Source organism: Bacillus rossius, chromosome 18, assembly GCF_032445375.1.
Source record: "Bacillus rossius redtenbacheri isolate Brsri chromosome 18, Brsri_v3, whole genome shotgun sequence".
Classification (NCBI taxonomy): Eukaryota; Metazoa; Arthropoda; class Insecta; order Phasmatodea; family Bacillidae; genus Bacillus; species Bacillus rossius.
In genome coordinates, this window is record NC_086345.1 from 19867339 (window position 1) to 19988441 (window position 121103).

Consider the following 121103-nt stretch of genomic DNA (forward strand, 5'->3'; position numbering starts at 1 on the left):
TATGGGCATGTAGAATAGATCCTACACAATTTGAAGGCACTAAGGTTCCTATTGTGTCCCTTTCCACGAGCAAGGATAAAGGTGACAACTTATGGCTTGAAAAAATTCATTGCACATATGTGCACAACAGTGCATCGTGAATCTATCGTTCAAACTTGGCATCCCAATAGCACACAGCCAGAGCCAAAACATCTCGGTAGAAATAATAAAGAATGGTTCTGGTGACACATCTTGATCCACTATCAAAACAGCCACCTTCACTGGAGGACCACTAAGACCCAGGAGACAGTGCAGTGCAACAGGGACGAGACCCAGCATACAATCTGAGGGCAGCAGCATAATGATGAAGTTCGCCCATTCTTCTGCCAACTCTGGTTTACTAAGGATGAGCACCATGGGCATAGTGGCTAAACCACCTAAGCAAACTACATAACTTTTCACTGGAGCAAGGATCATTTGACGTCCCCCCCCCCCCCCCCCCCCCCCCCTCCTTTTCATTAAAAATAGCTACGGGTGATGGTTTTGAGTTCTGTTGGATGCCAGCTGATGACATTAACAACTCGACTGTGCATCGGCACACAGTCGAGAACACAAGATGTATCAAGGGAAAGAGGTCTGGCATGAAGGGTGAAAGGTGTACCTTATCACACTGCACAATGGCTGTAGGCTTCCGGGATGCCCCTCACTGAATAACAACTCACAAACATACTTAGCAGGCAATTTATTCATGAACAAGCAAGATCTCACCTGCGCCCCACAACCGCCCGTCACAATATTAAGCACTGTAGATAAATCACACAAGTAAGCCAGCGCTTAAAACCCAAGTGTTATCAAGTGCCCCAAGTTATTGAAAGACAGTCTGAAATTTATTTAGTCAGCACGGTGTCCCTTACAGCTCGGAGACGTACTCCCTGGAAGCTATCGTTACAGAGAGTAGCCGAGATGCGACCATCTCTCGCATGGGCCAAGGGCCAACTGTCACGCAGCACCGCCAACTATCAACCTCGTACATACTACTCTCATGCCCACACACACAACCTGAAAACTGGGTTGCGTGAACATTATAAAAAAAGCTAAGGTGCTAAAAATAACTAAACTATATTATTAACACTATGTTGATACAAACACTAATAAATAAAACCTAATTAAAATTAATAGACACACATTCCAGCAGTCAGTGTTCGCTGTTTGCACAATCCGGCACTACCTTTGTTCGGTGTTGGGTGGCAAATTTCAATAATGGTCTCAAAAGTAAGGAGGGCAATGCCACTGATGTCACATTGTTGGGAAACAATTGATGGGAGGATATGAGCAGGGCACACACAACACAAGCTACATACGTCCATGAAGAAATCGGCCTGGCCTATAGTAAGAAACGATCCCAGTGTTTGCCAGTGATGATTTCAAGAAACCATGGAAAAACTGAAAAGGAAAAAAAAGTACGTTATAATGGGGACTGAATGCAGATCTTATGGAATGAAGTCCAGTGTCTTACAATATTGTGCCACATAACTCCATGTTACCCGTATCGGAATCAACCCGAAACAACAGAGGAATGCTTATGACAGCTAGGCCGGCAGTGCACACGCACGCTCCCAAGCTTATCATACGGAAGAGAAGTAAATTAAACCATGCACCAGGCCTCGAAGAAATCTGAAGGGCCCAGAGTTGCGGACTAAGCCAGGTGCCCATCCTATTTAGTGGACACTGACCGAGTCAAACACACCCCCAATGGCACAACTGGTCAAACCTACATGGGTACCAACCAAATATCTGAGTTGTACGTTATTGTGACTGAGGAAGTAGCACTCCATCTGACCACTATCGACATAATAGAGTGCACTAAGATACACACAAGTCAAATCTTACAAGTCCTTTTATTTGAGTACCTATATATTAATAACCGGGGGAAATTCCCTTGGTGTTTTATTTGCAATGTTTTCATTCAAAAAATTCCTTTAGTTTGGATATACCTCTTTAGAGATTTTTTAGAAAGGAAGATAACATTAATTACACTCTTCTGACCACTCCTAAATGTGGTTCGAGTCAACTGCCAAGCAGTAATGGTTTGGTTTTTCAACCTGCAGAAAGAGCAACAACCAGATGATAAGCTTAGCCTTAGCTTGCAGCTAGACTTCTTTTGTCTAGTATGTGAATTTGAAGTGTGTAACTAAAATTTTAAGATTATAAAGTTCTGTGAATCATTCCAGCTCACAGGAATGGTATCCCCTTTCCGGCATCCCTGGCTCAGTGCTACTGTTCCCTCGTTGATCTTACTCTAAGATGAATTGACCAGATTGGTTTTTTTTATAAAACCAGCTCAAATGAAAAGACTGATTAATTGGCTGACATGCCATATTTACCCTAAAATACCCAATGCAAACTCTGAAAATAATGTGGCCCCAAACTTTTTGATTGTGAGTTTATGAAAATATCTTATGGATCGGAAATTGCAAGTGAAGTACTTATTAAATTTATTCCACAATTACTAGAACCTCTCTGGCACCACTTTTGCCAGTAGAGTGATTTACATAGTCTCTTTTGAAACAGATTGACATGGCCGCGGCCGAACTGTCTTTATGCTAAGCGGGGGTTCGCGTCGATACATGTACTGAGATTAATTTGTGGGCGCCACCGTGCAAGGGGCACAGACCCGGGAGAGACTCTTTTTCAGGGCTGTGACGTCGCCCATGTGAGGTGTGATTTTAACCCCCCTAAAGCCAATCCTAGTACTCGCCACTGGTCCGCTCGCAGCGTCAGGTACGCTCTTCACCTATGTAGTGGGCTCTTACGGCATCCCACACTTATCACACTCAGGATGTTGAAATAAACAAATACAAATAAAATCGTATGCCCTGGTTTATTAGTTGCTACTTCGCCTACACCTTTGATTATATCACACAACGCCTGCGGCACAAATCGGTTCACGTGGTGCGACCTGACCATGTGGTCACACTCTACAATTAGGTAATAAGCATAAAAAGGACCATAGTGGCCACTCATACAACTATGTATTTAAACAGTCCCCCCGACCGAGAGAAGCCCCGAGGATTTACGAACGAAAGATTTAAGATGATTAAGATTTAACGGAATTACTTAGCAGTGCTGGCAAGCGGTGAGGTCCCCGGGGTGCTGATGCGTCTGCTCTCGGTCGGTGCTGGCGAAGGACTGGGGTGAGCTCAGGGCTCTGCCATCCTAACATGGCGTCTTCGTGCCAAACCGATTACCGTTATACCTATTTACGATTACGTGCCACAGGTAGCTGCAGGTAAAACATGAAACACCCTTAATAATTATATTACACCTAATGCACAATAAAAACTATTAACTGAAATTACAACAATTTGTTATCAATGATGAACAGTCCGGCTTCAGCGGACTTCGGTTCGCCTCGTGCATGTTCTGTACGTCTTTTCGTAGTTTATGCCTTAACTAAATATTAATTACTTAAAGTACATAAAACACTCCCGGCCAATCTGCCGTCACACTCCACTTGGGGGAAAATAAGCAAAAAAGAATTACAATGTTTATCTCTACTTAAAGGGGTGTGATGCACTGCTGCTACAGCGCCCTCGAGGTAGTTCGTGGCGCGCTGTTCAAACTCAACCACCCGACGACGTACTCAAGACGGAGCGGCCGCCAGTACGGGAAGTGGGACGGGGGGCGAGGGGAAAGGTGGCGGAGGCTGACCAGGCTCCTGGGCCCGGTTGACGTCAAAGACATTGCAGTTGGAGGAAACAAATTGTGTTTTATGACTGTAGTTCTAAAAGGAAATGCCTCTCTAATAACATATTGAAGTTGAGTATCTGCTTGGTACGGCAGAGTTGCTGGAGCATTCAATGAGCCACACTGAAGTGCTTTGCCTAAATTTGAATTTGCCAAAAATCCCTCATCATTACTCTAGCTGATGCCTCTACATTCATAGTAAGAAAGTTACATGAGCATCTACATTACCCAAGAAAACTATAAATAATATATTTTTGTAATTAAAGAACACTGATCCGGTGTTCACAGGAGCCTGAATAGTAATATGTTTTCCATCCATAGCTTCCATACATTTAGGAAAAATTCCACATACATATAATCAAAATCATAAGCGATGTTCTACCACACTTCCCCTATCAGAGTAGGCATCAACTAGTCCATCAGATTTTCTGGTGATACTGTGGTTGCCTAAGAGGTTGATTAAGGGGAGGGGGGGTGGCCAAAAGCCCGCGATGAGAATCAGAGAGAACAAAGTGACAAACTCCATCTGCACCCTCCCCTTCATCCTGCATCACTCATCTGTCACGCCCATGCAGAGGTCCAGGAAGCTCCGGACTAGAGTGGCATAAGTGACGCATCGACACATTTAAGAGGCAGAGCGTGGTGTAGTTCTTCAACTAAGCCGTTCCCAGCGGCACGACACAGGTTTGCAATTATGATGCGACCCCCTCTTTCAGTTTCTACAGTTTTTGTGAAAAAAAAAAAAAAAAAATCATATCACTATATTAAGGTATGTACGGTTCTTAATTTCAATTAACATTATTGTTATTATCTTATCAAAATCAAGCACGTTTTTTGTCACAATTTCCTTCCAAGCAGAAAATAGTTACTTTTTTCTCTTTAAATCACAGATAATACATAACTGATTAAACATTTTTTAAAATTTATTTTGCAGTAAAAATATTACATGATTTGAGGAGTGTATGTTCATTAATAATTGATTACATGTTTATATGATTTCTTAAAATATTAATTTTTTTTTTTAGTTCCTTTTCACTAACATGCAACAAACATTCAAATTACATTATACAAAAATATTTTGACGAGAGTTGCACAATTTTACAAAACAATCTATCATAACTAGTGGGTGCAATACTCATTATTGTAACTTAGAACTTAATAACTAAATGCATGTAAATGATAACAACCACCAAAAATTGTAGATAAAACTAATAATATTTATAGCCATCACTTTAACTATTTATTATATAATATATTCACAGTTAATTCAATAAAAAATATAATTATAAAAATTACTCCCGAGAAATTCCTTTCACTAACAATTTAACACTGATACATCATAATAATGAGTGTAATAATAATTAAAACAAGTTTTCATGTAAATATTAAAAGTGAAAGAATACAAAGTGAACACTAAAGGCATGATTTTGCTTGCATATTCATAGCTGCAGCTATTTTCACTCCAAACTCTTCATTGACTTTCGAAAACATCTTGACAGCCCTTTCCTGAAAAAGAAAATTAAATAAATACGGATTGTAACTCTAATTGAAATTATGTAATATCTTAATCCTCAGCCATTATGAAATGTTTCATGCAGGTTCTGATAAAAGCATACAAAGTCTGTTTATTATCATATTTGGAAGTTTTCGAGAAAATTAATCACACAATACCTACCTACCTCACACTTTCTTGGTTTTTTTTCAATGCATGAGACTAAGTGGTTTTATTGTGGTAGTTTGTATGCTTATGAAATTTTATTTTAAGGGTATTATGTTTTAAACACAATCACCAACTGGATTATAATAAGTTAGAGGTAGTTTGGTTATGCACATGAACTTCGAAACTGGTTCATACATTCTCCAAACGTTCTTGGTAAATAGCACACGTACTGAGCTGCTAAACCCAAAAAATTGTGAAGGGGCTCTCATTGGTGTGGTAGTATACGCAGGCTTGTCAGGAAAATTATATTGGGCTTCAAATCACTACTTAGGCTATCGACTCGGTATTTATAAAAGTGATACTGATGACGGGACTTACGATCCGACCAAAAATATTTGTCACTTGAACATGGCACATTAAAACTCATAGTCACCACTGTTTCTAAATTAAATTCTTATTAAACTTCAAACCAAATCCACTACTTATGTCATTCTCACTTTTGATGTGTAACATCTTTGTTCTCTGTAAACAGCATTTGGTGGGGGTAACTTCGTGAAAGTGACAGAAGTCAAGGAACACAAAATGTGTAACAACCACAGTGGTGGATGGTACAAACCAACGTTGATAAAGACAATGGGGAAACTTTTTATATTATTAGCTGTTCAATGAATTTTAATAAGATGGGCAGTATTTTAATAAATTCCTTGTTGAAAAACCAGGTCCAAAGCCAGCGTTCAGTATTTTTTTCAAGTCTTTTTCGCTTTCATCAGAGCCGTTCCATTATGCAGTTTAAAATTTGGCTCTAAAAACGAATAATTCAATAGTCGACGTAGCTGCGTTGACAGAGAATTCTAGCGGCGGGAGCGAAAAATAAGTGTGATACGCGACAAGAAATGTAGTTGAAAATACAATTTGCGTATACTAGTTATCGGGCTCTGCATTATTTGAATTGTACATTAAATTTTGTGTCCGAGTTTCGTATTATAAGTAATTTGCAACATGATAACATTGATAACTGATGAATTTGCTCGTTACCGAGTTAAGATGTTACACATCACTGGCAAACACTTAAAAACTTGCTCACATATTTTTTTCTAACTTACAATTGTCTCAAAAATATCTTGTGCACTACAGTAACGAACCCATGCCATTTTTAATTGGCTATGGAGATTCCTCCTCTTATTTGTGGGAGCTCGATATACATCATCATCTTTTCTGAAGAAGATGCTTTTTTTTACCTCTCATGCAGTTAGCATCTATGATTTGTTACTGCTCTCCAAAATCATCTGAAGTCGTGATCTTTATGTCTTATCATGCTTGTGTGGCTAGGCACAGAGCTACATTTAGGTTCAAACCCACTACAAAGGCCAAATTTGAAAGTCAAAGTAATAATTACTTACACAAAAGTGATGGGGAATTATTAGCTAGTGAGGCCAACAGCCATAAGTTATGCAATATGAATAGTTTTTAACTATCCTACAAGATAAATGTTGTTTTAAGATTCTTATATTTTGTAAAAAAAAAATAAACTATTTTTGCTGAAGTGGTACTTATTCAACTCAAAATGACACTTAATATATAAAATAAGTCTAGTCATACAAAATATAATTTTTAAAAATTTACTTTTACTGTCAAATATTTAAACAGAGTAAATTGTAAATTATTATTCTGTAATGATAATTAACTGTAAAAAAATAAAACCCTTCATTTTTGCATAGCCTTTGAAAACAGTAAATTATTATTGAAATATATTTTTGAATTAACTGTCTACTGTTTGTAAATTCTCTGAAAATTAGTTATGGAAAATAAAAAAAAAATTGAAGTTAAATTGATAATTAGAATTATACTTGACCAATATGGGTAAAAAATCAGACTATAACCCACTTTGATATAAATCTTTAAAATCTTGTATGTAGCTTATACATAAGATAATTAGATACCAGAGAATACAATAATCATACCATGAACCAATCTTGAATAAGCAATTTTGAGCTAATATTATTTTTGCGTCAACCTATTTTGGCCAATATTTGGACTACCTTTATGGCAGGAGTTGCAGGTGAGAGATGAGTGCCAATGTTCTTTGCCAATCTGTTCCGTGCCTCGTCGTCCAAGACGTTATTCCAAAATAACGCTGGCTGGCTGAAATCATCTTGATCTTTTGAATCGTACCTGCGAAAATAACACAACATTCAAGTTACAGTATACTAGCGTGATCAAGCGGTCACTGAATGCACTGAAGTAACATCTCGTAGTAAGGCCGTAGCCGTGAATTTTAAAAGGAAATTTACTGTCACGCTTATTTAAAATCTCAGTGAGTAGCATACTTTTACAACTCAAAATTTTACAAGTACAAATTTAAGTAATTATTTTGCTTGAAAGAAACTGAGCATTTCATATTATGGTTTCCATTTTAATTGCTTTTAATTTAATACTTTGTTCTTCAGTCAATTATTTGATGATTTCTTTAAAACAAGTCATTAATACACCTATTCCAATGTTATTAAATATACATGAAACGTATGGAAGACATGCTTCCAGTAACAAGTGTGCAAACTGGCATAAAATATAGACTACTTGTAAACACTACTCCTGTTACGTCTGTGGTACGAGGCATGTCTGGCGCTAACTTAGAGAAAATACATTATTGTAGCCCACTAAGTAGGTATGTAAGTAATGCTCGCAGCAGGGCCCTGTTGCTTTCGTCGCCGCGAGGCAAGCTATGCTCGCCGTGGGGCCCCACCTTGTGCAGTGTTGCCAAGACGGCCACATCATTCGCGTTGTTTCATTTGCCGGAAGCGTGAAATTGTGCGAAGCTGTTTCTCATTTATTAAGGAAATTGTAGATGTTTTCTCATTGTTTTAGAGCAAAATTACAGGTGTGTAATCTATCGCTATAGCGAAAATGAGCCCACGCTGCATTCGTTATTCCCGAAATTTTTATCATACGCAGCACATGCAAAACTGACGGTACCGATGGAAATTACCGTTATAGCGGACTTTACGTTATAGACCGTATTCGCTAGAACGGACTTTCACTGTATTACAATAATCCTTATACAGTATAATGATATATAAGCAGCTAATTTGCTATGGTTGTCTTGTTCTGTCTTCGCCTTTTTTTATATATCCTGGAAGGGACGGGTTCGGATCCCATGGACATCCACCCTGGCTACGTGTCTGCTTGCAGGCATAGAGGTAATCAGAGGTTCAGGCCAGTATCCCAAGACACGAAAATAAGGGCTTAGGTGTGCATGATAGTGCTCGATAGGACACGGCCAGTCCCCTTAATTTTAGGCAACAGATTTTGATGTCCTGTCCGTTGCCGCTGTTGTTGCCCAAATTCCGCGCGTGCGCAGAACTCACTTTTTTGTTGATTTCGCCCAGACGGCTGAACCGCATCTGGCGCCATTAACTTGTGTATCGTCACTTTTGTGATCAGCACGAGACGTACCGAGCATACTGGTTTGCCGAATGAAACTTTATAATAGCTAAACTATCCTGGAATGCATTTCGTGCACTTTAATGTTCATAGGAACAAATATTCGCAACATGTAAAATTATCAAACTTCATTTTTACAAACATAATGTTAGCTGTCAAATTCTTATGAGCCAAACCATTAGTGTAACTAAACAGATACAAGAATTAAAACGTTTAGTTAAAATGTTTGCTACCTGATATTATTGCTCCTAAAATAAATGATTTTTTTCTTTGTATCAGTAAAAAAAATACATCTGCAGTCGCGTGACAGGCCACTTAGCCAATCAGAGGCAAAACGACTGTGGACGATCAGCACATTGTGCCAGGGTGTACAACCTGGGCTTTTGTTACTTAAGAACCGAATCTCCATGCCAACCACTTACAAGGGTGAAGATGTGTTCAGTGAAAGTGCATAATTCAAATTTAACATCATTCTCCCCAGTAAAAGGCCACTCCCCATATGGTACTACGGCCACAAACATTTCAGACACGGACTTATTAGATAAGACTGTGCACTTGAGCCAATAAGTGCCAGATTTGGAGCACCGACATTAATTGAACAGCTTATTTGTCAATAGAGTGGTTACATACAAGTATCATATTGTAATGAACTGGAAAAATGTTATGATTATGAAATTTCATAATGCTATGTATGTCCAAATGTGATTGAGGTTTCGTGATAATTTAATAAGTTGTATTAAAATAGGTAAAATGTATGGCTGTTGTGAGTAAAATTACTAATCAAAATCAAGTAAAACTGTTCATAGTAGTTCGTTTCGACAGATTTTATAGTGGAAAAATCTTAATACCAACAGAAAAATTATGTGCAGCACTAAAGTATCATTCTATTTCATGAACTAATGGTAGAAACGACCCTATCATGGTATGATTTCAACGGAGTAATCAAATTTATCTTATGTAAACAATGAAATATACATTTCTTTCACAAGTATTACCAACAGATTTTAAGTAGTGTTTTGATGCAGAAAATACTTAAGTGGACAAGTATTGAAATATGTAAATCTTCTGTGCCTATTTACACTTTCAAATAGAGGAGAATAACAGAAAAGGGGAAAAAATGTGATGGTCGTGAGGACGGTAGGGAATTGGAATAGGCTGGAGGAGGAGTGTGTGTTGGCTGGGAGTGTGGATCAGTTCAGAAGAAAAGTGCGGGGAAAGTAGAGAGAATGCTTGCCACCAGGAACTTCTGTACCCAATTGCAGCTATAATGATGATGATGATGATGAAAATGATGATGGTGATGATGATGATGCTGATGATGATGCTGATGCTGCTGCTGATGATGATGCTGATGATGCTGCTGATGATGATGCTGATGATGATTATGCTGATGATGATGCTGATGATGCTGCTGATGATGCTGCTGATGATGATGATGATGATGATGATGATGATGCTGATGATGATGATGCTGATGATGATGATGATGGTAATAATAATATTTGCCATAGCGCATGTTGTAAATAGTTCTGACGGCAAATAAGTCATTCCATGTTATGTTGGGATCCTGCATCGTTCGCAACTAGTCCGTAGACGTTCGTTCGTCTGCGGCTCGCACAGTCGTTTCACGGCACGCCGTGCGTCGTAGTTACTTGGCGATCTCCCCGGAGACGGAGGATCGGGACCTGGCGGCGCTCGGGTCCGGCCGGAGGCCCCGGAAGGAGTTGGGGTAGTAGTTGGGCGCCCCGTCCTGGTTGTCGGTCGTGTTCATGGCGCCGTCTCGCTCGTAGTTGGCCACCCTGACACGGTACGGGCAGTTCACGGGGATCTGCTGGTAGTTGGGGCCCAGGCGGTGCAGCGCCGTGTCCGAGTACGCGAACAGCCGGCCCTGCGAGCAGCATCCCGGCGCATGAGCGCGACCGTCTCTCTCGAAAAGGACAAACGCACGGTAACACTTACACCCGTCTCTCATTCGGTGACGCTGCAGCAACCTTACAACGTTTTAATGAGGCAACAACACACTACATACTCAAATGTATAACCCGGCAACTTAGCAGTCGACCTGGGACCTTTCCGGTTCCGCGCAGCTTCCCCCCCTCCCTAACTCCCAACCCCTCCTTCCCCTCCCGAATCTTCTGCAGGTAGGGCGAAGGGCCACTCCTCCTTCGAGGACAACGCACGGGAACACACTTCACTCCTCCTCGCGACGTGGCTGAAAGGTGTTTCCCCAGCCGACGCCACGCCGCATCGCGCGAACTGGACCCGCGAAGCGCCGCCTCGGGAGCTGGCGTACTATCCAGGCGGCGCACAACCGGCAACTGATCCCCTCCGCTCCGCTCCGCTAGAGAATCACGTGACCGCCGCCTGGCACCGGGGTCTGCGCAGGTCGAAAACAAAGTTGCCGGACCATACCTCACACTTTTGTGCAGTTTCGAAATTTAGGAGAAAGTTTTCATTCCACGTCCGAAGGAAGTGCAAATCACCGACAACTAGAGACCTGCGAAATTCACGGATTCATTCGGTGACAGGCTGGAATTCAAACACATACACCTCTTAGATAATTTTTGCTATTGACTTACTGTTCATCTGGACGAATCTCAGCCAATCATAAAACCATCAACCGAAGAAGGATCGTATCACAGACAAACCAGATGAGACAACTCACAAGTCGGCAGCCAATGAACTTGCGTTATTTGCCCAAGTGTTCAAGGGGTATATGTGCAGTCTATCCTGAAGGCCATCGAAACTGCGAATTTTGCAGGTCTCTACTAATAACTCGACAAGTTTTTTTCTTTGTTTTTTCAAACAATAAGTACGATCATTTCATGAAAATAACATAGTTTATAGAATTAAAAAATGCAAGTTATTTGGCTGCAATTGTTTTACAAGGAAATACATATGTGTTCAATCGGGGTCATGTCTAAAGAGAGGGCTAAGGTAGTTGCAAGAACACATAAAACTGTATGAAAATTATATTTTTCTCTGGATTATCAAGTAAAGGGCAGATAAACATTTGTGTCTTCATTAACATAATGCATAAACATAATGTAATAATTTTTTGTTTGTTTCAAGTCCTGTCACAGTCAAATTTTTGTCTCAAATTATATTTGACAACAATGTTTGAGGGGTAATATTGGGCAAAATTGAACTTCCAAATACATCCATCAAAAAAATGTTGTTCAGATAACATTAAAAATATTTTAAATCCTATTACAATATCAAAGTTCACTATTAGATGGATCTTTATTGGATGGATCTATTCAATGTTACCCTTACATAAAAATAAAAATTACGCATTATATTGCTGGATGGAAATTTTAAGGATATATGCATTACTTAAAATTAAAACAATTGTAGTAGTGAATCTTATAAATACTGATTGTACAGTAGAACAAATTTTCTGGGATTTTTTAATATTATACAAATCATTCATTTTCTTTCTTCTTAAGTTAGAATTACACTACAGACATCACTTACATAAACATTATTTTACCCACAGAAATTTATATCCTCCCATGTGTATGACATCATTTTAATGGTACTCAAAAGCAAAAATATCTGCCATTTTCGTTTTTGCTGGGTGCGTACAACAAATTCTATATCTCTTCTTGTGTAGAAGATATTTTATGGAAATTAGTGTAAATATATTTTACAAAAAACATAGCTGCACTAGTAAAGTTTTCGATGGCATCAAGTTGGGTTTACAATTGAAAAACTTTAGAGTTACAGTTTACACTGTACAAACTGTACAAGGATGAGCACACAGTTAAGTAATATGATGGATTTCCAGTTTATGATTGGAATCTTGGTCTTTAAATCCAACCAATACAAACTGCTGAGAATGCAGCCATGTTAAAATTAGAGATTAGCGAAATATACAGATGGAGTATAAGGTCTGATTCTAGAAGAGGGGGTGAAGCAAAAAAGGGGAAGGGGTTTTCAGTTTACTACAATAACAATATCGCAGGAATTTGTTTGTAAATGTATCAGGTGTACCTGTATTGGAGATTAAATTGGAGAAAAATACCTACACCTATCTTTAAATTTGTATTATGAAGATTCGTTTTGGACTTTTAATGGATATAAATATTTTAACCAGTAATATATTGATTCAATTTTCTTCCGAACAGGATAATTGCAGTCGTTAATAAAAGCAGACTAGAACAGTTGCTACAAATATAAACGAACATCTGCCACATTGGTTTGTAAAAATCATAAATAATAATGGGGGAAAAAAGGCTATATATTTATTTTCCTAATCACTGGTTAAAAGTAATTTAACTTTTTTTTTTATTTGTAGGTATAGTCTGCAATTCCGAAGTGCATTCTGGTTGAAAATTGTTTCTGATTGATAATTAGTTAAAAGTATAATTTTTCTTTCTGACAGTGGTTATATACTTCAAATACCAGAAATATAGCTGCAATTGAAATTTAAATTTTTTGATTCTTATTTGTGTACAAATTCTATATTTTTACTTTAATATATAAATACTATTACATGTAATGGTAATAATCATTCATTCCGAGATAGTTAATGTAAATTAGAATGGCTTTAAAATATATTCATGAAATGTGAATAAATATTTAAAAGATTTGTTCAATATTAAAATTAAAATTAAATGCACATCAGAATAATATATTTTCAAATTCAGATAACAAAAAAAAATAATTCCAATAGGATTTTTTTTAAAGGTTTGGTTGAAATTCTGAGTAATTTATCCTTTCTTGATATGGTGCTATAATAATTCCTTAATGACTACTACTTTCTTAGTGCATTAAATCTTCTTTCTCCAAGGAAAAAATTAATTCACTCCAAAACCACAATCTACTGTGCTCTTGTTGATCTCCCATAATTCTTAAGGAAAAATATAAAATATGTAGTCAATTTTGACTTACAAAGAAAAACCAAATGAATGATTAAGAATTCTTAGAGAACCAAAATTCTAATTCTATTGACCGTAAGACTGTGTATTCAGCACATTGAAATACTTTAGAGAATTCAAGTTAAAAGGAAGCTAAGCACCAGATTAACAGATTAACTCTTAAAACTAAAACTAACTATGAACTTAACTTAAAACTAAAACGTTCATTGGCAGTATTATTTTTTTAACTAAAGTCTCTTTAGTGTCAGATAATATGCCCTGAAACCTGTTTTAACGATTAGAATCTTATTCGTGGTTGTAAATTCACTTAATGCATGTTTAATGTTGGCATTCCCGGCGCCAAAGAGCGAGGGTTTAAAAACGTAACAATGGCCGTACACTAATTTGGAGGCATTTAGGAGACCAGTCAATAGTAGTTTAGTATTCCGACTTGTCTTTGCAAAGGCTTGGCTTCTGAAGGAAGTAAATTATTTGGCGCGGAAGCAACGAGAGGGCTCTACGGTAGGAAAGCAGGGACTAGTTGCGCCCAGAAACGACACACAAGGTTCTCCGCTATACCCGTACCGGTCCCGACATGGCCGTGGGTAGCGTGGCCGCCATGTTGGTCTCCCTGCTTGCCGCCTCTGCCAGTTGCGTAGAGACGGATGCCTTCGCGCTAACGTCCGACTATTTCCTCCGGCGGGGCGCTCGGATCATCGTGGGGTGTCTTTGTTCGGACCACGGTCAGTGCTGAATGGATAATAGTTGTATTTTTCTATCAATAGTTTTAGTTTAAAGTACCTGAAAACCCCTGGTTTTGTGCATGCAGGCTAATAATCAGGATGCTGTAAAGGGAAATGAACACCCAAAACACGCCATATTGGATTCAATTGTTTTAAGAGTCATAAAAATTTCATAGTGTTTAATTTTAAAAAATTTTGTTTCAATAAGTAAATAGAGATAGGGTACCCAAAATAATTTCCCCTGTGGAATCCTGGGCAATTTAGAAGTTAATTTTTTTTGTAAGAAAACTACAACTATAGTAGTAATACTGTAAATAGACACTACATTAAAAGAGGTTTTTGAAATCTCTGAAAGTGTAATCTCTGTCTTAACGAAAAAATTTTTTTTCTTAATTTAGAGATAATTTGTTACAGTATAAAATTCTTTGAAACCAATATGGCAAATTTTGGTTGCTAATCATCACCCCCCCCCCCCCCAACCCTCCTTATAAGGTAATGTGTCCAACCTAAATATGGATTCAAATCAAGAAGTCAGTGCTTCAACTAAATTAAATGCTCCGCCTTCACATGGGCAGTCTTGGAAGATAACTGGGGAAGCGACCATTACCCTATATTATTATCTTATCTTGAAGACACTAGATACTCTTATTATACAAAATACATTAAAAGCAAACTGGATAACGTTCCGCTCTTTAATCTAGCGTCTTCAAGATATCATATTAATATAGGGTACATAATTGTCGCTTCCCCAATAATAACTTCTAATATAATAAGTGTTTATTAGATTATAGATATTAGAATGTATTCAAATATATAAATACAATTGGACAGGAACCCATAACTATACCCTCACTTTTTCATTTTTTTTTTCATTTATGAAAAAGTGAGGGTAAGATTTATTTATATTAAATTTTTAATTCATAATACATATCCAGATTTTGTATTATATAATAAGAATTTAATATAATATATATAAATTAATTAAATTAAATTTGTTAATATTAAATATTACAATAAATACTTATTAGTACAAAGAGGATAGACCATTTATATGTATTTATTATCTAATATAATAAGACCTAGTGTAACAAGTGTCAGGTCGATAGCCGAAGGAGGGGTGGAAAAGGGGGGAAGGGGTCCCCCTGCCACGTACATACACTGTTGTTGCCCCAGAAAGGCATGACGACAGTTGAAATCACCCCCTATGATAAGTGAACCATCAAATTATGCAAAAATAAAATTCATTAAAACCTACTACTAAAAGGTAAAAATAAAAACTTTACATACATTTAATTGATATTATCTGGCATACATTCCCTGATAAAAGCATCATTAATTCACCCAATGGTTCTGGCCATTTTACAATAATTATGTTAGTTTATAATTTCTATAAATTTCAAATACACCGAGTCAGGTAGGTGACCTTTGTAAGGGGTGCAGAACGGACTTAAGGCCTCATAAGAGGTACAACGTCAAGCTGATGTAGGATGTAAAATGCTTTGATAGCACAGATAGTTCCATGGGGTGAATTTAATCAGAAAAAAATATATATACACACCACAGACGAAATTAACGGGAAAACAACGAGACAGTTCCAACAAGATGAGTAAATACATACGAATGGCAACCTCGGGGAAACACGGCGACGGACAGACGAGCCCAACTGCGGAACTGAACAGATTATCCGGGCAACGCGACGACGACAGCGCAGACGAAAAGTGTGTGAATCAGCAATGGTGCTATGTACAAGAAAACAAAATAATATTGCCGCGTATTCCATCGCTTCCATCTAGACATTCTGCTCTTGCTCTCCCTAGCTCAGACTGTTTGCTCAATCAGACAACACTGTGACACTATACAGTCATCACAGCTGTTGCGGGCCTCGTGGTCCGTGAGCCAGAGCCGAGCATCGAACCGAGGGCCCCCGCGAATAGTCCCAGGCCGCGGAATACCGCCCACTGCCTCGTGTCGCGAAATAAGAGTTAATGTGTGGATGTCTGCGGAAAGGATGATACTAGGTTACTTCTAAGGTGTAAATTGGCAGGATCGCGGGAGGGACTCAAACCCCTCATGCTGCCGAGGGCAATGCGATGAATAAAGATACTAACATCTATCTCTCTGAAGGCTTCCATGAGCTTCATAGGAAAGTGTCAGCAGGTGAAGTAATTTTACGAGAACCTTCAACCACGTACAACACAATCCTTAAGAAAATAATATAATACTATGAGCTGAGTAAACAGTGTTCAAATGAATGTAAGGGTCACCACCTTACAAGCACTTACATGAAGTCTCCCCGCTGTCACACTCACTACGTTTAACTAACTGACCTACGTACTGAATTCAGTAAATACCAGCACCGACTGGCTAAAACAACCTATCTGCATGATTTGCTAACCAACAAGAAGAGCCTTCAAGGCAACACACGCAGTTTTAAGTAAAACCCGAAGGCGCCACGCGCATGCGCGGACACCTCAGGAGGGGAAGTCAAGCACGGCACTAGACGCAGGGAGGGGGAAAAGGAGGAAAGGAAGGAGCGCCAATGCCCGCTGCGCGGCGCGAAGTTCAAACGCAGCGCACCGACCACTTCATCTCAATCTTCCTGTAGCGACCTTTGCACATTGCCGCAGGTCGACTGGCTTTCACCAAGATTCTGTCGGGCCGTGGGCTGTGGGCCCTCGCTATTGGGTCACATCAGGCGGGAGACATCCTGAACGTGCTGGCGCCATGGAGCGAACACAAGACTGGAGTGTTCGTCGATCGCACCTGCGCTCACGGGAGGGCGATACTTGATCACGTGAGTGCCTCCAACCATGAACGTGGGCTCCACAGCCCGGATTATAACTACAGTACACTCCCGATTATCCGCGAAATTAAGTGGCAGGGCCACCGCGGATAGTGAAAATCGCGGATAATCCGCAAAAGAGCCGAAAATGGGAAACAAAAAAGGAAATATTAATTTCAACTTAAAAATCTAAAACTTTATGTACAGTAAAAGTTACAATCAACAGTAAAAAATTTTAAATGATGCTAAAATTTTAGTATTTTACTGAATTATTAACACACAATACATTTCAGTAATGTAAACATAAAAGTGCTCAACCATACGACTATAAACAAAGCACGACAGAGACAAAAATAGCAATGCATTACAGCCTACTACGTGAGTTCCGAGAAGGCCTGTGGCATTTTACTGTATACTGCTCACAATACACTCGTCCGTAGAGTTCATATTTGCTCACTTGTAATAAAATACAGGTTTACATCCATGGATAATAGGGAGTTTACTGTACTTGATAAACATCAGAGCTAAAAATATTAATGTTGTATTAAGGCGAGAGAAGGGAAAAAAAAAATCTTTTTTATAGAATTCAGCATTTCTTTGAATTAAGTGCTCTCCTGATCGAAGAAATTTAATAAACCATCAAACATTGAAACATATATTTACAGCTTTCTGTATCTTTCTATCCCCCCTACCCCTAAGAGCTAGTCATAACCCATCCTGGTAATTGAAATGCAACATACCCACTGTTACATGAAAATGGCATGTTATATTTTGTAACACATTAAAAGTCTGGTAAATATTCATAACTAAAAACTTAAGATTTTTTTTGAACTCAATACTGGAATGAAAAATATGCACAATATTTTTTAGTGGATGTCTCATTTTATTCTGTTAAGTTATTTTCAGTTTTTTTTTTTACACTTGCAAATAAGTATTTTTCATGAGAGAAAAACCTAGGATTGAAATTCTAGCTGAAATGGCTCATTTCAACATGATGGTTTAGTGATGTCACCCCTCTGGCAATACCCGTCTTGTTAGGTAGCTAAGGAAGAATGACAATAAAAAAATTTTTAAGTCCCTGTGAAACATATACACAATATGTCCATAAAAGAATATCCCAGATATAAATTTTAATAGTATCAACTGTAAGCATTTGTAGAGCTTAGGTTCAAGGTCACAATTAAAGGAATAACTCAAACAGTTTTAGATAAGTTCATGTGCGAGTACTGCTATGTTGTTTTCTCGCTTACAACGCCAACTACGCAAAATAACGACTGCTGAGCATTAGCGTATTGTGTTCTGCCATTTGCTAAGAGTGAATCTGTAATTTCAGTTCAGCGTGTGTTCCCCAATTGAATCTCTTTGTAAGAGAGCGGTTGAAAGTTTAAGTCCCTGACCAATGGATTGGTCGTAATGGTCAAAACGACAGAGCTCTTTTTCGCTGGCCTCCACGTTCACCTTACATTTTTTTCCCTTTGGGGATTAATAAAAGATCGTGTCTACGTTCCGCCGCTACCTAATGATTTTCCAGAGTTGAGACAGAATTGAAGAGGCTATTGCTTCCATTTCTCCAGACTTGTTAACTAAAGAGCAGGAAGAATTGGATTTTAGGTTTGATGTGCACCATGTAACTAAAGGTGCACATATTGAACGTTTGTAAGAAAAACTAGAATAGTTTACCTTCAATTTTATGTAGGATTTGCGGTAAATATTCTAAACTAAAATGTTACAGTATGCCATTTAAACTGGGAAATTCTTTAACGGACACCATGTATTTTGAAAATTTCTAGTCCCAAACCTCCATATATATATTTTTTTAATGGAATGCCTGACCATTGCTTTTTCTCCAGAGTGAAGATAACCAAATAAACATGAAATAGGTGTGTTGATAACAGGCGACATCATTCAAAAACGTGTTTCAGTTGCGAGCTCATACAAGATTTATTCAAAAATAAACAGAGAACATCAACCAACACGTCACACAGAACGATGTTCTGGACTACATAATAAAAAAAAATTGGTTGTCTGTAAAGTCGGTTTACGGACGATAGTTTAACATGACGTCATAACAAAACATTGATGAAATGATTGCATACTTTTATGAATAAAATTGAATCGTTTTTATTGAATTATCACTATTTTGCATGGATACAAAGAAGGAGTGAAAAAAAATCTACAATTTAATTGATAAATTTACTTTCATTTGCACGCATTAATTCAAATATGTTTATTACTTTAACGAACAGATTATTTTAACCATAACTTTCATGCATGTTTGCTATTTAACTTCTTCCAATCTGTGTTATTCTGCTAAGGATAGGACCTGTGATAGGAAAAGTAGGAAACGAATGGGAGTGTGCCTCGAAAAAAGTCAAATCGATGGTTGTTCCAATCGAGCGGAAGAGAGATAGATGCGGCGCAAGCGTAAAATGAGCGTGACGGGACAATGTGCGTAACGGGACAATGTGCGTTATGGGACACTTTTTTTCGTGCGTGCAGCCGGCATTCATAGATTTATTAGACGTTGTCACGTCGCAACAAGCAATCACTATAATGTAGATTGCTGAACAGGCGACTACTAACGTCGCGAGCAGGCCCGGAAGGTAATGACGGGGAATGTGCGTGTGTGGCAGGGCTGGGCGCGGGGACTGCCCTGCCTCGCATGGGGCGGGGAGGGTCCACCCGCGCTGCCGAGGCTAGACAGCGACGTGGCGTGGGCCCGCATGGACACCCCCGGGCTGCCGCTCCCCGTGCCGAACCCGCAGGGGCGTGCCCCGGGCTCGTGGGTCCCAGGGCCACTCCACCCGCGGGTCGCGACGGACCTGGCGGGGACTACGCTGAGGGCCGCCCTCGTCCCGGCCGGACCACCGGTGAGTCCCCCTCCACAGATACTCTTTGCAAGTTTCCAGGAGCTCGTGCCTAGACTGATGATGGTATGAACTGCCGGGGACGCAACTAGAGCGGGGGCAGATGGGGTCTCATGCCCTGGATGCCGCATTTCGAGGGGACGCTAATTTGACAAGAGTGATCTTAACTAATTCACTTGAACATTGTGCTGTTAGAACACAAAAAAAAAAAAGTCGGAGGGCAGGTAAAAAAAATTAATTATTTGCATCAAAAGATACACACACATGTGTGTGGTCAAATATTAAAAAAAAAAACTGGTATTCTTTGCATAATATCAAACTTCCGATGTATTAAAAAATGAAATGACTACAAATAAATACATTTATTTGCCATATAAGTTGAGTCAACAAACTTGGAATAGTGGAATTAATATTTGGTGGCGATAAGAGGTGTCGTCAGGAAAAGTTTTGGATTGGTTGTTTTAAAAAAAGAGGGAGGGGGGGAGCAAAAATGTTGAATTATTGACCCAGTTGGAAACTAGTTTAGTCACGTCCCTGTAAGCTGCACATGCAAGCTGCCACCAACACAAAAGGGTGGTATTTCAAGACATTCGGGTAAGGTAGACGTCACATGCTACCGATGCATTTGCCCTATTAATCGTGTCTCTTGTGTAGTTTAATTTGGCGGGAGTTTTTGGATTTGCTGTTAAGTTTCGTTCACCAAATTTTGCAAATTTTTTTTTATCTTTCTAGTTTTGCGGGTGTATTCATTATGATCGTGAATGTCTTCGGTGCTTGTACAATGAGCCCCGTGGTAGTGATTTTTTTATCTATATTTATGAGCTCATTATGTTGTCTGTGCGCAAGCATCTTCCATTTATCACATTAGATCATTTTTTATTTGCTCTGGGCCTTCGGGAGTGCATTTTTGAATTTAAGAGCTATGTTTTAAACTTGTATTTTCATTCATATTCCCCTCTATAAGCAATTTAGTGTATATTCTGGATGTATCTTGTCAGGGATCATAAATTGTTTGCTAATATTATGCAGTTGAATGCACTTTTTATTAGCTCATAATTCTTTTGGTAGTTCAGGGCTTATTTATATTATGTCATTTATTGTATTCTAGTGTTAATTTGTAAATAACATCAAAACTCGCAATTGTAAATTTTGCTTGTTTGGTAATTAATCCACATTATATTGCTTGTTTTTATTATTTTTATTATGTAAACCAGAACATTATTCTGTATGACTTGTTGGTTATGTGCTCTATTTATTTTTGAATAAATCTTGTATGAGCTCGCACCTGAAACCAGTTTATGAATGATGTCGCCTGTTATCAACACATCAATTTCACTCTGTGTACCCATCCTGCGACATTTATTAGTCTGTAACTTAATTTCCTAGTGTTCAATTTGTAAGCTATTAGGAACTTGACCCCCCAATAGGTTGCAACATTATATCACTATTATGCATATTTGTTTTTTTAAAACTAAAACATATGTGAGGGTAGAATCTCTTTTGGCTTCCGTGTTAAATTGTGTATTAATTTACCATCAACATTAACAGTATTTTATGTACAAGTAATATTGGCCATTTGAACCTCAATGGCCCAGTACTGTTCAGCACACAGACCGTCGAAAGAGTCAGAACTTTGATTGCCAGTGCTACATTTCCAGACTTACAACTTAGCCAATTTTTTCGTCATATACGCTAAAATACAGCTCGGTGATAGAACATAAAAGGGAAATTTTGTGTGTGTGGATCAAAGCTCTTTTGAGTCGTTTTGTGTTGGCAGCATAAAAATAATGTCTCCAAAAACGTCAATCAAGATATCATCAATCCCAGCACCATGACAGACGAACTAAATGCCTATCACTACACTTTATTCAGTCATCTTATGAAGTGGTTCAATTTCAGGTGAGTACGAATATAATGTTTCTTTTATTTTAATAATGAACTTCCACAGTAATGCGTGCATTAATGTTTAGTGATGTATCGTTGGAAAGGTTATTTTGTAGGAAACTCTTCAGTTTCTTTATACAAACTCGGGCAGAAATCCCGACGGAATATTCTATCGGAACCTTCCGTTGAGGCACTTGGACTTTACGTGTAAACCTTCATACTTTGTAGCAAGGCAGGTCTCTAGGAAGCTTTAACTTGAGCCTGTTCGAAGTCTTCCCTATTGCAACACTGGCTTCATATCTGTTTCCAGCATTGCCATCGTGCCCACTTCGCTCACCGCCAATGAGGACAAGTACGAAGTCCTCATGAAGATGGTCAGAGATAAGGAGGTTGACGTAACCATCTCTCCCATCTTCCCCGACAGCCAGATGCTGAATACGGTCCAGTTTGTGTCCGCCAGCCCATCAGCACTGAGGTGTGTCAGAACCTATTAATCTCCAGTTCAACATGATTATACGAATGGCACAGTACATTAACAATGTTCTAAAATTTCACTAACAATGTTACGAGGGTCATTCAAATATAAACCAGATTTTTTATACACTTTTATTGGTGATTTATGAAAGTACAAATGAAACGCTTTATTTTTCTAGATAGTTTTCTCTATCTGATAATAAGCTTTTTCATCCCTTCATGAAAAAAATAAATGCTTGCCCCAGTGGACAATTGCACACATACTGTTCGACTGCAGCGTCGTCTTACAAATCTTTTCCCTTCTAATGCCTTCTTCAGTGGTCCTTCCACAAACTCACTCACCGCCTGAATATTGTCTTAATTGACGCCGGTCGCCGGATGCCGTTATGACTTTTATTTTCCACTTCATCACGATTGTTTCGAAACATCTGGGCCCATTCGAACTCTTGGGATTTTACTCAGAGTAGCATCACTGAACCGTGCTTGGGTCTCTTCAAAATTTCACCCGATTTCACACATTCGTTGATGAGAAAACGAATAATACACTGTTGCTTTTTCTTCACTCATAGTGACACTGAAATTACGGATGATGCGAATGTGAGTGCTGTGTGCATGCCTATCCCCTCTCCACTAATCCGTCGCCGCTCACGTCCCAACTTCAATCGAATGGACCAAATTCCTGTTTATACTTGAATGACCATCGTATTTGTGCATTCAGTCACTCCTCGGCTGGGATGGTTAAGAAATTCTGTTGCTCGCTGACCGCTATTGTAAATATGTTACGGTATGCCCTGCCTCGGGATATTACACATGTTCTATATTTCCTGGCCCAGTGACATAAATAATTCCTGTTTCTATTTGAATGACCCTCGTATTTATGGATTGAGTCACTCCTTGCCTGGGATGGTTAAGAAATTCTGTTGCTCGCTGACTGGTGTTGTAAAGATGTTACGGCATGCCCTGCCTCGGGATATTACACATGTTCTATATTTCCTGGCCCAGTGTCATAAATATGTTTTGCTGCTGCTCTGCTAAGTGATGTGGACAGCCTGTAGTTTCCTTGTCTGACTGCACTTTGCTGCCGTCTGTTCACTCATGATCCTGTTGTCGCAAGACATCCAGCTGCTAACAGGATGGTGCATTTTCAGAAACTCAGCCACTCTCGGACCAAAGCTCATTTTCTCATGTGACTAAACGGGTCTATCGACGCTTTGGCATTTACAGACACGTGACATGATCCGGATCGAATTCTGCAGAATACCATGCAATTGCATCATGACTTTCCTGCCCTGGTCTTGTGTTTTTTTAAAAGTGATTGAGAATTTATTGGAATTTTTTTTAAAGTAAAACGTAAAACCTAACTTCTAGCTTCATTTCCTTGGCAGCTGTAATTTAGAGAACAAGGCACTTAGAAACAATTTTTTTTTTAGGGAACCAAATATATGTAACTTCTTCAAGTTTGTTAAAACAGAGGAAGTAGTAAACTAGGTTGGAAGTACCATACAACTGAACCCGCAGAAAACAGAACTGATACGAATGACCTTTTTCGGTTCATCATTAATTGTGCACTTGTGTCCATCGTGCGAGCAGTACATAACTGTGAGCAGTACATACATAACACAGTATTGCAATAGCATTATTTATTTGTCATTGGGACCAAGCCTAATTTAATAGAGTTTTAAATTTTATTTCACAAGTATGGTCATCTGGTACAATATCGTCGAAGCAAAGAATATACTGATCATTATGAAGTTGGTACTGAAGTTAAGTAACTGCTTTACCGTGGCGAGTGATTACATTATTTTTGATGTTCTTCATCTGCTCTTTTTTTCTGTCTGAGGCAAGATGTGTGCCAGTAGGATGAAGGTGGTGTTCCGACGTCCGTCGCTGACGGAGTCGCCCGGTGCCATGCTCCGCCCCTTCACGGGCCAGCTGTGGGCCGCGGCAGCCCTGCTCTGGTCCCTCGCCGCGGCCTTCCTGCGACTGCTCTCGGCCTGCCGCGACCAATCGGAGAGCGCCGGTGAGGCCCGGCACAGCTGGGGCGACGTGGCGCTGCTGGTGGCGGGAACCGTCGCCGAGCAAGGTGCGGACGTGCGATTGCCTCGACGCTCGTTGGCGATTCCCGAACTGGCTCAGGAGCTACTCCGAGCGTTCAACCAGTCGCTTCAGCTTACTTCCTGGCCTCCTCCTCCTCCTCCTTTCTCTCTCTCTCTCTTGCTCGCTCTCTCTCTCTCTCTCTCTCTCTCTCTCTCTCTCTCTCGCTCTCTCTCTCTCGCTCTCTCTCTCTCAAGAGTTTAAAAGAGATTTCCAAGCAAGGAAATTGTTGCTGCAAGACAATAAGCATGCGTGATTTTTTTTGGTAACAATTCAATCAAATTGCATTTTTCCAACTTTTCCTTAGCTCAAGTCGCGTCTGAGCACCGAAAGCCATTCTGCACCTCACACACTTTTGTTTTTTTGCATATTGTTCACAGCAAGGTCATCGGAGGAAACATTCCCGGACCATATCAAATTCTTGTGACATCATCCACAGCTTGCAGTGCAGATTTCATTTTTTTTTTTTTTTTTTTCCATCACGTTCGGTATGACACGTGGATTTGTACGCTTCTTGAATCCAATCCAGTTGTATCTGCCTACATGATCACCTTATTTTCCTTCAGATGTTTACAGGATGAGAGACTTTTTTAATAAACATTGTACTGTGACCAGGTATAAAAAGCTTAGTATTGTATCATTCGCACACAGTGGCGTAGCTAGGATTTGTGTATGGGGTGGTGTTAAGAAGCATGCCCCCCCCCCCCCCCCCCCGGTATTAAAGCGGGGGGGTCCTCCCCAAGGAAAATTTGGATTTTAAGGTGTAAAATAGTGCTATTTTAGCAGTTTTCGGTAATTAAATTTAAATATTGTAATGGTAAAAATTTTATTAATTTTTAATATGAAATTTGTTTGAGTGATGAATAAGAAATTTAATTAAAGATTTGTTGCTAAGGGGGGGGGTTGAACCCCTAAACCCCCCCCCCCCCCCCCCTACTGGCTACACCCCTGTTCGCACAGTGTCATGTCTAGGAAAGAGATTTAACGAACAACTTGAAGAACTTTAAAGTCGCCACCCCCCGTGAGTTAGTTGTCGTTGGTCGTTGGTCGTTGCGAAGGTTCCGAGATGGACTCGAAGTGGGTCACCTGGAGGCTGGTGTTCTCGACGATGCTGATGCTGACGGTGCTGCTAAACAACTACTACAACGCATGCGTGGTGTCGTGGCTGCTCTCCGAGGCGCCCGGCACCATCTCCGACCTCGAGAAACTGGTGCGCAGTCCGTTGCGATTCGGCTGCCAGGACATCGGCTACCTCGTCCCCTACTTCGAGGTCGGTTCACGTTTGCCGCCGTCCGCCTTGGGCCGCATTCCCCCTTTCCTACCACGTGCAGCCGAGACCACCGACGAGCGTTTTTTTTTTTACATCACGAATCCGCTGATCGTCGGCCGAGTAACAACGATTCGGTGTTACGTTTTGAGGTTATACTTTCCGACGGAGCTAACGGAGTATAGGACAGGCTGGTTCAAGTAGTAGCAGAAGAAAATGTAAAATGGTGAGACTAGGAGGTGAACATAACCTACAAATTTTTTCAACGTAAAATATCAGCATTTTAATCGCTCCAGAATTATTTACTTTTCATACCAAGCAATACCTTTATTTTGATGGGGTTTTTTTTGAAGTGAAAAAAGGTCAAATTCTTTCATATATATTAACCTTGAAGTGTTTTCAGAATTTTCCCTTTTCTTCTGTTATTTTTCAGACAGCTCCAAGGATGAGCGACCAAAATTTCAAAAGGGTGTGCCACCGTTGGGTGATCAAAAATTCTATAAGTATTTTCAGAATTACTCTATGGAGTATATTTCCTAAAATGCCAATATCTATAATGTAAAATGTGGTCTAGTTGGGCGCCGTGAAAACTCTATAAAGTACTAGTGCTGTGATTGTGTATGTAGCACAACTACTAACCTCTACAGAATATTAACTAAAATATGTCTTGTTATGTTGATAGTGAAAATAAATTATTCTCAAGTTGTATGTACTGGTGTAGTTTGACTCAGTGTGAATACCAAACAATAAAATGTCGTATAATTCCTTAGCAGTATGTCTCCTTCTCTTTGGTGTAAGTATTCTGACCTTAAAATCAACAAATATAAGTAGTGTGTTTAAAAGCATTAACTTCTCTATGACTGCTGATCTCAGTGTAATAAAAACTAATTATTCTTTCAAGACAATCCAAGCTAAATATTTCTGTCTATCTGGTTTAACATACACATGATATGTAAGTATGGTTATCAATCGGAAAAATAAAATATAATGAAAATTTAACTTTTTACTAGGGTCAAAATCATGGTTGTATGGGTGACAATACTCTTTTGCAACATATCCAACTGTAACATGAAAAGTGACAGAGTCAATGATTAGCAAGCAACATACAAATACCTTTGAGACAATTATTCATGTTTAAATAGGTTTTTCATTAAACAAAATTTCAATATCCGTTATACTTAAATGTCTTTCAGAACTAATTACGTTTTACGTAATTGTATCACTGAATAATAGTTTGGTTATCAGTCAATATTTTAAATATTATTGAAACACATTTTAACTGGCAAATTAGTCTTTTCTTTGTTTTTACTAGCTCAGTCTCTTTCGGTAGATCAAACTGTCTCAAGACTTCTGGACCTGGGGCTATTCTTTAAACATTCAAGACAATTAATGACTTTAACAGATTTTAACTTTGATATCGTACATATTACTGATCAATGTCAGTTAACCAGGTCCAGTATGTACAAGCTACAAGTCTTTACGTAGTTAAGTAGTATTAAGTTGTTTTTGCGAGTTTCAAATTAGGTCTTGATCGTAAACATCATAGTTTAAGATATCTTGCCATTAAAATAGGACAGGTAACTTCTCGCTGTTCTTGTTAATTCGGGGATGGGGCAAACAAACCTCGTCGCGTCGTTACAATACCAAGAGGCTGTGGAAAACCTCTCCGAACCCCTGTCTCTCCTCCGATGTTGCTGGTTAGATCTCACTCTCCTCCGATGTCGCTGGTTGGGTCTCCGTCTCGATGCACCTCCTCTCGTGCTGCTGGTACTCCAGCAGGACTGGCGTCGGTCACCTGGAGTCGTCTAGAAGGATGATGTCCTCCGGTACACCGTCTACGATGCCGTCTACCGCTGTCGAACTCCTTCCATATCGAAGATTGATAGTCCTTTTCTTCTTTTCTTCTTAATTCGTCGTTGATCCAGTTCTATTTATGCTGTTAGTCAAAACTTATCGTCGTCGTCGATTCTTTAGTAGAGCTTCGAACATCGGTAACTACCTCTTCTTCATTGTGTAGTTCCGGTATTTATTATAAAATCATCAATTTCACGTAGATTCTAGCTATTCAGTCGTCGTACCAATGTTTTACGTGATATTCTTACATTCATTTATGACTAAATCACGGAGCTCTTTCTCTCTAATCCTTCTCCCATGATAGTAGAACAGAAACTCAAGTTCCAATTTGTTTCAAACAGTCAAAGCTTTCTCTATTGGACACTCTCCGAAATCACACTGGAAATACTAAATTCTTTAAATAAAATATATGCGCAGTCGAGCGTCCAATCACATATACTCTTTCCTCAGTAATGACCCAAAAACAATATTAAAAGGTGTAAGCTCATTTCCTATTCGTCGCCGTTTAACAAATGTTTGCAAAGACATTTCATAAAATTATTACTTAGATAAAACATGAAAATACTTAAAGAGTAAAACCAAATTGACCTGACCATAGAGATACAATACTGGTAAATATAATTCATAACAGGACTAAGACAAAGTCATAGAGGTAAGAAGTAAAATAATAAACATAAAATTCATTTCTATTGAGGGCTTCTCAAATACCTCTATAACCTACGTAAGCAACATTAGCCAGAACAGACACAATTATTCCTACTCCTGCTATTGCTGACAACTGTTCTAGCACCAAGATCAACTAACTAAAGGCATTTGTTCTCAAATTGTTTTATTCTGCCCAGTAACCTCGGTCCTTCCCATTCAAAAGGGTCGACGGCCTTCGTTGTTTTATGGTCAATGCAGTTTAGTCATCTGATGCAGTACATGTTTTAATGAGCTATTATAGAACTATCAAATACATTTTCCTTGAAACTTGGGATGTAACAAATTCTACAAGATTTTATAACCTCAACAATTTGCCTGACACTTTGTGCTCTACGAAATTAAGTATTTATATTATCATTGTATGTATATATATATATATATATATATATATATATATACATTTATTTATTTATTTAAATCTAAAACAATTACTACAAAACCTACATTGAAAATTCCCTTCGTCTAATTTAAACACAAATGTTAGTTCAGTTTAGCGAGGATGAAATTAATTGACTATTTGAAATATGTGTAATGTACCTTAGCAGGATTTTTCCAGTAGTTTCCAGAAATGGGAGGATTTCCTAAAACTCCGGATGACCATTAATGCCAAAAGCAGGTGATTGAATCTCACCCGACGCCAAATTGAGCGAGATTCGATCACCTGCTTTTTTTTGGCATCAATGTTCATCCTGAGAACTCTTTAGTTTATTTCAGGTGATCTCTTCATTCGAAAGTCCGTAAATATTACCGTAATTCAGAATGGCGTCGAAGTTACGATATTTTTATTATTCATCACTGAACAGTCTCGGCCTGAGCTCTCTGACGGGGTTTGACGTAACGAGGAAACGGGGCAATGGCAACTCCAGTGTCGTGGCGACTCGGTGCCTCATTAGCACGAGTCGCAGTCGGGTTGTCCCAACACTGGCGTCCCTCGCCACAGAACCGTGTTTGTTGCAGACTAACGACGACCCTCTGATGCGCGAGCTGTACACCAAGAAGATGTTTCGGGATGACGGCGGGAGAGCCGAGTTCTACACCTTACACACCGGCGTACGCAAGGCGCTGGCGGAGGACTTTGCCTTCCTGGCAGACGCCGACCGTGTTTACGGCCTGATAGAGGCCACGTTCCCCGAAGAGGAAAAGTGCAGCCTCGCCGAGCTGCCTCTGGTCCCGCCGAGGAGTCGGCACCTGGCGCTTCCCCTTCACTCGCCGTACAAGGAACTCTTCAGCTACGGGTACAGCATTAACACTATGTTTAATTCCCGCCCCATTTTCTTCCATGTCTCGAGTGCCTCTTATTTAAATTTCCCTTTTTGATGCCATTTTCGCTCACCTTGTAATGAGCATTCATTGCTTGACCCATATCTTGGTTTCATGTATTTGTTGAGTTTCTTCTAGACATGCTACTGATGCATTTGCCCCATTAATCGTGTCTCTTGCACAGTTTAATTAGGCGGGAATTTTTTGGATTTGCTGTTAAGTTTCGTTCACCAAAGTTTGTAATTTTTTGTGTGTAAGATTTATTTTTCTAGTTTAGTTGCTGCATTCGTTACGATCGTGACTGTCTTCAGTGCCTGTACAACGAGCCCCATGTTAGTTATTTATTGTTTTATCTATAATTATGTACTCATATGTTATCTGTTGATGCCTTTTTAATCTCTATGGTTAAATCTACGGCCATAAAAGCCGCTGTGCTCGCTATGTTCGCGATGTTCACTACGCGAATGAAATATAGATAGCTCCATCTCAAGTGTCACTGGCCACGCAGAGCTGTGTTTTCAATGTTTGCTATGTTCACTGTGTTGGTGACGTCACCAGGTGTTTGGTTCTCGGCTGTTTTTCTAGAACGTCGCTGACTTAGTGCACGCGCAGGTAAACAAAAACATACTGTTTTCGCTTGGAATTGTGCTTTACTTCTGCTTTGCTTTTTATGGAGTTTAATTTCTCTCAGTATTGATTGTACTTTCAATTAGTCAAGTCGATGGAAAAGTTAATTGAAAGATTACGAAAATATCCATGTTTATGTATGGAATTAGTCGATGGAAGAATATAGAAAGGATATACAAGGAAATGGCTGGGATTTGATTCCAAGGGAATGCTATCAAAATGAGTTGAATTTATCTTGAAATAATCCGTAAATTTGGTTTTGTCCTCACTAGCAACTGCTTCACTAAATTAAATTCTTCAAATTCTCTTTTTAATTAAATTCATGAATCCGTTTCTTGCTAAGTTCACATACCGTGAGAGCCAGCAGAATATTGTCATCGTTGGATTCATCACTCGAATCCCATGGTATGCGTCTCTCCGACACAGCGAACATAATGTAGCTTTCTGTGTGGCCTCAGCTTTATGGTTCATTTCCGAACATCTTTATGCCTGTGGTTTAATCAATGTCTTTTGACCTCTGTGGTAAATGGTCAAATATCAATTACTTTCATGCCTGAGGTTCAATCCTCTCGATGAACGGATTCTTTCCTGTGCCTTTGGTCAAACCTGAAGCTCAAATATTTACACAATTGATGCGTGATGAACTCTGTGGTCTACAGCCAAGTCCCAATTACCTCCGTGCCTGAGGTTCAATCATTAATGTGGTCAGCAGAGTCTCATTTACCTCCATGATCGGGATTTAACAGTTTATTGATCCCTTCTGAACTCTGTGATCAATGGTTTCATCCCGATTACCACATTACATGAAGCTCAATTATTTCTAAAATTGATGCCTGCCAAACTCTCTGATCGATAGTTCACTCTGATTTCCTCCCATCCTGAGGTTCATTCATTTCTGTGTTCACTGCCTGCCAAACTAGGTGTTCGATGGTTTCATCCAATCCAAAAAGGCCTGCTGATATCTATATGATCATACCTAGTAACCTTAATCTCTATTCCTGGATGGATTCACTCTTATATCGTCTAGCCAATGGTGTCAACTGGCATCGCCGATTTTTGATTACCTCTGTGGCCGAGGTTGGCTAACTATGTATGGCCAAGTATAGCGAATTTTACAGCTGAAGTTTCATTAATTCTATGGTCGCGAATTTTCTTGTCTCTTCTGAGAAATTTATTGATATTTTGTGATCAAATTAACTGGCTTCTTTGGGCAAATTATTGTTGACCTCTTAGAATGATGTTTGCAGTCTAGAGGTATCAAATCTCTGTCTTAACACATTAACACACACAGCTCTAAGAAACCTCTGATGACCATCATCAAAATTGGTTATATAGATTAGTTCTACTGATATGTGCCTGAGGCCATATTTTCTGTATAATTTTCCAATAAAACAGCCAAAAGAAATTAATACTAACAAAGAAATGTGTATTTGTCCATAAATCACTCTCCAACAAAAAAAAAATTTAAATATAATGTCATTCTATGCAGGAAATGTAGATAGGGTCAACGAGAGAAACCAAAGGCCAGGAAAAAAAAATATCAGGCCCCCTTACTTTTATTTAACATTCACCTTTTTAAACCCCACAATTCAAACAAAAATTTTATAGAGACTGCAGACGTTACTGAGGCCAAAAAATTTAAACACATGATCTGTGCATATCACATTACTTGTAGGGTTTCCTGTGAATTTCAATAAACAAGAGATTTGTAATGTATTTGACCTGTCAGGGGAAACCCAAGCATTAAAAAAAAAATTTTAGAAACTCATTTCAAATACCTTCTTTTTTATAGCAAGCCCTTCTCGGCGGCCCTGGGTAAGTCAAGTCCTAGCCACGAAATATCGAGCACTTGCCAGGGTGCGTATTCACGAAGTCTTGAACTTAAAACAACTAACCAACTGCGACCATTACGACATGCGGTTTTTGACATTCATATTGACAAATCGCTTATGTGCTTGTATTCTTCCGTCTTTCGCTGTGTTGCGGCGCCTTCATGTGTGCGGTGCTGGCGGGTTGTGTCGCATCTACTCGCGAGAGGTGGCCACCCGCACGGATTGTTCTCCTTGCGGACATGCTTGCGGTGCCTTGACACGCGCAAGGACTGCTTTCTTTCGTGTATTTGTGCTTGTGTGTGTCCGTGCCCGCCTCGAAAGTTGCAAAAACTGTTGGTGGGCATGCCACAATACCGGTAAACGTCGTGCAGCGCAGACTTTCTCAGTTTCTCGTTCGGAAGCCAGGGTAATGCCTCCCCCGGGAACGGGGCTGTGTCGCAGGGTGGGCTGGCTGCAGGAGAGCGGGGTGGCCGACCGCGACAGGCAGCGCTGGCGCCCCTGGAGGAGCGAGTGCCTCTCCCCGCCCCCGCGCGCGCGGGGCCTGGGCCTGGCCTACGCCGCGCCCGCCCTCGGCGTCGCGCTGCTCGGCCTGATGCTGTCGCCGCTGGCCCTGGCCGCGGAGCTGGCGTGGCGTCCTGTGCCGGGTGGGTGGCGTCTCCCCGCGCTCACCGCGATGCCCCGCACAGCAAGCAATTTTTTTAGGCGCATTTCGGAAATGTAAAAAAAAAAAAAATAACACGATGTTGTAACATTGTCGTGTTTCTTCAGCATTGCAGAAAGGTACTTTTTATGTTTCTGCAACACGGCTGGAATGTTTTGTTATGTTTCTGCGACATCGCTGGAATGGTTTTTTTTTTTTATGTTTCTGCGACATCGCTGGAATATTCTGTTGTGTTTCTGCGACATCGCAGGAATGTTTTTGTTATGATTCTGCGACACTGCTGGAATGTTTTTGTTATGTTTCTGCGACATTGCTGGAATGTTTTTGTTATGATTCTGCAACATCGCTGGAATGATGTTTTGTTATGTTTCTGCGACATTGCTGGAATGTTTTTTTTTTATGTTTCTTCGACACTGCTGGAATGATTTTGTTATGTTTCTGCGACACTGCTGGAATGTTTTTGTTGTGATTATGCAACATCGCTGGAATGTTTTTGTTTTGTTTTTGCGACAATGCTGAAATGTTTTGTTATGTTTCTGCGACATCGCTGGAATGTTTTTGTTGTGTTTCTGTGACATCGCTGGAATGTTTCTGTTGTGTTTCCGCAACATTGCTGGAATGTTTTTGTTGTGTTTCTGCGACATCGCTGGAATTTTTTTTATTATGTTCCTGCGACATAGCTGGAATGTTTTTGTTATGTTTCTGCGACATTGCTGGAATGTTTTTTGTTATGTTTCTGCAACATTGCTGGAATGTTTTGTTATGTTTCTGCGACATTGCTGGAATGTTTTTGTTATGTTTCTGCGACATTGCTGGATTTTTTTTTTTAGTTTATGCAACATTGCTGGAATGTTTTTGTTACGTTTCTGCGACATCGCTGGAATGTTTTTGTTGTGTTTCTGCGACATCGCTGGAATGTTTTGTTATGTTTCTGCGACATCACTGGAATGTTTTTGTTGTGTTTCTGCGACATCGCTGGAATGTTTTTGTTACTTTTCTGCGACATCGCTGGAATGTGGATGAAACACTTAGTGCTGAAAATACATGTAAACAGACTACTGTGTCTCTGTTTATGAGTTATCACATCAAATTATTTAGGTCTTTTTTTCTTGTGGTTTTGGCGCGGAGTGATGCTAGCCCCTCCACCATGCCATAACCTTCCGCCAGTCTTCGCCAGGCCACAATCGGAGGGCGGGCGCTCTGTCCTGGGAAATGTCTTCAACTTTTGATTTCTGAGCACTTAATTCTGGTGGATATAATTCAGCGAACCTAAACTTTTTTTTTTAACTCCCAGTTCATTTTTCAGTGCATGGCCTAGCCTGAACATTTTAAACATCACTTTTCCAAGTGACCACACCGCGAGTTTAATCATTTATGGGACTGACCCGACTCCAGCGATCGATCTGCCTTTTAGTTAATAAGCCGTGCTTACGTCTGCCAGCATCAGCAACATCGTCCGCTGACGTAACGTAGATTCGCAGCTCTGACGGATGAACCTGAACCTCGGTTACGTTTGCAAACTCGTGGGATTGGCCACCTCCAATCGAACTTCCGTTAAGACTGCTGCTAGGTACAGTGTGTTAGTGTCGTGTGTTATTTTTTTCTCACCTGAGGGTCAACGGCATAACTTGTCTGCACGAGACACAATTGTAGAGTGACGGGGTGTGAATAAACCCTACGTGTCTTGCAAATTGTCTCTGGTCGTTTAAAAGCTGTCGCTTGTAATAGTCGGGAATCAGTGTAATATGCTGGTGTGGGACTGTGCACCTTGTGAAGCAGCAAGTTATTTATTTATTTTTTGCTCGGCAATCTTTGAGCCTAGTGAGCCAATCTGGGGCAGAGCACCCACGAGCAACATAACTATGGTTGGGTCCACGAGCTATCCTGGTGTCCTCACAGACAAACAACGCCTTAATTCACTCAGCAACTCACTAAACTCACCCCGGGTTTCGAAACCGACACCATGGGTTATGGCAGTACACGTAATCTGTGGGAAACCTTACGAAGTACAGAAAAATGTATTCGAAGCGAGACTTCAAAAGAAAAAATTACATCCATACCTCTAGACGTCAGAATCTGAGGGTTTGGAAGTAAAGGGGACCGGTGAAATATGTCATAGTGAAAGGAATGTTCGATGGTCCGTTGTAAAGAATCATTGTAGAACTTGCTCGGAGTGCTTTTAGGAAACCATGGAAGACCAAAATGATGAAGGCTAACACTTAAATAAAAAATATTTTTCTCTTAAAAATCACTGTGTGTATACATAATACTGTTCCTATTTTCTTTTTGTAGGAGCAAACAACATCAGAGTTTGAAGAACAAGCTTTTCATGGAGATGAAACGTTAGAAGAAACCAAATGGAATGCACAAACAATAATCACAAATGTGATGCCATTATTTTTGTTCTGAAAATGTTTCAAGTCATACCTTCTTATTTTACCATATTGTACGCCTATTTGTTACAAATTGATCCACACATGTTGCAACAAAAACTACATATATGTATTGGGACTCCTATTAAATTAGAAAACTTACTGTCTTTTGTTCTGTTATAAAAGCAATTCTGTTCAATTTTGTGAAAGTCTGTCGGAATCTTCACCACCTAAAATACATCTTCGCATAAAAAATGAAAACTTTTAAAACACCTTGATCAACGTTTTCCAACACATATTTTCAGAATAAATCCTGTTTACTTGATAGCTTCAACAGAGAGTTCGGCACACGTCTGTGAAAATACTTCGAGTCGGCCAATCCTGTACACGTGAAGCCTGCCTGTGTGATGGGACGACGCAAAACGCAACAGACAGTGAAGAAGGGGGAAGGAGAATTACGTCCCCAGCTCAAAAAAAAAATTGCTTAGGTGTGTGGGGAGCTCTGAAAAGAAAAGTTACTACTGAGAAAAAATTAAACAATTTCTGTCAGAACCGGACGGTAGCCCGCGCTGAACTGCACCCAAGGACTCAGCAGTGTGAATTCTGCGTGCAAAAAGCAGAGGCGGCGTCACGAACACAACTTACTACCTGAAAACAACGGGTTGCCGGTCTGCTTGAAACATACGCTGCAAAAAACACCTAACGCACACTTCAAAGATCATCTCTTGTCTTTCTCTTCCATTCTCGGGTGGTCTCAAAACAACAACAAATTACACAACACTTAGGGCATTCTTTAACCACAGTGGTCAGATGCAGGGCGCTTCACTTCACTTCACTTCACTTCACTTCACTTCACTTCACTACTTGGATTTTGGCCTTGGGGGTTACCCGTTTAGCCAGAAATTAGACAAATTTGAGTTTGTCCCAAGTATTATAGAAATTAACATATTTGGTTGAGGAAACGTGGTCCTATGCCCGATTATCACGTTACCTTGCGCCCTCCGTACCAGCATGCTGGGCGCTTTTTGGAGTTGTGGCACGCCCAAGGAGCATACAGTACGACTTCCAATGAAATGCCTGACGTTCCAGTAAACGCAATCGAGTTTAACATGTACGTAATTAATATTTGGAAATGACTACAACTAATAATAATTTCCAAAGATATGTAATGGGATTTATAAATTTCTTAATGCATTATATCTGCCTTAACAAAGGACAAATTTGAAATATTTGACGATAACAAATTGTAACAGCATAAAATCTGTTGAAACCCAATATGGAACCTTTTAGTTCCACTCTTTCGCTTTATGAAGATGTGAGATAAAATTTACTGGTTAAAGAGGCAGAAAGTCACTCAAAAACGCCTTATTGGATTCAACAATTTATTTGCCGTCACATCATTGTATTGCTAAAAAAAACTAAAAATAGACTTAAGTTAAAGTATTAAAGAGATTTATTAAAGGCCATTCCATAATATCATTATTGTTTAGCCATTCCTTAAATAGTTCAATACTAAATCCCAAAGACTTCAGGATAAACTATTTGCAGAATCCATTATCTTTAAAAAAACTTCTATAACATTATAAACCAAGCTTTAACAAAAACCAATTATTAAAATCAAAGAACAGAAAACTGACTTCACATATGAATGTTTCAGTTCCCAGCTTTGCCCTTGAGGTGATACTAACGAACGGTAATTTACATGTTAGTAATGTGCGATCGTGGATCATCCTACCTGGAGCATTCTATCAAAACTTGTCTCGATCCCCGGGATAAGGCTCGCTGGGTTGAAGGACACTTGCTCCACATCGGTGAAATAGTTCTTGGGGTTAAGGTTCAGCACGAGTTTTCCCACAGGCATGAGTGGGTACTCTACATTCGGCCACACCTGCAAGACATCCCAGGTAAGCAACACTATCGGGAAAGTTGAAAGAAACTCTTAGCCTCAGTTCAAATTGGACAATATATGTAATTTTTTTTTTTTTTTAAGTTTTTGATTGGTAGATTTCAATTCAGCATCATCTTAATTAGCTTATTTTGCATTCATAACAACACTCCATTACTTTCAATATTAAACATAAAAAAGAAAATATTGTAATACTTCACTCAAATCCATCAAATCCAAATATAAGAAAGTCAAATAAATTTCCCATATGTGGTTTTCATTTAATGAGAATACAAATATTCTAAATCCAAGTAAGTCCTCTATTAAGTTACTGGTTAATCATTTTGATAGCCAAACCTATTATTTTTAGTTTTAAATAAGTAGCATACTTTTATTCAGAGGTTCGAACACAGAAAATTTAATTTTGGGCCTAGACAGAGGGAGGGAAGAAAGGAACAGAACAGAACACACCCTTTGCTTGCCGTTTCCTTTCAAATTATTGGCATTTTTTGTTGGGATTATAGACTTTTTTTTTTTTTTTAGATTTTGAGTGTTTGGTAAGGGGGGGGGGGGGGGATATATATCTCCCAAACTCCCCCCAACCCCCTTGCGTACGCCCCTGCCCATGTCGAATTCATAATCTTGTATTCCATTCAGTGGCATAGCCAGGATTTGTGTATGGGGGGGTGTTAAGAAGAAGAATTGCAAACCCCCCCCCCCCCCCAGCGTATTAAAGCGGTGGGTCCGGGGGTCCTCCCCCGGAAAAATTTGGATTTTAAGGTGTCAAGTAGTGCTATTTTAGCAGTTTTCGGTATTTAAATTTAAATATTGTAATGGTAAAAATTTTAATTGATTTTAATATGAAATTTGTTTGAGTGATGAATAAGAAATTAATTAAAGATTTGGTGCTAAGGGGGGGGGGGGGGGGGGGTTGAACCCCTAAACCCCCCCTCCTGGCTACGCCCCTGATTCCATTATCTTTTGGCTTTTTTTGATACAAAATACTAAAAAACCAACCTTCAGTAAACACACTTCACAATTTTTTTTTTTTCCTAAAAACGTTTACCATTGTACGGTTTTAAAGAATGAAGCAAGGGCACATAAGAGTGCTCCAATAATAACCTTCGTGACGTCGAGAGGGTCCCAACGGAATTTCGAAGCTCGTTCGAGAGTCATCACTTGAATGTAAAAGGTCCAAGTGGGGAAATTTTTTCCCGCGATGGCATTGTAGAGATCTCTCAGGGCATAGTCCGGCTCGCTGCCTGCCAACTTTTCAGCGTCTTCGGGGCTGAGATTCTTGATGCCTTGGTCCGTCTGCAAAATAACTCACGATAAATGCGGATCCGTTTGGTACAGACTGTGCAGGATGCCTGAAAACATCAAAATTTTACAATTTACTCTTGAACAAGGACAACGGATGCAAGTCCAGGGGGCTCGTTCTTAACCCTGCCGGAATAATTCCGCTGGAAGAATGAGACGCTACTTTCATTCCGATAGACAGCTATGGCGGCTATCGGAATCAACATTGTCAGGTTGATGAAAAATCTCTATGGAAGTGTGGCAACATTGCTTTTAGTGTTGACGTCACTAGTAGAAGGCCAATCACAATGAGGGAAAGGACCATTTCTCACAAAAGTGTGTTCAAGAGCAGAACTAAATTTTGGTTGTTCTTAGGTCGAGATATAATACGTTTTGGATAATTATATTAATTATACAATGATCCATGCTATCATGCAATATTTGAGGAAGAGTAAGATAGATTCTTCTTCATTAAATTAAACATTCACATTGACAGGTACGCATCTGCATATCAGTGGTATACACAAGCACTTAAAACCCTCACACTAATGCACTTGAGCATCCAATTAAACACTTGACATGTGTGCATATATGCATTTTAAATTTCATAAATGTTATTTGAAGGCTGAGTTGGCAATCAAATGTTGAGTATTGTATTTTTTTTTCTTTACAAACAGAGACTGTCTCCATTAAAATGCACTCCATTATTCAAATGTTATTGTTATTACTAAGCACGCCCAGTTCCCTCTCAAAACAGTAAGCTGGGTGCACAATTGAAAAATGAACAGTAACAGCGAGTCGTGCACACCGACATGTTTTTCGAATCAAAAAATCTTAAAAGTGAGAGGCACTAGTAGAACCTGTCAATGTCAGGTTGCAACGCGGCATTACTACCGGCTCGCTGTAGGAAAGGTTTTGATGGAGATAAAAAAAAAAACGACGAAAACCAGCTTCTACTGCGCAGGGAGGGGAAGTGACGGAAATTCTCTGTGGCAAAGAAGGGAGGGGGGAACCTAAGCTGCGCAGTAGAAGCTAGTTCTTCGTCAGTTTTTTAATCTCCATCAAAAACCTTTCCCACAGCGAGCTAGCAGTACACCTCGCGAGGCTATGATTCATCCTGTTGCATTTCAAAATAAATTTGAAATTTTTTTATAAATTTTAACAATATTCATGAGAAGGGGGGGGGGGGGGGGGGGGGTTGGAAATTTGATACATAAGGGCCAGGTCCCTCTGGCCCTCACCTTGTAGTGGAACTTGCAGTAGACCACCTCGTTCATCTCATTGACGAGCTTGAACGTGTGGGAGCCGTAGCCGTTCATGTGCCGGAAGCCGTCCGGGATGCCCCGGTCGCTGAAGAGGATCATCATCTGGTGCGTCGTCTCGGGACGCAGCGTCGCGAAGTCCCAGAACATGTTCCGGTCCTGAGGAACAACAACACGTTACGCGTGGAAACTCCCCCCCCCCCTCCCCCTCCCCCAACTCCACGCTGGCACATCCGACCACCGAGCGCAATCTTTCCGACAGGCAACATTGATGCGTGCTGAAGTGTAGCTTGGCTTCTGGGTTGTGCAGCCGTGTCCTTGGCGAATGATTCGCCGACGTTTTCGGGTCGACACTGCAGTCGCCATCATCAGGGATCGGATCAGTTACCCATGATGATGGCGACTGCAATGTCGACCGAAACGTCGGTGAATCATCTGCCTAGGACACGGCTACAACCCAGAAGCCAAGCTACTTAATACAATTTCTGTGAAAGCCTGCGGAAAATTATTATCAATGCATGCTGTGGTGGAGTTAAATTCACTTTCTACTTCTTCTTCATCGCCATATATTGAAACACCCAAAAAAAACATTGCGGAAACTGTGCACCTCTGAAGTTTTTAATAAGTATGAATGAGAACTTCCGTCATTAAACACGTTCACTTACATAAAACGGGTTCCTTTAGAACTGTTACTACAATGAAAACACTAAACTAAACCAACTTATTTTCGGGTGTTCCTGGACGAAAAGTGACTTCACACAGTATGCACGTAGAAATGCATGCATAGCCATTTCCTGACTTTTTCATAATTTTTTTTAAATTTTGACGTGAATACATTGAGACAAATACTGGTGAATTTTAGACATCATGATTATTTTGGAAAAAAAAGTAGGCCTAACTAATTTTATCTAATGATATAATGTGTGTCAGCTAACAGTTTAATGCTTCATATATATAAAAATAGTGCACTCGGTCATGGGCTATCCTATAGTTGTATCGCAGTAAAAATTTAAATTCGTGGGAGTTACATTTGCTATACAGCACAACTGTTTCAGACAACTATATTACTATATGTTGCAGAAACAATAGGTACAGTGTTTCAGAAAGGTAACATAAACATTGTATATCGTTAATGTAGGTATATTTAACATTCTCCTTGTACTACGCGTCTAAACAAATTGTTCCTTATTGATGGAGCAAAATGATAAAAAGCCTGAAACAACAAGCATGGACGGTTGAAATAAGTCTGAATGATAAGTCATTAGTCTCCACACAGCTATCTTCATGCAGGTTTGATTCAAACAAACAGAAGTGAAGCTGGAATCAATGTCGCCATGGCAACTTAACTTGAAAAGCCTAATTATTGCTAATTAATTACAAGCTTTAAAATTATTGTCTACAAAGTATTGCTTGAACCATTCTGTTATGCATAACATTTTAAGGTACATGCTAACGTTATATTTCCGAAACTTAATAACGATACGGCTTTCAGAGGAAGATAATCTAATCGTAACCTTGTTATATTTGTAAAGAATATTCTTTTGTTAATAACAAAAGTAAAACTGAAATTGTTTAATTGCTGGTTCAGTTCCTTCTGTGGTTTTATTTGTCTTATCACAACACCTCTGAAAAACATTTTTTTTTTCATTTAACATTTATTTTTAATTTTAATTACGAATAAAATTGGAGCCCGCAAGTTCCACTCAATGCAAACCTATCAAATGAATTGTCTATTAGAATAGGAATGTCACGATGGTTAGCTATACTTTCAACCTGTGTTCAAGACAACGTATGGGCCAGCAAGTTCGGTTGAGGCACACATAGGAAGCACCATACATAAAATCAATATCTGCATATATCTCATGTTACTTGTATAACATTCATTGTTAAGGAGCTTATTGTTTATTTTGACGTATTAATTTTCAAACTTCTCCCTTTCAAAATGGATGATCTGAGGTGGGGGCTTCTGCATCAGCAACTGAAAAATGTCAGGAATTTTTTTGAGCTTCCCAAAATTTTTAAGGATTCTTTACAGAATCGCTGTTCCAGCCTTTCTTGACAAAGACAAGTCATTTGCTATGAGGGTTTTGTGGTGCTACCTTTCAGTAAAAATTTAAAGATTTAAAGATAGTATGTTACCCAATCAACTTACATGAAATTTGCTATTAACTTGAAAAAAAAAAACATTAAATAAGGATTAGTTTGAAAAAAAAAAGTTTTTACAAAAACTTAATTTCGTTATGATAGTAAATTATTTGATATCATGTGAAAAAAACACTAATATTAAAATAAATATAATTTTGGATACTATAAACTTGAGGCTGCATCAGTTACTTTTAGGAAACAAAACATATGACTTACCTTTATGTGCGTTACAGGGTTCCGTTTCTGGGAGTGTATGAACAAAGGGAATAGAATCGGATCCCTAATGAAGAATATCGGTGTGTTGTTGCCCACCAAGTCCCAGTTTCCATCTTCAGTGTAGAACTTAACAGCAAATCCCCGTGGGTCTCTGTGAACGACGCACGTATTTCAATGTTGATTGCAAGAGCGAGCTAAATTCATCTGTAACCAATACTGTTAAACCAACTTCAAATGAAAAATTTGCCTCTAAAACACTACCATCGCATACATTTTGTGCTTTTTATTAAACATATATCTGACATGAGGATTAACTTGTAAACGATTAAGTATCCTAACGCTGAAGACAAAAAAAAAATTAGTTGCATATTTTGTAGCATAACTATTTGCTGTTTAAGTCACAATAGCAAAATAGCTAGATTTTTTTTTAATTTTTTTTTATTTTAAGTTACAAGACAGTATCAGTTACTTCAAGACTTGGCATTGACTTACGGTTAGTCAAAATTCTTACGACCGTAATTCTGTTTTTTTTAAGTCCAATTTCATTGTAAAGTAATAGCATCTAATGTTAACTTATAAAGTTATAGCCCTGTAAATATGTATGTATATGACCAAAAATTACGCAAAAAATTAAATTGTTTAGTTAATGAAAATGTTTTGATGTGATGACACCCATTGTGCTGTCTCTACTTGCGACAGTTGACCCAAAATTTTTTAAGGATTTTGTGTTATGTTCAACCTATAGTAATTTAACAGACTGTTCAGTAATCGTATGTTTCAACTGTCGATTCTCTTTTGCCAGAGTGGCTTCAATTTACCCGTGCATGCGCCGGCCATATAATTAACCACGGCCCACACAAGGTGCATGTGCTAGCACATCCCGCTGAGTCCCGTCTTCGTGTTTTGACAGGCCACGAGCGTGTGGTTATTACCATTTTAGTTATACATAGAGACCTGAAAAATTTCGCGGGTTCATTACGTGCTATGCTAAAATTCAAATAATTATACCTCAGTGCTGCTTCTGTCATTGGTTCACTGTTAATCTGGAGGACTGAGGGCCAATTTGAGACCCTCACTCATAGAAGTGTCGAATCACAGGCCACCCAGTCGAGACGACTCAAAAGTCAGCAGCCAATGAACAGTTGGCATTTGCCCGAGTGTGTAGAGGATATTGGAGTCTATCCTAGAGGTCATTGAACCCGCGAATTTTTTCCGGTCTCTAGTTATACATAATAAATCACAGTTCTACAAGTGAACCTCAAGTTCGCCTGTTGAAATAGTATGGACGTAAACAGAAGGAACTGGCGGGTCCTGCTGTCTTGCATTCACCTCCGCATAGTATCTCCTAAGTCCAGGGCCGGCGCGTCCACACAGGCGAACTAGGCAACCACCTAGGGCACCAAGTAGCTGGGGGGCGGCGCAGCACGACACATAACAGCTGATATAATATGTTTAACGATTATTGAAACTAGATGAAAATGGATTTTTGTAACAGTTTGGAATGTTTATATTGATATAAGTAATTATTTATTTAAAGTCCACGGTGACCTGTTTATGATTTGTAATAAGTAAAAAAGTAAAAAAAAAACCACAAGCCTGCTTACATTTTGAGCCGGCAGCCCAACGTAATGACTTGGATTTTGAAGTGCCTGCCGCGGGACTGCTGATTTCCCCTCCTCTAGGTCCGATTTTTCCTTCCTTACCCCTCCTGAGTTGGACCTGTCCACGCTGCGCATGCGCCGACGTCATGTCGAGGCTATATAAAGACGTAAATTTTGTTAACTCGGTCTTCTTCGGCGTACTTTTGAATTGATATGTTGTAGATCAACCTGGTCGCTAGTGCAGGCGGGTGCGTGGGCAGCACTCAGCGTAAGTAATGATCGTTAGGAATAGTTATACTTTTTCTATCTAGTCACTTTGTTTCGGCTCGCCCTTTGAAATTGACTTAATGATGTGTTTAGTAGAGTTAATATGATATAATGAATTTGTAATTATATTGTAAGACATTATTTCTGCCGTAATCTGAGCTAGCGGGTTTGTGGACGGACCATATTTGGTAAACTGCGCAAGCATGTTCACGAATGAATACCGTTCGGGTTAAGCACATCATGAAGTTGTTGAAGTTGTTAAGCACGTTGCATGACTGACACATTTGTCAAATTAATTGTAAGGTTAAACAGGTGCACATGTTGTTCGAGAATGTAGCTAACTCTGTGTGGTGTACGTGGTTGTTTGCGACATACATGCTGTCTGCGCAACCGTGAACCTAAAGAGACGGCAAACGTACAGTAGAACCCTGTTATAACGAATCTGAAGGGAGTAGTTTATATGTTCACTATAGAGGGGAAACTTTATATCTGGGAAAACTTTTATATTGGCAATACATACTCAAAAGCAAAATCTTAACTACACATAGGCCTAAGCCATGAAAAGAACGAATTAAAATACTCAAAGCAACAGTTTTATGAGCAAATGCAGATAATATATTTAATGAACTACACTTTCTATTACCTAATGGTTCTTGGAAATCTGCGTATTATCCTTTTTTCGGGCATTTAATACTCTGTGACGTTATCGCAGCTTGAGAAAGAAGATTGTTCAGCTTGTTTAATATTGTACTTAATGTGGATGTTGCAATTCCCAGTTCCTTTGCTATTAACACGTGCGGGACAGTGGGGTTGGAGTCTCCCTTTTCAATAATGTCCAGTTTATTTCGCACAGATAATGCCTTACGTTTTTTACCGCGTTTTCACCTTTTTTTATGTACGTACTTCTTATTGAAGCACATTTGCAGCTTAATAACACGTAATTCTTTTTACCGTCAAAAATAAATAAACGAAAAATAACGAGTCTGGTGCATCAAAGATTACAACGTATCATTTAGTATCGCAGTTGCTAAAGCTGGAACGAAATTTTCTCACTTTCTATGGAAAAATTTTGTCCGAAGAATTCTATCTAGTGGTAGTCTTAACCATAGAGGTATAATAGGTAGAGGGAGCGTTGGCTATACCATGACATGTATAACTGTGTGGTCAACACCTATCACGTGACTTAAGGATAATTTGGGCGGGAATTCAAAGTTTGTTTCAGATTCGTAATTACAAAAGCATGAACGTAACGATTCTGTAGGCGTTAGCTGATCATCAAATGAGAGTATTTATACCTTTGGGAGTGTAAGATGTGCTATTCAGAGAAAATAATTTACCAAACATGGTTTTTATCTAAATAAGGCTGGAAAAGACTTGAGTGAAAAATTCAGCAAAGTAGTTAAACAGTTACTTAAGAAGGAAGATGATGTTCCTCTTTATTTTAATGATAATTTAACTATTGTTCCAAAAAACTTTTAAACGTACATGTGTTCTTTGTTTTTAAATTGTAATACATACTATACAAAAAATACTATAACTTTTAAATAGGTTAGTGAGTAGCTGGGTTGATTCTACAAAAAAAAAAATCAAATAGAAACCACTTTTGATTATAATTTTGAAATTACGAGTAAAATAAATAGTTCCTAAGATAAGTTAAATAATATTACTCTTAATTTAATTAATCAAAATGTTAGAGGTGCTGTCACCCACCTCTCTGTGAGGGATAGCAGGGAGCACCTAGCAGGGTTACTGGCAAATAGATGTAATATTTTTTTTTTCTTTTCAGTTAACTTTGATTTTATTTTGTGAGGTGAATTAATTTGAATTATATGGTGGAAAGTACTCACAAAAAATTGCTAAATTTTCTTTTCTTAGCGTACAGTATGATCAATGTGGTAGATTTTCCAAATAGAATAACATTCTCAACAGCAACAGCTATTGGTAATATATTTAAGAATAACTAAAAATTATCATTCATTTAGTACAGGAGCTATTTTAAATGGTCAGTCTGAACATGATCCACAGGTTTTGAGCATTAATTATAATTTAAGTACGTAATGTAAATAAGTCTATAACAAAAGTTAGATATCAACAAATATATGACAGCTCTCTTAAACTACTATAATTTTCTTTAGTCAAAATCCTGGGAGCCTTTAATGTTTGAATCTGATTCTTACACACTTTATAACAATTTTAAAAAGATTGTATTATTTCATTTCAATGCTTGTTGCCCCATAAAATACTGTAGTACTCCCAAAAAATCTATATATCAAAATGCATGGCAGGGCTGTAGCCAGGATTTTGTGAAGAGGGGGGTCCAGTTTTGTGAAATGGGAGGGGGGTCCAATTTTTCATGAAAAGGGGGGGGGGGTTGGTGGGTTAAGTTTTGTTTACATATTTTTCATTGAGTTAAATAAAACTCTGTCACACTAACATCTTAGGAAACACTTCACTTATAGAAGTCCATTACTTACACACATAAATTAAAGTAGTGATTTTGCTAGAGAAAAGACAGCTAAACATTTTAAATTTTGGATTTGTGTGGGAAGAGGGGGGAGGGATGCATTATTGTAGGCCACTATGAGGATTTTTTCAGCAGCAATCGTCCTTAAGTCACGTGTTTTCCGAGCCAACCATGTTGAACACGCATTTGTGACGTCACGCTCTCTCTACCCATATTACCTCTATGGTCTTAACGAACCTTACCCGATCAAAATGTCCGAAACGTGAACGATAAAAATGAGACGTAAAAATATTGAATTTGCTGCTATAATGTACATACGTATTTGTGTGGCGGTAATTTATTTATAATTTTGACAAAACAATAAATGTACACGCGTTCGCCCATTCTTTAACTATGCAGGGAAAACTATTTTTTATTTTCACCAAACTGATCACCATTTTTGGCTACACGTAGCCTACCGAGGCCACTCGAATACGACTTGTTTATAATATGAACAGTGGACAATCGAGTAGCGTATAATAATAATAATAATAACAATTACACCTGCAATTGGGCTTCCGCCCGGTGGCAAGGAGTTCCCACCCCCCAACTACCATCACTCCTCCCCCCTCTGGAGCCTCCTTCGTAAGTCCTTCCCTCCTCCCAGATCCAGTGTCCTCCCCTCAAGTTCGTTCCACTCTCGCCCCGTCCTCACAAGGAATACCTGTCTTCCTCTCTCTGTCCGTCTCCATTCTCTCTGAATCTTCCACTCATGATCCCTCCTTCCTCGATACAGCCCTCTGTGCAACCTAGCTCCCAGCTTTCCCCAGCCCCCCTCCCCCCCCACGAATTACCTTATTCAATCTCACCAGCCTTTCCACCTTTCTCCTTTCTTGCAGCGTGGCCCACCCCAGCTCCTTCATCATCACCGATGGTCTGTGTGTTTCCCCCATCCTGCCTTCGCCTTCCCTTCTCCTCCACATATTCATCACCCATCTCGCTGCCTTGCACTGCACCCTCTCCAACTCCTCAATTTCCTTCTCCACATAGGGGTCCCACACCGCCGCGGCATACTCCAACACTGGCCGTACCAATGTCACGTACGCCTTTTCCTTTACATTCCTACCTGTCCCTTTCAGTGTCCTGCTAAGCAGCCCTAACCCCATTCTGCCCTTCTTCACCACCTTCTTGACCTGCTTTCCCCACCCCAAGTCGTTCTGCAGGATCACTCCCAGGTACTTATACTCCTCAGCTATTGCGGAGAAAAACTTCAATGTGATCCAGAAGAGACGTTTTGTGAAAAAAGTTTTAATTATATGAAAATATTTGAGATAAATGTGCATTATGTCGGCAAAATTTGTTCGTGGTACACGGGAAAACGTATCAACATTGACAAAAGTTGTGCGCTATATCCAATAAATTAATACATAACCTCAAATCATTTTGCCGGGACTGAGACGGAAATTCACAATAAACGGGAATTCATTATAGGCGGGTTCACTATAAACGGGTTCTACTGTATTTAGAAACGTCTTATTGAAATTAAATTTACAGAGCAGTATTAGGTAGACGCGAGCTGTGACTTTTGTATTAACATATAACTTTGTTATTACTTTTTTGTGCAAAAATATGTAACCAAGTTCCTGTAGTGAATGTGAAAATGTCATTGAATGTGCTAAAGAGATAAAAACCACACAAGTGTAAAATAAACAATCATGTTTAGAAATATTTTGATTTTCTTTCAGAACATGCAGGGTTACACAGTTGCTTGCCTTGTATGAAACTAGCGTCGTGAGGGCTTATTTTTAAGATCGCTGGTTTCAATTTGATTGTTGACAAAATCTTAGGCTTACGTGATGTATTTTGAGGCAAGGAAAATTTTTTTTTGGGGGACCGGCCGGTGGGGGGGGGGTTTGCGCGCATTAAGGATTTTCGCCTAGGGCGCCAATTTACCTTGCACCGGCCCTGCCTAAGTCGCCTCCGGTAGCTCCGAGTGTTGGTTTCCATGAATGTGTCTACTGATAAGACTAGAGCAAGACAGATTCATTATTTCTTAGCTAAAAATAACATTGATGAAAATGCTGCATGCAGATGCCATTTTTTACAAAATGGGATGAGCCCATGGCCACTTCCAAGGATTAATTTTTGAGTAGGTCCGGACTGTACCACATGGGCATATTCACAGTTTTGGCAGTCTGGGCTCTACAAGGATGGAGGAAGGGGGGCAATATTTTAAAATTCAGAAAGTCGAATGGTAGGTTTAGTGGCTTTTCTGAGGGTAATTTTCTTTTTCTCTGAAGTCCAATACATATAATATAGGTATCATACCAATTACTATAAATGTATAATTGTACGTCCAAAAAAAATTACACATTAATAACTATAAAAAGTTCCACAATTTAATTTATTTTTAGGATTAAACTTGTGGTAAAAATTCAACACAACTTGTACGTCAATGTAAAAATGTTACAAATCTGCAGGCGAATGTATAGTTTCATTTAATTGTGAACTGCCGTTCTCAGGTCAGATGATTACAGTTTGTAATGAAAACAAAATTTACTTTACTCATTGTTTTAAAATTAAACCTGAAATTTAACATGAATTGTGTATTTTTATAAAGAGTCTTATTTCCAATTTTCAGTGTTTTGAAAATGTTGGTTAGGCCCGGGCCAAACTGGCCTACATGCTGAACCATACTGGATGATCCTACACCCTGCTACTGTATTTTCTTCTCCGTCTGTATCGAAAGCAACACACTTCCACAACTCACTTACATCTGTCTTGCTCCACGCCTGGACCACAAATGTCAGATACGAGAAGCTTAAGATGTACATCAAGTTCTGTGCCTGCCCGAACACGCCCGAACAATTCACCTTCGGCCAACCTCGGGATTTGTTTTATTTTTGCACAGGAATAATGAATTCAAATATTAAAAGTCGTCGGTTAGGTTAGCTACATTAAAACACTTTAAAACACTATGGACGGTTAGTTAGGTTAGTATAGCTACATTAAAATAAACAGAAAAATATAAATATAATTAAATAAACCCGGGTTGGCCGAAGGTGAATTGTTCGGGTGTAATCGGGAATGGCAGAACTCTATGTGCATCTTAGGCTTCCCATATTAATGGTATAACCACAGAGAGCGTTGCTCGGATGGGTGAGCACTCGGATCGTGTGCTCAAGCACTGGAAATTTTCAGATCGCCAGGAACGTGTATTCCTGGCGGGAAGCCTACAACTCACGTAGTTTCGGTTCCCTGCAAGAATTTCCGAAGTTTTGCGTTTCGGTATTAACGCCACTTCAGCCGCTAAATCAGAAGTTTCCAATGAAAACAAGCATGTTGTGACTAACCTAAACTAACCCTTCGATTTTTTTAATTTCTATTTTTTAAGGGAAATCCGAAGTTGCAGGAACGTGGTAGGGAACCGAAACTACGTGAGTTGTAGGCTTCCCATCCCTGGCCTTAACCATGCACGGCAACATTCCAATCTCACCTGACAGTGTCCGCCGCGCCGGCGTCAACCGTGACCGAAGAGAACCGCACGGCGATGGGCGTCTTCTTGCCAACCTTGGAGAACACGCACGCCATGGAGTACCGGGTTACGTCGTGCGTCACTTCGAAGTAGCCGAACGCACCTGGGAATAAACGGAGTTGGGAACCGTCAGAAGATGGCACAGCCTTGACGTAGCCCATGCCACTTTCTACAACATCGCCACATTGAAACACCCAAAAAAAAAAAAAAACGCCTTATCGTTGGCCTGATTAACAAACCAACTGAACTCCAAAAAAAAAAATCGATTTTGGAGTTTTCATGCTTTTAACATTGGTTTATGATCAAACATCTCAAAATACAATTTTCTCATTTTTTCGGTTTTTTGCTGATTATGTGTCAACCGTAGGATCTACGGCATTGTTCTGTGCTTCAATTAAAAATAAAAAGATTTTCTACGACTCAATCCAAACAATTTTCTTTGTAGGATTAGAATGTTCCCCAATATTTGGCTCAAAATTTGATCAACAAATTAAAATTACACTTTTTGTAAAAAATCATTACAAATTTTGGTGCTGTATCTTGGCAACTATGAGACATACAGAGCTGCAGTTTCGCTCAAGATGTGACAAATTTAGTCTACTTTAACAACAGTAAAGTGAGTTTTTCACTACTACATAAACTGTTGAAATTATAAGCAAAAAACCAAATCTAGTGCAAAATATTTCACTTTTTTTTTTGAGAATATCTCAAAACGCACCAGGAAATTTTGTTGGATAACTACAGATTTTATTCTGCACTTAAAAAAACTTAGGTAATGATAATAAAACAGACTACTGGAATTTTTTTTTGCTACAAGGGGCCTTTTTTTTTTTGACATTGTTTGCCTGGGTTAATACAAATTGAGAATGACGAACTGACCTGACCTAATTGACCATTTTATTTATTACGCATTCACGAACACACGGCAAAATAACAAAAATGCGACGGCCAAATGGTTGTACAGGTGTTGTATTGCAAAATTAAAAAATTCGGTATCTCCTAATGTATTTGGAATTCATCTCCGCCAGTTTTAATGAAAAGGAGAAGTGAAAGAGCATATAATAAAAGTAATTTCAGATTTTTAGAATTTTTTTCTCGCAAATACCGCTACTCTACATGTTTAAAATTAAAAAATTCAATATCTCCTAAAGTATTTGGAATTTCTTATCTCCACCGGTTGATTTGAAAAGAGGAAGTGAAAGAGCTTAGAATAAAAGTATTTTAATGGAATGTTATTTCGCATATACCGCTACTCTACATAGTTACCCTACACTACATTAATAAACACACTTTAGCCCCAAAATAAACAAAAAATTTTAAAAATTCACTGCAATCCAACTAAGTATTGTGCACAGATACCAAATACATACGTCCAGCGATTACTGAACATTTTTTTAAACTTTTTTTTTGGGTAAATAGGTAGTGTACGGATTAGCGCCAAAAAAAATCGTACAAATCTGAAATAACTTTCATTATATGCTCTTTTACGTCCTCTATTCATAACCGCCTGCGGAGATTATTGAGGTTTTAAGGAATTGACTGGGTTATCGCTTTGTATCGCGCATTACTGATACACATTGTAAACATTTAGTAATTGCACAAACACTATTCGTTCAGTAACTAGAGGTGGGTCGAAAAGTATCAACCTGATACTTTGGCACTGATACGCGCCTGTATCAGGTACGGCAAACGAGTACACTTGAAAAGTATCAGAGACTTTAGTATCAGTTCAGAATTCAGCTGGAACAACACCACGGCCAATGAATACAGTACCCGATCGCAGATGACGGTCACTTGGGCGGAGCTTGTGAAAGGGGAGGGAGCAGGAACGACGAATAAGGGATAAAGAAGGGAAAGAATGTAGGGGAGGAAGCGCAGGGGAAGGCGTTGAAGCCTTGAAGGAGAGGCGCAAAGCGATATTGTTACAAGCAGGGCTGCCACTCATGGGTTTTTCCACCCAGATCTGGGTTTTTCCAATGGTGTTTGGGTTTCTGGGTTTTTAAATAATGAATTCCAACAATTCTAGGTTTTTTATAATTTTAATTATTTTTATACCTAAAACAATAATAAAGGTAGTAGCTACTGTATCTGTTGCAATATCTGTTTGATAAATGCAAACAAGTCTATGTGTTTCACACACAAAAATACATATAAACACAAAACTAGTTTTCAAGAAGCTAAGTCGAATATTAAATTAGACACATTCTTCAAAGAGGCTTGCAGAACACAAAACCAATGCAACAATTAACCTTCAAACCAATCTTGTAGAATCAGACTCTGAATAAAGACTAACGTACATGATGCAGTTTTATAAAAACAATTACCGGTTTAAAGGATGCAGTGATGGTGTTTGTTTTGTCATGTATATATTTGTAGGTTTTTTTATGATATGTACTGGTCCAAGAATTACTTATACAGCCATTTTGCTGCAGTGTAATTTTCTTGTATTGGTTGTATTTAACCGTTTTCAGTCTTGTAAGGTAATTAATTGTTTTATATTAAAACCAGTTATGTTTATATTTTTGAATTAGTACGCAAACATTTTCAACGATAGCATTTTAGACGCATCTGGGTTTTTTACCCATGTGTCTGGGTTTTTTTGTAGGTTATCTAGGTTTTTCATGAATATCAGAGTGGCAGCCCTGGTTACAAGTCGTTTTGTTTATTCTCCTACTTCAAAGTACGCTCAGTGCGCAGTGCGTGCACCGTCTCGTTCAATAATAAAACTAATGAAAATTTAATATTAAAAAGTACATTAATACAAGATATAATATTTATATTTGTGCACCTAACAGCTATGAAAATGCAAATAAATTCTCAGTTGACACTAATAACAGATGTAATCAACATAATTATGGACTTTCTTTTTTCGAAAACAATTAGTAACTAGTGTTTTTATACATTAAAAATGCACGATTTTATCAAAAATAAAAAATAAAAAACAGATAGGTACATTAGTGAGCATACTATATCAATGTTTAGGTTTCAAATGTTTCTTCAGATTAGTTGATGATTTATAACTCAGTTTTTGTTTACACAAATTACAATTAGCAAACTCATTATTTTCCGTGAAAAAATTCCACACAAATGAAGTCTTTTTCGTGCACTTATCAATTCCTTATTTCACTATAATGATACTAACTACAAAGCATGACAGCCCGCAACATGGTGATACACGGCCAGGACGAACTGCAGTGAATGTTGAACTGATTGATACTGGTTGTATCAGGCGGTCATGAGAGTATCAGAGGTAGAGAATTACCGGGCGTGATAAATAATGTATTAGTTTCTCCCTCCGGTCGCACGGTCTGCGTACGCGGAGCTTTGTTGCCTCCTGGGACCGTCTGATACAGAAGTATCAGAGACTTGTACCTAGGTACATTACTGTATCAGTATCAGGTTGGGACTGATACCGAAAATTGCTGTCCCAACCCACCTCTATCAGTAACCAAAAAAAACGAAAACTAAAAACAAAATAACAAAACAATTGCATAGTGACAAACTTAAACAGTGTTGCCACAGGGTATAACATAAAGGTCAAACAATCGATATATAATAATAGTAATAATAATATAGTGCAAGAGTACAATGTCTCAATAGAGATAAGAAATTCCAATTACTTTTGGAGATATCGCCGTTCTTATTTTGCAATACAAGACCTATGTAATCATTCGACCGTCACCATTTTATATTTTGCCGTGCGCGCGTGAATGCCTAAATAACAGAATTTTTCCATTAGGTAAGGTTAGTTACATTTTAAATACTTTCAAACTAAGCGGACATTAAAAATAATGTGAATTAATTTTAATGGCTGTTTAGTTTTAAAGTATTTATAATGTAACTGACCTGACCTACCAAACCGGGAGAAAGGATGAACAGTAACAACTGACATAATATACATATTTTTTTACTTATTACTTGGGCAACAATATCCAAATAACAAATAAAACAATAAAATTTGAAACGTTAAAAACTTGACGCCGACCGCCAATGCTCCTCTATGTCGCATAGACAGCTATGCCTCATCAACATCTCACAAAGGCGTGTGCACCGAATGCGGTCGTGCGCGCAGCAAACTGTAGTTCGTGCGACGAGGCGAACGCCAGGCAACGAGTGCTACGTCGGTGGAAGGATCCGGCCGGGTGTGGCATATCCCTCTGCCGCACTACAACAAATTAATTTATGTATATTTTTCCACAGGTTTTTATTAAACATTATTTTTCATCAATTAATATTTCAGTCCTTTCAAAATCATGTTTCACTGTGCGCTTTGTCCCGAACCTGGCCGGTTCAGTTTCCCGCGAAATTCACATGTTCCTGCGGAAGGGCTGGCGGGGGAGGGGGGTCGCGTGCGACGACACGGGCAGTGTCCTTCAGGAGCTCCGAGAGGCCGGCAGCCTGCGCGCAACGCAGAACCATCAACCTTTGCTTCCACCGATATGTAGTTTCAATAGTATAATATCTTCTTAATCTTTTACGTACAGTTCCGCGGTCGGCCTCAATCTACCATGAGGTATTTCACTTAATTAAATCAGTGCTCCAAGATGAGTGTTCTACGTAATACGTAAGTACTGTGGGGAGCCTACGAGACTTTACGTAGGTGCTTCACGCCCCAACTTAGCTTGACTTGATGTAGGCTTTTGGACATACGCCATTGCTTAGCACATGTATGTCTGCAGAAGAAAACTACAAAAAAAAAACACAAATGAGAAAAAACACAAATTAAGCAAAAATTGCTGTTGTCAGGATTTAACGCCACACAATATTCCACAACAGGAATATGGTCAACAAACAAGGAAAAAACAAAGAAAAATGGACTAACAAAACGAAAAAACCCCCACAAATGATGACAGCACAAAAATTCCGAACCCAAAAAAATTTAACACAACAGTTGAAACGAGACAAAAAACACAGCAAAACGAAAAGACGAAACAAACACAATAGTTTTCCAAAATACAAAAAATAAAAAGAGAAACGAAAAAAAAACACACAAATTATGACAGCACAAAAAATATTGAACCCAAAAAATTCAGCACAACAGTCAAAACGAGACAAAAACACGACCAAAACGAAAAGACGAAACAAACACAACAGTTTTCTAAAATAGCATATGAAATCCAACACAACACTCAAACCCACAGAAACCAATAAACCGGCAGGAACTCTAGTCATTCCACATGTTCAAGGGCTTTCAGAAAAAATAAGACGCCTGGGAAACAAATATGGACTCAAAACAGCTTTCCGTTCTAAATCTACTATTAAAAGCATTGTTACAAAGGTGAAACCAGCCACAGAAAAATTACAAACCCACAACTGTGTGTATCAGATCCCCTGTGAATGTGGCCACGTGTACATAGGTGAAACTGGCAGAGCTCTATCCACCCGAATCAAAGAACACAAAAACAACTTCAAGAAGGGTGAAACCCTAAAATCCAGACTTGCTGAACATACATGGGAAAATAGCCACAAAATTCTCTGGGAAGACTCCACACCACTCATACAGGAACCCGATAAAATAAAAAGGAAAATCAAAGAATCAGCTTTCATTATTAGCAATAAAAATATTTTCAGCCAGCAGAGCATTGAATTAAAAAAAAATGTGGATCCCTTTGATTAAGAGAGAAACATCCCTGCAGCACAAAACAATACTCAACCTACAATGACCAATCCACTTTAACTCCATGGTGCACAGCCAATGAGGAGTCAGCTTGTCTGCCATTGGCTGAGCAAGATGTAGTCCATTTTCTGATAAATACCCTCATTTTTCCAGCCCCTTCTCAGTCGCACCTGTGTTTCCGTACCATGTGCGTCTCTGCCTGAGGACGGGAACAGATAGCAGTTCCCGAAACGTCGCTTGTTTCTGTTTTAGAAAACTGTTGTGTTTGTTTCGTCTTTTCGTTTTGGTCGTGTTTTTGTCTCGTTTTGACTGTTGTGCTGAATTTTTTGGGTTCAATATTTTTTGCGCTGTCATAATTTGTGGGGTTTTTTTTTCGTTTCTCTTTTTGTTTTTTGTATTTTGGAAAACTATTGTGTTTGTTTCGTCTTTTCGTTTTGCTGTGTTTTTTGTCTCGTTTCAACTGTTGTGTTAAATTTTTTTGGGTTCAGAATTTTTGTGCTGTCATCATTTGTGGGGGTTTTTTCGTTCTGTTAGTCCATTTTTCTTTGTTTTTTCCTTGTTTGTTGACCATATTCCTGTTGTGGAATATTGTGTGGCGTTAAATCCTGACAACAGCAATTTTTGCTTAATTTGTGTTTTTTCTCATTTGTGTTTTTTTTTGTAGTTTTCTTCTGCAGACATACATGTGCTAAGCAATGGCGTATGTCCAAAAGCCTACATCAAGTCATGCACTCCCACTGCACAAATCTTTCAAAGATAATACCAACTTAGCTTACCGGCTACTTAGTTTTGGCCCGCACTGGGCAGCCAGAAGGCGACATGTGCCACCGAACGTACTAACGAATCAGTCCCTGGGACACATCTAGGTATCACGTAGAGTCGCCGGAGACATGGGCCTATGTGCCACTAGCCCAGTATATTAAGTGTTAGGTAATAGTGAAGTGTTTGCTCGTCAAAGTACAATTTGTCATGTTAGAGTTTAGTTACCACCGCTGCACGGTATCGTGCCACCAAATGTACTAACGAATCAGTCCCTGGGACACATCTAGGTATCACGTAGAGTCGCCGGAGACACGGGCCTACATGCCACTAGCCCAGTATATTAAGTGTTAGGTAATAGTGAAGTGTTTTGTTCATCAAGGTATAATTCGTCATGTTAGAGTGTATTTTGTAACCGCCGCATCGTGTGTACAAGTCCGCCCCTCACACGCATTAAAATCGTGAGCCGCCACTAAGGAAGTGAGCTGCGCGTGTGACTAGTCGCGTCAGGAAAACCGTTACGGCCAGAACGGGCAGCACTATGTATAGGGCTGTGCCGTAATAAATTCATCAACTATTCTCCAGAAACTTTGTGTTCTTCTTCAGGCGTCCCGAGTGGCCATAACAGCTCGGGGGGCCCTACTGCGTTAACCCCTACCTCTAGCCACAAGGCCGAACCCTCCCTGAGATCTCGAACCCAAGCATAAATCACGTCAAAATAGTAAGAGGTAGCGGGGACGGCGTCAAACTCACCTAAGTTAGAGGTGGGTACAATTCCTTTGCCATTAGTATAAAATGATGTAGTTTTTCACCTACGTTGCGAAAAAAAAAAATTCACACTCGTAAACAAGAAACAATGGTGATCGCCGCATGAATGCACAGGTATTGTGATGAAATTTAAAAATTCGATATCTCCTAAAGTAATTGGAATTTCTTATCTCCGCCGGGTTTAATGAAAAGAGGAAGTTAAAGAGCATAGAATGAAAGTATTTTTGAAATTTTTAATTTTTTTTAACAAATATTGCCCAACTATGAAAATTAAAAAATTCGGTATCTCCTAAAGTATTTGGAATTTCTTATCTTCGCCGGGTTTAATGAAAAGAGGAAGTTAAAGAACATATAATAAAAGTATTTTCGGATTTCTAACACTTTTGTTTTTGCAAATACCGCTAAACTACATATTTACCAACATTATCGAAATTCATAATAATCATAAAAGCGCCAACGAAACATCTAAACATAAAAATTAATTATAACTAGTAGGGGGCGGGAGTCCTGCAACGTTGCAGTCCTTGGGTGGGGTCCCCGGCGACCTCGGTGCCAGTGCGATCGAACCCGTTCGCACCTGCCCCCTTGGCGTGCACCACGCGCTCCGGGATGCGCTCGCGGTCGAAGCGCTGCATGGCGCTGAGGTAGTCGCCGTCCTGGATCAGCACCGGTCCGCCCGGGCCCACCGTCTCCGTGGCGACCATGCTGTCCACGCGCCGGCCGTCGCCCGACCTGATCACCGTGCCCTCGCCCTGCGGACAGACACGAACCACGACACGCTACACATGACTCCTGACCTAACTCAGGGCCGGTGCAGCAGTGATGCCAAGGAATTCTCGTAATGCGGAGCAGGGCCGGCGCGTCCACACAGGCGAACCAGGCAACCGCCTCTAGGGTGCCAAGTAGCCGGGGGCGGCGCAGCACGACACATAACAGCTGATATAATATGTTTAACGATTATTGAAGTAAAAAAAAAAAAAAGCCTGGTTACATTTGATTGTTGACAAAACCTTAGGCTTACATGATGTATTTTGAGGCAAGGCAATTTTTTTTTGGTAGTGCCCGCGGGGGAGTGGGGAGGGGGGGGGGCATTAAGGTTTTGCGCCTAGGGCGCCAATTTACCTTGCACCGGCCCTGATGCTGTGCTTGTGTAAATCTTCTCAGTTTTCGTAATGGCTAATGATTTACGAAACCATATTTATTTTGTGTTATTTTATAGTATCTAAAATTAATTTGTTCATGTGGAAAAGAGTTATTGATTAACGCAACCCCCCCCCCCCCTTCCTTCCCTCCACACGCCTCGGGGCCGGACACACCCCGAAAAAATTTTTTTACTTGCCTCAAAATACATTACGTAAGCCTAAGATTTTGTCGACAATCAAATGTAACCAGGTATTTTTATTTTCATTATTATTTTTTTACTTATCACAAATCATAAACCGGTCACCGTGGACTTTTAAATGATTACTTGTATCAATACAAACATTCCAAAATGTTTACAAAAATAATCCATTTTTGTCTAGTTTCAATAATCGTTAAACATATTATATCAGCTGTTATGTGTCATGCTGCGCCGCCCCCAGCTACTTGGCGCCCTAGGCGGTTGCCTGGTTCGCCTGTATGGACGCGACGGCCCTGACCTAACTGAAACTAAGGCCAAGAATTCCAAGACACAAAAATAAGTGTATAGGTATTCAATATCCTCCAACTGCATCTCAACCGTATTCCTAGTGATCAATAGGACACAGCAAGTCCCTTATTTTCAGGGAAAATATTTTGGTGTCCTATCCAATGCCGTTCTGCTGCCCAAATTCCAAACATGCGTAGAGTCCACATTTTTGTTGATTTCGTCCAGATGGCTGAACTGCGCCTGATGCCATTAACACCTATGTAGTCAATTTTTGTGGTCATCGGGGGACGTACCAAGTGTGTTGGGTGTGCCAAATTGAACTTCATGATAGCGAAACTATCCTGGAATGGATAATGTAAACTTTAATGGTCATAACAAAAAATAATTGGAAACTTTAAAAGTACATACTTGAGAAAATTAAAACTACACCATTTATTTTGCTCGATAGTGCTGCTATAGTTTTTTTTTTACTTTTAGTGAAAAAAAAAGTATTGATACTTGCCAATCATCCGCTAGAATGCATTGAAATTGGTTTCTAGCCTCGTGCAGGGTACAGTTTAACACTTTTTTTTTCTTTTTTGTTACCTAACAGGGATAGGGTTCGGACACGTTTTGGATCACAGCATGCAATTTAGGTTACAGTTGTACCCCGACAATGTAGTGCTTATTCTCTACCTTACCAGAATGGCTTGGAATGCCACCCTAAGCATCTTTGTTGGAAGGGTACAGGTTAGGGAAGGACTTAGGTGCCTCTCAGGCCGAGGCCTATACACCTAGCTACGCTGGTGAGATGAAGACCTCGAAAACCAATTGTACGTTTCTCTAATAAGAAAATCTAAATTTCTTGGCATACACTCAGAAATTGCTGCGGATGCTGCTAACTGAACGGAATGACACACACACCTAATTAAAAGCAAGTGTGGTAATTCCTTTCTCAGTAACTGATAAACACCATTATTTATTCCCACCATGACGCTAGCATTATCTGTACCAATGCCTTGCGGTTTTTGTAAATTCAAGCCTGTTTCTGCTAATGTCAGTTTAATAGCATTAGCAATACCATCAGCATTACATTGTTCAAGTTCAGTCATTTTCATAAAAGTTGAAACAATGCTGTTTGATGAAATACTATAGTTAGTATATTATAGCTACTGCAAGATGTTTGTGAACACTTATATCAGTGGATTAATCTACAAGAATAATAAATCCTCCATCACAAATATCATTCGTCAGATCACTTTCAAAATATGGTCCCAACAAATTTTTAATAACTGCACTGCATTTTGTACGGTGTATATGTAATTGTCTAGCAGTATCACTATCTTTGAACATGTTCTTACACATTTCCCCTAAATGATCACATGTTGCAATAGCGCAGTGTGCCGACACAAATAGAGAAAGAGATCCTTCAGCACTACTGTGCTCTAAAGACTGTGTAAATGGCTTCAGACTAGTAATTTTTAACTGTTTTTCACAAGATAAATAACCTGCGGCAGTCGTGTGTTCTTTAGTTTTCCTGTGGTCTTCTAAATCCGCAAACCTGGCACGCAAACTACAGTGGCAAATTTTGCATAATGACTTAGTATTGTCTCCTTGAAATTGCGATAACCAGTATTTTAGAACAGGGTTCTTAACCATTCGTCTCTAAATTTCTGAGTATACAGTGGTTTTACTTTTCCAATAGTTATTAACACTTCACACAAGATTTATTTTTTAAAAACAATGTGTCAAAATTTCACTCACCAATTTTCATAATATTCACTTACTCTTAATCATTCTTCTATACGGTAATAGCACCAATTGTTGACATGCCACCTAAAGGTGACACATAATTCTATTTTTAAATAATAAGATTTCAAATAACAATTGAAGGGAAAATAACTTTCCTCCACTTAAGTTGGACATAATGTTATGTAACTGGTACATTATAACAAGGCCACATATTAATGACAGTTGAGTAATGATTTAAGTATGGCGGTAGTGTGCAATAGTGGGTGATACTTCAAGTTTGAAAGTTTTTATGTGTGCATTTAATTTTCACATGTTATTCAATGTTTATTTTAACTGTATAAAGAAAAAACCATAACCTAACCTCACTCAATGGTGCTAGAGGGGGGGTGTCAACTTTAAGTTCCAAATAAAAGCATGTTTCCAAAAGATGACAGTACTGTAAACTTTCGGTTACAAGCAAATTATTAACATATGTAGTGACTGAAACTTCTCAATGAATAATGTGAAGTTTCATGTACGAAACAGTGGAAAATATACTTGGGAACTTTAAGGTGACATACCTGTTACCCTAAGGTCCTGATGTGTCAACTTTAGGCCACCTGTGCAAGCTAACAATGTAACAATAATATACCTTAGGGTTTTGTTTCTTCTTTGACCACATAGCAGGTATTTTATCATAAATTATAATCAATGATTTTAAAATGTCAGTGCCCAATAAATTGATGCAACTTTGGTAGTTGTGTAATAAATATATTTATACTAATGGTTTCACTGTACCAATATAAATTTGTATCCTGAAAGAAAATATGTCGCAGAGAATTACCTAATTTTCTTTCAGATCATGTCTCCAAAAAAAATTCTTAAGTATGAGGAGTTACAAATGATGAATGCATTACAAGATGTATCGAATGGACTGCCCTATGCAACTGCAGCCCGGAAACATCAAGTTCCGAGAATCACACTTATGTACAAGGCGAAGGGGATCAAGCCCATTAGTAGGAAGATGGGAGCTCCTACAGTTTTTTTCAGAGGATGAAAAACAAAATATTGTTAATTGGATACTACACCTGGCAAAACGTGGTTTTCCTGTTTCAAAAGAAACATTCTTGTGCAGTGTTAAGAAGCTAGCCAATGAATTAGGAAAAACTTTTTTCACGTGTAATGTGCCTAGTAAAAAGTGGTATGCTTCATTTAAGAAGAGACATCCAGAAATTTCTGAGAGAATTTGCCAGAATTTGACAAAAAGCAGAGGCTCTGTATCCAAAGAAAGTTTGTGCAAATGGCAAAATGAGATCTTCTCATATTTACAGGAAAAAAGTTTAACAGACATCCTTGAATGCCCTGCTAGAGTATTTAATGCAGACGAATCAGCATTTTTTTTAAATTCTAAGGGAGGAAAGGTGTTGGCAGGTAGGGGAGATAAAAATGTTTATCAAGGTGTAGGTAATGATGAAAAGGAATGTTTGACAGTCTTAATGAATGGTAATGCTGAAGGCACTCTTGCTCCCCCAATGGTGGTATTCAGATACACTCGTGTTCCTGCCCACATTGCAGAAAGTATTCCGCAAAGCTGGGCTATTGGTAGATCTGAAAGTGGGTGGATGAACCACGAACTATTCTTTGAATATGTGGCAAATGTATTTCATAAATGGCTCCTTGAAAAAAACATACCCCTGCCTGTGATCTTTTTCGTGGATGGTCATGTATCACATTTGTCATTGGAAGTTAGCCGCTTCTGTTCAGAACACGGTATTGAGTTGGTGGCCTTGTATCCTAATGCTACTCATCTTATACAACCTATGGATGTAGCTGTGTTTCATTCTTTGAAAGTCAGCTGGAAGGAGCTGGTCCTGCAGTGGCAGATGGAATATGGTGAGGTAAAGAAACAGAACTTTTCTTTCATCCTACAATCTGTTATTGAAAAGTCATAAAAACCTGACATTTTGAAAAATGGTTTTAAGAAATGTGGCCTTATGCCTTGGGATCCTGAAGTTGTTAAAGTAGATGAATAATGTGCAGTGATGTCCAGAGAAAAAATTAACCCAACAGTATTACAAACAAGCAACGAATTGGAAAATCATGTGGCATGGTTAAGGCGATTGGTGCACGGTAAAAAAGGTCACAGACCCGAAAACAATGAATTTTGTATCATATGATCATTAAAGAGTCTAGATGCCTATGTGGGTGACTGTTACTATGTAGGGAGTTCAGGAGCTTAGTTCCAGCTCGTCAGTGGCGAGATGGCCTTCAGACGGAAAGGGTGTCGCTGGCGGTCGCTCTGCGGCCTGCCATCTAGCGGTAACTAACAAAACCTCGAAGATTGTATCTCGCTCTCCCTCTAACACACAGCCGATACGGTTATATCGTGCCCGGAGGAGGGGAAGGTTTAGCAGGTTTCTCTTTCACTCATCCTTCGCCATGGGGAGGCGGAATGGATTATGTTTTTGTTCGTAACTGCGCACGTCATGTGGCTGAGAGCTAACCTCTCCCGCACATCTTCTCATTCAACTCGCTCGTTCTCTCACACTATTTCAATAAATCTTTTCAAATCTTCAACATCAATACTTTAAACCATTGCGCTTCCTACGGATTAATTATATTTCATGCACGTGCCCGAATTCAGCTGCAAAAAAATAAAACGGGTAGTCAATTTTTTTCTTCAAAAAACTTCCGAAACACTGTGTGTTAAAAAACATTCTGAAAGCCCATTTTTTTAGATACATGGAAATTCTAAATCACCTACGCCACAAGGAAACATTGTGCTTTAATATTATGTAAAGAAAACACCTCTTAGTTTTATAGTTATGTAAAGGTGGTGTGATATATTTTAGATGTCGCTCCATCTTATCATCCATGTAGAAGAGTTACCCGAAAAGCTAACAAGACTATTGCCATGGAAATGGAAATATGGTTAAGGAAATATTTTTCAAATGTTTGTAAACAGTAAACAACATATAAAAAATCTTATAACTGTAAAATTAAAATACAAACAACCCTATAGCAAATTTAATTTCAATATGAAAAAGTCTACAATAATGTTTACAAGAAACGAAATTGCAATAGCAATACAAAAATATCGCAATTTTGTTACATTGTTAACATATATATATTATTTTTAATAAAGGCAATAAAAATGACATACTCAATATTTGGAATACAATAAATACCTTAAGCCCTACATAATTGCTGCGATATTCACAATAAATGCTTTTCTTAAATATAGTAAATAAAAAACATCGTAGATAAATTATGAACATACATATTATGGTGAAGGAAAGTGAACACTATCACACTGAAAAATCTTAGAGGGTAGTTTTCCTCATCTTATTTCTTTCTTTGCATTTTTGGTCTTGTTCGTTAAAATATTTCATGTTCAAATACTTGATACGCATATACGTTCTTGTCCTGACAAAACAGTATATAACTTCTTCTGGAAATTTATTTTCAGTAGTTCCGCAAATAATTTTAGTCAGTGATTCAAAAATCCGCTCTTTTTTGCACAAATTGTTGCCATGAACATTATCAAAACACATTTCAGCTATCTTTATTAATTCAAAAAATTCATTAGTGGGACATTTTAAGTTACCCTTTGATTGTACATGTATCCAGTTATCGTCCTCCGAATTGAAATCCGTAGTGCCAAGGTCGGGATATTTATTTCTGAAAGGGTGAGCTATATAGCCAGAAACATATTTCAACCCTTCAAGAGAAATTTCGTCACTTGAAAGGGGCCTGGCCGCTAAATCTAAGTATATTTCTTCCATGTCAGCAAGATCTATTTCATTTAAAGGTGATTTCTCTTGAAATGTCTTTGTAAAATGCATTTCCTTGCACAAAAGTAGTTCTGTACTTTCATTCTGATAATCACTGCCCTGTTCCATTACATTTGACAAAAAATCACTTACCAAACACATTTCGTCTGTCTTCTCATCTGTGTTTTTCCGTTCAGCAAAAACTGTTGCAGAATGTTTTCACAATATGTAGTTTATAATTCTGTATTTAAAGTCAATGGGAAGAGGTGGTTTTAAGGGGGGGGGGGGGGGGCTTTTGAGCTGAAGGGACCCCCCCCCCCCCCCAAAAAAAAAAATCAGAAGCAGAAGTGTTTCAATTTCCGGTTTTTGATGAGTTACTGTTTTTATTCATAACTGGCGAACTGTGCGTAGTTCTTCCTTTATGTAAATAACAATGCTCGACTCGGTTATTATTACCAACATCGACACCGAGCCAAGGATGCCTTATCTGTGGCTTATATGTAAGAGCTATATTAAAAATGCTAAGATTTACGCTTTTCCTTTCTCTAGTCACACTCCCGCTGTGGTTTAGCAGTTTATCAACACAGCAGCAGAGTGCAGCAATGATTATGTCCGCGCACTTATTATTTCCTAGCATCCAGTAACTTTTACCATTGTCATGTTGGGCTGCAACCCTGCAGGGCAATCCTCGCGATATTTGCCAGGGGAGTGTGCTCGCTCAATTACCCAGAGTCTAGTGACATATTACGTTGTCAAGTTCAGCTGCAACCCTGCAGGGCAACCCTGGCATTGCTCGCGCACTTCTAATTACCCAGCATCTTTCTAGTGACAATTTATGTTGTCAAGTTCAGCTGCAACCCTGAATCAATGACGAGGGTATTTTGACTCATCCTACCTGTGTAAACCATACGGTATTGTGTAATAGTTTACGACGAGGTTTGCAAAACAAACGTAGTATTATTTATAAATACAACTGTATTCGTGTTTTGTGTTTAACGATGTCCAAACGAAAACAGACAGATTTATTATCTTTTGTCAAAAAGAAAAGTACTAATGCTTCTCTTGAAACAGTAGGTTTTAATAAAAGTAATGGTGTAGCTGCAGCAGTTAACGAAGTCGGACAAGAACAAGAACCTTCTACAGCCGTATCAACATCGGTGGATCGAAGACCTCCAAGTCCTAAACCTAGTACGTCCAACGAGATTGCATCAAATTCAGGTACACACATTTTCTATACAGATTTACATGATATTGCCAACTATGTGTGCCAAAGTCAAACCATTTCCTTTGAAGAACTATACACTGTGTTTACAAAACCTTGGACCCCAGCTGAATCATATGTTTTCCCACCAAGTGTTGAGTCAGGCCAAAATAGGAAATTCAATTTGAAATGGTTGCATGATTATCCTTGGTTGTCCTATAGTAAAAAAGATGAAGGTGTATACTGCCGAGCGTGTGTTCTTTTTGGCCCGCAAGAAGCAGGGGTAAAAAGGAAATCACCTTTAGGGAAGCTGGTGAAGAAACCTCTTTGCAAATACAAACATGCACTTGAGAGTTTTAAGGAGCACAGTAATAATGAATACCACAGAACAGCTCTCTTCAAAGGTACTGAATTTGTTAAAAAACATGAAAACCCTGCCCAAAAAATTCATGTGTTGTTAGACTCTGAGGCCAAGAAGAGAGTGGCAGAAAACAGACGACGGCTTATTCCGATTGTAAAAACAATAATTCTATGTGGCAGAGAAAATATTGCGCTTCGTGGACATTGTGATGATGGAGACATGGACTTGGAAGAAGGAAAAAAGAGAAAAGGTAAATTCAGAGCATTGTTACGATTCCGTGTGGATGCAGGAGACGAAAATTTGGAATTTCACTTAAAAACAGCCCCAAAGAATGCAACATTCATTAGTAAAACAAACCAAAATGACTTAATCAATTGTTGTGGTCAGGTAATTGTTGAGAGTATTGTTGACGAAATAAAGAAGTCCAAATACTTTTCTTTGATTGCTGATGAAACACGAGACAGTAGCTCGGTAGAACAGCTTACTATATGCATACGGTATCTTGATACTGAGTCATGTACGATTAAGGAGATGTTTGTTGGATTTGTTGAAGCCTATGACACGACAGGTGAAGAGTTAACAAAACTCATAGTAGAAAAACTACAGTAGAGCTGTAGCAAACCGTATGTATTCGTTACTGAGTAACGGGAGCGGCATCTAGTAACGAGTAACGAAACGTTACACACGAATGCATTTCGTTACTCGCATCTTTCGTATGTTTCACGCATGCGCGCGCGTATTCGTTACAAAGAACGATGTTTGTTTATTAAAAAAGTATAATTTGGAAATTCGTCGTCCAAGTTTTTTACTGTTTATTAAAGGTATTGTGTGTGTAGACAAAGTTTTAGATTCGAACAGAAACAACGTAAGAAAGTATTTTTTACAAATTATAAATATGTATGTTTTTGTTTTTTATAATCGCGTATTTTCACGTTTTATGTTCTTATCTTAAAAGATATATTATAATAAAGCCGCTCTAATGAGAGTTAATTGTTTCTTGGTTAACAAAAGCTGTTAATTATCAAATATTTTTAATTGTTTATATTCGATTTATTTTTATTTACGCGAAGTCATACTGTACGCGTGCGAAATACGACTCGATTCGATGCTGTTACATAACATAGCATGTGCCATGTCATGCGGTATCAGAAGTAACGAGTAACGATACGAAAGTAACGAGTACTAATTGTTATAGTAACGAATACATACGGGTACACATATTTTCGTTACTTTTACACCTCTAAACTACAGACGCTAGGCCTGGATCTCAGTTGGTTGAGAGGACAGGCGTATGATGGAGGGTCCAACATGTCAGGTAGATTCAAAGGGGTTCAGGCTCGTATCAAAGAATTGAATCCTTTGGCTTTATATGTACACTGTGCGTCACACCAGTTAAATTTGGCATTGTCGCATTCTTGTTCCGAACCAAGTATAAGAAATGCTACTGGTATAATAGCAGATATAATTAATTTTGTTAAGGATTCGCCCCAAAGAGTGCAAAAGCTTGGGGAAATCTACATTGAACAACATCCAAACGAGAAAAAGCACAAATTACTATCTTTGTGTGAAACACGATTTATCGAGCGACATGATGCAGTGACACACTTTCTTGAGATGTTTGATTCAATTGTAGTCTTTTTGACTTTGACAGAAGAAGAAAAACCTTCAACCAAATCAGCAGGACTCTTATTTGCTATTCTCCGATTTGACTTTATTTTAACATTACACATCCTAGGAACAGGTCTTGATATAACAGCAACTTTGTCTCGTGACCTTCAGAGCCCAGATGTTGATCTTCAGTTGTGCTATGCCATGGCAAACACAACCATTAAAATACTACAGCGATATCGTACAGAGAGTTCATTCTACAGTTGCATTTACAAAAAGGCAGTAAATGTAGCAACGCAACACGAAGTTCAAGCGAGATTACCCCGTATTGTGAAGAGGCAAGTTCACAGATCCAATATACAGGAATCTAACCCAGAAGAATACTACAGGAAAAATGTCTTCATTCCATTTCTTGACAACCTGATTAGTGAATAATCAACAAGATTTTCCTCAACACATGCAGACTTGCTTAAGTTGTTTAGCCTTGTTCCAGAATTTTCAGCACAAACTGAGGAAGACGAATTGATCAGCATTGCTCTAAAATACTGTGAGGACCCAAGTGAAATCAAGCTCAAGAATGAGGTGGCTATGTGGCGTGAGCTTTGGAAAGCAAAAAAGGGACAAGCTTTCAGTGCTATTGATGCATATTGCGATCCATCTACAAGATTTTACCCAAGCATAAAACAACTTCTTCACCTGCTTTGTGTTTTGCCAGTGACATCTTGCAATGGAGAAAGGAGTTTCTCTACTATGAAACTTACTAAGTCATACCTTAGAACGACAATGCGCGAAGACCGACTGAATGGCCTCGCTCTTATGAACATTCATAAACATAACATTAAGCTCGAAGTTTCAGCTGTAATCGATATGTTTGCCCGATTGCAACCAAGGAGGCTGCAATTTTTGTACTGTGATGAATAATTTTTTTATGTGAAGTATTGTACACAAGTGAACTTTTCTAAATTCTGTCTAACAATGTTTTTAAAAAATGTTTTATTATTATTATTATTTACCTGTTTGTATATGCCACTGACATATATGCATATCAAGTATATCTTTAGTTACGCTGATTTTCCGTGTCATGATGTGAAAAATCTTTAAGAAACAAGCAGAATAATGGTAGCATAATTAAAAACTTTTAAAACAATTTCAATCATAATTATTTGACACCCGTTTTCCCAGAAAAATTATTACTTCTGCCAGTGATATATTCTACATTGGAGCATGAAAAATGCCCAAAAAGCACCATTTTGCACTTTGGAATCCTATTTTTCCCTGGGGAGGACCCCCGGACCCCCCCCCCCCCCCCCCTTATTTTTCGGAATGGGTGAGAAGCAAAATTCTGATCAAGCCCCCCCACCCCAATCCTAGCTTCTAGATCCGCCCCTGTCAATGGGCGACAGATGCGTATTTTGATGTCCCATACCTCTAATATATGGAAGAAAACAAACACTAACACATCTTAGTTCAGTTTAACTGTTAACAAATATTTAGGTTAACAGGTCTTATACATATTTTCGAGTGTTTTACTCACTGAGTTATACAGTACATTAATTAAATTTATCGCTGATATTTATACTTTTAAACGAAATTTTGGATTTATCATTTTATGTGAACTCTAATGCGTTAAAAAGTGTAACGCAACACTACACACAGGTAGTGATGTCTAGTGCACTGCCCTATGAACATTAGTTAACAAAAAAATAAAATAAAATATTAATTACTGATAAACAGTACCTAGAAATCGTGATACAAGTAACACATGCTTATCTGATATTTATCTCAAATAGAATACGAAAGAGGAAGACAAAATAATTAACTGATTTTAAGACTGATTTATTACTTACACACGAATAAACAAATACCACGTATCCCTCAATACAGTAATTCCTTTTGACCAAAATATCACTCCGATTTTTTTTTAACTATCGTTGCCAGGTAGGCTACATGGGCACGACTTCGCAAATGTCAATATTTCACGTAGAGTTCAAAAATGGATTTACGGTTCGAAAAATTCACTAACTCATCAATTAAATCAATTGTCCGATAAAACATAAGACCTATAGACTCAAGACCACTAAGATAGTTGTGCATTGTATGTTCATATCATCGTGCCATTAATAATACTGAGGCTAATTAATTTAGTAAATATAATATTTAATAGCGGCTGGTTTTAGTTTATCCCAGCAACATCAACAAAGTCATAATATCAATCGGCAATGTTAAAAAGTTGCAGGGCGTCAGTACAGCGTTAGTGATAGAGTAATAACAAAATGGCCATACCTAGACTAATGATATCTTCTGACGTTAATAACTTTAAAATCGCGTATTCCCGTTCGCAACTTAACATACCATCAGCAGTCTGATGATAACCTTTTTATACATACTATTATTACCGCACACGTAACATAACTTATGGTAGGCCCGCGTCAGGAACGTCCTGACGCGGAGCTGCACGCACCAAAACTGCCAAAACCAAGCTTCTTTTTAGTAGCAACTTTTAGAACAATAGGCTCGAGGCACTTTTTGAAAGTTCCGCCGAAACCTCGGGCAATTTCTGGCCGTGAAAAACGTAATTCCAAAAGCCGCAATTACTTAATAATTACATACAGAAAAGCCCAAACGTCTGTAACAATGTCAGAAATATAGTTCAAAACCCAAAATAAATTAAACATATAAATTTAAATAACGTAGCACAGAATAATAAAACTGTAAACAAACATTTGAAGTATTAAGGTTTCAGTGTTCTGTGCAATGTAATATTACAAAAGGACATTTGTAATTAGTGTGCCCGGCATTCTGGCATCGCTAGCTAACATTTCCAATTTTTTTAATTTCATATAACGAGAATAGCCTAGTGTTGATTTGATGTTCTAAATAAATTTTAATAAATATAAAATATATTTTTTTGGTTAAATTTAGATCTGTCATTCTAGTGTGCATATAGCATACCCTAACTACCCGGAATACACAACTGATGTTCTATGCTGTCAAAACATATTAATCTGGAGGATAAAAATTTATTCATATGTGTAAACAACCACCAAAAAGAATAATCACCCTGTCAGTATTCAACTTCAAGTCAAAACATAACTGCTAAAAAGAATTTCGCCGTACGAATTTTTCTGTACAGAGACAATTTCCTTGCTTGAGCGAAGATACTCCTCTATGAAGTGCGACCTTGACAGACCCTTCGTTTCTTCGGCCTCCTCTCTCGTCCCGCCACTACACCCCATTCTTTCCCCTCCCCTCCCGTAGGCAGGGCCAGCCGGCTGGAGCTCCGCCAGACCACCTGGTTCCGACAAGCGCCGCCCTCAGCGCCACGTCGCGGGGACATTCTTCCCGGCGGCGAGAGTTTTACACGCAGCACTAGAACTGCCACACCAGAGGGCGTGTTTTGAGTCGGATCGTATAAAAAAAAAGGATAAGAAAATATATACATAACTCAATAGTGTTCTGCCAATTATGTTTTCATTTTCATTTAAATTTATTCTTTAAATCGCTCCTGAAGTAGTCCAGCAATGATCAATGGAAATTTTCAATACTAAACTGTAATTTTGACGATGAAAAAATTTTTTTTTACTTTTATAGGTGCAGAAACCTATTCATACACTCGTTTCTTGAACTATACTTAAGTTTAACACAATTATGTGTTTATAAATAATTCTGGCTTGGAATAAAAATAAATGCATTTAAAATGACATAACTCAGTAAAAAAAGTTTATTAAATAAGATCCTAGGTATATTATGTCTTAAAAAGAAGCATCAAAAATAAATATGTACAGTTAAATTAGTTTTGTCGTAATATTTTCCATGCACCAATCGCCTTAAGATCAATTATTGGTCATCACGAAGTTGAGTTATTAGAAAAGTCAGAAAAAATTGAAGAGAAAAACCCTTCGTGAGCTGTGGTTGAAAGTAAAAAATCTTCCAGATGACTCGACGAAACTTACAATTCAACTACCGGGTGGAGTGCTGGAAACAGAGGCTACAAGAAATGTGCGAGAAGAGGAAATAACTGTGGAGGAAAGAATAAGAGAATTTCAGAAAGAAAACCTGATACGGCGTCAAGATCATCCAGAAGAGTTACAAGTTCAGATGATGGGTGAAGAAGCAGCTGTTGAGTCTAGAAGCTCAGTGTTGCCTGACGAGTCTAGGCTTAGATATGATAATATAGATAAACTTCAAGAGGTTGTGAATGCTTGTGCCACAAAAATTGAAAAAGTAACAAAAGAAACTGGAAGTGATGATATAGAAGGAAAGACATGTTTGCAAGAAGTTCCATCACCATTCAAGAGAGCACTTTTCTGGCCAAGAGAAAAGAAAGTAACCACTTGTGTGAGACATCGGGAAAAAATTCAAAGTGTTATTACTTCTGCACAGTGGCAAATTTATCAAGAAAAGAAGTCTTCAGAAAAGAAGAGAAAAGAGGCTGAAAAACTTGCCAGAAAGGAGGCAAGAGAGTTAAAAAAAATCTCAATGTGATTAAATCCAAGCGATCTCTAACTGCCATATCTAAGATAGATGAACAAATGTCTTCTTCAGATTGCTCAGATATTATCTCACTTCATGAAAGTGATTCTAACTTCTCTGATATGTCTATTGAAGAGGAAGAACAAGAAAGCACTCTACTGCATCTCCAAGATTTTGCAGTGATTAAAGTATACGGGAAAAGTTCATTTCGACTTTATGTTGTACAAGTTAGAGAAAATGAAGAAAATGGACATTACTTGGGGATTTTTTTTAAAAGAAATCCACAAAGTATGAGATTCTCAAAGACTGAAGAAGAAGCCTATTTCAGCCAAGAGGACGTAGTCCGCAAATTGTCCAAGCCAGTGCCAAGTAGTTCTAGTCGTTTTAAGAATATGGTATCATTTTCCACTGATTTAAGTGACTTAACTATTTTTTTATTACATTATTGTATTAATAAGGACAAGATAACTTGCTAGTACTGAATAATTAGTGTCTTGGAAAAACATGAAGACAGATTGAGGTTTTAGAAGAATATTTATTTTAACAATCCTAAAAAAAATATAAGTTATGTTATAATGTTAACTTATGGTACCCAAGATGTCAACCTAAGGTTCTGGCTGTGTTTTACATGTCAACTTTAGGTGCCAATGTAAGACTCAAATAAAAAAGATATAATAAATTATGACAAAGGTTTTTTGGGAAAATATATAGCAAATCAGTAAGTCAAAAAAATAATGCTTCCAACAATAACATTTGACTAATATGTCTTGTAGTTTCGATAACAAGGAATAATTCGTTCAAAACCACCCCTTATCATGTCACCTATTGGTGCTATTACCTTATAGCTACACAGTAGAGGTGGGTCGCAGAGTATTATCCTGTACTTTATCACTGATACGCGCCTGTATCAGGAACGGCAAACGTGTACACTATTCAAGTATCAAGTACTTTAGTATCAGTGTAGAATTCGCCTTGAACACCACCACGGCCAATGTGTGCAGAACCCGATCGCAGATGACGGTCTCTTGGGCGAAGCTTGTAACAAGGGAAGGGAGCGGCACGACGAATAAGGGATAAAGAAGGGAAAGAATGTAGGGGAGGAAGCGCAGGGGAAGGCGTTGAAGGAGAGGCGCAGAGCGAAATTGTTACAAGTCGTTTTGTTTATTGTCCTACTTCAAAGTACGCTCAGTGCGCAGTGCGTGCTTCTTGCGAAGACTGAAGACTCTAGTTAGTACGCTAATAGCGATACAAGACCAAGGACACTGGTTCTAGATCAATTATCCTTAGGTGATATGTGGATCCACGATCTAGGGAGCAAAGCTAAAACACCGTCTCGTTCAATAATAAAACTTGTCGCGGCCTCGTCTCTGATGAAGATGTGGAGACGGGGTGGACGTCGCTCGGTCGTTCGGTAGTCGTGTTGTTTGCCCGGCGCCAGCTCTTGGGTAGAGCAGCCTCACACTCTGAGGCGGGAGTGGACCGTTCGGCCCAGTGCAGCTGACCGAGGATGTGCTGACAAGGAAGGTGCCCGCGGTCTCGCTAGCAGAGGAGAGGGAGACAGGGAGAGATAGAGAGAAGGGAAGCCCGCGGTCTCACGAAGAGTCGCTATGAAAATGCAAATAAATTCTCAGTTGACCCTAATAACAGATGTAATCAATATATGGACTTTCTTTTTTTGAAAACAATTAGTAACTAGTGTTTTCATACATTAAAAATTTACGATTTTATCAAAAATAAAAAATAAAAAAAACAGATAGGTACATTAGTGAGCATACTATATCAATAGACATTTGAGTTACATCAGGCAGATAGCAGTGCCAATATCGATAAAAAAAACACTTTCCAAGTTCAGTCACTATTTAACAAATAGTATTGCATTATAACTCAGTTTTTGTTTACACAAATTACACTTAGCAAACTCATTATTTTCCGTGAAAAAATTCCACACAAATGAAGTCTTTTTCCTGCACTTATCCATTCCTTATTTCACTATAAAGATACTAACTACAGAGCATGAAAGCCCGCAACAATCTACATGGTGATACACGGCCAGGACGAACTGCAGTGAATGTTGAACTGATTGATACTGGCTGTATTTAGGCGGGCATGAGCGTAACAGAGGTAGAGAATTACCGGGCGTGATAAATAAAATATCAGAAACACCACAACCTTTTTAGGCTGGTGATGACACGGAGGATGTGTAACCTGTAACGAGAATGCTGATACCTTGTTGCTTTCTTGGACCGCTACTGCTCTATCTAGAGGTGGGTCGAAAAGTATCACCCTGATACTTTGGCACTGATACGCGCCTGTATCAGGAACGGCAAACGAGTAAACTTGAAAAGTATCAGGTACTTTAGTATCAGTTCAGAATTCGCCTGGAACTACACCACGGCCAATGTGCGCAGAACCCGATCGCAGATGACGGTCACTTGGGCGGAGCTTGTGAAAGGGGAGGGAGCAGGAACGACGAATAAGGGATAAAGAAGGGAAATAATGTAGGGGAGGAAGCGCAGGGGAAGGCGTTGGAGAGGCGCAAAGCGAAATTGTTTCGAGTCGTTTGGTTATTGTCCCACATCAAAGTACGCTCAGAGCGCAGTGCGTGCACAGACTCGTTCAATAATAAAACTAATGAAATTTTAATATTAAAAAGTACATTAATACAAGATATAATATTTATATTTGTGCACCTAACAGCTATGAAAATGCAAATAAATTCTCAGTTGACACTAATAACATATGTAATCAACATCAGGACTTTTTTTTCCGAAAACAATTAGTAACTAGTGTTTTCATACATTAAAAGATTACGATTTTATAAAAAATTAAAAATTAAAAAAAACAGATACGTACAGTAGTGAGCATACTATATCAATGTTTACGTTTCAAATGTTTCTTCAGATTAGTCGATGATGATTTATAACTCAGTTTTTGTTTACACAAATTACAATTAGCAAACTCATTATTTTCCGTAAAAAAATTCCACACAAATGAAGTCTTTTTCGTGCACTTATCCATTCCTTATTTCACTATAAAGATACTAACTACAAAGCATGACAGCCCGCAACAATGTACATGGTGATACACGGCCAGGACGAACTGAAGTGAATGTTGAACTGATTGATACTGGCTGTATCAGGCGGGCATGAGAGTAACAGAGGTAGAGAATTACCGGGCGTGATAAATAGTATCAGATTCTCCTTCCGGTCGCACGGTCTGCGTACGCGGAGCTTTGTTGCTTCCTGGGACGTCTGATACAGAAGGATCAGAGACTTGTAAGTAGGTACATTACTGTATCAGTATCAGGTTGGAACAGAAACCGAAAATTTCTGTAACAACCCACCTCTAGCTCTATCTGATACAGAAATATCAGATACTTGTAACTAGTACATAACTGTAATAATATCAGGTTGAAACAGATACCGAAAATTGCTGTAACAACCCACCTCTAGTGGAAGGTAGGTATTATCTTTGGTACACATTCTTGATACTTGTTTGCTGTACGATTACGTAACCGTACATAGTTATCTATCTTACAGCATATCGCGGATCATTTAAAGTCGCTATATTTAACGTTTTAATGTTATAATAATAATTTTCAAATAACCCTGCGAGTGCCAAAATACTATTATATCTCATTCACATAGTCAACCATATTAGGTAACTATATAAAATTTTAAATTGTATCTTTATTATTCTAAACATTAAAATTGGTCATCTACATATATAGATGACAGCACCAGTTACATTACATACATAAAGCGTGCACACAGTAGGTATTTATTATAAACTACATACGTAAAAATTATACTTGTAGCTACCCGAAAAAGGTTTTAAATTATATAAATATGCATTACGTGGTGTATAATAAAATTAACAAATATATGTATAATGTACTGACATTGATGATATTTAAATATACATGCGATCTATCGGCGTATTTTCAACTGTCTATAGCTCATAGCTCATAGCTCATTGGTAGTCGAATTCAAATAAATTTGCGATTTGGCAATTAAATTTTCGGTTTAGCGAATTTACATGGAGGCAGGGGAGTTCACTGAAATCCATGTAGGTTCCGAAGTTAGTCGATGTTCGTGCTAATTAAAAGAAAAAAATCGACAGAGTGTTTCATTACTCGTTAGTGATGTGTAAACATGTGAACTCAGTAACAAGCAAATTAAAATTCATGTGTTCTTAAGATGCAAATAAACATTTACGTAATTGGTACACGAAATTTAATGTAGAATTGTTTAAAATAATGCTGAAAATGATAAATACACTGATAAATAAAATATTCACTTTTCGAGTACATACCAAAATTGATGGACGCAAATCACACAGATTGTGTCCACCGTTAGAATTCACTGCTTTCCACCATTATGCACAGATAGTGCCACGAAACAGATGGAAACTATAAACTATTAGAAACTGCACCCACGAAAGCAAAAAAAAAGACTTTCAAAATACTAAACCCCAGGTATGGATTTAAAAATGCCCATATTGTTACATTCATTAATCAGTTAGACGTCATCCCGCATGCCCCTATAGCATTTTGTACCGTAATCGGCGATCAGAGCCTGAGAGGTTAAAAAGGGGTATCCTGGCCAGCTTGGCTGAGCCAGGGGAATAACTACTATTGCAATGCCCCCCTGAGCTGTAGGCCACTCAGGATGCCAAATTTACAGAGAGAACATGCGTAATTGAGGTTGACGTTGTTTTAATGACTTTCACATATTTCCGTCGTCTGGGTTCTTGTGTTCGTGACCGGGCGTGTATCCTAGCGGGAAACTGGCTCTTAGTAAAAATGTGTTCCAGGAGGGTGCTAGGCTAGCTCTGCTTCTAACCGAATTTGGGTTCTCTGGGTGCGTTGCCCCTGCGTGGCCCACTAGGACCGTAGGCGAAGTTTGTGGTTGGAGGGATCCCTAGCTGTTATCACATCACAGGCCCTGCACAGCATAAAACACTGATTCCTAGCTGGGGTAGGGAGACTCACACAATAACATATACGAACTCGAATTTTGTACTGTCGGTGACACGTCGCACACGGAGTGTGCAGAGTGGAAGTTTAATCAGTCGAGCAGTTACAGTTTACACTTACACGACGTACAAAAGTTATCTTACAAAAATTACATTGCGTTAAAAACTGAGTGCTCTGACGCACTGTCACTAATCTAAGCCCTCACGCCAGTCGAGCTTAAGGAGGAGGTAGATTGGAGACTGTCAATCCCGAAAATTGATAGTGTGACGTTGCCCGCGTCCACCTGTGTGAACCGCAGCCCGCAGTTAAATTAGATGCAAGGTTCTATGCTTAACTGTTGTCGGTGCCTGTGCATTTGGCGTTTAACAAAAATTAATTTGTAGTGGTTGTCGTGCCGTTTCATATGGTGAACTGCCCCACGTAATGTCTCGTGCTGGGAGTGCTGGGTTAGGCCCTATGCCGAAAAAGGACGTGGGGTGCACGGGGAGTTTACGCAACAAAGAAAAAGGTTTGGTTTAAATGACTATAGTTACCAGAAGTACTGTTCGGTGTAGACAGAGGGTGAAGACTCCCCATGGGATGCACGTGCGCCCCGGTCTGCGAGTCGCTCGGTGCTTAGTTTTCCCTTGGCGGGAGGGAAGGTCTCAGTGTTCTCTCGCGCCAAAGTTGCTAAACTTCCATTATTATGAAATTATTTTAATAACAAGAAGCTTAGAGCAGCTCTAAATTCATACATTAATTATTAATAACTAATCTGTCTTGCAGTTACCCTTTAATAATTAGGGTTAGTAAATTTACGTAAATTAATTTTAAATTTTAAGAGTCACACCAGAGACTGTTCGCCACTTGCTGACTGCTCTAGTCAGAGATGTAACTAGACTAGATTCCACCTGGGGCAAGAACTCATCTTCCCCCGCCCCCCTTTTTTTAATCAAACAACGAAACCATAACATTTTCCGACATTTCATATCACCACCACATGTTGATTTAACTATTTTCTAATATTTTTTATTCAACTTAGATAGTAAATAAATTGATGTTTGCAGCCATTTCATTTTTAATACATCGCAAGCTGTATAGAGTGCTAAAAATACCAGTTTTACAATATATGAGATATAAGTACATGTACGTACCTTTCAATACAAATAATTTAGTTCACCTGCCCTACAACTTTTTTTTTTGTGTTAAAATTTTCGATATTCGAGTATATATCTACAGAAAATATTACCCTGACAGTTTAGCCCCCAACCCCCCAGCCCACTAATGAGGCGCCCGGGGCACAAGTCCCTTCTGCCCCCCTGTAGTTACGTCCCTGGCTCTAGTGGCTAGTCACACATGAAAAACAGGGAGGTAATATCTACGTTGACACAACACTATAATTAATTAAGGCTGAAGGCTGCAAGAGAGGCACTCACAAACTTATTAACGTAATTTCAAATGTGAGTGACTTGGGCACTCCTCTGTCACACGTTCTTTGGGCGGGGTTTTTAATTAAGAGTGGAGTTCCTATTAACTTAGGTCTGATTTTTAATGAATAAGGGGTCGAGGTGTTTGATAAATTATACATGGCCCTTGGTTCTACCTTGTTATCAGGGGCTCGCCCTACTCAGGTGGGCCATGGATAGGGGTGTGTTCTGTTAGCGGGGTCAAATACTGGCGGGTACAGGTCGGGCTTTGGGGTGGCCCATCGGCTGGACGATGTCGAATGCCCCCCCCCCCCCCCCCTCTCGAGAAGCCCGACCTTGCGCTGCTCGTGGCCCCGCCACATGGGGGCACCCCTAGCTTCGGCAGCAGTTCCACCCAGGTGGTGTCCGCAGTGGCCGCAGCTGGTTCGCTCTGCGCTCTGGCTCCAGGTTGTCCCACGTCGAACACCCGGGTGGTAGTTCGTTGGCGTGATCCCTAGTCGCCTTCCCCCGGTCGTAGTCGGCCAGGTATCCGGGAGGCCAGCAGGTCCTCTGGGGTCGGCCACCGAGTTTGTCCCCCGGACTGGGAGGTTTGCTGGGAGACTCGGGAATGCCAGGTCGCTTGTTCTCCGGTGGTAGGTATGGTGACTTGATGTAAGTTTTTGGACATACGCCATTGCTTAAGGCCCTGTCACACTGTCAAATATATTGTATCCAATAAATTGGACAACAAAATTTGAAGGGTGATTTTGGATGAAATACGTCTTCAAATATATTGTATTCAATATTATTTGACGAGCAATGTAAAATATATTTGAAGTCATTTCACACTATCAATTTTCTTTGAGTGAGCTCGTTTTACCAAACATTCTGTAGAGAACTGTAAATGACAGTATTTAGAATCAAAAACAAATTTTGGGTCAAGGAACGCGGGCTTTTTTAAGTAGGTTATATTCCAATTTAGGTATATTGTGATCATACACAGTTTAAAATTTACGTTTTCCAGGTGTTTGGAATGCCTGCATTAAGAGCATCAAAGTGTTTCAAAAGCTGTAGCTGTAATTGCAATTGTAGCAAGTCTCAGTAAACTAGAAGAGAGATCTAAGAAAAGGAAACGCAGATGGTGGACGAGACAGTGGATACTTTCCCGGCAAACAAATGGTGTTTTACCCCTTTTTGTCATGAACTTCGATACGAAGATGCCGATTCATTTCCGAACTATGTAATAATGGATTCTGAAAGTTTTGATCTTCTTTCAATTGTGGAGTCTCGCATTGCAAAGAAGGATACTCATTTGTGCCAGTCTATACCAGCAAAGCAGAGGCTGGCAGTTACATTAAGATTTTTGGCGACAGGGGAATCATTTAAGTCCCTTATGTTCTCTACAAGTATTCCACACAACACCATCTCAAAATTTTTACCTGAAATTTGTAGTGCAATTTATAGTGCTCTTCAAAAACAATATTTAAAGGTATGTTTAGTAAGAATAAAACATATAATTAAATGTAAATCTGCAAGTAGGCATATCCCTTCTCATTCCCGCTTATTTTCTCACCCAACTAGCTGCTGTTGTATGGACACTTTCACTTGTATTTCATCAAAATTGTTCCTATACTTTAAAGTGAATGTGTTAATTTTTGCTGTGTTTAGAAATTGGCAATTTAGTTTTATTTTGAATTAAGTGTATTTACTGTTACAAACCTCAACCTGAGCCTTTAAGCTAACTTCACCTCAGTCACATTATCTCTTTAAAATAATTTTTTAACGAGATATTAGACCAGGTATGCTTGTTTCGTATAGCCTGGGAAGTATAGGCTTACTGACAAGGATCTGCTACACAAATATTTACATTCACGAAAAATGGTATTACTTTCAAAACTTAAATAATAATAATTGAACACGTAGGCAGAATTTTAATATTTCTAGGCCTTTCTTGCAAATCACCAGAGCTACTTGCTTACTCAGAGATGCTGCTTTAACATAAGTCAGTACCATCTATTGTCAGGAAATTATGAGTCTATATTCCAGAAAATTCCAGACAATACTTACAGAGTAGCAGCTATTGTAAAATAAGGAGAACAATGACTTATAAGAAAGATTGATTGGGTAAGCCAAAATAATTTTAGTTACATTAAGTCTCTGAATTGAAATATTTTAAAATTTATTTTAGGTGTTATTAATTTGGATTTGTAGGTAAAAGTTCCGAAATGCATATCCTAGTTTTGATACCTCATTCCTGATGGCACATTTTGTACGCAATGCTTGCTGTTTTAATTTAGTGTATCAACAATACCTGAACATAAGCAAAACTGGTATAGCAGTCAAATAATGATCGTAAGTTGAATAGAAGATGTTTTCTGGTTTAAGGACCATAATATTCCAAAACTACAGTAACTTCTTTTAGTCAAATATATTAACCTGCACTTCCGTACACACAGATTCAATTGGAGGATAATATACAATAACAATTACATATTCCAGCAGAAATAAAATAGTATTAATTCAATTACTGCATTTATTTCCCATTCGCCATTGCTGATATTTAAACTATTACACTTCAGAAACGGAAACAAAAGCGGCCGCTTTATTTTAGATAACTCTGATTGGCTGATCCCATCCAACATCCAACATATTTTAGAACCAGTCCTATACGTAAAATATTTGAAGGAAACTCTAGACATTCAATCTCTCAAATAAACATGGCTGCGATAGTGACGTTTAACGTGACGTCACAACCCTCAAAGATATTGGATCCAACATATTGGAAGGTGTTGGAAGCTAAAATTTGACAGTGTGACAGGGCCTTTAGCACATGTATGTCTGTAGAAGAAAACTACAAAATACACAAATGACAAAAATCACAAATTAAGCAAAAAATTGCTGTTGTCAGGATTTAACGCCACACAATACTCCACAACAGGAATATGGTCAAACAAAACAAAGAAAAAACAAAGAAAAATGGACCAACAGAACGAAAAAACCCCACAAATGGTGACAGCACAAACATACCGAACCCAAAAAATTCAGCACAACAGTTGAAACGAGACAAAAACACAGAAAAACAAAAAGACGAATGGTATGGTATGGTGTGGATCGGTATGGCCTCCTCTCCCATTCTGGTATGCACGGCAGGTTTGGATTAGAGGCCTCACCGTCCTTGTATTCCGGTTCTGTCACCATGGGGGTGGTGTCGCCATTGTCGTTATCCATAGTTGCACCAGGGGTGTGGGAAAGCTCGGTGATCGAGAGCACCCACAACCTGTCTCCCTGCTGTTCCGGTTGCGACGCAGGTTCATCAGTGTCCAGGTCGGCGGGCCACTCGAAGATGGGGTCCTGGGACTCATCCCACGGCTCTACCTCCTGGTCGCTTGTACAGTCATGTGTCGGGTGACTCTGTGTCCTCTCGTATGGGGTATCTAAGACCTATTCCTCGAGGTTTCGTGGCGCTAGTCGGCGTCGAGGTGGTTGGGCCCTAAGGGCTTCCCCGGACTCGTCCTCGGGGGTGGTGTCCTGGTGAGCTCGTGGCTTCCCATCTCTGCCGTGGTGTTTGACATGTCCACGAGCACGAGCATGTGCCGTCGGTCCTGTTCGGTCCGGCGCCATGTCAGGGTGGTCTCAGGGGGGATGTTCTCTTCGTGCACCCCACCTGGGTCATGTGTCGGCGTGGTTTCCTCGTTAGGTATCCTCTCCCCTGGCAGGGGGGGCGAGACAAAGGTTGTCGCGGTGGACCTTCTTGTCCCACCTCCCGCCAGTGCGTACCAGGTAAGTGGTCCTCCCGAGCCGTTGGCGTACGGGGTGGGGGCCACTCTACTTTGGGGCTAGTCCGGCGCAGTAGTTGCGGGGTGCGTTCGAGAGTGGGTGTACTCGGGTGAACACCAGGTCGCCGACTTGCACAGCAGGTGGGGGATGGTCGGTCGTAGGTGTGATCCCCAGGGCATAGTTCCTCTGATGTCGTCATACCTTGTCGTGCTCGATGTTGCATCGTTGTTCGCGGTCTTCCGCGTCTTCTGTTGGGTGAGGGATGCCGTGCGTGGTCCACTCGCCTGGCAGGGGTAGGTTGTGCCCTTGCACCATTTCGGCCGGTGAGAGGCCCATGGCTGCGTTTGTACACTGTCGTACACAGAACAGTGCATCGGGTATGTGCACTTCCCATTGCACGTGGTCTGTCCCCAGGCCAATGCGTAGTTGTGCCTTCAGTTCCTGGTTTTGCCGCTCGGTGTAGTTGGCCCTCGGATGGTGGGCAGGCATAGTGTGGTGTTCGACTTCGTGGTCGCTGCACCAAGCCTTCCACTGGCATCCCAGTAACTGACTGGCGTTGTCCGTTAGTATGGACTGGGTATAGCCCCAGAGTGATAGGAATTCCCTCGTCAGGATGCAGACGAGCGTGGAGGTCCTGATGTTGCTGCAGGGGTACGCCTTGATCCACCGAGTGAACAAGTCGGTCACAACGAGTAGGAAGCATTTCCCTCAGGGCGTGCGGGGGTAGGGACCCATCATGTCCAGCGCTATCGTCTGGAAGGCGGCGGTGATCTCCCTAGGCCACTGTTTCTCCTCCCCGTCTCGTCTGCGTACCTTCCGTCTCTGGCATACTCCGCATTCCCATACGTACTCCCGTACGTCGTGGGTTACACCAGGCCAATGGTAGTGATGGTCCACTTCGCGGTGCGTCTGGTCTGTCCTGGGGTGTCCAGCGAGATCGTGATCGTGAGAAAATCTCAGTGTCACTTCCCGCACCTCTGTTGGGACGTAGGTCCACCAGTCGTCGTGCTCGCACAGGGTCCACGTCAATACTACTCCATCTTGGATGCACCATGTCCCGCGATCGGCTGCGGGGATTTGTCGGCGGCGTCGATCGGCTTCTGGTGACATATCCTGGGCCTGACACATGCTTCGGTACAAGTCGGGGGCATTGGGCAGTCTCTCATCGCCATTCGCGTTGACTGTGATGCGGGCGCATGTTGAGTTGGCTTTTCCTAGCTTGTCTGGTGTGTCGGAGGGTAGCATCTCGTCCCAGTCGTCCTCATCCAGTAGATCGGTGTTCTTGTCAGGCTCTTGCGACAGCAAGTCGGGCAGAAGATTGTCGGCGCCGGGAATGTGTTCCACCTCAAAATCGAATGATTGCAAGAACAACGCCCACCGGATCAGCTTTCTTTTTCTGCCCTGCATTGTGTGCAGCCACGTGAGGCACCGGTTGTCCGTCATAAAAGTAAATTCCTCCCTTCGAGGTGGGGCTGGTACATTTTCGTGGCCAGGCCACAGCTAGGCATTCCTGCTCGTTACTGTGGTATTGGCGTTCGGCCGACCCGAGATTCGCACTAGCATAATCTATGATTTCATGGTCGCCGTTCGGGCTTACATGGAAAAGCATTGCGCCCACCCCGAGGGCACTTGCGTCGGTCCGTAGGTAGAGGCGGTGCTCTGGATCTACCAACGCCACCGGGTGAAGGTGGCCTTGACTTCCTTGAATGCGCATTGTGCATAGCTGTTCCACTTGTACCGCGATTGTGGTGATAAGAGGTCTGTCAGTGGGGCTATCATTTGTGAGAAATCTGGGACGTAACACCGGATCCAATTTATTAGGCCGATGAAGCGCTGGTGCTGCTTCCGAGTCTGTGGAGCTTTGGCTTCCACGATCTTTCTTAGGTGGCCCGGTTGGGGTCGGTTACCCGCGGCACTCACTATGTGGCCCAATAATTCTACTTCCTGTGTACCCAGGTGGCACTTGTGGTGCGCTACTGTCAAGTGGTGGGTGGCTAGGCGCTCCAGAACTAGAGTCAGGTGACGGGCGTGTTCTTCCCAGGTCTCCAAGAAGATGATGACATCGTCGAGATAGGCCAGCGCGAAGCGGTCGATGTAGCCCTCTAGTACTCGCGTCATCATCCCTTTAAACATAGCTGGGGCGCATTTCAAGCCGAATGGCATCACCCGGAATTGAAATTCCCGCCTGTCGGGGATAATGAACACGTTTTTCTCTCGGTCTTCTGCCTATATCGGGACCTGCCAGTAGCCTGATTTGAGATCGAGGGTACTGAAAACTTTGGCCCGCACGAGTCCGGCCACGGCGTTCTCTAAGCTATTTGGGGTGGGGGGAGCTAACCGTTATCGCATTCAGCGATCATAAGTCGACGCAGAAGCGTAAGTAACCGTCCTTCTTTAGTGCTAGACCGACGCAAGCGTTGTAGTGACTGAGGGCTCGATGACCCTGTCCCGGAGTATCTCCGCGACCTGTTCCCTAATGGCACGCTGCTCGTGGGAACTGTTACCCCTAGGGGGCTCGTACACTGGGTTGTTATGGGTGGTCGGGATAAGGTGCTCCGTGACTGTGGTTCGCCTGAGTGGGTCAGGCATCGTGAACATCTCCTCTCTTTCTATTAAGACTCGGTCTATTGCCGCACTGTACTCGGGTGGGACATCGTGACATACATGGTGTAGTGTTATGGCCTCTATAGTCCCCTCGGGCATTGATCCTATCGCATAGATCACAAGTCGTTCTTGTGTGCCGATGTGTACCCGTGTGGACTTCATCTCAATTACCGCGTCCTGCTCTGCTAGCCAGGGTTGGCCTAAGACTATCTCCTTGCGGAGGTCCTTGACAACGAGGGCGATCACTGTGGTGGTGTAGTCCCGAAGGCTTACCTAGAGTACCGCCTACCCCACGGTCACGCCTGGCTGGGTGCTAGTCGTCAGCCGCAACTCCGCCTGGTGTGGTTGGAGCACCACGGGCGGCACGAGGTGGGGGCCACGAACATGTGGCTCGCCCCAGTGTCCACCAGGGTGGCAGAGGGTTGCCCATTCACCTCCACCGGGATGTGCAGGAGGCTGTCCCGGGGGCGGGTCAGTTGGTTCAGCCGGGGTGGTATGTCTCCTTCCGCAGTTGACGTGTGTCTCGTTGAAACCGGGGGTGGTGGTTCTAGCGCCACGCCCCCAGGTTCGCATTTTCCCGGCGGGTTTCTCGGTGATGGTGGCTGGTGGCGTGACAGGAGGCAGTCCCTGTGCCAGTGGCGTGTGCCGTTGGTGCACCCCCGTTGACTCTGAAACAACCTCCCATCGTCTCGTTGTGGTGTTCCGTCGTGCCGCTCCTGCCTAGGTGGTTCGTAGGTTTGTGGCGCGCCCTCGATGGCTCGCCGCCGTGTCGTTGGTTGGGTACCGTTTGCCTCCGGTGTGTTTTTTGTGGTCGATCCCTGGCTTGGTATCAGGCTGGTACGCCCCCGAATCGTGTTCGGCGAGCTACGGTGCCAGAGGTCCTGCAGATTCTGTTCGGTCACGATGGCCTGTTGTACGTAATCCTCGACCGAATCGGCGCGACAGCAACACATGAACGGCTGGAGTTCGGTGCGTAACAAGGCTGTCACTGTTGGTAATGTGGTCGTGGGTGGTGTGTGTGGTGATACACGCTTAAATAGTTGTATCTTTTACGCAATGAAATATTCGACCGCTTCGTCCTCGCATTGTCTCTCGCCATAGAATTTCGACGTGCAGTGAACCAACACCTGGTCTGTGTCGATGGGTGAGGGCAGCGGAGAACTCGCCCCACGGCATGCTAAACTGGTCCCACAGGCCCCACCATTCGCGGGCTGTGCCCGTAGTTGTTTGCTGGCTTGTCCTGACCACTCGTCTGCCGGCATCCCTGGCCGGGCTAGCCGTGCCTCGCAGCTCTCTACGAAGCTCCGCGTAAGCATAAATCATTCAAAAACGAATATTTATGTTTCGGAATGCTTGTTTATGTGAATGATACGCCATGTGTTTCTATATTATACGATACTCGAATGTAAATGCATTTTTACAGTGTATAGTAAAACTATAAATGAGAGGTACTGAAACAATCATTGGAATATTCTGCATTACAGTTATAGTTTGAGCTAATATTATAAAGGAGGGGAGGGGGAATTCAATTCAGTTATATATTTTATTTTGCGTGGGCTTAAAAGTTAAAATAACTACATACCTACAGAATAATCAATTATCTTTTAAAATAAAAATGGAAGTTTACATAAAAGTACTGCTTCTTTCGAAAATACAGATAAATTCTTACTCGTGAATGTAGACGTGCACTGTTGAACCGTTGGTATAATTTCCTCTGCAATTCGGAACACAGCACTTGTACACCATTCTAAAATATTATATCATTGCAACGTTCACTTGAAACCACCAACACTATACACAAACTGCCGACTGCCACAGAAATCACCACACAACAACGCATCCAGGCAAGTACAAGATGACTACCTCGCACGTTCAGGTAGTTGGGCTAAGGGTCCGGCCAGGGGTGTTGGGTCGGCCTACTGTGCGTGACATCACGCTTTCAACTTTCACCAGCGCTCGGGCCTTGTCATATAGTCGGTGCTGACTAAGCACTATTGGAAAGTCACTCTTTACTCTTAAAGTATTACTATGAGAGTGGTGGTTAGGTATTATCTTTGGTACACATCCTTGATACTTGTTTGCTGTACGATTACACTATCGTACATAGATACCATATGTCTTATCTAACCTTTTAAACTTAAAAATTAAAGTTGTGTTTGTTTCGTCTTTTCGTTTGGTCGTGTTTTTGTCACGTTTTGACTGTTGTGCTGAATTTTTTTGGGTTCAATATATTTGTGCTGTCATCATTTGTGGTTTTTGTTTCTCTTTTTTTTTTGGAAAACTACCTATTGTGATTGTTTCGTCTTTTCGTTTTGCTGTGTTATTTTTTTATCGTTTCAACTGTTGTGCTGAATTTTTTGGATTCGGTATTTTTGTGCTGTCATCATATGTGGTAGTTTTTTTCGTTCTGTTAGTCCATTTTTCTTTGTTTTTCTTTGTTTGTTGACCATATTCCTGTTGTGGAGTAATGTGTGGTGTTAAATACTGACAACAGCAATTTTTCGCTTAAATTGGTGTTTTTTTGTCCTTTTGTGGTTTTTTTTTTGTACTTTTCTTCTACATACATACATGTGTTAAGCGATGGCGTATCTCCAAAAGGTTTCATTACGAAATACTTGTATTAAGTAATTACTGAATCAGTAACTGATAGAGGTGGGTCGAAAAGTATCACCCTGATACTTTGGCACTGATACGCGCCTGTATCAGGAACGGCAAACGAGTACACTTGAAAAGTATCAGGTACTTTAGTATCAGTTTAGAATTCGCCTGGAACAACACCACGGTCAATGTGCGCAGAACTCGATCGCAGATGACGGTCACTTGGGCGGAGCTTGTGAAAGGGGAGGGAGCAGGAACGACGAATAAGGGATAAAGAAGGGAAATAATGTAGGGGAGGAAGCGCAGGGGAAGGCGTTGAAGGAGAGGGGCAAAGCGAAATTGTTACGAGTCGTTTGGTTATTGTCCCACATCAAAATACGCTCAGAGCGCAGTGCGTGCACAGACTCGTTCAATAATAAAACTAATGAAATTTTAATATTAAAAAGTACATTAATACAAGATATAATATTTATATTTATGCACCTAACAGCTATGAAAATGCAAATAAATTCTCAGTTGACACTAATAACTGATGTGATTACGATTTTATAAAAAATTAAAAATTAAAAAAAAAAACATACGTACATTAGTGAGCATACTATATCAATGTTTACGTTTCAAATGTTTCTTCAGATTAGTCAATGATGATTTATAACTCAGTTTTTGTTTACACAAATTACAATTAGCAAACTCATTATTTTCCGTAAAAAAATTCCACACAAATGAAGTCTTTTTCGTGCACTTATCCATTCCTTATTTCACTATAAAGATACTAACTACAAAGCATGACAGCCCGCAACAATGTACATGGTGATACACGGCCAGGTAGAACTGCAGTGAATGTTGAACTGATTGATACTGGCTGTATCAGGCGGGCATGAGAGTAACAGAGGTAGAGAATTACCGGGCGTGATAAATAATGTATCAGATTCTCCTTCCGGTCGCACGGTCTGCGTACGCGGAGCTTTGTTGCTTCCTGGGATCGTCTGATACAGAAGTATCAGAGACTTGTAACTAGAAACATTACTGTATCATTATCAGGTTGGAACTAGGGATGCAAACGATACATCGATGTTTTCAAAACATCGATGTATCGTTCATGAAACATCGATGTTAGCATCGATGTTTTGAAGAGCGATACATCGCCGATGCATCGACGAAAAAGTCGAAATACATCGACATCGTTCATCATTAAAATAGCCCTAGTTTTTTATAATATTTTGGCTATCATTTCATGAATATTTATTTAATAAATAAAAAACATTACTATACGACATTTAGTTTTCAAGATACAATTTAACGGGGTCAAATAAAGTGCTGTACAAGTCGGATATGTTATTTCCACTAGGTGTGTAATCAATTTTTAGATAATAAAACTGATTGTATAGCACCTTTTCCACCTTGAAATACAAATTTTCCCGGGGGAGGACCCCCCGCTTAAATAGGGGGGATCGATGATTCTTTATAAAAAGGTATATTGCCCCCCCCCCCCCCCCCCCCCTTTATGAAAATTTAGTTGTTGCGCCCCTGCATACAAGCTAGTGATTGGTACCGATACGGTCTCGCTAGCTCTATCTAGAAAACTAATGTTACATTTTTAACCTGCACATACACTTCATGCTTTTTCCCTATTTTTGACGTGACAACGTCTAATAAATCGAAGAACGCCGGCTGCACGCACGAAAAAGTGTTCCGTAACGCAACGTTTGTTTTGTCATACGTTTTGTCGTGTTTTTGTTTCGTTTCAACCGTTAAGCTGAATTTTTTGGGTTCAATATTTCCGTGTCATCATCATTTGTGGTTTTTTTTCGTTCTCTTAGTACATTTTTTTTTCTTTGTTTTGTTGACCATATTCCTGTTACGGAATATTTTGTGGTGTTCATATCCGTGTTGACAACAGTAATTTTTTGTTTAATTTTGTTATTTTTTTGTTCTTTTTGGGTTTTATTTATTTATTTCTTTATTTTTTAGTTTTTAGTTTTTCTTCAACAGAAAAAAGTTCTTAGCAATGGAGTATGTCCAAAAACTTACATCAAGTCCCACTACGATGTGTCCCGTTACGCTCATTGTACGCTTGTGCCGCATCTCTCTTCCACTCGATTGGAACAACCATCGATTTGACTTTTCAATCATGTTTTCGTCGTTTGAATGATTAATATTATGTAATTTAACGATCGTCCACCGATTTTCAGCACAATCGGTACAGTTATTTAAAAGTAATGTTGAATTTTCAAATCTGTTTGTTGACGTGACAACGTCTAATAAATCGATGAACGCCGGCTGCACGCACGAAAAAGTGTCCCATAACGCACATTGACCTACTACGATGTGTCCCGTTACGCTCATTGTACGCTTGCGCCGCATCTCTCTTCCACTCGAATGGAACAACCATCGATTTGACTTTTCATTTATGTTTTCGTCGTTTGAATTATTAATATTATGTAATTTAACGATCCTCCACCGATTTTCAGCACAATCGGTACGGTTATTTAAAAGTATTGTTGAATTTTTTAATACATTTTTGTACGCACAAAGGTGTTTTACAGTTACACATAATAATTATAATTGCACCCGGGATCTTTTGCACAATGTTTTAAAAAAATATTGTAACACATTATAAATAAGTTTGGTGTATTTGGGATGCGTATTTGTTATAAAATTATATTATAAAAACGAAATCATATTATTCCCCTACGGTGCTGTTATCTATGGTGACAGACGCGAGCCGAACGAATCGTGCTATCTACCCGCTTCCGCGGCAACCAGGCACTCGTTAATACATATTTTCCTTTGTTTATCGTGAGGGGTGTTATTATGAATGAATTATAAATAAAATTTCGTGCCCGGGGCCACAATTGTATATCATTTTGAGCACACTGGAAGACATAAAAACGTAAAATATTATCAACGAATTTTAATCTCAGCCTCAGCGCACCACGAGTGTCTGGGTTAAAGATTAAAGCAGAAATTATTTCTTAAACTTACTAATAGTTATTTTATTAACTGCAAGGGCATTTTTATTAAATTCTACGTTTAATTTCACGACGAACAAACTTCGTCGTTAAATGTGTAATTGCGCAAAAGCGTAAAACATTCTCTATCTTGACGTTAAATAGCAAACATGTATAAAAGTTATAGTTAAATAATCTCTTCGTTAAAGTAATAAACATATTTGAATTAATGAGTGCAAATAAAAGTAAATTTTTCAATTAAATTGTGGATTTCATTTCACTCCATCTTCGTATCCATACAAAATAGTGATAATTCAATAAAAATGATTCAATTTTATTCATAAAAGTATGCAATCATTTCATCAATGTTTTTTTATGACGTTTTCACGTTAAACTATCGTCCGTAAACTGACTTTACAGACAACAGCTTTTAATACTTTTTTTTGTTCTGCATGAGACACAACTGTAAATGGGTTGTGGATATTGTGGTCAGGAACCTGTAGTAAGTATGGCTTTTGGATACATACTATAATTTTAATCATTTCGGCATGTTTTTCTTAATATTTAAAAACATTGGTTAAAACATCGATGTATCGGTTGTCAGAACGATGTTTTTTACATCGATACTTTTTCGTTTGAACATCGATGTTCGTGATATCGATGTTTTTAAGAGCGATGTTGCATCCTTAGTTGGAACAGATACCGAAAATTGCTGTAACAACCCACCTCTACTCTAATTGAAATTATTTATTATTAGGGATGCAAACGATACATCGATGTTTTGAAAACATCGATGTATCGTTCATGAAACATCGATGTTAGCATCGATGTTTTGAAAAGCGATACATCGCCGATGCATCGATGAAAAAGTCCAAAAACATCGACATCGTTCATCATTAAAATTGCCCTAGTTTTTATAATAATTTGGCTATCATTTCGTGAATATTTATTGAATGTATAAAAAACATTACGATACAACATTTAGTTTTTAAGATACAATTTTTTTAACTGTCTATACTTACTATAAAAACCTACATTTTTAAGTAAGTATCACAAATGTTGTAAATACTGAACTATTTGGTTGATTTCAGTATCAATTTTTTTCCAGTACTTTAAGGCCCGTTCCACAATGACACGGAAACGGAGACGGAACACGGAAACGAAGACGTATTTCACGGAACAGAGCTTCTACAATAGCACGCAAACGGAGACGGACCCGTACCTTCCCATACGGACCTGCTCAGCAGTGCTGAAGTCTTCCGTTTACGTTACTCTGTTAGACCAATAGGAGCACGTTATTTATTCACTGCAGTTGTCAAGCTACAGTTGCGCGTTCATGTTAATTAAGATATTAGTTTTGACTAATGTTGGTTTCCGTATTTCTCGACTACTTTTTTTATGCGTGAACAACAAAACAAGATTTGTTTTGAAATTTGAATTGTGCACGTGGGTTTCATCATGACGAATTTTGATTAACTTTTAATTTTTATGGTTAAATATACTTGCAATATATGACAAGACGGAGGACTACTTTAACACAACGCAAAAAAAAATAATAATAATAAATCGACTTACTACATAACCAAGTTAACAACCATACATTTCGATTTAACAAGTAGTTCACTTGATACTCGTAGTTTTCAGTTACGTCACGCTCGCTCTTTCTTATTGGCCAAAATTTCTTACGGGTCCGTGTATTGTAGAACGAGAAAAATACGGACGGAACGGAACAATACTCCGTTTCCGTCTGTTCCGTTTCCGAGTCATTGTGGAACAGGCCTAAGATGTGTAAAATCATTTTGAAAAAATAAATACCGTTAAAAAAAATTGTTTGAATAAGAATTTTCTTTTAAATTTATAAAAATATAGGGAAAAAGCAGCGAGACTTTATGGACAATTTCATAGCTTGTTGTACATACAAGCTATTGGTATCTACCGATACGGTCTCGCTAGCTCTAATGAGAAAATTAATGTAACATTTTAAACCTGCACATATACTTCATGCTTTTTCCCTATTTTTATTTTCAATTAAAAATAAATTGTGTAAAAAAATAGTTATTTTTAAAATGATTTTAGACTTCTTAAAATACTGGGGGGAAAATGATAAGGATACCAACCAAAATGGTTAAGCATTTACAACATGTATTTATACTTAAAAATGTAAGTTTTATAAGTTTCGAAAATTAAAAAACAAAGTTTCTTGAAAACTATAGATGACGTATCGCAATGGTTTTTGGATAGATAGATCTCTCATGATCTTTACTATTTACAATATATTCATGAAATGATAACTAAAAACATAAAAAACAAGGCTGTCCGGGCACACACACCTTCAGGAAAAATGTGATATGAAAACTACTCAAGATATCCGAGTGGGGTCTGTTTACGAAAAGCATTTGAGTGTTCGCTGAATGCCAAAAGGTACTTTTGAATTCGGATTAAGTTTTTAAACTGTGTTTTTAGTAGAGTGAAAATGGCTAAAAGGCGTGTTTTCGGAGTAATTTTTAGGCATAAAACAACCGATACAGAATCTTGAAACCACTTAAGGGCAGTGCAGTACACCTTTATCTTCATTTCTCCGCTATATAATGTTACGGTCACCGCTCAACTTTCACAGCTATCATGTGACGACGAGAAGACTGCGCGCCAGTCCACAGCTTTGCGCTTAGAGACGACACCGTGCTAGAAGCACCAGCGAGCGTCGCGTTTATCATCCCGCCTCACTAACACACATAAACCCCGAACAGACGGCTAGTTTTACATACATTTAAATTACGGACATGCCCTTTTAATGTTTACCTTTATTTCTGCCAAAGTTGTGAAGTTGTAGTCATTTAAATTTGTACACAACTCTTTGAAGTTTACTGAGAGCTGATCAAGTAGTTAATGCGGATTTTAAAGTTTTTGGTAGCAGACTTTGCTTTTAATACATGTTTTTGTTCTGCATGAGACACAACTGTAAATGGGTTGTGGATATTTTGGTCAGGAACTTGTAGTTGGTATGGTTTTTGGCTACATACTATAGTTTAAATCATTTTGGCATGTTTTTCCTGATATTTAAAAACATCGGTTAAAACAGCCCCGTGAAACTTATATGTGTAATTTGTGCACGATGTTGTGTTTCCTTGAGTGACAACTTGGAGCGCTTTCTGTCAACGATTTATTATTATTCTTATTATTATTTCTGTTGATATTTGAAAATGGCGGGTTTTCATGTTAGGTTAAGTAGTTAAAAAGGGTTAACCTTCTTTTCTATTTAAGCGAAATGGAAAATAATTATTTGGATGGTACGAAGTGTGCTGCTTTGGGATGTCCATCCACTTCCAGGAATTCGAAATTATTTCGTTTTCCTAGGAATTTGAAAGAGAGGTAACAAAACTAAATGTCTCGTGAAACTCATAATTGTATGTTCACTTTAAGAGGGTATAGAGAATAAGTTAACGCATGTTAAAAGTGAATTAATGTTGATTTTAAACCAACTTCGGGTGAAATATTTCCAAAAAATCTGAAAACTGTTTACGTACGGAAACGTATGAGATTCGAATCTAACTTCACCTCATTTATGTTTCTGTACTTAACCGTCAATGATTTTTGTCGGAGGGTAACACAATATTTCCAGTACTTCTTTACTTGACGTACATTTTATTTCCGGCATAACAATTCTTCGATAGTTATGTTTTTTTTTTATTTACATTAGAGAGAAAGGTTTGGTTATGTATGGTCAGTTACATTAAGAATGCTGTTGTCTAAGGTTCTATGAAAAGGAAAAATTGGTGGGTTACATGGAAATTAAAAATTGTCGGGTTGGGTTAAATCTTTTATTATGTAGCATAAGCATCAAATGCAGCCAATAAGCACACATGATAAATAAACTTACAGTATCCAATATAACCACAAACACAGATGGCCATAAAGTATATAGTCATTATTTTTGAAAACATTATTGTGGTGGGACAGAACAAACAAACGTCTGTCTTTACAAGTTGTTCTTACTTTAGTTACCATCCTTGATAGCACTATTTTAATTTGAATGAAAACAATGTTTGAATAAAACTAGGTATACATTTTTTTTTCTATCACCATCAGAATTCAGGATGCACCTGCAGGCACTCAGTTTTTGATTTTGGTTTTGTTTGAGGAATTAACTCAGAACCAATTTATATATACATATATTTGTTAATGTATACTTGTAAGAACCATGTATTATATCACTTGCTATATATCATTATACCATTCTTGTTGAATAAGTCATGCCTAGGAAAACTAACTCTATATCTGTTATGAGAGTGTATAACATACCTGTTTAGGGAGTGTTTAGCAATAAACACTCAGCAATGCTACTTCCCTGAAAATTTAGTGGGTAATTTTCTAGAGTAGGTACTCAACCAAGGAAAAATATTGAAAATTCTGAAAATGGTGTTTTTGTTAACAACTAATGTTCCTTAAGATATTCCGAATCAGGTGTTCTCAAATTTTAAATAGGATACTCAAGAAAGTAATAGTGGAGACTGGAGAGAATTATGAAGTCCGAGTAAATTGTGGTGTTAAACATGCACAAATGTTTCTTTTGTATTTTATTTCCTTTAGCAAATTATAAAGCTGTTAATAAATAAAGATTCAAAAAATTTGTTTTTTTATTCAATTTAAGTTGTAATAAAAATTGAACACATTGTTCTTATATTTTTAATTTGTCAAATTTTGAAGATGCAATACATTGACAACATAGTCATGTGATTCATCTGTTTTCCTAGCATAGAAACAATGGACTTGATACTGGTATAATTTTATCAGTGCTTTCATTTTGTAAAATAGTTTTCCATTTTCCTTTATCTAGTTATAACCCAGTAATACAAATTTGTTTTTCACAACAATTAATGTAAAGCTTTAATTCAAAATCTTAATTTTTTATATGAGGTAAGCTAATAGTAGGTGGCAATTTTATTATTTGATTTTTTTTTTCATTTGGTTTATTTACTGTAATTAAAACGAGTATATATATTATAAATTTAGAAATTTAATTAAATGTATGTGTGTAAACGTATTTTTATATTCCACACACACAATGTTACAAAGCAAAACTTTTAGAGGAAATAAAACTAACAATTTTACTTTTACAGTTGAATATTCATATAAATAACTATTCAAATAATTCTACTTGTAGAATTGCTTGTTTAGTTTCATTTGTAAAAGATATTCATCTGTCAAAGTAAATACGTTAGTTGAAATATTTCCATAAAAAAAAAATTATTTTAAATAGACCACACATATGTCCACATTCAAATTTCCCGCCGCCGAGTTTTTTTGTTAGTTCCGCGAGTGACAACTTGGAGCGCTAGGGTAGAACTAGTAGCATAATAAATAGCATTGAGTTTCCCATCTTTCCGTAGGTGGATAATCTTTGTTTGTTTGTTTGTTTGTTTGTTTGTTTATCGTCTTTATTGGTGGCGAAGTTAAGGCGGTACGCCTTCTCTTACACTTAACCACTTTTCTGCAATTACATCAAAGATTTGAATATTAAAAACTAAGCATGATATAGACTAAATATTAAGAGAACAAATTAAAATTTTAACTTAATGTTCAAATATTAACTATTACAAAAGATTCAACCATAACTAATTATAAAGTAATTAAAAACTAAGCATAGACATACATAAAAAGGAAAGTAATTAAACATACAGCAAAAAGTATCAAAACCGGAAAAAAAAAAAAAAAAAAAAAAAAACATTAGGTGCTACTACATTAAAACCAGTCACTCGCACATTCACACACAGAATCAAGCAGTAGGGTAGCAGTGAAGTGGTCATGGTAAGCAGTTGTTACAAAGATGTTTTTTCAGCCTGTACTTAAAGGATGCTAGATTTTTTGTTTGCCTTGTCGCTTGGTCTAATTTATTCCAGAGCCTGCTACTCACGGTTGCAAAAGATCCCGACAGACATTTGGATGAGTGCACTGGGATAGATAGCATTGGGTTGCGTGTGGATCGCGTATCATGGCTATGGTAACTATGTAGGTAATTAATACCGGCTGACATATAATGAGGTGATACCTGCTGCAGCACCTTATAAGCAAGGATAAGTATGTGCATTTTGCGTCTTTGTGCGAGAGTGAGCCATTTTAACTGCTGGTAGTATTGGGTTAGATGATCACGTAATTTAAGGTTAAAAATGTATCTTACACAGCAGTTTTGGAGCTTCTGTAGTCGCTTAGCTAGTTTATCTGTTAGATCAGGAAAGAGGACATCGCAGTAATCAAAGTGGGGCATAATTAATGTTTGAACAAGCATGGTTTTAATACTAAGTGGAAGCAAATTTTTTAACCGTCGTAAGCAGTGAAGGGAAAAATGTACCTTCTTACAAATTTGCATTATCTGCTCCCTCCAGGTTAAGGTTGTGTTTATCAGGACTCCCAGATTTCTTACGACGTTAGAGAACTGAATATCAACTCCTTGGAGTGTTAAGTTACAGTATTTGTTAGGAATTAATTCAGTGAGCTTTTGAGGAGAACCAATTAATATTGCTTGGGTTTTATTTGCATTCAGCCTGAGTTTATTAACTTTTGCCCACTTAGAGACAGAATCGAGATCATCATTGACAGAACAAATTGACTGATTGATATTGGTTGCTTTTGCGTGAATATATATTTGCACATCATCGGCATACATGTGGTATTGGCAATGTTTTAAGCATTTAGGTAGATCATTTATGAATATAGTAAATAAAAGTGGCCCAAGAATTGAACCCTGAGGGACACCTGCTACTATTGGGAGCCACGTGGATACTTCGGTATTGAGAACGACACGTTGGTAACGACCACCTAGGTAGGAATTGAACCATGTACAAACACTATGAGAAAAATTATATTGAATTGACATTTTTCGTACAATAAGATTGTGATCTACTGAATCAAATGCTTTACTAAAGTCAAGCAACGTTAGGATCGTTATTTCACGCCTATCAATAGCATGACGTATGCTATCAGTAACATTAATGAGGGCAGTAGTGGTACTGTGGCCGGGTCTAAATCCTGATTGGAAGGTATCTAAAAAATTTCTCTGTAACAGGTAAGCATAGGTTTGTTTGTGCACCAGATGTTCAAAGGCTTTGGAGACAGTTGGCAAGATGCTTATAGGGCGAAAATCTTTAGCTGTCTCAGGAGACTTAATTTTTGGTATGGGCTTTATGTGTGAATACTTCCACTCTGTCGGGTATTTACCTATTGTAAGGGATACGTTAAAAATATGTTCTAATGCAGGGACTACAAAAGGTAAAATAATTTCCAGCATTTTAATTGATATTTGGTCGTTACCAATTGCATTACTTTTGATGCGACGCAAGGCTTTCGCGACATCTAGACATGACACAGGAGAGAAGAAAAACTTATCTTCAGAATACTCAAAGTTGTTAGGTACGAATGTGTCAGACGATTTGGTTGTGGACGGGATTGACGTATCTGTATGCTGGCTAACGAAAAATGAATTTAACTGGTTTGCTGTTAAATTATTATTTTTAAGATCAGAATCTTTCTGTGATGAGTTAATACCCGCTGTTCTAAGACTAGCCCACAATTTCTTAGGCTCAGAACGAAACTCGTAGAGACCGTACAAATGTTTTCGTTTGGCTGTTCTGACAGCTTGAGTACACTGGTTCCTGAGTTTTCTGTAAATTTCAAACATTTCACCTTTAAGAGACGAGTTGTGTTTTCTTTCTGTTTTGAAAATTTGAAACGCATGGTCTCGTTTTGCCATTAATTTACGGATGACAGGTGTCATCCACGGAGAGGGGGGGCGCGTTATACGCTTACGAACGACAGGAGCATGTTGGTCAAAAATATAGGTAACTATCTCATTGAAAGTGTTAACTTTTCCGTCAATAGTACTGCATAACAGAATGTTATGCCACGGAGCGTTTGCAGCCTCATCTATAACTTTGTCAGTATCGATGTTTCTTAAGCTCCTGTAAGTTACGATCCTGGGGGAGAACTTGGGGACTTTTAAGGAATAGGTTACAAAAATGAGGTCATGGTGGGAGAGACCAGGGGCTGCAAGTTGTCCATGGTTCAGAACTCTTTCTAAGTTAGATGCTATGATTAAATCAATCCACGTGCTAGCTTTTTCAGTATGATGAGTAGGCAAAAGTTGGCAGATGCTAAGGTTAGAAGAAGCGAGCATATTTCTCAGATAGCGCGTATGACTCGTTTCATTAAGAATATTAGTGTTAAAATCACCCAAAATTATGACATGTTCATACATCGAGACAGCTGACATAATAGCTGTTTCAAGTTCATCACCATAGTTAATTTTAGGGGGCTTGTAAACTACTCCTAACAACACTCTCTGGCTGTTGACAATAGCCTCCAGGAACAGGTACTCGGGCCCAGGCAGACTCTCGGGTAGGGAGGTTGAGACAATTTTAGTTTTAATGTCATTACGTACAAATATGGCCACTCCTCCACCACGTTTGTAAGTTCTGTCATTTCTAATTAGCTCATATCCATGGAGAGAGACAAGGCTATCTGCAAGGGATGGGACTAGCCATGTCTCAGACACTAGAATAGCGTGGAATGACAAAGAGGAGAAAATATCTCGGAACTCGTCGATGTGTCCAAGGAGGGACTGTGCGTTAACCTGACTAACGTGTAAAGCGCGCGGGAAACGGTTCGCTTGGAGCCTGAGTTGACCGCTGGTAGAAAGCGTGGGCTGCAGAGGGGTAGTAGGGACAGGGGTCACAGCAGGGGACGGCCAAGGGACGGTAGACGTCTCCGGGGAAAGAGGCTCTATGCGACCAAGGGTACGAGACCAGGCGGACAAGGTTACGGGTGAATCTAATGCTGCTGACATGACACTAGAAGTTCAATATGAAACCAACTACTCACCATGAACACCCCACGCATAGACTTCCACGACAGGTCACACACACAAGCACACGCAAAAAACAAAAGGAGAAAATACATGATCCACATAACAAAAATTAGAACTAAGATACACAAACTTATGAAGTATGTTAAAGATATTATTTAATGTTGTGGGGAAGTGAATTTCACTCCGCAATCTGTAGTTCCTCTGATTTTGTAATGTAAAGCCGGCGTGTTCCAGTGTTGACAACCACTTTGCAGTCGGCAGTCCACACATTTTTCAGACCGTACTTCCCAACAGCAGCATTCAGCAGGGCGAGGCGCTCCGAGGTCAGGTCCTCGCGTATGGTGATTCCTGTTTTCGCGAGCTGACGCTTCGCGCGAAACACCTCACTACGCCGTCGATATGAGACGAATTTTACGATTATAGGACGAGGTTTACCATTCTTCTTTGCACCGACCCGATGGCTGCGGTCGATGTCATCGACGGTGATGTGCGGGAGCTGCAGCCTGTTGTGAACCACGTCCAGAACCAGGGCGTCAGTGTTCTCTCGGTCGTGCTCCGCCACACCAAACACTCGCAGACTTGATCGCCGCTGGTACTGCTCCAGCTCGTCCTGGGCCAGGAACAGGTCACGCCTTGCATTCTTCAACGACCCTTCCATCTTCTGAATTTCGCCTCGCAGTTTGCTTGTTTCTTCTACGTTGAAGGATATCGTGTCCTTTAGTTCAAGCATAACAGCCTCGGAGACAGCGGAGGTTACGGCCTCAACAATAGCACTCACAATGTCCTTCGAGCAAAGTAGGTCCTTGACGCGTTCTTGCACTAAATGCTCAAGCTGGCGCATCTCAACCTGTTTGGCAGCCATGGCACTGTTCTAAACGATACGCACAAAGACAAACGCAAATTATTTTAAAATACGGTTATTGTGCTTGAACTAGACAATTCTTTTTTATGCAGTTCAACACCACGACAGCTTCCCTATTGCTAACGCAAGTTACACAGATATACACCGAAAATTACACCTGCAGGAGCTACAGAAAGCAGGAGCGAACTTATACAAGTCTACCCGCTGCCCGCCATGTCGCCTCTCTTTGGGTTAAAACATCGATGTATCGGTTGTAAGAACGATGCTGTTTAGGGATGCAAACGATACATCGATGTTTTCAAAACATCGATGTATCGTTCATGAAACATCGATGTTAGCATCGATGTTTGGAAGAGCGATACATCGCCGATGCATCGACGAAAAAGTCCAAAAACATCGACATCGATCATCATTAAAACTACCATAGTTTTTTATAATATTTTGGCTATCATTTCATGAATATTTATTGAATATATAAAAAAACATTACGATACGACATTTAGTTTTTAAGATACAATTTTTTTAACTGTATATACTTACTATAAAAACCTACATTTTTAAGTAGGTATCAAAAATGTTGTAAATACTGAACTATTTGGTTGATTTCAGTTTCAATTTTTTTTTCCAGTACTTTAAGATGTGTAAAATCATTTGGAAAAAATAAATACTGTCAAAAAATTTGTTTACATAAGAATTTTCTTTTAAATTTTGAAAAATATAGGGAAAAAGACTTTATGGTCAATTTCATAGGTTGTTGTACATACAAGCTATTGATTGGCACCGATACGGTCTCGCTAGCTCTATCGAGAAAATTAATGTTACATTTTAAAACCTGCACATACACTTCATGCTTTTTCCCTTTTTTTTCAATTAAAAATACATTGTGTAAAAAATAGGTTTTTTTTTTTTTAATTATTTTAGACTTCTTAAAATACTGGGGAAAAAAATGATAAGGATAGCAACCAAAATGGTTTAGCTTTTACAACATTTATTTATACTTAAAAATGTAAGTTTTATAAGTATAGAAAATTTAAAAAAAAAAAGTTTCTTGAAAATTAAATGTCGTATCGCAATGGTTTTTGCTATAGATAGATCTCTCATGATCTGTACTATTTACAATATAGTCATGAAATGATAACTAAAAACATAAAAAATAAGGGTATATAATTTTATTTTAAGTAAGCCTGTGTCTTAATGCTGCAGTCTGCCCGGGCACACATACGGTGCGCAGAGCTTCAGGAAAAACGTGATTTGAAAACTACTCAAGATATCCGAGTGGGGTCTGTTTAAGAAAAGCATTTAAGTGTTCGCTGAATGCCGAAAGGTACTTTTGAATTCGGATTAAGTTTTTTAACTGTGATTTTAGTAGAGTAAAAATGGCTAAAAGGCGTGTTTTCTGAGTAATTTTTAGGCATAAAACAACCGATACAGAATCTTGAAACCACTTAAGGGCAGTGCAGTACACCTTTATCTTCGTTTCTCCGCTTTATCATGTTACAGTCACCGCTCAAATTTCACAGTTAGTTTGTGGATATTGTGGTCAGGAACCTGTGGTAGGTATGGTTTTTGGCTACATACTATAATTTAAATCATTTTGGCATGTTTTTCCCGAAATTTTAAAACATCGGTTAAAACATCGCTGTATCGGTTGTCAGAACGATATCGATGTTTCTAAGAGCGATGTTGCATCCCTAATGCTGTTTCGTTTGAACATCGATGTTCGTGATGTCGATGTTTCTAAGAGTGGTTTTGCATCCCTATTTATTATTCAATTAGTCACCCATAAATTTTTTTTTTTTTTTTTTTTTTTTCCTAGCCTAAGTTAATTCTAAGTGTGTAGGGGAGGGTCCAGGTTAGGGGAGGACCTAAGTGTGTCTCAGGCCGAAGCCTATACACTCTACCATGCGGGTTTTTAACCATGCAGGACAAGGGCGCGTGCATCATGTGCTTATTGGGGTTTATTGGCCAGCCATGGCTGCAATTGGCGCCATGACTGACGCCCCATTGGTCGCCTAGCTTAAAAGCTAGCTAAGTGTGGCCCAGGTAAAACCTGCATAGACACAGGGAAAACCCTGGGCCGCTTCATGCGGGGATCAATTAACATGCATTAAGCAAGCAGGTAACTACTGGACAAGAGGAAGAAGGGTCCAGGTAAGAAGAGTTGGAGGGGCTGAAAAATCAACCTTGGTGGAGTTGGGTGCTTGGGCCTTGCGGCCCGCATTTAAGTTGGGAGCTCCTGGGTTATTATTAGCCAGGGGCGCATGCGCCCCCAGGGGCGGGCGACTTCACGTCAGCCCAGCCACAGCTGCCCAGGCAGCCACAGTTAAGACAGAAGCGGGCAGACGAGCCAGTAAACCGGCTCGAACTGCTGGCTCTCGGTGCGAAAGGCAGCCTGACGTTGCGCCATCTTCATCTTCCTTCTTCAGGTCAACAGCAGTACTTTTCAAGCCAGGGTGGGGGGAGGGAACCAACCTCGCCACCCAAAATCCCCGAGACGGTTGAAGGTCGCGCCGCTCGAGGCTACTGCTGCCACACCTACAGCAGCCCCAGCTGAAGGTTCCTGATGTCTTCCTTCAGAGTTCCGATGCATTTCAATTCCGTTGCGCGCGCAGCAGTTCACAGCTCCGCAAGTTCCAGCCCGCAGTTCGTCTACACTTCGCATTTTTGCAGCACATCGAGCTCCCCTGCGGGCCTTCGCCGACGAAGCTGCTTCCTGCCACGCGCCGAGCTGCATTCAGGCTACCTTTCACACCGACAGCCGTAATAACGACTCCGCAGGCCGGCCATTGGTCCGCGGACTGCTATTGGTTATTCACAGCCACCCCAGCGAGATTGCAACTCTCGAGCTGGGCTCCCGTATCCGCCACCCGCGGGACGCGGTCGGTAGCAGTTGGCGCTGCTAGGCCGCCCCCAGCACGCACACAAACCCCACACGAACTGCCAGCCTTCGGTATACCCAATAGGTCGCAGGGAACTCCCAGCTAACAGCCCGCGAGAGAGATGCGCACGCCCCGAGAGACGACCACCGACCCACCCATAAAAGATAACTATCTAAATTTTATTGCATATTATTTTAAAATTTTGTGCTGTTACATAATGGTCATATTATATACAGATGACAGCACCAGTCATATTACCTAGTACTTACACACAGTAGGTATTTATTATAAACTACATACATAAAAAACATACTTGCAGTTACCCAAAAAAAAGTTTTAAAAATTACATGAATATGCATTATGTGGTTTATAACAAAATTAAAAAAAATATATAAAATATACTTACATTTATGACATTTAAACATACATGCGATCTATCGGCGTATTTTTAACTGTCTAGAGCTCATAGATAATACTAATTGGTAGTCGAATTCAGATGAATTTGGGATTTGGCAATAAATTTTCGGTTTAGCGAATTTACTTGGAGGCAGGGGAGTTCACTGAAATCCATATAGGTTCCGAAGTTAGTCGATGCTCGTGCTAAATAAAATAAAAACAATGGACAAAGTGATTCATTACTCGTTAGTGATGTGTAAACATGTGAACTCAGTAACGAGCAAATTAAAATTCACGTGTTCTTAAGTTGCAAATAAACATTTACGTAACTGGGACAAAAAATTTAATGTAGACTTGTTAAAATAATGCTGAAAATGATAAATACACTGATAAATAAAATATTGATTTATCGAGTACATACCAAAATTGATGGACGCAAATCACACAGATTGTGTCCACCGTTAGAATTCACTGCTTTCCACCATTATGCACAAATAGTGCCACAAAACAGATGGAAACTATAAACTATTAGAAACTGCACCCACGAAAACCAAAAAAAAAAAAGGCTTTTAAAATACTAAACCCCAGGTATGGACCTGATTTTCGACAAAAAAATTTATTTAAAAATGCCCATATTGTCAAATTAATTAATCAGTTACACGTCATCCCGCATGCCCCTTTAGTATTTTGTAACAGAATCGGCGATAAGAGCCTGAGACGTTCAAAAGGGGGTTCCTGGTCAGCTTGGCTGAGCCAGGGGAATAACTACTATTGCAAGGCCCCCCTGAGTTGTAGGCCACTCAGGATGCCAAATTTACAGAGAGAACATGCGTAATTGAGGTTGACGTTGTTTTAATGACATTCATATATTGCCGTCGTCCGGGTTCTCGTGTTCGAGACCAGGCGTGTATCCTTGCGGGTAATTGGCTCTCAGTAAAAATGTGTTCCGGGAGGGCGCCAGGCTAGTTCTGCATCTAACCGAATTTGGGTTCTGTGGGTGTGTTGCCCCTGCGTGGCCCGCTAGGACCGTCGGCGAAGGTTGTGGTTGGAGGGATCCCTAGCTGTTATCACATCACAGCCCCTGCACAGCATAACACACTGATTCCTAGCTGGGGTAGGAAGACTCAAGACAATAACATACACGAACTCGAATTTTGTATTGTCGCTGACACGTCGCGCACGGAGTGTGCAGAGTGGACGTTTAATCAGTCGAGCAATTACATATTACACTTACACGACGTACAAAAGTTACCCTACAAAAATTACATTGCGTTAAAAACTGAGTGCTTTTACGCACTGTCACTAATCTAAGCCCTCACACCAGTCGAGATTAAGGGGGAGGTTGATTGGAGACAGCTAATCCCGAAAATTGATAGTGTGGCGTTGCCCGCGTCCACCTGTGTAAACCGTGGCCGGCAGTTAAATTAGATGCAAGGTTCTATGTTTAACTGTTGTCGGTGCCTGTGCACTCGGCGTTTAACAAAAATTCATTTGTATCGGGAGTCGGCCCTTGCCGTATGGTGAACTGCCCCGAGTAATGTCTTGTGGAGGGAGTTTATAGTTAAGCGGCTGGGTTAGTCCCTACACCTTAAAAGGAGGGGGGCGCACGGGGAGTTTATGCAATGAAGAAAAAGGTTTGGTTTAAATGACTATAGTTACCAGAAGTACTGTTCAGGGTAGACAAAGGGTGATGACTCCCCGTGGGAAGCACGTCTGGCCCGCTTCGCGATACGCTCGGTACTTAGTTTTCCCTTGGCGTGAGGGAAGGTCTCAGCGTTCTCTCGCGCCAAAGTTGCTAAAGTTCCGTTATCCGGAAATTATTTTAATAACAATAAGCTGAGAGCAGCTCTAAGTTCATACATTAATTATTAATAACTAATCTGACCGGCAGGTACTCTTTAATAATTAGGGTTAGTAAATTTTCGTAAATTAATTTTAAATACTAAGAGTCACACTAGAGACTGTTCGTCACTTGCTAACTGCCCTAGTGGCTAGTCACACATGAAAAACAGGGAGGTAATATCTACGTTGACACAACTAGATAATTAATTAAGGCTGAAGGCTGCAAGGGAGGAACTCACAAACTTATTAACGTAATTTCACACGTGAGTGACTCGGGCACTCCTGTGTCGCACTTTCCTTGGGCGGGTGTTTTAATTAAGGGGAGGAGGGCGTTACTATTAAATTAGGTCTGATTTTTAATGAATTGGAGTCGAGGTGTTTGATTAATAATACACGGCCCTTGGTTCTACCTTGTCATCAGGGGCTCGCCTGACTCGGGTGGGCCATAGCTAGCTGTGTTCCGTTAGTGGGGTCGGATATTGGCGGGTGCAGGTCGGGCTTTAGGGTGGCCTTCGGCCGGATGTCGTCAATATAACCCTCGTACATAGTGCTATCTCATGACCGGCCTGAACAGCATGGTAGCCAAAAGCTCGTTCCAGCGAACTGTTTCTAGCGTTACCTTGCATGTCACGCGATGGTCTCCCACACACGAAACATACAGCTGTGTGTGCATACTTGAACGGGGTTACTAGGCACGGATTATGCAGTGCAGTTAGCACATTGTCGATGGAACATTGGCTAAACAAAACATAATAAATACGTGCACAGATTTCAGAAGGGTTAGCTTTTTGTTTATCATGTGGTACAGTTAGAAAAACGTTCAATTAATATGGGTAGAACAAAGTAAAAAACACTAAAGACGATGTATGGCGTCTTAGGTGCAACTGAAAGCCTTGTTGTCACCTGTACTATCTCCAGTATGGTTTATTAGGTCCGACTTGCTCTGAACGGGTTCCTGGCCATGTGGCGCGGACAGTGGCGACGAAATAAAGAGTTTATACGTTAACTTTATTGTGATTTAATTACACCTTCCCTTTAGTACATGGCGCTGTCACAATATTAGCCCTTTCCGTTTGCGAGTGCATGGGCACGGCTCTAACACACTAGTGGTCGTTTTCTGGTTGATTCCGAACGCATAGATGTTTGCAGTCTGGCCTACACAACACGAGTCACACAGTACACATTTCCTAACCAATCGGTGGTCCGGTACACGACGATAGTATTCCCGGTGCGGGCCGCCCCGTTTACATAAGCACGAACTTAAAGGAGTTTACAGACTAGCCTTCACAACACGTATCACCCAGTACAATTACTGACCAATCAGTGGTCGACACAGGTTACGAATAGAGATACACTAAGACCCTGAATATTTAGAGTCACGCTCACTCGCACCGATCACGCGGACGCGGTAGACTCTTTCACTACTCCATTACACGGCAGACTTGATATCACCGAAATTCGGGGCGGACTTCAACGACAATGCTAACAAGTTCGAATGGACCGAATGTTAATGCCGGATCCCCAATGGTTGAGGGATGATGGCCTCGTGTTGCGCGGCGTGTCCAACCCCGAGAGCCTCGTCGCGAGAACTGCCTCTCCCTGCCGGAACTTCGCGAGCGAAAAACGTGCGGAGCGCTGCAGACGGTCTGGGCTCAAACTGCGGCCTTGTCGCGCTGTGAACAAGAATTAAACAAAATGACTTTACAAACATTACAAGAAGGATGGTTTATAAAATGTGTTATAAATATAATATAATTAATGGTTTTACGTAATTAATTGCTCCCAGTAGGGGAAGATACACAGATTCCATAACTCCCACGGAATAGCCGCGCGGGGGGCTATTGCACTTCCGGCTCGCGGCCGATCGTCGTGTTGCACCTTGCACTGACACTGCACTTTGTTCGCGCTAAATTACACGCCTCTGCCATGGGCAGGAGAAGGCGTTAGCACAACATAACGGACTGCGGAAATTGGGGTGACACTTGGGTCGACGTCATCCTGTAAGCTATAAGAGTTATGTCGGGGCACGGGCCCGTCACTTGAAGCTCTGATAGGAGCTGAACTAGAGGTGGGTCACAGAGTATCAACCTGATACTTTGTCACTGATACGCGCCTGTATCAGGAATGGCAAACGAGTACACTATTCAAGTATCAAGTACTTTAGTATCAGTGTATAATTCGCCTTGAACAACACCACGGCCAATGTGCGTAGAACCAGATCGCAGATGACGGTCACTTGGGCGGAACTTGTAAAAAGGGGAGGGAGCAGCACGACGAATAAGGGATAAAGAAGGGAAAGAATGTAGGGGAGGAAGCGTAGGGGAAGGCGTTGAAGGAGAGGTGCAGAGCGAAAATATTACAAGTCGTTTTGTTTATTGTCCTACTTCAAAGTACGCTCAGTGCGCAGTGCGTGGTTCTTGCGAAGACTGAAGACTCTAGTTAGTACACTAATAGCGATACAAGACCAAGGACACTGGTTCTAGATCCATCATCCTTAGGTGATAGATATGTGGATCCACGATCTAGGGAGCAAAGCTAAAACACCGTCTCATTCAATAATAAAACTAATGAAATTTTAATATTAAAAAGTACATTAATAAAATATATAATATTTATATTTGTGCACTTAACAACTATGAAAATGCAAATAAATTCTCAGTTGACCCTAATAACAGATGTAATCAACATATGGACTTTCTTTTTTTGAAAACAATTAGTAACTAGTGTTTTCATACATTAAAAATTTTATTATTTTATCAAAAATTAAAAATAAAAAAATAGATAGGTACATTAGTGAGCATACTATATCAATAGACATTTGAGTTACATCAGGCAGATAGCAGTGCCAATATCGATTTAAAAAAAAACACTTTGCAAGTTCAGTCACTATTTAACAAATAGTATTGCATTATAACTCGGCTTTTGTTTACACAAATTACACTTAGCAAACTCATTATTTTCCGTGGATAAATTCCATACAAATGAAGTCTTTATCCTGCACTTATCCATTCCTTATTTCACTATAAAGATACTAACTACAGAGCATGACAGCCCGCAACAATGTACGTGGTAATAGACGGCCAGGACGAACTGCAGTGAATGTTGAACTGATTGATACTGGCTGTATTTAGGCGGGCATGAGCGTAACAGAGGTAGAGAATTACGGGGCGTGATAAATAATGTATCAGAGACACCGATACCTTTTTACGCTGGTGATGACGGCACGGAGGATGTGTAACCTGTTACGAGAATGCTGATACCTTGTTGCTTTCTGGGACCGCTACTGCTCTTTCTGATTCAAAAGTATCAGATACTTGTAACTAGTACATTACTGTATCAGTATCAGGTTGGAACAGATACCGAAAATTGCTGTAACAACCCACCTCTACTACACAGTTTATAACAACAACAAAAAACTAATGGTAATCCTGCAGGCAACACGAGCTATGAGTTAAATTAAACAACCACATCTATTGCATAGCTGCACTAAAAGCAGACTGCACTCTGGCAGTATGGCACTAGTAACGACAGTCAATACTCTCCAAATCAAATAGTAAGGAGAATACCAGTCTTTTATCTCTCAACACACTGCACAGTGCGGGAATTCCCTGCAATCACCCCTCTCTCTCACTGGAGTTTAGTTTCTGCGCAGGTAAGTAAAAAGGAAACACACACAAGCTATGAATACAAGTCGAAAATTGACAAAAAAAATTAACCCTAAACAACTAAATTTCAACTAGAAATTTTATGAAAAAAGACCAGATTTCCCATTAGCAAGTAGATCGTAAATTTATCCACTAGACGATTAAAAAAACAACCATTTCAAGTTGGAAAACAACTAATTTGGCAACACTGGAAATGGAGGCTCCCAACCCAACTAAACTAAAAAGTTTTCAAAAATCTTTAAAATCTAAAAAAAAAACACACATTTTTATGTTGTATTAACAAAAAGTTAAAAAAATAACTAAATAGCTAAAGAATTAACTACAACCCTGTATAACGTACTTTTTAAATAAGCTTAAAATAAGAGTCAAGTAATAAACAAAACAATTAATTTTAATGTAAAAAAGCTTGATATCGGTTGTTTTAGATTTCCTAATAGGTACCTACTAATGAAAGAAGAGAGCAGTGCATTAATTAAAATTAATATTTACTTTATTACTTGATTCTTATTTCAAGTTTATTAAAACAATTATGTTATACAGAGTTGTTTTATTCTTTCGCTTTTGAATTAATTACTTAAATGACACCTACCTGTACATTTCTGCTGTAGTTGGGAAGTTGTTGCGAAATAGGGTCTTGAGGCATTTCGTTATGCTGATTCTTATGCATTTTTTTAAATTTTTATAAAATTATATATAATTTAAGAATAAATTTGTATCAGTTTAAAGAAGGTGGTATGAAAACACGCTATAGCGGTGAAACGTCCAAGTTAGAACTGCGCAAGCGAAAACCTGTTGTATTTCCACCTCACGTTTCGTCGACTGATTACAATATCAGCGCTGCTACTTTTGAAGCATGTTTTTTTTTTCTTGAAGGTTGTCTTTCCGGACTGAAACGCCACACGATGCAGGGAATATACAGAATGAGTATGAGTTCTACTAACAGACCGAAATGTTAACCTGTTTAATCAAATGGCCCGATAAAAAAAAAACATTGAAAGTAGTACTAAAATTTCGGGTGGGGGGGGGATTACGAAACTCATCATAAATATCAGCAATTAATTAATTTATTTATTCGAGCGATTACAGTGCTTGGTTCGATCCTTGCTCAATCCAAGAAGAAGATAATTTTACCTAAAAAAAACTCTTATTTAATAAAATATTGTGGAAAGTTCTAAAAGAGACTTCAATTCATATACTATCAGCCTCCAGTAAGCCGATGCTGACATATTGGAAACCATCTTCAGAAACCATTCCAAAATTCATCAAAAAAATCGTTTATTAATGTAAGATTGACTTGATAGATTTCCGTCCTTAGTTTGCATCTCGGCCAGTGATAAGAGTATTAAAGATTAAAATAAATTTTTATTCAGTTTCTCATTATCTTTCTTAATTATTCACTCTACGAAAAACGACTGTACCTATAGAAGATACCTGTCCGACGAAATAAATACGTTGTTGCTGTGCCTACCGTTGAAGTCTAATTTTTCGATATTTGGAATAGGTATGTTCCAACCAGGTATTGTTAGATGATAGGCGCAAAAGACCAAGCATATCTGAATAAGAGTTATTTATCAATGATACTCAAAAATATATATTTTAACAAGCAATGTACATTGTCAGACGTTTATACACCTCTGAATCAAGAGACCAATCTTGTTCTGAGTACAGACTTAACGAACTACAATCATGTTGTACTATGTTTTTACTAGTCTATATTTCTATATAAGAAGTACAATCGGAAGCACAATCAACGAAAAGGAAGGACAATTGGAGAGATAATCAACAAAAAGGAAGGGGAAATAAAAGAAAGCTTATTTGGAAGAACAATTTAAAATAAGGAAGCTGTATTACGAGAACTCAGTCTTAGTTAGAAATAAGATTACAATAAAAAAATTCAATTTTTTAAACATAATTTTATTATTTTTTTCTTTCAATATCATAAACATGCAAGTTAAACGAGTGATTATTGTATGTAGCCAGCTTCCCTCAGTTCTGTAAGTATGGCAGAGGTGCCCATCCCCCCCCCCCCCCCAAACACTATGACTAACCCCCCCCCCTAACCTAATTATGCCCCCCCCCCCCGAAATTTTTTATGCCATCTTCTCAATGATTTACTCAATTATTTTATAATATTATACTTTTTTAGTATTATATTTTATCACATTTTGCATTAATTAAAACTGATTTTCTAATAACAATTTTGGTCATATCAGGTAATATTTCCATCCTGAACCGACAGATGCCAAACTGCTTTTGTTGAGGAAAGTGCGGGGTTGCCAATTTGATTTACAAGATCCCTTTCAATTATCAAAGCACCATAAACGTATTTTCACATTAGAAGCTATAATTATGTAAATAATATATACATTTTTCTCGTCATTTAACCACCCCCCCCCCCCCTGAAATTTTAATGACGCAGTCTGCGTCGTTACCCCCCCCCCCCCCCCCCCCCTTGTGGGCACCGCTGAGTATGGAGGCTACTTCGTGTATGTGCGAGTAGTTACCTCCACGAAAAGATGCCACCAACAGTATCAGGCGACCAACCATAATGTTAGGATCTTCCCACGACATATAATAATCAACTAGCTGCAGTACCCGGCGTTGCCCGGGCTGAACACAGGGTGCAGTTATTAATTGTCTTCTTAATTTGAATGTCAAGTGTGCAAAATAATTTATATCACTTTCAGATCCCGACAGACGTTGTTCTGCCAGTGTATAGTTATTTACCTGTATATATCTTTAAAAAAAAATTGGTGGTCTGTATGTAATATAGACTCTATAAAGCACTATAGAAAAAAAGCTGAAAAATAAGAGATTACTAATATTGAAAAGATTCCATTATTTAGCTAATGCTCGGCATGCATTGAAATGCCTCATTCAGTTTTGTTTTGTAATATGTTTGAAGTAGTTACACATATACAAATCATCTATCCATCTCTCTAAATATATATTTATCTCTTTCTACATCTATATATATGTATCTCTATTTATCTCTTTATATCTACATATATACATATATACCTCCTACTATCTCTATCCTCTTCTATATATAAATCTCTATATAGCTCTATACATCTATATATATATATATATATATATATATATATATATATATATATATATATCTTTATCTAACACATTTCATTCTCTATACGTACCTCGCTCCATCTCAACTTATCTCTCTGTCTCTCTCTCTCTCTCTCTCTCTCTCTCTATATATATATATATATATATATATATCACTCTGTCTATCTTTTATATTTAAATAAATTGTGTCATGCATGCGCACGCAGACATAGAGAAATGACACTCACTCACTATTTGTATGTCTATGACATATGATTTTTTCTGTTATAAAATAAAATTATCACTTTTTCACTGTCTTAGGGAAGGAATTTCATATAAATATGTGGTCTATGTAATGAGCTGGCTGTAGGCCAAATTTCATCCAGATCCGTTCAGCCGTTTTGGCGTGATTGAGTTACAAACATGCATCCATACAAACTTTCACATTTATAATATTAGTGGGTTTCCTTCTGCTATCGCGCCGGGAACGCTACATAAATATTAGTGACGGGTCGTTCGTGAACGATTCGTTCAAAAAGAACGAATCTTTGAGAGAACGAAATCTTGCGATTCGTTCGCGATGTAAAGAACCGGCTCTTTGAGAGCCGCTACCTTGAAAGATTCGGAAGAACGAAAACGCGGAGAGAACGAGAGAACGAGAGAACGAGAGAACGAGATGAGAGAACCGGCCACGCGCCCGGTCTGATTCGTTCGTGAAATGATTCATGACGTCAGGAGTCTGAAGAATTAGTAATCACAGCGTGCGCATGTTCACATGAGCAAACGATAACTGATCAAATAAAATAGGGTAACATGAAAAGTATCTATACATGAAAATGTCAACTGTTAAGTAGTGGTTTAAAATTGCTTTTTCACATTCACAAATTTGGAAATAAATAACAAAAAAAAAAACGTATGAATTAAAAATAACAGGGAAAGTAACTACAAATGTTCACACTTATCATTTTTGGGTTAATTAACGTACTTCATTTGTTTCTCTTCATACTGAATCGCAGTAGTGGTATTAAATTTTTATCTTTGTTTCTCTAAATGTGTTGGTCTACATGTAAACCCTTTACTGTCACTAGAGTGTAAATAGCCTATAAATTAATATTTGTAACTTAAAAAGTAATAAAATATAAATAATCTTGTTTCATATACGCAACTGTGATTCACTGGCTACGAAAAGCAATGTTCAAATTCAAATACAAAAACACGTACGTAATATTCTAAAGGATGAACGAGTTACGACACCTGATAAAAGAGCCAGATCCCATACACAGAAAAGAACTAATTGACCGAGATGAACGAATCGTTCTGAACGAATCATTTCACGGAACTGATCCAAAAGAACCGATTCGGTCAAAAGATCCGTTCTGCCCATCACTACTACATATGCTCTGCTGGCGAGCTGTTCCATTTTAGGTAGAAAGAATCTAGATCGTTCTTTTCCATCTTTGGTTGACGTCAGAGTCACAGATCCGGACACAGGCTCTGCCTCGTCATACCTGGCTGAAGGTTTGTGAACCTCGAACGGAGAGCTACTTTGGGTGAAACGGTAAAGGCGAACGCACCGTTACAATTGTTCTCGTTATTCTCTTGTAACCTATGTATCTGTGTTTTTTTTTTTTTTTTTTGCGTAAAGGGGGTTAAGTCACAAATGGTTAAAAATGAGTTATTATCACAGGGAGGTTTGCGAAAATTGATAAGGGAGATTAGAGACATCATTTTAAAACAATTAATAATTTCCCAAAGTTTTAATGAAGTTAATAAAGCTAAAAAAAAAAAAAAAAAAAAAAAAAAAAAAATGACTTCAAGAAACCTGATAATTTTCAATCGCGATTTTCTCAAAACTATGATTTTGGACTAAACCCATTTTACGCAACAAGCACAGATATTTTTAACGTGAAAATAAATTAGTAAAACCATCGTCGCCATTCCTTATCAACTAAAGCACATCGTTTTAAACAGTCCATTATTTCAAATTGTTTTAGGGGAGGATCTCCCAAAAAAAAAATATATATATATATGTGGGCTATTTCCCACCTATCAGACTCCTCGGTCCTCGCTAGATATCATCTTAAAAACATTAGGGCCCCGCAAAAGCAAATGCCCTAGGACAAGAACTAGTTTTGCATGACCTGTTGCGTATGTATAAACCGTTCTTTAGAGTTCTTGCGCCAAGCCAGGAGTGGCCTTCAGGTTTAAGTAATCGGAGAGCGTCCGGGCACTTGAAGAATGTTGACGTTAGAGATACGTTAAAGCACGTCCCTCAGATACAACACGGGAGAAAAACCACTAGCTCACGTACGAAGTCCTACCCGACTTCTGAGGGCGTACACGGATAAGTTATAGGTGAATAGTTTGTGAATAAAATTTAATTGTCAATAATACTTAAAAATAAAAAAACTGATAAATGGTTGAACACACAACCACTCACTGACTGATGCACACTTAATTAAAATATTTTTGTACAAAAGCAAAAATTTTTTTAAAATTTTTTAAATGTTTGTTTGAGCTTTATTTATAACATGTTGGAATGATAATGCTACAGTTACTAAAAAACTAAAAGGTGGTGGTTTTCAAAATATCTGTTTGTTTTTTTCACTCAACTGTTGCTTACGCTGTTTGTCTGTGCTGTCATCATTGTTTATTCACATCGCTGGGTTCACCTGTGCGTCTCTGTATAGCCGTTTTTTTTTTTTTTTTTTTCAATTTGTATCTGTTAAGTTTCGTCGTTGATTTATTCTGTTTGCCGTTGTGCACCGTAAATTTTCTTTGTAAATGGAACAGAAACATTCATGTAAACTTACATATTTGTTCATTTGTACATTTACATGAAAATAACTGTGTCACTACAAAATATAGTTACCATTTATGCTTCGTGTTGCCCCAGTACCTACCTCCAATATTTATTTATTTGCAAACAGTTGCTTGAATACCTTTCCAGTTTTAGCTGCGCAAGTTAAGCGCGGTAAAACAAAATAAAGCCAAAAGTAACATAAAAGTTAACTTTTCTGTGGCTTTAAAACCAAATAAATAAAATGTTTATACAATAACTTCATGCTTGTAAGCACACACATGTTTTAACTAAACACACTATTTTAATATCGAACATTTATTTCAAAATAACTTTACCATCGACAGTGCAAGCAAGCTCTTACATATGTTTTTACTATATGTTTTTACTAGTCTATATTTCTATATAATTATTTTACAGAGGGATTGTAAGTTTGTCTGCAGGAAAGTAACTAAAAAAAATGCCAGACTAGTTATACAAATTATATTTCACTGTTATGAAATCACATTATTCATGCTGAACGAACAACATAAGAACACATAAATTTGTTCGTTACCGAGGTTAGATGTTACTGCACGTACTGCACGTGTTAATGACACACGAAACTACAGTAAACTCGTGGAATAAATAACATAATGTCAGTGTTAAGAAGACTGCAAGTATCCGCTCTACCACTCTGGTTCTGGGGTAGAGCGCCTGCCTTGTGACTTGTAGGACCCGGGTTCGCGCCCCGGCTCCTCCAAGGCGGATTGCCCAGTCAAAATGGTAGCATTTTCTCTGGTAGGAATACAATCCCTTGTAACAAGTCAGGCTACCAAAGAAACGGTGGGTGGAACAGAAAAAAACCTTCCATGTGGCTTCCAAATGGGGAGCCCGTTTCTTTTCTTGGGCTCCCCATGCGGTGGCCATTCCGGGGGTTTCTCCGGGAGAACAGAGTTTTACAAAAATATTTTTTGTAGTTTTGTAGCGTTTTAGTTTTTAGTAACGGTAGCATTATCATTCCAACATGTTGTAAATAAAGCTCAAACATTATGGTTATTCATCCAAACATTTATCGGTAGATATTTTCTTGAAGTATTATTGACGGTTAAATTCTAGTCAGAAACCTTTGTTTTGTAGTATTTTAGAAGTTTTTGACGAAAAAATATTTATAGGCTCAATGGAAACTGTGTGATAAAGATTCACCATTGAATAAGTACATGATTACTGATAATGAGTAAAATCAATACATGATTCGATATTGTATCATTCTTCTTTTATATGCTACTTTTCTTTCAAAAATATTTAGTCTACAAAAATTTGTTGGCCCATCCTGTACTTCCATAGCCATCTGACCAAATCCCCCTCCACCCTCCAATCTTTTTTTTTTTTAATAGATACGTCACTACGTCACTGAGAGAGTGTCCGGCTAAAAAAAAGAAATGGGGGAATTTTTCGGAATTGAAACTCTTTCATAGCGGTGTAAAGTCTTTGGTGAGAAATCCTTAGTTTGTAGTTATTATTACCTAACTGAACGCACTAATTTAATTTCGCAAATAGTTTCTGTCTAAGCGCAGAAATATCAACAACCAACCTGTTAAAAAAATCCCTTTTCTTTCCGAATTTTTTATTTAAATCATTTTTCTGATCCCTCTTCTAACAGTCAAGGCCATCGAAAAAATGGAAGAAAAAAATGAAAAATAAGTGGAAAAAGGAAGGGGGGGGGGGGGGGGGGGGTGTTTGTCAGGCAAAAGCACCAGAGAAGCTCGGGTGAATTTCAAAACATTTTAATGCATGAGTTTACATTAATAATGGATCGAAATGAGAAGTTTATTTCTAGTAGAATTCAATAGAAATTTTGCTAGCTGTGCGATGTGCATTTATCATAAGATTTGCAGTTACGGCGGGTAAAGTTTACAATGTATAAGAGGATCTTTTTTTTTTTTTTTAATGTTCAAACACCTTAGTTATCGCTATACGGCATTCGGTAGGAGTGTTCTCGCAAAATGGAACGGAAGTCGACGAACGGAAATGTGCAACAAAAATGGCGGACGCACGTGTAGCAACATAAACCCGTAGTATAAAGTCACTTTTGTAAAGATTAGGGGACATGGCAAACGTACTTATTGGTGCACCAAATGAAACTTTATGATAATGAAACTACCCTGGAATAATACTGGTAAACTAAAATAGTCACAGTGAAAAGTAATTTCACGATTAGAAATACCTATCCAAGAAAACTGACATTAAAATTATTATAATTCATATTCTCTTACTTAATTTCCAATAGATTTGGTAGCACAGCTGTGTAAGGCGCTTTTTTTTGCCAAGGTGCGTGGTTCAAATCCCTTTACTGTAAAATACTTAATTGTACTTTTTAATAAACACATAATATAATTGATATAATAATGTTGAATCAGCTCAATAAGGTAAAAGGTTTGTTTGTTGGAAGTATTTACATGCTGATCTCAGTCGTTCAAGCAAAAACAAAAATACAAACTAATACTGTACTTAGTGTTATAATATATGCTTTGAAATGTTTCATGCTAATATTTTAATAATTTCATGTAAATATAACTTCTAAAGTGTGCTGAAACTTTGTAATATTAACTGTTTAGCGAATTTTAACAACATTAACAGTATTTTATTAAAATTCCTTTTCGTAAATCAGGTCCAAAGCCGGTGTTTTATCGGAGCCGTTTATAATTGTGTTGTTTCGTGCTGCTGACTGGTGATGGATAAAAAAGGCAAGCATCGTTTACGATTCAGGCAGCGAATTCTAGCGGCGGGCACAGAATGTATGTGTGTAATTCGCGTTCAGAAATGTTGGTATTGGAAAAGCGACTATTTTATTTATGTCGCTCTGAATTCTTTTAAAGAATTCTACGTTAAATTGCGCGTCAGAGATTTATGTTTAATTACATTTTTTTTCCTAACCTAAATTAAAACTAAGTGTGTTTGGGAGGGGTCTGGGTTAGGGAGGGAGACTAAGTGCGTCTCAGGCCGAAGCCTATACGCTCTAATCATGCAGGGGTTAGCCATGCGGGAGAGGTAGCATGCATCATGTGCTAGGAAGGGGATTGGCCAGCCATGGCAGCAATTGGCGCCATGACTAACTCCCCTCACTGACCATTCTAGACTAAAAACTAGAGAAGTTGGGCCCAGGTAAAACCTGCATAGACACAAGGAAAACTCTGGGTACTTACATGCGGGATGCAAAATTTCATGCATTATTGACAAGCAGGTTGATTACAGGTAACAGAAGGATGGTCCCGGAAGAAGAGTTGGACAGAGTAAAAAATATCTACTAAGCAAGGGCGGGCACTTGGACATTTTCGTCCGCATTTGGGGGTTTGGGCATGACTGGCCAGAGCTTTATCGCCGCCGTTTCTTCGTATGCTCGGCCGGGAGCGTGTGACAGTGATACCAGGAACTATTTATTTTACCATAACTCGCTATGTGGGAAGTCAATTCAAGATTGCGACCCCGTCACTTTGTTCGAATCATCAGAAACGACGGCGATTTTAAAAGTAATAGTGGCTCTCGGTCCTGCGAGTAGTTAAGTAGCTGTCGCTGTGGTGCTTGGCTTTAATTTATTTATTGTAGATGTCAGGCGGGAGGAAGGTCACCCTTTCCCCGTCAGTTAGGTGGCTAACTGATGTATGGAAGTGTCGTGATGTCCGTATTTAGAGGCTTGTAAAGTATTGCGTCAAAAGTGGCCTAGTTAATCTCGCTGTGTGAGTGTAGTGTTAAGCTCCAAGGCCGCGCGCGACAGCACAGTGACCCCCCCCCCCCCCCCTCCTCAGGTATGTGCCCGGCCAGTCGCCGAGGCATATAATCGTGAAGAGTGTAGAGTTCCGCTGTGGGAAAGAGGTTAGTTAAGCGGGCGATCGCGCGGGATTCTGTCAGTCCGCTCCCGCAGACCGCCAGTGCCCCCCCCCCCCCCCCCCCTCGCGCGTTTGCGCCGCCCCCGAAGCTGACTGTTGCTCCAGTCACTCACCGATTTTCTCGTTATAAAGAGAGCACTATGCTATATACATTGCTGGGCACACTGTCGTTCTCCTCTTTGTGCGATGGTTCGTCCCCCCCCCCCTTTTTTCTCACCCCACAGAACCGAGAGAGATAGATGCACGAAAGAGTAAGACAGAGTGAGTGCGAAAATAAATATAGGTAAAATAGATATAGGTATCCCATACAGTCAGCTGTGAGTGCCTTGAATGTTATATTTTCTACCAGCGCTCTCTCGTTTCTCCTTGTTCAACTATTGGCGTAGAGAGCGTTGTTGAGACAGTCTCTGCATTTCCCGCAGAGATAGCGCTACCTGTTATGAATTTCATAAGTACTTCGTTCAGAGATTTGGCGTGTACCAGACGGCAGAATTGTTTGAAGAAACTGCAACACGCACAGTTTTTTTCTTGACGTGAAAACGTCTAATAAATCGGCACGAAAAAGTGTCCCGTTACGCACATTGTTCCGTAACGCTGTGTCCCGTTACGCTCATTGTACGATTGCGCCGCATCTATCTCTCTTCCACTCGACTGTTTATAAAGTGAAGTGAAAAGTTAATGTGGTTTTCATTGCTTATTACAACAATATCGGCAATAAAGGTTAATTATTCTTGCATTTTAAAAATCTGATTACTAGTATAATTTCAAGTATTTATTCTTTTATTATTCAAATAAGTAAAAAAAAATGATTCAATTTTATTCATAAAAGTATGCAATCATTTCATCAATGCTTTGTTATGAAGTCACGTTTAACTATCGTCCGTAAACCGTCTTTACAGACAACCATTTTTTTTTTCTATGGTGTTGAGTATTTCAACAGTGAGAAATATCTGTCAAGACCAGGTGCCCAGTTCGGACCGAACTGTCTGGACCGACAGTTAGGACTGAACTGTAGCCTTCCCCAGACACGATCAGTCTTGTGGTTGCTGCCGCTGTTGGATGTATCGTTTTATCATAAATACGAGAGAAACTTCAATTGTTGCACTTTTATTTAGAAAAAAACTAAAAAAAAAAAAAAATTGGTTGTCTGTAAAGACGGGTTACGGACGATAGTTTAACGTGACGTCATAACAAAACATTGATGAAATGATTGCATACTTTATGAATAAAATTGAATCATTTTTATTTAAATAATAAAATAATAAATACTTGAAATTATACTACTAATCAGATTTTTAAAATGCAAGAATAATTAACCTTTATTGCCGAAATTGTTGTTGTAATAAGCAATGAAAACCATATTAACTTTTCACTTCACTTTATAAACAGTCAAGTGGAAGAGAGTTAGATGTGGCGCAAAGGTACAATGAGCGTAACGGGACACAGCGTAAAGGAACAATGTGCTTAACGGGATACTTTTTCGTGCATGCAGTCGGCGTTCATCGATTTATTAGACGTCACGTCAAAAATTAATCCTGGAGATGCCCCTGGGCTAAAGCTACCTTCATGGGGCCGACTGGTTAAACGGACAAGCTCTTTCAGAAGGTGTGGATTGGACCCGGGGGGGGGGGGGGGGGGGGGGGGTTTGCTGAAGGCCCCCTCACACACGATCAGTCGGAACAATCAGATGGAACTGAACGGTCGGAACTCGGAACTGACGAACTGACAGCTTCCCATTCAAATCGGACAAAAACAAACTCATTAGGGTAGGTAACCTAAAATCCAAGGGGGAAAAAAACACTGACATTGACAGTTTGTTGTTGTTTCAACTTTTTTTTTTATTTGATATGACTTTGAAGTCAAATCCTTCAAGTCGTATTTAAAATAGGGAAAAGAAATAATAAAAACTTAAACTTATGAAATACTTTTGGTAACGCTGGTTTTGTTTGACTGATGTAATGACTTGAAAACTGATGCATTTTAAAGTAAAACAAATGAAATAATATCGCGAAGCCGACCAAATTGAACTATTCGATTTCGGTTTATTTATTTTTTTATTTATCTGTGCTCCAACGCACACTGTTTTGATAGATATGATTGAACGTTGTACAGAGGTAATAAAGTGCAAATTGACTCTTTGACGTTAGGAACATACCTACATTGTTTAAACAACAATGAGTGCTCGTTTTAGTTAGAAAACGTTTGTATGGGAAAAAGAAAAGGGCTGGTTTTAGGGTTTTTTCCGGCAATTATTCGAATTTTTCTCGCCGTAAAAACCATCTTTGAACTTCAACGAACATTTAAAAAAAAAAAAAATTGGCCAAATTGGTCCAGGCGTTGTTGAGTTATGCGCTTACCAACACATTTTGCGATTCATTTTTATATTATAGATAATGATATTTTTCTTGACCAATGTTCATATCTTGAAAACACTTTAGCTCTCTGCCGTTTCCCCTAATTGAAGGGGGGATACTTACTTATTTTGTGCGCTCCCATCTTGTGCACTTCTTTGCGTTAATTTGTAGTCTGTTTGAACTTTGGGTCCAGGCAGTCTGCAGCTTATGCCTGTTAAATTTAACCTAAATCTGTATTGCATGCTGTGTTAAAATTCAACAAAGTGATAAAAGTCGTTGGCAAGTTTTAACAATCACAAAGGTGGATGTTGCGAGTAAAATGGATTCTGACTGGTCAGTAAAAAAAGACAGACTCAATAAGTTTTCAATTTCAAAACAACATGGAAAATTAATTATAATGGTCATAAAACTGCACTAAAAATGCAGTTTATGTATGTAATACAATTTCTGTCCTAATAATAGCAATACAGTTTTGTCAGTGAAAAATAAACTCAAATATTAACACATCTCGCACATCTGTGGCATATCTTAGGAGCACTTACAACTGAAGTGCGCTCGA

At 39.2% G+C, this 121103-nt stretch overlaps 1 protein-coding gene across 1 annotated transcript; it reads right to left on the bottom strand.

Annotated features, from left to right (window-relative positions):
- Positions 1–2846: 2846 nt before the first annotated feature.
- Positions 2847–109246, bottom strand: LOC134541357 (catalase-like). The gene is made up of 10 exons (XM_063384780.1): positions 109048–109246; positions 57486–57660; positions 49726–49867; positions 41919–42069; positions 39537–39716; positions 38119–38310; positions 36847–36999; positions 10480–10715; positions 7426–7558; positions 2847–5232 (listed from the first exon to the last, which is right to left on the bottom strand). The coding sequence occupies exons 1-10, from the start codon at positions 109123–109125 to the stop codon at positions 5140–5142; spliced, it is 1533 nt and encodes a 510-aa protein (XP_063240850.1). The 5' UTR covers positions 109126–109246; the 3' UTR covers positions 2847–5139.
- Positions 109247–121103: the final 11857 nt, after the last annotated feature.

Coding starts and splice junctions, on each gene's coding strand:
- LOC134541357 (XM_063384780.1), bottom strand. CDS start 109,125: ATGCATAAGAATCAGCATAACGAAATGCCTCAAGACCCTATTTCGCAA. Junction 37,000..38,118: donor ACCCTCTCGACGTCACGAAG/GTTATTATTGGA, acceptor GATGTCTTGCAG/GTGTGGCCGAATGTAGAGTA. Junction 7,559..10,479: donor GTCTCCGGGGAGATCGCCAA/GTAACTACGACG, acceptor TTATTTTCGCAG/GTACGATTCAAAAGATCAAG.